Below are 129149 nucleotides of genomic sequence, written 5' to 3'. Positions count from 1 at the left end.
AGAAGATAAAAGATCTATCCCAGACCGACGCCCTCCGAAAGAACATCTCAACAGAGGAAAAGGTGAGCAGGATTCCCTTGGTTCTCACATACCACCCTCTTAACAACAAAATCAAGCAAATCCTGCTAGAAAACTTCAAGGTAGTCACTGAAGACCCCGCGACTACTCACATTTTCCCTCAGCCGCCGATGGTCGCGTTTCGCCGAGATAGGAACTTGCGTTCAACGCTGGTACACACAGCCTCCAAGCAAGCTACTGCACGCTCAGGGTCTTACCCTTGTGGAAACTCCCGCTGTCGTACTTGTGACCACATCTCGAGTAACACCAACATTCAGGGCCCAAAGGATTCTATTAACATTCGGGATTTTTTCACGTGTTCGTCCTCAGGACTCATTTACTGCATCTCCTGTCGCCGCTGCCCTGCCATTTACATCGGCGAAACCGGGCGCACTCTAAGGGAACGTTTTGGGGAACATCTAAGAAGCATTACCAAGAGTGCGTCTGGCCTCCCCGTCGCAGAGCATTTCAGCTCAAACGGACACAGCTCAGCGGACGCACAGGTCCGCGGCGTCAAGCTCTGCGGCGGTAACAAGCAAAGAAAGCGGCAGGAGATGCGCTTAATTTTCCAACTTGGCACCTGCCATCCGCGCGGCCTCAACTTAGATTTCCGTTTCTATTGAGGTTCTCGCGCGCGCGCGTGCTAGAGACATGACTTTAAATACATACTCTCGTGGCGTATTTTTAACGGTCGTTTTATTTACGACCAATTCACCACTGATGAAGGGCTAAGCCCGAAACGTTTGGTTTATAATTAACTTTTTGGCACTTACAATACACTTTTTTCGCAATATTGACAGTTAGAAGTGCCACGCAGCGAACAAAGATTTATTCTTCGTTCAGCATGCGGAGGAAGAGGCATTCTCGTCCCCATAGCCCTTTCGTTTCTCTTAGCCGGCTTGGCACGAGAAAACGGAGGGCTCTGGGGACATAGGATTTTTGAATTAATTCGAATTTTTTTGATTGGCTGTTTGGAACAAAGAATTCCTAAACGGAAGTCGAAAACGTAACGACTCTCTCATACATTCTTTTGAAACGTCGTGACTGCATACATGAAGACCGGAAGTCCTAGAATCTAGGACTGGAAATCCTGTGTCCCCAGAGCCCTTTGTTTCCTCGTGCCAAGGCCCAGCCGGCTAAGAGAAACGAAAGGGCTATGAGGACGAGAATGAGGAAGAGGCTGTTGGTAAAACCCGTGGCGGTCAAATTTGGAAAAACACGTGACGGCTATGGATCCGTGACATATCCGTGACGGATAGATTCTTACATATTATAGATGCTTATAGATACAGGCTATAAGACTGAAATCCGTGACGACTGTTTAAGACTGTTATAGACTGATCAAAGGAGAGGAGAAATGAGTCAATTTCGTGAAATCCGTGACGACTAGAAGTTCCGTGACGGTTTTAGTAGTGACTCTACCTGTTTAAGACTGTTATAGCCACGCGCCACGTTTCTTTTTGTTTCAAACTTTTACACGTTATTTTCAAAAATAATACGACTTTTTTAATTTTCACAAACATGTTTCGACGGTACATCCGTCATCGTCAGTGTGACGGTTATGAAAGTTTACAGTGATTTAAAACGTGCCTGTTACAAATACGTTACATTGCGTTGAAAAGCAATACGCTAGATAAATTTCGAAGTTAACGGAATTAAAAAGAAGCGCGCACGCGTGCAGCTATAGGGAAAGCGTCAAATTGATGTGTTTGACCTGTTGATTAAGGTCCGGCTTTTCCCACTTGATGTACATAGACTCCTTAAGCTTAACCTGGTACTTAGTAGGCGCAGAGTCTAAGATCTTGAAGCAGTCTAAGTTACAAGAGGTACGGCATGACTCTGAAGCCTACAAATGCTTATAAACGTGAGAGTTTCTGTCCGATGACAAGTGCTCGTGCACGCGCGTGGAGAAATGTCGGCTTGTTTCGCCAACGTAACAAGCATTACAGCTTGCACAAGAAAATTTATACACGATGCGCGTACGGAGCCTGTCAGGGAGAGGATCTTTCACGTTGAACAAGTTCTTAATTTTAAAAGTAGAATAAACAAATTTGATGTCAATGGGTTTACAGAATCGATCGATTAGCTTGCGTACCCTTTGTTGTGCAACACCCGAAAAATGCCCGATGTAGGGGATCTTGAAATAGTGCTTGGGCAACTTTCATAACCGTCACACTGACTATGACGGATGTACCGTCGAAACATGTTTGTGAAAATTAAAAAAGTCGTATTATTTTTGAAAATTTCTACAATTTTGCTGCTGTCTCGACCATTTACACGTTATGTTTTAAAGCGTGCGCTTACGTGCTGCTATTTTAAATCGCGTGTGAAAGCTTTGATTTTTTAACTGATGAAGGCTTACGGTAAGCAATAGCCGAAACGTCTTGGAAAATAACATCAAAAACACAGTCAGTGACAAACCTTCAACCAACTATGTCTTCCCCTGACTACAATTACACTATTTTCAGACTACTGGTAGTCTCTGCCTTTTCTCTAAGGTCTTTGACTACCATTTTCGAGCGACTGTGAAAAGCAAACTTTTTTCTGCGTTTTCTCACGTGTAAAACATTCAAGTTTGTCTTGACAAACTGTCGCGTTTTACAAGTAAACCATTTAACGTTGTTTAACGTAAAAAAATACTCTCAAAATAAAAAAAATAAAAATAAACAATCGCTGATCTCTGTCACAACAATTGCCAGAAATGTAAAGCCGCCCTTTTCTGTCGACATTCATTGAAGAAATATAAAAAGTCGACGCAAAAGTTTTCAAAACCATTGTTTCATGTGCAGAAACACACCGGCGGAGCTGTCAAACTTGACATGTTGACGCTCCAAACGTTAATTGGTTCAGTTGAAAAACGCAACGGTTTGTCTAGTCAAACTTGAATGTTTTACCCGTGAAAAAACGCGGAAAAAAGTTTGCCTTTCACGGTCGCTCGAAACTGGTAGTAGGGTCGGAGCGCGCGGTTATATCAGGAACAACGCGAGCAAACTGGTTGAACTGGCGGGTGGATGAGAAGGGGCTTGGGGCGAGACGAGAAAAGACAGACTGTTTCATTCTCGTCCCCATAGCCCTTTCGTTTCTCTTAGCCGGCTAGGCCTTGGCACGAGGAAACAAGGGGCTCTGGGGACACAGGATTTCCAGTCCTAGATTCTAGGATTTCCGGTCTTCATGTATGCAGTCATGACGTTTCAAAAGAATGTATGAGAGAGTCGTTACGTTTTCGACTTCCGTTTAGGAATTCTTTGTTCCAAACAGCCAATCAAAAAAAATCGAATTAATTCAAAAATCCTATGTCCCCAGAGCCCTCCGTTTTCTCGTGCCAAGCCGGCTAAGAGAAACGAAAGGGCTATGGGGACGAGAATGAGACTGTTTTTCCTCGATCGCGATCCGATCGCGCGCGCACACTTGTCTCGCCCCAATCCTTCCTCGCGCGTCTTAAACCCTCCCTAGCCTCGCACTCCCTTACTAAATTTCGAGAGAAAAACAGACTGCAAGCAGTCTAAGACTCGACGTACGAGAATGACTCCTCCGCGGTTTGCATACAAACAACCTTGACAACTTTGTAACTTTTTCAATGAGCAGTCGATCATCAAACTTCTTACTATCGATTTTAATAATAACAATAATTGCTCGTGAAGCGAGGGCGAAGGCGTAGCGGGGTGTATAATTTTGTCCCTTAAAGAGCTCAGGCGGGATGAAATCTCGTGTGGAGTTTACGGTCTTTTTCTTCTATTATAGCGGAGCTCCCACGCGCCGAAGGCGCGCTAGCGGAGCATCCATAGGCAGGCAAATGGTATCCTATCGAACCGAGAAATTTTGGGAGTCGCCTACGTCCGTTCGTACGTACGCCCGTACGCACGGATACTGACAAGTCACGTTTTTTCCACGAGATCGCAAGTGATCACCCACAGCGGAAAGTACTCCCTTGAGAAATTAAAACAGTCCATTGAGAGTTAACAAGAATGTTCCAAATTTTGCCCACATAACTGCTATTAATAATAAATACTAAACAAGCAAAAAAGTTGAAACTCAGAGACTCAAAGGACAGTACAGAATGCAATATGGCCAATCAATCGACAGCATGATAATAATTTTCCAGGGTAATTTCGCATGAGAATAAGTCAAATGAGTTCACCTTTCAGTTCAGTATTGAAGCAGCAAACGTGATATTTGTGCTTTTCGTGCAAAGGTTTGTAACATGATACCTTTGTTTTTCTCTTAGACTGCTATGATGCGTTTAAAAATTAACGCCACGGATTCTACAAGAATCATGCCGCATTGTCCCCTTCAGCATTTAGAAAAAGACCTAAAAAATTACAAATTTTCAGAACAGTGCACGAGCAGAACACAAACTATTAATTACAAAGCATAAAATGTCGAAATTGCGGCTTTTCCCCCGAAATTGTCGCTAAAGCATTTCGTGCACCACATCATGCTCTCGCTACGGTCTGGTGAACACGTCACACGCTCACTCAAGCATGAAGCCGAGAAGCACGTAGTGTGAAGATTTTTTTCAAAAAATGTCGGAACCGTAACGAAAGCATGTTCAAACACTAAAGCGGCAGAGGTTTTACAAAATAAAACGGAGGTTAGTTCAACCGATGGAGAACAAATCAAAGGAAAGGAACTGACGGATGTAACATGATATTGTTGTTTTTCTCGCAGATCGCTGTGATGCTTTTTAAGTCTAATTAAATTAACGCCACGGATTCTACAGGAATTCAACCGCATTGAAAAGCACACCACGTTACGCTTTAATACAAAATTTCTAAACACGTCCCTGTTATTTTAATTTTCGATAGCTTGAATTTCAGTTTGATATTGAAACAGCAAACGAGATACTTTTGTTTTTGTCAAAAACATGTAACATACTTTTGTTTTTGTCGAAAACGGATGTAACATGATGATATGGTAACGTGATTTATTTTCTGCAAACAAGGCGACATTGATTGTAACACAGATATTATCAATTAATTATGAGATGCTAGATCACCTTTTCTAAGAAAGCAGCGTTGACATATCAAGAATTATTTTACATGAACTGCTATGACGCCTTAGTGTCTAATTCAATTAATTTGTGGTTTTAACTTGGGGCCACGGAGTCTACACGAATCCTTCTGCTGAAGAAAAACGCAATGTTCGTGACGTAGACTGATCTGCGCATGCGTTTAGCACAAAGTTTTTTTTCCAGAAAGAATCGCACCACAAGGAGAGCATAGTGCTTTCTGAAACAAATATATACCTTGAGTTCTTCAATTGTAGGCAGAAGTCCCCGAAGGGTGGAAGAATGGTCAGATTACACCTTTACACAAAAAGGACAGCGTGTTGGACAAAGCAAACTTTAGACCTGTCACCGTGCTGCCCGCATTCGACAAAGTGTTTGAACGCATTATCCATACACAGATGAGTACGTATTTTGATACCATTTTCCACGACTATACGTTCGCGTATCGGAAATTTCATGGCTGCTCTGCGGCGCTATTAACACTTACCGAAGAGTGGAAAGAAAAACTTGATCAAAGCCACTTTATTGGTGCTGCTACACTGGACCTTAGCAAGGCATTTGACTGTATCCCTCACGATCTTCTGTTGGAAAAGCTTAGATTTTACGGACTGGATGAAAGATCGTGGTCCCTTCTTCAGAGCTATCTCTCACATCGCTACCAACGAGTCAAACTGGGAAACAGTTTTTCATCGTGGAATGTCGTTCGTAGTGGTGTACCCCAGGGGTCAATATTAGGACCGCTTCTTTTTAATATTTTTATGAACGATATGGCCTATGCTATAAACGAGAGCAGCTTACTAAGCTTTGCAGACGACACCAATCTACATGCCTCAAACGAATGTCCCCGCGCAGTTGAAAACATGATTAACCAAGATCTGTTCAATGCCAGCTCTTGGTTCAAACAAAACGGTATGATCGCCAACCCGACAAAATATAACGCCATGGTGTTAGGAAATGCTAGTCAGCTAGTCAGTGTGACATCAAGATCGAATGTGAGGGTAAAGAAATTCCAGTATCCAAGGAGATAAAATTACTGGGCATAACTTTAGACGATAAACTAAAATTTGATTCACACATTGCGGACATTTGTCGCAAGGTGGGGAGCCAAATAAACGCTCTAAGCAGGTTAAAGAACATTCTACCTTGTAATACGAAGGAATCCTTGTATAGAGCTTTTATTTTACCTTATTTTTCTTATTGTAGTCAAGTTTGGTATCACTGTGGAAGAAGAAATATAGAAAAACTGGAAAGAACAAATGCGAGGGCCTTGAGATTTGTGTACAGCGACAAGACCTCGTCGTACGAAGCGCTCTTGCGGCGTATCGGATCAAAATCAACCTTAAAAAATCGTCGCACTCAAGATATGTTATTGACTGTGAACAATATTATTCAAGGCAGGGCACCATCCAGCTTCAAAAATCTTATAACTGAAAAGAGAACAGCGTACAATCTTCGCGGTAATTTTAATCTTTCCATACCTAAAGTGAACACTACCAGATATGGTCTTAACCCTTTAACCGGCAATCGTACATATGTGTACGAAAATCACCAGCAGTGATTGAAAAAACTCTAGCTTTTACATATCTGGGCACATGATAGTAATGACTGCTTTTTATGGCAAAGTGATAATTTTCATAGCTTTAAAAGCCAACTAACTGACTACAACTCTTGATTTATGTTGCATATGGTTGTTTGTTCAGCAGCAAATCTGAAAATGCCCGTTTTATACGTAACAGGACAACAACAAAAAAACACACATCTTTGCCTCCATTTTTTTAATGAAAAAATAATTCTGACTTCAAAAATATACATTTGCAGCAAACTTCAACCCTATTCCCTTCCGTTCACCAAGGAAATTTCCCATCAATCATTCAGCAGACTCAGCAATTACTATTCGATTAGAGCTATGCTTGCAAACCTGTAATTTCCTCGTTGGTGACCGAAAGGGATGCTTGGGAAAACAGTCATGGCGGCGGCATGAAAGGCTTCCTACCTTTATTCCATATATTTTTTATAAGTGTCGAGCCACCCAATCCTGCCGGCAAAATGTTGCACCGATTGCATTCTTTGGAAGTCAGAACTCGTCCAAAATGCCTTGGCAGGTCTTGGAATCCACCCACAGAACGGCCAGAAAGACAACTTTACCCATGAACCGCCATCTTTCGATTCGAATATTTCTGGCGTTCCAATCAAGACAAAATCATCTCTCACCTCTGGTTTCTTTCAGATGCTGGCCTCTACCCACCATTCTAGCTTAATGATGCCAGCCTGGGGGCTTCTGCAGTGAAAAATGACTCGAAAAATCACTTATAAACACAAAACGAGCCAAATCCAAGCCCAACAGCTCGCCGAAAGAAGCAACTGCCGACTACTGACGTCACAATAAAAATTTGAGCCCTCGGTGTTTCGAAACAGCACACATTTTTACTTGAACTTCTTATATGCAATCACGAAGTTCTACAGAATGTCTAAGCCCAGAAAAAACGTTTAGAAAGTCACAGAAATCTGCCGGTTAAAGGGTTAAGTCGTGGCGTTATGCTGCAGCAAAGCACTGGAACATGCTACCTCGTGATATTCGTTCCATGGCAGGCTCAAAGGACTTTTTGAAAAAGATTAGACAAACTGATTTCAATGTTTAATAATTATATTTTATCGCTTTTAGATAGGATTTTTATATTTATATATATATATTTTTTAGGAATCTTAATTTAGCTAGATGGTGTTGTTGTTTGTTTGTTTGTTTGTTTGTTTGTTTGTTTTTTTTTTTTTTTTTTTTTTTAACCATTTTAAAATAGTCTGATGTAATACTTTTATACCCTTTGTTTTGATGTAAATACTTTTGTAAATACTAAACTTTTAATCGTGGAGCACCTGTAAACTAGCTAACAGCTAAGTGTGTACTTTTTTCCACGTTAAATAAAGTATGTATGTATGTATGTATGTATTAGTATCGTAATGTACTCCCCGATTTACCAAGGGCACACGGTCAGGTGCTCTCTATCCCCGCCCCCCTTTACAGAAATAATTAATTAATTGATATTAATTAATTAATTGGCGATTAAAAGTTTACACCGCGTTAGCGGTTTAGTGATTTAGGGGTTTAGCAAACGCCAACCCACCAAACCATCACAATAGTGCATTCTGCACTAAAAACGGTAAATAAGCAAACGTCTGATGGCTTTAACGTCTTTTCGTTAGAGCGTCTGAACAACGCTCTTATAAAAACAGGACGTCGTTAACTAGTATACGAACAGTAAATAAGACAGACGCCTTTAACGTCTGATGGCTTAACGTCTTCGTGTCCAGTGTCCTCCGAGTGTCGAACCCAGTCATTTTTTATTTTTTTCTGAAAAGCTGTCTACTAAATGCATCCCGTTTTTATACCAGACGCCTTTAACGTCTTAGACGTTAAAGTCGTCTAGACGACATTATCGTCTCTAGCATAAAAAAAGCCAATAATGTTAGTAATACTATAAACTGCACTTTTTTGGCGTTTAACGCTGTTGGAGTGTTGATAATAATATTTTTCTTTCTTACTTAAGGTGAAACTGGAACAACTTTTGAAAATACCCGAGCTAAAGGGCAGTGACTACTCTCGAGGAATTAACGGCCTCAAAACCCCATAAAACTGAAAGGTAAGTGAACTTTATTTATCTGGCTTACAGTAGATCAAAGTTTGGGATGAAAAGATTCGAAATTCAGTATTTCATGGAGCATTTCTCACGATCAGTTGACTCCAGCGGAGGTCAATCGTTACAAATTACAGTGAATGTATGGGTTCAAATAGCGCATACCGTGACGCTTACGTCACGCAGCCTCAAACACAGACTTGTCTGCCTGTGCTTCACATACCGTATTTATTCGATTAAGGGCCCAACCTCGAATAAGCGCCCACCCTGAAGGTAGGAAAAGTTAATAGGCGCCCAGCCTCGAATAAGCGCCCACCCCCACCCCCCTTAATCAAAGGCTCTATGAGCAAAGTCGTGAATGTGGTATATTATAAACTGATAGCCCAGAATTAGCCAAAATAAATTTAAAATGTCTGCTGACAAACGACAAATTTTGTAATTGTCTATGAAGTCTGTTAAACGTACGTCATAGTTGAGTCATGTTTAAATTTCTAGCTGGTAAGTGATAAATAACCCCATATTCTAACTGAAAACTAACCATCCAGTAGTCCATCGAGGCCTTCTAGCTAAGCAGCTAAGAAGTAAAGATTATTTCAGAGCTTAAAATAATTAATGCTGAGAGAGACACGTATAGTGGTAACAAGATATGAGGTACCTTAAGATGCTGCGAAGCTGGTAATGGAAAGAAGCTAGGGAATTTTTTTTTCACCAAACTGTTTCACATTTACTAAAGGGTTCTTTAATTAATGACCAGGTAACTGAGCCATTTTATAGAGGACAGTGGTATTATTCGACATACATTTTTCTCTGTTAAAGAATGGCAGACACTGTGACAGAAGGCAAATAGTTAAAAGAAACTAACAGATGCCTCATACACGTGACTTCTAAGTATTGCAATTGGCAGGAAACAGTGAAGTCAACATACTTTATTATCAATTTAGAGGCCTGATACATGTAACAAATGAAAACTGCTGCTTATTTCCTTTTCTGGTATCTTTACTTGCAACCAAAAAGTTCACTTTACCCCTTTACATGCCACGAAAGTCATCAAATGAATGCATTTTAATCAGCCTTATTAATTCGTTTTTAAATAATCTCTATACATTGCTAGCCACCCTGCATAGATTTGGTGGCCATGTTGGATTAAAGGATCTGAACCTTAAAGCTTGTTTATCTTTAACTCTTTGTTTTCAGTAGTTAATAACAATGACTTCCAAATATTTCTTTTCAAGCTGTACAGTCTGCTAAAAGTCAATTTATAGAGAGCAGTATTCACTGTTTGTGAAATGAGAGTAAATTTGAAATAAAATTCTTTTTTCTGATCATATGTTTCATACAAGTTACTGTAGGATGTTCATTCCAGCCCACACCTCTTGACAGCCTAGCCCCATGCAGAGTTCAGTGATGTGCTGTATTGCAGGATATTGTTTTGGCGAATCTGTAAATTAATTCAAAATGCTATGTGCCTTGTTAAAATAAATCTGTAGGACAACACGTACAACAAACCATCTAAGTGTAAGCAATTTGTTATTTATCAGCATGGCATGCAACCAGGTTCCTTTTCGGCTGAGATGACTGCATGCATTTATTTGGGGGGGGGGGGGAGGCATAGGACATGTACAGAAATCGACCTTAAGGTTACTATTGTTATATTAGTGGCTATTACATTTTAGCGATTTTAGTGAGTTTTGGGCGAAAATCGCTAAATTAAATACTTGCTAAAATTTGCCTTGGTCAAATTTCAAGTACCTCCCCGGTACCCCCTTCCCACCCTAATGGAACACAAAAATGGATACTGGTAACTTTGTTCTTTTAGGCAATGCAATTTATGTGCATTCAATGTCAAGATACGGTAGTTTTTTTCTTTTACTGAACATTTATTTTCATCTTAGCCATATGTTCATCACCGGCCAGTAAAAGCTGGTTTACATGATATTACTAGTTCTTGAAGTTTTTGGAAAATCCCTATATTAAATAGTCGCTAAATCTTGCACAGAAAAAATCGCTAAAATTAATAGCCGCTAACAATAGTACTCTCACCCTTTGAATTAATGTTAAATTTCTTTGAATGTCTACCCCATAGCACTCAGTGGATGTTGACAAAGCAAAAAATTACCTGAGTGCAATGATACACCCCTGGAGAACTATAATTACCACAGTTGAACTAATATGTCCCTTTTTTGACAGACCATGTGTATGAAGAAAAAATAATTGTAAGGGACTGATGCATAATACTGTGTTTACAAATGTAGTTTTGCCTTCAAAAGCAGAGCAAATTTATCATTCACTAAAGGCTTGCTACCTAATGAGCTACGAATGCCAGAGGAAATTTTGATTTAAGTTTAAGTCACGAGATAGATGTACTTGGGAATTTCGTTAACGAGAGTGTGACAACGAATATAAAATATTACTAGATACAAAAACTTGACGAACGTGCAAATAAATGATCGACCGAAAGACAAAGCAAGCCAACTATAGATATCTCTAATTGTTTCGAAACGCATCAGTTTAATCTTGCTGAGTGCATAAGACTAATTTGTAGCGGAAAATACAACCTTATTTAGGGTGATTTATTACTTACCAACTATTTGATTGCATTTCAATGATCATGAAAGATAATTTCATATCCGCGGACTTTCAAAATAAGCTATTGTTCGGCGTGCAAGTTTCTTGCTTCCTTGGCCATCCTTTCCGTTGCATTGTGTGTAAATGTAGATTCGAGCAGTAGCCTCACTAGAAAAATTCCTTCCAGAAAGTAAAAAATATTCGTATTCTCCTGATGTACATCCACAAGTTCGCATTACAACTCGTGCAACCAGCCCTTGTGCCGTTCATCCGCCATTTTGAACTTAATTTAAACTTAATATAAAATTGCCAGGTTACCAAGGGAGTTTACACAAATTTAATCGCCAGCAGACCGCAATAAGTCGTTATTCACGACTTAAAAAGGGCACAAGAGGAATTTTGATTATTATTGAAGTTGAGATTGAATTTGAATACCCCGAAGAGGCTACCCCGAAGACCGAGTTTTTTAGTCTTTTTACTGAAACTTTTAATGAACAGTTAAAATTCTGTTTTGGTACATCTTCGCGTTTAGTTATTATACATTGTTTTCTTGCAAAATAAAAAATACTACTTGCTAAAAATGGTGAAAACTTAATAAGCGCCCAGCCTCGAATAATCGCCCACTCTCAAGGTCCAAAAATTTAATAAGCGCCCAGAGCACTTAATCGAATAAATACGGCAAGCATTTTATATCTTTTATCTTCCGTGATGTTCTCTACATCAGAATACCAGAAATTTAATGATCATCTGTACACGCCTAATGATAAATTATACCCATCACTTATAGTTCCCCATTATTACTCACCCCACCGTTACATCAGATTTTCTTTCCACAAAGTAATTTGCTGTACATGAACAAAAACTTTTACTTACAGATCGCTGAGTTATGACCCAATATGCTTTCTGAAATTTGTCTTAAAGAATGTAGATAGAAATAAATGTATATTGTCCCCTAGACTTGCCTACAAGTCAAGCACAGAGTGCAAAGCGCAAAAGCGATTGTGTGAAGCCTGATAGTGGGTGCAGGGCACGAAAGCGAGTGTGGTGTGCAAAAGAAGAAGCAAACAACTTTGTGAAAGTATTACTGTAAAAATATTTAAAATATACAAAATTTGAGCTCCCCAGCTGTTTTCGTTGATGCGTATTGGCCACCATATTTGTGGTCAATGGTATACGAGATGATATACCATTGCCTGTTAACCAATTAAAACTCTAGAATTGCAATATAACATTGCTAGTTTTTAATAATATGGAATATCCCACGAGTCACTTGTATTTTTGCGCGCACGTTGGATACGACATAGTTGATAGCTAACAAGGCAGTTTCAGGCTTTAGGAAAAAACGAAAACAGTTTGGGGTCTAGGAAGAACAAAATGTGGTGGTTTGCAGAATGTCTGACCTTGATAATAAACCCTGTGCAAAGGCCCATAAGCCTTTTTGCAATTTTTAAGGATAATTGTAGGGTCCGAGTTGAGGATCTTCAGGGATCTACAGGGACCTGAAGGATCCTTACAGGTTTTGAAAGAAACCTTGTGCTAGAGAAGATCTTAAAAGATTCTCATAAAATGCATCTTTTCAAAGTTCATTGAAGATCTTGTGAGTTTTTTCACCAATGAATCAACTTTAAATTATGTGACAACTGCAAATTTGCAGTAAAGCAGTTTAAAGCCATATTATGGTATATTCATTTTATCAGTAATCATTCAGCAGTTTTTCCTGAAGAACACTGTGATCACAGATGACAAGAGGTGTGTTCAGATATTATTGTTCTTTGCTTTTCATTGCATTGCTTGGACACCAGCCTTCACTGAGTTCTTTTTCATCAAGAGTCAGAAGAGAGAGAGTGCATGACTCACTCATTTCTTGAACTGGTTAATTCTTGACTCAGAAACTGCTTGGTCAGCTCATACACACTGAACATGACTGCCACTTGTGGCACCACCCTCAAGTAGTTGATTGACAAGCCACGGTACAATCCCTTCCTTACACCGTCTTCTGTGTATACTGTTACAAAGGTGTTGATACAGCCACTGCAAATATTGCACAATAACAAATTCAATATGTGCTGAAAATGAAAACCTGTTTGATCATATTGCACAAAATAATAATAATAACTAGTAATACGTGACTCGCAGGGCCTCGCGAAGCTCTGGGTTATTGTTGCCTAGTAACGGACAAAATACAATTCAGACAGAATACAAACAGAAACTGGACAAATAAAAGAAACAAATAAGAAAAAAAAACCTAGCCGGATTCGAACCCCTGCCCTCAGTCCCGAAGATCTGATTTCAAGTTCGACGCCTTACCATTAGGAGATTACAATTAAGAAGGAAAAGTGATGCAGCGCGCTTTCAATTAGAATCGGAGGAGGAGAGGAATATTCAATTACAGTCTGCTCGAGAAAATAGTGCCACGCGTAGACAACAACAACAATTACAGCAACAGGAACTAAACAGAGATGATTATCTTTCCAATGGATGGAGAAATCCCGATCAGCCTTTACATCAGCAACAATGGGTTCAGAACGAAATGGCAAATTTTCATACAACGCCAGTTTTCAACATCAGCAGTTTATAGCCTAAATAGGCGTTGAGGGAGTATTATGTGGAAATCAGTGTTATTTTAATCCAAAAAGAAAAACGAAAAAAAATGAAAGGCTCAGGATTCGAACCCACAAAAAAAAATAAGAAAAAAAAAAGAAAAAAAAAACCCTAGCCGGATTCGAACCCCCGCACTCAGTCCCGAAGATCTGATTTCAAGTTCGACGCCTTACCATTAGGCCACCAGCGCGCGGCGGCCGTGTGACGTCATTTCCGCCACACACCAAGCTCACAAATAAATAAATAAATATATATGACCGTAAACTCCACACGAGATTTCATCCCGCTTGAGCCCTTTGAGGGACAAAATTATACACCCCGCTACGCTCGGCCTTCGGCCTCGCTTCGCGAGGAATAATAATAATAATAATAATAGTAATAATAATAATAATAATAATAATAATAAGCATTTATATAAAGCAAAGAAAACATGATGTACAAATACTCAGTTGCACTTTACAATTAACTAAAATTAAGAACTGCTTATACATAAGACACACCCTTGACGCTTTTAAAATTGCTGTTAAAACCCATTTTTAAGCGATGACGTCAGGAAATCGCAAGACCGACCCGATCTTTTTGTCTTTTTCGGTCGAACAGAAATCAAGTTTAACTTGATAACAAGAAATCGCCGCATAGAACACAAAAGCAAAATACTCCCGTGCAGTTAGAATGGAACACTACAATGTATAAACGAAAGAGACTAATTACATATGATGGGATCTATTAGAATTAGTAGACAGAAATTTCTAACATTTATAATTATAAGGGCCGTCGTGAACAAGAGACCGTTTGACCTTTCTCGCAGCTTAAAAGCTTGCTCCCGCGTATCGTATGTCGTTTATCGGAAGTCACACACTACAATATAACGCAATCTACTGTTGTTCAATTGTGCAAATCTACGAAGAAAATGTATTATTATTAACTTTGCATCCTTGGCCTGCCTACTGTTAATTCTGTATTTATTTGAATTCCATAATATCCTAACTATGCTATTTAGACAATCACGAACATTGCTTCTTAGGTTTAAAAAATGTACACTGCAATTGGATAACAGTCTTTATCCCGTCCTCAATTATGTTAGACCCTTTGTGAAACGTCATCGCTTCTGCATGCACTGCATGCCGTTTATTTAATTTAGCTTTGTTATTCAGTTTCAATCATTCACAATAGCTTTTAAATAGTACAGTGTACATAGTTTTTAAAGAGTGTAAATAGATCCCATGCTCCAACTCCAAACCCATGGCTTGAATCTTTGAAAACAATATTTTAATGGTTACATGCCAGGACCTTTTAAATCATTTACCTTTTTGAAAATTTAATATGACTGTACTCTTGAAGTGAGAAATTAATTTCTCTTTTGATGCTATTTAAGAGTCTTTATTAACTTACAGTAGGTGCATCATTTACTACATTCCAGCCATATGACTAAAAAAACCTTGGCCTTTTGTATTATTATAACTTAACGCCAGGATTACCTGTATTTGTACCCATCAGATACTGCTCCAGCAAGCTGCATGCGTCGTCTTACAACATCTAAAGGATATCTGGAAATACATTTTAAGCAAATTAATTTTATTTTTATAGATTTCAGTGCTTAGTGAGATACAGACGACGGTAGAATAGTATCCAATGATGCATTTCGTTTCATCTTATATTATCACTGCGTACGTGACCTAATCAGTATTATTCAGCTCTCGCTAAGTGAGAAGAAGCCTTCGCCAGGGTGTATTTCCGGACTAGTTTAGTTCGCCATGGCGTGTTTCCGGATTAGTTTTGATTCAAAAGCTGCTGCTTTCGGGGAAAACGACTTACCGTATTCTACATTCACTGCGTTTCAAAGGAGAATTTCAGTGTCACGTTGAAGGGATTTACCTGTGTTTGCTTGTAATACATCTTAGTGTTATCGAACAATTGGACGAACGCCAAAGAGCTCTCGTTCCTGTGACAGTCAAAAATTCGGCTATAGATGAGCTATTTGTTGCTGGAGTGTTAATAAAGAAGTCCTGTGCTGATCCGAATCTATATCGATCTCTAGTCCGTCCGCTTCGCAGCTGGTGGGCTCGTTCGGCGTTGTTTACATAATCTGTGAATACATATTTGAGCTTATCATTAAGGTTATTTTTCACCAGTTGTAAGCATTTCACTAATTTGAAGAGTACAGTTATAAAATTACTTTTAAAATTAGTCATTTTGAATGCAATTTATATAAATGGCAATGATGACAAAGCTCACGATAGAGCCCAGCGATTGTTGCCTGAAACAGACATCACACATGCTTTACAGCACGCGGCGCTGGTTTTTGATTGCTGAAAAATCCATTAAGATGCAGGTATTTCTCGGTACTTCTTTGCAAGTACAATAATACGGCCTTCATTATGCTAGCGTGAGACCCATATTTAGTAGTCTAAACCTGCTTATTATCCGAAGAATCATGAATATTTATGACCTTGTCGCGGGTCAGTGAACACTTTGAAAGCTAATCAAAATAATCAAAATAAAGGATGTTTTTTAACAAACCATGGTCATACAGTGTAGGACAATTGCAAATCAATGAAAGTATGACAAACAACAAAATAATACAATTTTCTTGCTTTTGACTGGAAAAAAATATGAAATGTGCCATAGAGAATTAAGCGATGTTATTTTACGGTGGAATCCGCAATAACTTCAATATTGCGTGAAGTGCGCGGAGAATTGCACCATGAGATACTATTCGAACGTCGTCTGGTGAGATACTAAGAAAGGTTAAAAGAAAAAGAAATTCTTAAATATCTTTAGTTGAAAATTGAGGCTAAATAAATTCCCATTTCTATACAAAATTTTGTACCAAGTCTTCTTCATTCAAATTACAAACAAAATGTTGCCTTTGGTTTAAAACAAGACTAGTGTGAAATCCCAGCACTATTTATGAGTTTTACAGTGGCTGAAAAAATGATTCATGTGAACTACTCTTTAGTGCTTCTGGTTCATTTGATGACAAAGTACTTACGCCACTGTCTGTGATGATGCCCCAGCCAATGCACCACACACCAGTCCCCCAACAGGCGTGAGAACTGTTTGGCCTTCTTTATTCACCTTGGTGAAAGAACCATTCATTGCAAGGATGAAGTCTTTAAAGCTCTCATATGCAAGGAACCCAAAACCTGCGGAAAAAAACAAACAAACACAGGACTTACATTAGCATGGCCTGTATCAAGAAAACAGGTAAGTGTGTACTAATGTACATTTGATTTGAAATAGGGTAAAAGCTCAACAAATCCCTACCACCCCCTCCTCTCCCCCCACCCACCCACCCACCCCACTGGACTGAGAATTTAAGTCGTCCTGAACAAATTTTATTAATAGTACATGTACAGTAAATTATGTACAAGGGGATGTCAGGTTTAGGAATAGGTAACAAAATAAGGTAAAAAAATAAGGTAAACACTTTGTGGGACCTTGGTTAATGGCTGCGATATTGATTAAGGAAATCAAGCAGTAAGGAAAGTTGATTTTACAAATACTGCACACTCACCAACAGCAGGAATCATTGCAAGTGCTGTAGCTCCGTAGCCTCTGTAAAGAGCTGTAAAACCACCCTCTGTGGTCACTATCTGCCGTATTACATGACATACACCACAGTATATTTCTTCATCTGCCACTTGAAATGCCAGGCGTGAGCGAACAACATCCAAGGGATAAGTAAATGAACAGGCTGTAATACCTGAGCAGCACAGTATAAAATATTTATATTGAGTTTTAATTCAATTCCAAAAATTCATTTGCCAACTAACAGTTAACGTGTTACTGTAGACCTTCAGGGGTGTCTTGCGGAAAATCGTTCATATGCGCTTTCTTTTTACAAAACCTTAGAAAAGTATATAATATATCACTGTAAAGCTAATAGAATGTAGAATCTAAAGAATCAATTATTAAGATTTAGTCTAATGGTAAGCTCGCGCAAGCCTTAAACTGCAACACTGACGATGTTTGCTAAATTGAATTGCCTGCTTTCGTGTTCACACATACGACCAAACAAACTGGACAGTGTCAATCAGCAGGTAATGGACTACAAAAGTGTGTAAGGCTTTTTGGATATTCCTATTGGTTGCTGAGAAAATCTGTTGTTAACTCGGCGATTAGAATATTTGCTGATCTTCGTCATGCAAGAAGGCGAAAAACGCGAAATATTTGAAATATTAAAAAAGCCTCACACACTTTGGCGCGTTAATAACCAAGGAACATTTTGGCCAAGTTTCGTTAAAATCCCTCAAATCTACATACCCTATTAATTTGCTTGAGGCAGTGCAATCCTCGCAAAAATAAAGCCCGAGTTTTTTGCTCCTAAAAATTTGCCAGCTTATCACACCTCATCAAAGTGCTTGTGTTTCCAACACGGGAAATCAAAAGGAAAATAAAGCACTAGCAAACGGGAAAGGACGGGAAACCAGCGGCGAAAAAAGCAGCCAAAAGCGGCTGACCCGCGATCCCAAACAAAGTGCTGTAGCGGTGATGAATTCATTCGGTAAAGCTAATTCCCTTGAGTGTTATTGTTCGATTTGTTCTTGAGCTCCAACTGGACATCAATTTGCTTCTGGCTTTCTTCTAATCTCCTTCTTTCATTTTCGTTTTCTTTAACACGGTTTTCTTACGTAATTTTGTCCAAGTTGTGTTCTCTCTTTTCGACGAACTCATATTATTTTTTTTACAGACTTTTGCATGAAAATACACTGATCCTTGTTTCCTAACCCATGCTAAACAGCACAGCTGTTTTGATGTAAATAAAACATTCAAATCTGCGTAACTCGAGTCGCCGGATGAAGTTTTCCGCGAAAAATGTACGGAGCGCCCCATGTGTAATAAGGATCGAACACCTTTTGCTATTTATTAACTTTTCTAAAAAGAAGTTTTTCCTCGATATCCCCCGATCATTTAACAATTTTACATTACTTTTTTCACCAAACTATAAATCAATGTTTTAGGTTTAGAATGAGCAAAGAAAATTTTTTTTTGCAAAATTTGGCCTCTGAAGGTCTACAGTAACCTTAAAGCAGTACATTGGGTTGCTGCATGTGTCTGTATTGTTTAATTTCATGTAAACACATGGGGATTAGCAAATGGTTGCAGCACTCACCTGCAAGGGACCCAGAGAGGAGCTTGCTTAATGCACAGTTATCACATATTGGGCTTATGAGCTGTTCACACAAAGGCAACATAAAAAAATATGTTAAAATTAAAATTACCATGAGTTCTTTTGTCACATATAACAAAATTAAGCCAATACATATGCCGCATTATAACGGATTGAGTGTTTTTAGTAAGTATTGTGTAAGCAGTTTATTTACGGTGGCACAATAACATCATTGAGTGACGATACCTTTCAACTTTGTGCAACTTGTATGCTATCATAAAAAAACTAACTGAAAATCAATCAACACAGCTGTACCAAAAAAGGATCATAGATTCCAATTACAGAGGTAAGTTTTATCAATCTGGTCACATTCAGGAAAAACCAAAACAAACGGTTTATCTTGTTGAACAAGTGCTGTCTAAATATCTAACCGAGAGGTAAAAGGTAAGTCTTATATTTCCTTAATAGTATGATACAATACAACCAAAGCCTAATGTCCCACCAAATTAAATGGCAATGCGGTTAGAAAAAAGGCCATCACATCTCACACAAAGCAAATCGTTCGTGGCTGCATACAGTTTGACAATTTTTATCATATCATGGTGGTTATATGTCCACCACATATTTTAATGGTTGTGGATTTCTAACCACAAGATATACCGTAAACACCCCCAGATAAGCCGCAACCCTAGATAAGCCGCTCCCTGAATTTAGCAACCCAAATTTTGGAAAAAAGTTTTTTGAAAGTAAATCAAAGAAAGTCCAAAGTTGAGTCTTAAGGAGTCTTCTTCATTGAATATCCTACAATTTCAGCTGTTTAATATAATAACCACCAACTTTGAGATATGGTTGATCTTTTCTGGTATTTGTTGACAGAAATTCTTTCATTTAACACAGTTTTTCCATGGATTTTTGTGCGACAACAAGAACATGTTTTTGCAGAATGTTTGTAGCTTAGTAACCAGGCGAAAATGGGACTGGGGTGAGAACGAACAAGCAAAACAAGATGGAGGCGTTTGGGTTTCCAGGCTATCATATCAATAAAATGAGATTTAGGAGTCATCTGTTGGAGATAAACTTGTTGCATCAAGAGAGTTTCGTAATCATGCAGTTCGGCTAATCTGCCAACTAAGTGCTAAATGAGAAAGAAACAGTAGGCCATGATGCGCATCTACCACGCCAATACTTGTGGTATTTATTCTGTTGAAAATATAGGCCATCGTCGACACTGCAAACAGCTTTTAGGGGCTGTCAAACTTGCAAAAGCAATGACCAATACTCCCTTGTAGTTTAATATAACATTAATTTGCATACTTTTCCATAAAAGTGTCAATTCATGAAAATTTTCCGGCACCTTTTCCAAATGTTCCTGCAGATAAGCTGCACCCTCAAATTCAAGTGAAGATTTTTAGGAAAAAGGTGCAGCTTATCTGCGGGTTTTCACGGTAGATTGAAATGCCCCAGGCTGGTTACTTACCTTTTTGTACTGTTCATATGACATAAACTGAACGGCACCATAGGGAAATACTCGTAACATGAGTGCACCATTTCCTGTGAAGGAAAACACAACAAGATTTCAATGAATAAAGAACCTGAAGTGAAGAAATTTCAACTGAAATCAAGACCAAAAAAATTCCTCGACCAAAACGTAACCCCCAAACATTCAACATCCAAACAGGTTTGTTTGTACTTTATTTATGGAACTAAGCAGCCAAGGCACTTTCCCGAATCCAGAGATTCCTACCCTTTTTAAAGGAAAATGGGGAGTATTTTTAGCGCTGAAGGTGCAAGCCTCTAGGGGGGTCTGGGGGTGTGTTCCACCGGGAAAATTTTGCAAATTTAAGTTCTTTCAAGTGCCATTTCAGGCATTTTGACATCACCTTTATTCTTTTCAAACATTTTTGGTGCTTTTCTTTACTTTTGTTACACTAAGATCGCAAAAAAGTACTAAAGATTAGCCATTTTTCTCTGACTTGTTTTTTCATGATTATCTGGAGAATCTGATAAAAATTGGGAGAGCGGGAGGCAAGGCAACGCATCAAATTGGGAGGCTCCCAATCAAATCAGGAGGGTTGGAATCTCTGCGAATCTTAAGTTTGTTTTTAATGCACCCAAAAAGACCTATTTAAAAATTTCAAACCCAAAATAATCCTTCAATCATCCCAGTCACTTGAAATCCCAATTACCCTCCTGGGTGATTCTCCCAGGCCTTTTGTGTACAACAGACTTCCTCCTTCCCCTACATTCTCCAGATTATTTTTTTATTTTTTTATTTTTATTGAAATGCAACAATACATACAGAAAAAAAGACAGCGATTACAGTACAATAGTAACAGTACACGATTAACACTACTTACAGTACTTAGACTACTAACAGTCATTAACAATACCTAAATACAGTTTACAAAACACTACTTGGACTACTAGCAATTACAATAACACCACAGGGCAAAGAGAAAAGAAGAAGGCAAATAACCATAATTACAGGAAGAGACATTGTACCTTTGATTATTAAAGTAAGGCAAAAGCATGTGATTGCACTTAAGATATTTAAAAAAAACAGTAACCTATGTTCCTGTCATGAGATTAGGAGTAGAAAGTTAAGTAGGAAAAAAAGAGAAAACTACACAGACGTAACGATATTAAACATACCTAATATATGTATCCCGCAAAAGGTTTCCATTTTTTAATTTCTCCACTTTTTGTTTCTATTTTACAATAAGATTTGAGAAGACATATGAAATATGTTAAGTTTGGGTACATTTCCTTTGTTTTAGCTAGCCATATGTGATATCGTGCTAAGAGAAGACAGTAGTTGATTAAAAGTGCAGACTGAGAATTGTCTGGCCTCAGCCTTAAAGCAGTAGCATTTGATAGGTTGTAGTCTTTAGGCAGTACATTTACGTTTTCTAGCGATTTGATAACTTCTTTCCAGAAGTGTGATGTTTTGTCGCATGACCAAAAAAGATGAATTAATATCTCTGGGGAGGAGTGACAGAAGCTGCAGTTTTCGTTATCTTTTAGGCCTGTTTTAGTTAAGAAGGTATTGGTTGGCACGCGTCTATGTAGGAGTTTGAATTGAAATTCTATAAGTTTAGTACTCTTGGTGCATTTTTTAGCCAAGACGTAGGCAGGGGTCCAATTTATATTATCCTCTATTGGTAGGTTACAGTCTTCTAGCCATTTATTTTGACTTAATTCTGGCGTTAGACTTTTGTTGCTAATCAGTTTATTGTATACTATTGTAGTTGCCTTTTGGGCCTGTAGAATTTTTGTTGAGTGGCACATGCATGGTCACAGTTGGTTTTCTGTACATCTTGGAAGTTAGATTTAGTCCGAAGGGACTTTACCGCCGATATTAATCCGTAGAAACTTAGAGGGCGAGGATCTAATCCATACTTCGAATAGAAATCTTTTAGCGATAGAAAGGTGTTTGTGTCTGGACCGAGAAGCGGTCGGTATAAAACGCAGACCATGCAGACTGCAGACTGCAGACTGCAGACCGTGCAGACCGTGCAGACGGTGCAGACCGTGCAGACTGAGTAATTTTTTTTTCTTCTTCTTTTACATTGTGTTTCACAAAACTTTTCACGAACGGTTTCCGAAGTTCGTTTGAAATTCGCGAAGTTCGCTACGAACTTTAGGGGGAATTTCATTATGTAGTTGTCAATCAAATTACGAACTTCGAAACGAAATTGTGAATTTCACGTGCAGCGAAGTTGAAAGGTTGAGGAGTTCGCAAGTTGAGAAGAAGTTCGTCCAGTTTGTTTAATTTGGTGAAATGAATCCGTTCCCAGTACAGCAAAAAACAATCCCAAGTCCAGTAAGGCAGGACATCAACGGACTAAAAAGCAAGGCTGCCCTGAAAATGGTTTGTGAATGTTACAATTGAGTTTTCCCAATGTCACCCGACACCCGACTAAAAATAGATTACAAGTTCTGCCGTGTGCAGTTTCGAAGGAAAAAATTTCAACAGATGAACCGGTTTACATATAAAAATACTGTTTGTGTGTGCCGTAAAAATCTTCTAAAGAGAAAAAAACGTTTTCCTTCTTGAATACACATCAGTTTGGAAAATCTGCGGAAAACCAGAACTTTTCAATTCCGTGTTGTTATACTTCTGTGTTTACACAACACGCAAGACACGCCATCTGTCTGTTCGTGATAAACTCTGTTCCTCTGAAAGAATTTATATTTGCAAAAAAATAAGCTTTGGTTAAAAATTTTTTTTACTAATAAACAACACTTGCTTTGGAACAATTGAAATGTGTATTTATTTACGAATTACTTATATTTTATTATTAAGGACAGTGTAAAAATTTTTGGGGGATTTCTCAAGAAAACCCTGTATTCCCAATGCATAACTACCAACCGAAGCATTTGTTTACGTTATAAAATTGAACTAGAAACCTGAACTTAACAAATAAACTGCTATATCCGACCAGTTCGTTTTACCTATAACTTAAAATGTTCCAATGTTTACAGTGTAACGCGCTCTCTGACAGTAGAAGAAAACTCAACAAGCTGGAAGCTAAATAAAATAATCCTTGACCTTGAAGCCAACTTTAGATGATTTCCTGCCTTCCTGGACTTGAAATTGCCTTTCCTTGTACCGTGAACGGATTCATTTCACCAAATTAAACAAACTGGACGAACTTCTTCTCAACTTGCGAACTCCTCAACCTTTCAACTTCGCTGCACGTGAAATTCACAATTTCGTTTCGAAGTTCGTAATTTGATTGACAACTACATAATGAAATTCCCCCTAAAGTTCGTAGCGAACTTCGCAAATTTCAAACGAACTTCGGAAACCGTTCGTGAAAAGTTTTGTGAAACACAATGTAAAAAAGAAGAAAAAAAATTACTCAGTCTGCACGGTCTGCACCGTCTGCACGGTCTGCAGTCTGCAGTCTGCAGTCTGCAGTCTGCATGGTCTGCGTTTTATACCGACCGACCGAGAAGATGTTTTACCATGGTTATTCCTTTTGTGAACCATTTTTAAAAAAAGACTGGCTTGTTTGCTATTTTTATAAGGGAGTTATACCAAAGTGGTAGGTCCAAAAAACGATCTTTAGATGTTATTTCAGGCTCAAAGTTAACTTCTGCCCAAATAGCTAATATTTCTTTTAAAAAGGCATCAGAAGTTGTTATTGTCGCTAAGGTGTCTCTAGCGCTGAGGTTGCAAGAAAAAAAGTTTTGGCAGCCATATTTTTCTAGAGCTATATCGAAGAAGATTTTCCATTTTCCGCTGTTACTGTTATCTAAATATTTTTTAATCCAGGTGGTCTTAAGAGATTTATTAAAGGAGATAATGTCAATCATTTTTAGGCCACCATTACCAAAATCGTTTATCATAACTTTTCGCTTAATCTTGTTGCTTTACCGTTCCAGATAAAGTTATAAACTTAAGCAGATTGTTAATTTCCTTAATGACATTGTGGTTTGAGCAAAGGGGAGAGAGTAAATAAACCAGTTGGGATACTACTTAATAATGACTTGATTACAGTGATTTTACCTAACAAGGTGAGCCTGCGGTATTTCCAACATCCTAACATTTCCTTAACTTTCTCAAGTTTTTCGCTGTAGTTTAAAGAAACAGATAGTTCAGGGTCTGTAGAGATCCATAGCCCTAGGGTTTTTACCTTGTTTTTTGGCCATTTGAGTTCCTTTCCTGGTAGCACGATTTTGTCATTTCCAATACTTGCACCGATCCATAGGGCTTCGGTTTTTTTTGTCATTGAGCCTGAGGCCAGAGACTTTGCTGAATTCATCCAGCATTGCAAGAGATGAAAAGAGAGATTCATGAGACCCGTCAAGAATTAGTGTTGTATCATCGGCGTACTGACTTATCTTAATTTCCTCATCGTTTACAGAGATTCCCTTTATATTTGTATTATTTCTTATCGCGATGGCTAAAATTTCTGCCGATAGAATGAATAGATATGGTGACAGTGGGCAGCCTTGTCTAACACCTCTTTGAATCTCAAAAAAATCGCTAGCCCAGCCATTGTTTAGAACACAGCTTTCGGTATTGTTATATAAAGTTTTTACCCAATTAGTGAGCGAAGCACCGAAGCCGAAGGTTCTTAAGGTGTCATATATGAAGGACCATTCAAGAGAATCAAAAGCCTTTTCGAAGTCTATGAAAAGAAGTAGGCCCGGAATGTTCTTTTCTGTGGCATATTGGATGATGCAATCGATAAGCCGAATATTTTCACCTATAAATCTGTCTTTTAAAAATCCTGTTTGATCGTGGTTAATAAGGTTTGGGAGAACGTGTTTAATTCGATTTGCGATAGATTTTGCGGCAATTTTGTAATCAGTATTAAGGAGAGTAATGGGCCGCCAATTTTTGATGAAGTAAAGTTCCGCATCCTTTTTTGGGATAAGTTTTATGACCCCTCGCCTTTGTGAAACTGGGAGGCAACCAGAGTCAAAAGCATAATTGAGGGCCAAGATCAAAAACGGGGCGATATCTATCCAAAAGACTTTGTAAAATTCAGCGGGAAGTCCATCAGTGCCTGGTGTTTTGTCGGGATTCATATTCTTCAGTGCTTCAAAACATTCCTTTTGAGTTAATTTTCCTTCACAGAGAGTTTGTTCTTCTTGAGTCAATGAAGTGGTGTTTACTTTGGCGAACGCTGATGATTGAAAGCAGTCTGGGATTTTGGACGTGTACAGGTTTCTATAAAATTCTGTACATTAAGCTAAAATATCTTTATCCGTGGTTACAAAGTCGCTGTCATTAACTTTTAATTGACTTATTGTTCCATGTGCCTCTTTTCGAGATTTAGGAAATATTTTGAATTCTTTTCGCCCTCGTTATACCATAGCGACTTTGATCTAATGATAGCGCCTTTAGTACGATACTCAATGATTTTTTCTAGATCTTTCTTTAAGGTGGTAACTCTTTCTGCGATGATGTGATATGAGGGGTTGTTATTTTCTGCATTATCCAGTTGATTTTCTAACAAGGCGATTTCACTTTCTAATGCTTCCTCTTGTCTCTTTGTAGTTGCGTTTTTGTACGCGGCGTAGGATATTGTTTTTTCTCGCACTTTTAGTTTAATCATTTCCCAAAGAAGAGCTGGATTCACCGTTGTGTCATCCTTGTATTGGTTCACGGTGCTTTTAATTGTTGTTTTGATTTCTTCAATATATCTGATTTCAGACAAAAGAGAGGTGTTCAACTTCCAGAAACCTTTTCCCCTGGGGTTAGAGTGTAGAGATAAGATTAGGGTGATCATTGAATGGTCTGTTCTAAAGCCAGGAACAATGTCTGCATGAGTAACATCGCATAAAGATGATTCGCTTACTAGGAAAAAATCAAGTCGGCAATGTATGACGGGTTTGTTTTGGCGCCAAGTATATCTCTTAGCCTCCGGGTTCAGCGTTCTCCAGACATCGGTCAAACCAAGATTTTCAGAGAAGTCTCAAATCACTTTTAAGGCATTTTTGTGTGTTCTGGCAAGGCCGCCCTTTTTGTCTTTTTCAGTATTAAGAACTAAGTTAAAGTCCCCACCGATTATAATTTCCTCACATTTAAAGCTAGATAAATGATCAAAAAAAGACTGAAAAAAAAATTGGGTCGTCTTCGTTAGGTGCGTAGATGTTAGCCACGGTAAGATTCTTTCCATTAGCAACGATATCACATATGATAAAGCGACCATTCGGATCTGTAAAAACCCTTTGAATTTGAAGATTAAAGTTGTTATAAAAAAGAATGCCAACACCCGCTTTTTGGCTGCTGCAGCAGCTGAAAAGCGCTTTGTAGCCCCACTCGTTAGCCCATATTTCCGAAGTGTCTTCAGAACAATGAACCTCTTGCAGCATATATATAGATTGCTTTTTCTCTTTCAACCAATTAAACACTTCTCTTCTTTTTGTATTGTTACCTAATCCCCTGACGTTAAGGGAAGCTAATTTCAGATCCATTGTATTATGTGAAGTATAAGAGATTGTGATGACTGATTTGCATTTTTATAAATAACGGTCTCAAAATGACCACATGCTTTAAAAATACTGTTAATTTGGTAGTTTTCTATGCCCCTGAGACAGAAAAACGAAAAAACACGTAAAAGGAATAAAACTACTAATCGGCTTATGGTTAAGCAATTGGGCAAATGATTGCTTGCACTACCATGAGAAAAGGCTAGAAAAAAATTGTAGCTCTATCTGACGTTTGAGCTACCGAAAAAAACCGCCTGTAATTAAAGAGAAACTTTTTGGCAGTAACTATGAACAATTAAATATTCATCCCAAGCGAAGTCGAACTACAGTTATTTAAACAGTAAACTTTTGACCGATGGGCCACAATTTACCTCTAATATACAGTTTATCCGGTTGAGATTGGCTAAATGAGGCAGCAACTCCATGTTTCCTGGCTTCTTTAAAGGCTTCCATCTGTGTTTTGCGACAAGAAATGATCTCCTGAGGGAGGTCTCTGAACATCTGAAAATCTGTTTCTTTAAGTCGGTGTCCTAGAGAAAAGATCTGTTGACAATCCTTGTATCGGAGGAAATGCGCCAGGATGGGGCGTGGTTTCCCATCCTTGGATTTGCCGATGCGATGCACGCGCTGGATTTCCACCGTTCTTGCATCCCGATAACCAAGGTCTTCTTCAAGGAAGGTTCGAAGAACGTCTTCTGTGTCTTCGGCCCTTTCAACCGCCTGATTTATGTTTGTGAATTTTATATTTTCACGGCGGGAATAAGATTCTAAGTAGAGATTCTTTGTCTCGACCTCTTTAATCAATTCCTCGTTTTTCTGAACTTTTTCCGCCAACTCCGCCAATTGACCTTCGTAAATTTGATGCGCCTTCTTCACTCCTTCCATTTTTTCATTGAGTTGTTTAGTCCGTCCTTTAGGTCTTCAATGTCTTTCTTCGATGTTGATTGGTATTCTTCCTGCATTTGCGTTCTTTTCTCAAGATTTTCGAGTTTCGCTTCAATTTTATTTACAGCCGACTCTATGGTGTCGAGTTTATCTAGTTTGGCTAGGATTGCCTGAAGAGTCGCACCCAGATCTTGTGACATGTTAAGTGCTGTCATTACCTCGTCGTCTTGTTCAGATCGCGTTGGCGACGAGTTTGATTTCGTTTTCTTTGATTCAGGGGATAAAGTAGATTCGTCCGACGAGGCCGATGATATCGTTTTACGTTTGTTCCAGAGTTGTCCTAATATTTCGGCCATTTGCCAAGACAGGACAGAAATATAGGCGGACGGCAACAAAAGACGTCTTTACGCCGCCATTACTCGACCCAAGCCCCCAAGATTATTTGATAAGTCAATGTAAATAAAAAGAAATCAAGTTATGTCTTCTTGAAATCTTCCATACCTCTGTAATAGCCTAAAGCACCTTCCTTATGGTAAATTGTTCTTAAAGCTCGAAAAACACCTGAAAATCAAAACAATGAGATTACTTAAACTATTAACATTATGGCCATCCCAATAAAATATTTTGTTTCCCATCGTCTGACTGACCCATTTTTTTTCGAAGTGTAAAAAAAAATTCCAGATTCACTAGACATCAGAGGCAAGTACTTTTATTAATTTACAAGCACACAATCTTGTTTTATTAACAACAATTGGTATGATGTGCTGTCCTTGTCTTTAATTAACATCGATACCAAGTTTTTCAAAGGCTGTTTTGTGCCAAGGGCATTAACGATTGTTCCAACATTCTTAGCAAAATCGACTGAAACAAAATCTTTCAGTTCTTCATTTCCTGGCTTCTTGAATGAACCTAGACCCCTTCAAGAGTTCATTCTTTTTATTTGCCCAACCGACCGACCCACCATCCAGGGACCGCGCAGAGGGAGGGGCTAGGGAGGCTTTAGCCCACCCAAGCCCCCCCCCCCCACTTTTGTGCAAAAAAAAAATAATTAAACAATAAATAGTAAAAAAAATAAAGAGGCAAAAGAATTGCAAAAACGGTAATGAGTTAGGGACAAAAATAAGGGGCAAAGTATACGCGCAATGATGAATTAACAACAGACATTGTAATTATTTTTTTCAATTTTAACCTTGTGCTAGTACAGGTTTATGTATTTTAAATGGTTTCATTCTGCAAGTCGACCTCTCAGAAAAACGTGTAATTTCGTAATTGGTTAATTTCGATCCGAACTCGTGACCTGGTTAGGTTTATAACGCGATTCCCAAATAAATTGTTCAGTTGTCGATTCCAGTTAATAATGGTGCGATTTCATGCTGGCTTTTCATCATGGTATACAGTCAGGTTGTTTACTCGTGCTGGTAAATGCGGCAGCCAGTGCAGTTGGTAAAAAATGGTTTTCGACTGCCTGGAGATTACAGCAAGGTGCCCAAAAGTGTGACCACTTTTAATTTATTCACATTCTTTTGTGCAGATTTAATCCAATCAGAAGTCAACTGCAAGCTATCCACGGCTTTTGATTGGATTAAATCTGCACGAAAGAATGTGAATAAATTAAAAGTGGTCACATTTTTGGGCGCCTTGCTGTCAAAGCATGGCTTCGTTCAACAATAACCCTAGAGCTACTAGATTTAGCAACCTGACGATTTTAAACTGTCACAAAGAAAGGAAAGACAGACTTTCTCTTCTTGAGATTGTAAAGGAATTTACAGATCACAACCGTAAGAAAAACCAAATGTTGGTACCTTTAAAGTATCTGGTCCCAGTTGTTCAAAGGGTGGATAACAGTACAATAGTCAACGATATTTCAACTGATCTAATGATAGTGAATTTACAGTGCGGCTACTGTAACCGGGGTCACCCAGACAAAGTTAACCAATTACAAAGCAAAACGGAAACAATAAATTTCAGCATTTTTCCTTCAGCCAATGAAATGTTGAGTACAGAACAATGAAATTTCAACTTGTTTCGTTCGCCACCAAAATCAATGCTAAATTTTGACTGTATGGTGCTGGATTTTCAATTAACTTCAATTGCATCCATTTTCAGCTTGAGTAGTTGTGAAAGCACGAATTGGAAAGTAAATATCAGTGATGATAGAGAAAGAGAAGTTCGAAACTGTGTAAAAACAGGGAAAGCAACGGCCGTACCATATGTCTCCAGACGTAAAAGTGCATGGCGGAGTTTGCTCGGGACAATTTCAAACAATTTCCTCTACGGCATCAACCGGAGTTTTAGTAGTACCATTTGGAAAATAAATGCACGTAAGCCCAGCAAAGGAAGACATTCTAAACTGCACAACGTACCAGATATAGTGAGGATGACAACATTTTTTCACTTTACACAATAAAATGTCAGTCCAGTGAAAAACAGTAAAATTTCATTTTGTTCACTTGTGAAGCTATTTACTTTATATGTTGAATAGAGCCTTAGCTGGCGTTGACGTTTTGATTTAAAACTTTGAGTAGTTCTTCATGCTGTACAAATGAATGACATTTGTCATGCAAGTTTGCAAGGATCGATTTCAATCTCTGTGAAAGCAGTGACGCGACGACCATTTGTTCAGTTGGACAAACTGTGTGGGGGAATTTGATTCTCGAAGAAAATACCCGTGTAAAAAACCAACCGGGATCTTGGCGGGATCTTGCCGGGATCCCGGCGGGGATCCCGGCGGGACGGGACCGGGAATCTTGGCGGGATTATGGCCGTCGGGATCCCGCCTCCCGGCAGGAATCCCGGCGGGATTCCTGCCGGGAATAAAAATCCCGGCGGCCATAATCCCGGCAGGATCCCGGCGGGATGCCGGCCGGGATTCCTGGCGGGAAACGAATTCCCGGCGGCCATAATCCCGCCAAGATTCCCGGCGAATTATCTTGCCGAGAATCTCGCCAAGATCTTGGCCTGAAGAGAAATTCCCCGCTGCCAAAATCTTGACAAGATTCATGGCAAGGATCCCGGCAAGAATTTTGGTTACCGACAATTTCTTTTCTCGAAGAGATTTATGGCAGGAATTCTGGCATTTATTTACAGCGTAGATCAGATACTGACAAACTAATTAAAACCATAGTAAACATATCTTGGCGTTTCGCATACCGGCAAAACAAACACACTGGTTCTGTATCAAAACAACATCATTTATTTACAGAAGCTTACAGAAAAAGATGGCCACAGTTTTGCTACCAAGCACATATATTTCTCAATGGTTGCACAAGTCAGAGAGAGCGAGCTTTAGTTCACAAGCAAATAAGCGAATATTCTTCTGTAAAATGTTTTGAACGAGACAACAAATACATAAAGGCAACTAACCTTTACCTTGTGCTCAAGCGAAGGAAGGTGCAATGATGTGAACTACCAAACGAGCGAACTATCTTTCGATCATCTGCGAACAAACCGCCGAAGACGAAGGAGCATTCTTTCCCGAAGCTTTTTAAATAACAATACAATATTTAAGCATAAGTTTACGTCTCAAGCATCAACAGGTACAACTTCGCATTAAATGGCCCGTACTCAAAATGTCTATCTCCTTCCACTGTTCGAAGTTCAACAAGTCCATTGACGAATCCCACAAGATGGCAACCTGTCGCTCGAATTAACAGCAAATTCCAGCAGTTTCCACAGAGGAGCTCTTCCCTGAAGTAAGGTCGATTCTAAACTCAAGTTCATAACAAAAACAGCCAAAAAACACATTTTTCCAGCCCTGGTTGTAAAGAGCAAACACAGAAACACTCCATCCTGCAACTGAAAATAAAATTTTTCTCTTCCCGAGGGTGGCGTGTACCATGTCCCACGTGACCTAAGGCAGCCAATCGAAACGCTCAGTTCACGACACCTTGCGGGAAAAGGCGGGAATATTCTTCGCTATCTGGGTGGTCTTCGGGAAGGTAAATAAGCTCTAAAAATATAAATCTCTTTCATATCCTCTTCGGAGCCACAATTAAAATAGCATCTAGATGTTTTTTCAAGGCAAAAAGCGCAATTACAGCGGATTCCCGAGTGCATTTGCAATTGGAATTTGCAATTGGAAGGCCGACAGAAATTTGCCATTGGCTTTTGTCATTGGATTACTCAAAGGTATTAATTAAGGTTCCTCAAAGGTAAGAAAAGAAAGAAAGAGTTAAAAAAACTTGAAAAACAGACCGCGGATCAATAAAAATTCTTATCTTTTAATTTATCTTCACTTATTATCACGCGCCTCTTTGTCGCGCCAGTTCGTCAGACTGATAAAACTTTCCTCCTGGGAATTACCTCCGCGGCTCACCGTCACGTATTATATTTTTTTCGACATTTTAAAAATCAAACTGGTTTAATTACTACTTTCATTAGTACTTTAAGTTTATTTCATCAATACACGCCATGACTTGCATTCCGACCACAGCATAATACTATTTTAGAATTTGAGAGAATTTCAAAGCATCGACTTTTCCCGGTGAGAACTGAGAAGTGAGTTGAATCTCGCCGGGAACGCTACCGAGATTTATTCACGCTGTGAAAAATTTGCCGTGTTTTTTTTTTTTTTTTTTTTTTGCCGGGATCTTGGCGAGAATATAATTCCCGGTAAGATTCTTGCCGGGATCCGTGGCGGGAAATTCTACCCAGGCGGGATCCTGGCGGGAAGTCTGTTTTCTTGGCGGGATCCCGGTCTCGGCAAGATTCTTGGCGGGATCCCGACGTGCCGGGAATTTTTTCCCGGTCGGGATCCCGGCGGGATATCGTCATCTTGGCGGGATCTCGGCGGGATCTTGACGGGATCCCGGTTCGTGGCGGGATCCCCGCCGGGATCCCGCCGGGATCCCGGTGTCTTTTTTACACGGGTAAAACTTTATCGCCGGCTGTTTCAGTGTTTACTCACAATTGAAGGTGTGAGCGCAAGAAACGCACTTTGTGTTTTGGCCAAATTGAAAATTGTCACAAACAACTCCAAATTTCGCACGCAAGTTTGTTTACGTGTGCTCAACACTGCCCTGTATTTTTTATTTTGCTGGTCTTTCCTTCGTTTTCGAAAAATAACACATGCAAAAAGACAAGGTTTTTGCTTGCGCGGCGTCTTTTGACTTTTCTTTTACAAACGATAAACAAAGGAAACCTTTTGTTTCTCAAGACGATGAAGTCAGCTAAATTTTTAGGGTTACAGTCCTAGCCCTAACACAAAAGGCAACCCCAAGGCCGTAGGGTCGGGGTTAGAGTTTCAGATTAGGGTTACAGACTTAGCCCTAACGCAAAAGCCTAGCCCTAACGCAAAAAAAAAGGTTAAACACTAACCCCAAGGGATTAGGAAGTTAAGCCGTTTCAAGTTAAGTTTAGAATCAGAGTCAGCCTCAACCTTTTATAGATCGCGCTTTTAATGCAGTAAGCTTTCACACCAGTTTGCTTGCAGCTAGCTTTTTCTGCAGTCTGCTTGCGGTTAGCTAGTTTTTGTTGTTTCGGGCAAGACTATTTTACTCTGTTAATTTGCCCCTGGGGGGGGCGGTCGGTATAAAACGCAGACCATGCAGACTGCAGACCGTGCAGACGGTGCAGACCGTGCAGACCTTGCAGACTGAGTAATTTTTTTTTCTTCTTTTTTTACATTGTGTTTCACAAAACTTTTCACGAACGGTTTCCGAAGTTCGTTTGAAATTCGCGAAGTTCGCTACGAACTTTAGGGGGAATTTCATTAAGTAGTTGTCAATCAAATTACGAACTTCGAAACGAAATTGTGAATTTCACGTGCAGCGAAGTTGAAAGGTTGAGGAGTTCGCAAGTTGAGAAGAAGTTCGTCCAGTTTCGGTTTAATTTGGTGAAATGAATCCGTTCACGGTACAAGGAAAGGCAATTTCAAGTCCAGGAAGGCAGGAAATCATCTAAAGTTGGCTTCAAGGTCAAGGATTATTTTATTTAGCTTCCAGCTTGTTGAGTTTTCTTCTACTGTCAGAGAGCGCTTTACACTGTAAACATTGGAACACTGTAAGTTATAGGTAAAACGAACTGGTCGGATATAGCAGTTTATTTGTTAAGTTCAGGTTTCTAGTTCAATTTTATAACGTAAACAAATGCTTCGGTTGGTAGTTATGCTTTGGGAATACAGGGTTTTCTTGAGAAATCCCCCAACATTTTTTACACTGTCCTTAATAATAAAATATAAGTAATTCGTAAATAAATACATATTTCAATTGTTCCAAAGCAAGTGTTGTTTATTAGTAAAAAAAATTTTAACCAAAGCTTATTTTTTTTGCAAATATAAATTATTTCAGAGGAACAGAGTTTATCACGAACAGACAGATGGCGCGACTTGCGTGTTGTGTAAACACAGAAGTATAATAACAACACGGAATTGAAAAGTTCTGATTTTCCGCAGATTTTCCAAACTGAATGATGTGTATTCAAGAAGGAAAACGTTTTTTTCTCTTTAGAAGATTTTTACGGCACACACAAACAGTATTTTTATATGTAAACCGGTTCATCTGTTGAAATTTTTTCCTTTGAAACTGCACACGGCAGAACTTGTAATCTATTTTTAGTCGGGTGTCGGGTGACATTGGGAAAACTCAGTTGTAACATTCACAAACCATTTTCAGGGCAGCCTTGCTTTTTAGTCCGTTGATGTCCTGCCTTACTAGACTTGGGATTGCTTTTTGCTGTACTGGGAACGGATTCATTTCACCAAATTAAACAAACTGGACGAACTTCTTCTCAACTTGCGAACTCCTCAACCTTTCAACTTTGCTGCACGTGAAATTCACAATTTCGTTTCGAAGTTCGTAATTTGATTGACAACTACTTAATGAAATTCCCCCTAAAGTTCGTAGCGAACTTCGCGAATTTCAAACGAACTTCGGAAACCGTTCGTGAAAAGTTTTGTGAAACACAATGTAAAAAAAGAAGAAAAAAAAATTACTCAGTCTGCACGGTCTGCACGGTCTGCACGGTCTGCAGTCTGCATGGTCTGCGTTTTATACCGACCACTGGGGGGGGGGGGTACTCCAATAAATTTCGGATAGGGGTGTGCCGCCAAGGTTCTTAAACCCTGACTCTATTTAAGGATAAAGAAAGTTAAAATTGATGCCCTTTTTAAGGCCCAAAACGAAAAATGACACCCTATTCAAGGGTAGAAGAAACGTTCCGTGACGTGAACACATTGCCAAAAGGAGCAAAAATGATACCCTATTTAAGGACCGAGAACCTCAAAAACCATACCCTATCGGGCGGCACATACAGTAAAAACCCGCGTATAAGAACCTAACATTTAAGAACCTGTTAGGCTAAAATTTCATTTTTAAGCACCCTTCACATAAGAACCATTTTAGGCTAAAATTCTAAAACAGGTTCTTATTTTCAAAAAAGAAAAAATAATCTTCTCAAAAATATAGAATTAAAAAATCTTCTCAAAAATATATTTATAACACAGTCTGTACACATTATAGTTACAGCATAGTTACAAGATTTATTGGCAATTATAGTGAAGGTTACAGTATAGTTTTGATTTTAACGGAATCAGATTAAAATAGTATTTTGCTTATCGAAGCCTTCAAGAATACTGTTATTATATTGGACATTAAAGAGGAGATCATTTACAAATTCTACTTTATTTCTTGAACAAAAATTAAGAACCTAATTAAGAACCCAGTAAGCCTAATTTTACACTAAATACCATTTATATAAGAACCTGTTTAGGCTAACTTGAAAAAACCTAGGTTCTTATACGCGGGTTTTTACTGTAGGCCACATATGGGAGTACCCCCCCCCCCCCCCCGGGAATTTGCCGAGGTGAAAGTGAAATAAAGACTGATTGTTGATTGAATACGTTTGCTCGTGTTGTCACATTATACTAGTTTTGCTTTCAGTTGAGTGCCGCCGGCTTGCTCTCACTTCTATCTCCACTCCTTACATCATCACACATCTACAAAATCCCGCGAAAAACAAGATAAACTTATGAGGTTTTCGTTCGCACGAATCGATGGATTGATTGATGAATATTTAATGAGGCACAGAAAAATTTTTGGCGAGGGGAGGTCCCCTGCCAAACCTATAAAGAATTTTTTAAAGTCTAAAACCAGGTCACTTCTCGGCAACTTTGTCGCGGCAGAACCCAAGCGGACCCTGTAAAACTCGCGTAGACAAAGTTCCCGGCAAGAAACCTCTTGTTTTAGGCCTTCTATGCGGCCAGGCTCAAAACTACCTTGTTTGCAACGTTTTTTCCGAAGCGCTAAACAGCGCTGTTGTACAAAACAAAGGCAGAAACATCACTCAGTTCTTCGAGCGATGCTGTAAACTTACGGGTATTCAGACTTAATGATGTCCTTCAACCACCTGGCAGCCGCACTTACGCTAAAACTAACCAAAGGCTTCAAATGATTTTCAGGAACAAACGGCCATTTTTTTTCTCTTTCCTCTCACGTGACACCTATCAGGTGACATCGCGTCACAATGTGTTATCCAGTCCTTTTCTTAAAGCGAATCCTCAAAATGGTGGCTAGGAACTAAAAGCATGGCTCTGAAACGTTTTCTAACCTCCCCGGACAGTTAAATAACGCTAGAAGGAAAGATTCACACGCGATGTGTCGAAAAACTCATGCTGCTGGCTGACTGTGGAGTACATAAGCTTTCCAAAACGCCTTTGTTCTTTGCATACGTAATTTCTAAAAAACGAAGCTAGATTCAGCGAATTTTAATACAGATCAATGTTAAGCACACGTAAACGAACTTGCGTGCGAAATTTGGAGTTGTTTGCGACAATTTTCAATTTGGCCAAAACACAAAGTGCGTTTCTTGCGCTCACGCCTTCAATTGTAACAATGCAGCAAACAGAACACATTCCAAACAGGAAAATCGGTGATGTTTTCATTACTAACTAGCAAGTGGAACTGTTCTATAAACTTCATCCATCTTTCGACGTGCTAAAGAGCAAGACGGATCGAAATCCGCCAATCACAGCCCACTAGCGTGACCTTCTGAACTTGTGGGTCATTTGCATGTAACCAACAATGGTGGTCGGGACTTTTCTAGGAAAAATCGAAGCTTCTCCGCTGTACAAGTGAGCGAGCAATTTTAAACTGTTTTAAAAGCAAAGTTGAGGTGCTCAAGAGAGCCGATCAGCGGCTAAGTTTGAAAATTTCAAATACGCCATGCACTCCTCATCATCCAAGACCAACAACCCCACAAGCTTGTGAAGGAATTTTTTCGAAAAGAAATAAATTTAGATAAAAATAAATAAATAAAGTATGTTAGTGTTGAAAACATCACCGATTTTCCTGTTCGCAATTTGTCTGAAAAAACACCAAAACAGCCGGCGATACACCGAATGCAAATATGGCGGATCACTCGGTTGGTGCCTGGGACGAGCTGCATAAAAGCGAGGCTACTCAGGCTTCGGTGTTTTGTTTTGACAATGCTTTCGTACAGAAGTATTGCTTATTCGTCGATCTGGTGTGTTTCTTTTCGCTACTCCCATGAGTTGCTGTGTTTCTGAATGCCACAAACAGTGAGAGAATTGTTCACTGTTTGCCTCTTAGGGAAAAATTGGATCAATGCAATTCGCTGAGACAAAAGAAAGGAGCACAAAGGAGTTCACAATCGCCGCGGGAACTGTTAATTTGTTCGCTATGTTTCAGGTTAGATGATCTTAGAAAAATGTGTAAGCGATCACATTAAGCTCCAAGTCGTTCTAATTTGGCTCAATGTTTTCACTAGCTTTAACTATCGGGGCAGTTGAATTTCATTCATTTGGTTAGTATTTGATCGGGCGATTCCGTGCGAGTGGATCGTACGCGAACAAAGCCGGACATGAACATCTTCTTTTGAGACAGAGGATGTCTTGGAAGAGGAGCTTTCCTTTACCTTGGGAAAGGTCCTGGCCATGTAACTCGTGCTGGAACACCACCAGACACCACATAAGCTCATCATTTAAACGAAATTTTCTAAGATCTTCGAACCTGAAATGTAGCGAACAAACCTCAATACCGGTAGTTCCCGCGGCGATCGCGAACTCCTTTGTTTCGTCTCAACAAATTGCATTGATCCACTTTTTCCCTTAGAGGCAAACAGTGAACACTTCTATCACTTCTCGTGGCATTCAGAAACACAGCAACTCGTAGCAGCAGCGAAAAGAAACACACCAGATCGATGAATAAACAAGACTTCTGTACGAAAGCATTGTCAAAACACAACACCGAAGCCTGACTAGCCTCGCTTTCATGCAGTTCGTCCCAGGCAACAACCGAGTGGTCCGCCATATTTGCATTCGGTGTATAAAGTTTTATTTTCTCCTAGAATCAAATTTCCCCACACAGTTTGTCCAACTGAACAAATGGCCGTCGCATCAAGTGCTGCTTTCACAGAGATTGAAATCGATTCTTGCAAACTTGCATGACAAATGACATTCATTTGTACAGCATGTGGAACTACTCAAATTTTTAAATCGAAACGTCAATGCTAGCTAACGCTCTATTCAACATATAAAGTATATAGCTTCACGAGTGAACAAAATAAAATTTTACTGTTTTTCACTCGACTGACATTTTATTGTGTAAAGTGAAGAAATGTTGTCATCCTCGCTATATCTGGTACGTTGTGCAGTTTAGAAAGTCTTCCTTTGCTGGGCTTACGTGCATTTATTTTCCAAATGAAACTACCAAAACTCCGATTGATGCTGTAGAGGAAATTGTTTAAAATTGTCCCGAGCAAACTCTGCAGCGCACTTTTATGTCTGGAGACATATGGCATGGCCGTTGCTTTCCCTGTTTTTACACAGTTTCGAACTTCTTTCTCACTATCATCGCTGATATTTACTTTCCCAATTTGTGCTGTCACAACTACTAAGCTCAAAAGGGGTGCAATCAAAGTTAATTGAAAATCCAGCGCCAAAAAAAAAAAAAAAACTTGCCAAGAAACCGGGCAATGGGAAACGGAACATTTTATTGGGATGGCCTATTCTATGAGCACACGTTAGAAATGAGTTGATAAAATTACAGCAAATGCGGTTACCTTCACCCTGGTTTGCTTGTGATAAGCTTTTTTAGGGCAATACTGGCTTATACTTTACCGTAACCAACAAATAAAAGCTAACCGCAAGCAAACTAGGGTGGAGTCCAATGTAAATTTCCGCCATTATGCCAAATAGGATCACCCCAATCAGATGGGAACCAAGAATTCCTGGTTCTGGTTTTTTGAATCGCACAGAGCCTGACTGCGTTTCCTGACCCCTGGTCATGGGGACGCAGATCTGTAAACGGAGATTAGAAATTGTCCTTACCCATGTCCTTGTAGTGGTGGTTTTGAGCCTGAAAAAGTATCTTCAGTCTTTCCAAGGGAGCTGTAGATGTCTTGGCACAGCATGTTGAAATGCCTGTAAAAACAACAGTCCAAGCATTTTGGGCTGCGTCCATGCAACCTTATATTGAACCTACGATTACAGTCTCTCCACTTCTTCACCTAGCCGTCGAGCTGAAAATTTATATGGAATCAAAATGTGAAACCATTCAGAGTTTCTGAATGTTTAAGATGAGATATTCGGTGAGTTTAAACGTCGCAAGACCCAAAGTGCATACTAGAGTTTACCAGTTTATAAAATTTCAGTTTGGGATCAATTAAGATAAATAAGCTTACTTAAAAAACTGTAAAAAGTGATAAGCTGAAAAGTTCACAACTAAAACAAACCTCCAGCTACAAATGTTAGAAGTACATGGTCAGCTTTTGCCTCCATTTTTGACGAAAATTACACAAAACGTGACTCGGGACCAAACTTGAAGCTTTCGTCGATAATTTTTCACTGTCTTCACGAAAGTAAAGACAACAGAAATCAGTTCACATCTTGGCACAACTGAACTGAACAGCTTCAGTTATTCAAGCAGAAGAAAACTGCGAAGAATTTATCTGAATGCTTTTCTGTCCGAGCCGAATCGCCGTTTTCTTGAAACTGCTTCTCCAATAAACAACAACACAATACTGTTTTCCCGTTGCGCTGAACATGCGGCTCAGCACGGCAAAACATCACGCACGAACCAACATTGTGGTGGACACGTGAAAGGTCAGGGGGGATGTGTTCCAAAATATCACGTCCCATAAAATATTGTCACGTTCATCCAATACCACAGTTTACCATATCCTAAAATCCTGACTTACTAGCAACTAAAATAAATAGTGTTCAGAGAAGTAGAAAGGTTGAGAAACAAACGGATAATATTTAAAAATATGTCGAGTTTCTAAGGTAAAATTGTCCCTTCGTCTGCCACTTGTACGCATTAACGTCCCTCCCCCCGGACTTGCGGACTTTCATGCGATCACATGTGGACGACGAACATGTTTACTTATAATTACGAAAACCATCGGAAACTGATGTATCGATAACAAACAACATTTCTTTTATCTCCTCTGTTTTAAAATCAAAAATTTTCAGCAAAAGATTACAAAATGCTACGAACAAAGGTCCTTGTTTTCATCTTTACAAGACCCCATACAAAGTGTTTCGGGCACGGCATACATGAAGTTGCTGGCACGTTCTCAATTGCAATTCAGTGCGAGTTTCATGTTTTCAACAAAAAACAGAATTCAGCAAATGAACGAAGCTCCTTTAGGGTTTTAATTCAAACCAGCGCCATACCAGTATCTTTATTATCAGAGTAACACCCCCACCCCACCCCTGGGCATACAATAAATCGAATTCCTATCCCGCGTCAAGTTTCCAAGGTACCGTATTTTGGACCTTGAGAGTGGGCGCTTTTTCGAGGCTGGGCGCTCATTAAAGTTTCACCATTTTCAGTAAGTAGTAAGTTTATTTTGCAAAAAGAAAAAAGAAATAACAAAACGTGAAGATGTATCAAAGCAGAATTTTGACTGTCCGATTTAAAATTGGTAGTCTCTTATAGTAGTAGAGGGAAAATTGGGAGGGGGGTGCGCTTATTCGAGGCTGGGCGAATGCTGAAAATATTCTTATGAACATTCTTAGAAAATACCGTTTGACATTTCCGTTTTAGCAAGTATTGGGTAATCAATTACAAGTGTTTAGTGTCCAGAACTGTATCGTGTTATATTGTGCACATGTACCATTGCTTTTGGTTGCAGCCTGGCCGTTTTGGCTTTAAACAAAGCATTCCTCACAGAGATAAAGTGACGGAAATGAAAATACCTGATTTTGATCAACTAAAAACTATACTCAGTTCTTTTCAAAAGTGAGCATTTCTACAAAAAAGATCCGGAACAAGAATGCGTACGTTGTGTGCTTCCCTGCATTCAAAAGTTTCAAAATATAATGTATTGAAATGAATGAAATGATCCTCGCAGTGTGTAAGCAATTTCAGCAATTGCATTTTTAGCTTGAAAAAAATTTCAAGGCTACAACGGGATTTGAACCTCCGCAATTCCGGTGCGTTGCTCTACCAACTGAGCCTTGATACGTTTATAAGGTACCGTATTATATATTAAGTGGTTTTCGAAACAGTTAGGCCCTGTAAATCAGTGAGAAAGTTAGAAGGGTTTCAAAGGCTGATAACTGCAAGCAGAAAACATTGCAGTGTTCATTTTATCTCCACACTCTTTCGGTCAAGGCGAGCACATATTGAGACTGGGGCGTGTCTTTGCTCACGTCACTTATTGTCTCCGTCCTGTTGAAGGATTCTGCACAAGCTGTAACAAGAACCATCATCTCTGTACGTCTGTAGCACAAACAATGAATAGAAATAAAAATTGGTATATTGTTAACGAAACGTCGAAACTAGCCTTTGTACAGCCCAGGGAGTACTCTCCTAAATTACCTTTACAGCAATGTGCAGGGTCGTGATTTTGGGATACCTGATCTGAAACGGGGTGTCCATTTTAGAGACGCTTCTAGAACAGGGTAGACTACGAGCAGTCTCTATTTTTTCGCAGAGTCCGTCGAGCTTGAAGCGAAAAAATAAATGACCGCACTCGACGGACTCTGCGAAAAAAATTTCTTCAAGCTCGACGGACTCCGCGAAAAAATAGGGACTGCTCGTAGTCTAAGAACAGGGTAAATTTCAAAAGAACGAAAGTTTCGAGTTGTCAACTTGTCAGCAGCCATCGTTTGTTTGAAATTGTATCAAAAACGTAGCTGATTGTTTTGCGTTGACGCAGAACTGACGTACTTGAATGTATACGACAGACAAAGATAGAACAGGGTACATATTAAAAATTGACCATTTTTTAGAACAGGGTATTATTTGAATGCAAATTCTTTCTAAGATGGGTTCCTAAAGGCCCGGGCGGCACATACCCACCAAAAACATACCCGAGTATCCCCCAGGGACCCCGCGTTTTCCACGGAACTCGGGAACCCAGCCCCGTGTTTTACACGAATCCACAATTATTTCCGGAGGTAGCGTGATTTGTCAGTTCGTTACTAACCGGTTGTTTTTTTTTTTTTTGTGGATAAGTACGTATGCACAGCGTAACCACTAGGCAGATGAAACTGTTTTAAAAGCTGTAGCAACATGTCATTACTAAAATTAAAATTACTACTCTGTTCTGTTTTGAACTCAGTCTCAAAGGATAGTGCAGAATGCAATGACGATTGCGTGACGAGACAAAAGGTAACTCTGTCGTGCGTATAAACCTTTATCGGGAAGCCTACATTAAGTCGAGTAGAAATCTTTCTAACTCGAAAGGAAACAACTATTTCGATTAAAGACAAACGTCAAAGTTTAATATTTTTAACCAAGCCAGAGTATATGAGTCGCAAAGCACCCAGCCGTCGCGACTGACAAATACAGCATTTCCTCCGCGAAAATAAAAAAAAAAATGCTTGAACTGAAATACGTTTGAATTCTTCACTAACTTCATGCAAAAAAGTCGATATCTCGAAGAGATCTTTGATTAGAGTTTTATTGCACTGTTTTATGGATTTTAAGTACTTTTCAGTAATTTTGCATGATTTTCTGACGTTTTGGAAAAATTTTAAAATCCAAGATGGCGGCTGTTTTGATATCATGATGTAATTGTGACGTCATCATCTAATGTGACAAATATCAAAAGAAAGATCCAAAAAAGCCCAATCTGAATAGGGTTAATGCTGCTAAAAAATTTGGGACCCTCCCCCAAATGAAGTTGTCCTTCTTCCCCTGTTAAATAATAACCAGTCCCTTACCTCAACCTTTATTAGCTCAGGTATCAACAAAACCTGCTAAAGGTTTAAACACATGCTGCAACCTTGAGATGGATACCACAACAGAACATTATACTGCATTACGCAGCAGAACATAATTTGTACTAAATTATTACACAGCAGAGCATTGTACTAAATATTTATAACACAGCAAAACATTGTACTAAATTTAATTACACAACAGAACACTGTACTAAATTATTACACAGCAGAAGATTGTACTAAATTATTACATAGTAGAACATTGTACTAAATTATTACACAGCAGAACAACGTGAGAGAACCAATAAGCAAAATCAGCCAATCAGAATTTATAATTTTCATCCAATATTCTTCAAGTTTATTTGGGCCCAGTAAAGTTTCTACAAGTTTTTCAGTTTGCACTTTTTACATGAGCAACCTCATCCCCCGCCATGACATTAATAAATTGATTGATTGATTGATTGAGTTTACATAGAGATATAACATAAAAAAGAGAATGCCAGTCCTCTGTCTTTTCTGTTTGGACCTTAAAATTGAGCTTGCTGCATTAAGACCTTATGCAAATTGGTTGTAATTCATTTCTTTTGTTTGATCAAGTTTCTGAACATGCTGATGGTGACACTTAAAAAAACATCTGGAATAATATGTTAAACTGAGAAGTTTCAGCATTTTTGGTTGAAAGAGTGCAGATTTGTGACTCATTCAATTTTAAGAGATTTGTATGGAAAAAGCGACCCTGGCCTGCCTAGCCTCGTTTTCATGTTCTTGGCCGTATAAATGTCTCTGTAACTTCCCATTAGATTAAACTATAGCCTTGAAGCTTCATTCATTGATTTACTTTGACTTGATCTTTAAGTTAAAGTGGTTTAATTTTGTTGACAAATGATTCTTCTGGGAACCAAAATTTAACGGCAGCCATGTTTGCATTGGGTCTATACTGTCCATAAAGACAAGCTAGGAATTGTTTTCAATGTTTTGAAGGAAGAAAGAATGTTCACTGCTAATTAACTCTCCCGAAGAGATCTGATGTAGCCACTGGTAATAAAACTCACTTCAGGCTGAAGCCTATTTTCTTGTTGAATGTAGATGTGGAACATCGCTTTTACACATCTTCCTTTAGTTCTTTTGCTTTTTTATCTTGCGCTTCTCTACCTTCTCAACAAACTGAATGACATCATTAGCAAATAACTCTGGTTCTTCAAATGCAGCAAAGTGCCCACCACGAGGCATTTCTGTATACTGAACAACATCAAGGAATCTCTTGTGAACCCAAGGTTCTGGGATGGGAAAAAGTTCATGTGGAAAGTCAGCCAGTCCGACAGGAACTGTGATAGGAATCCTATTAATATAAAAGAAGACATCAGTAGGTCTAAACAAATTTGTTGACCCAACAGGTACTTTTAACTATGATGAAAATGTTAAGGATTGACTTGAAAATTTCACTGGATGCACTGAAATATCTTTGAATTATTAGTAAGAAAAGTTTTTGAATTAAGCATTTTTTATTCCTGGATGCATTGTGCAAAGGGATTAAGCTTCTCAAGTTCAAGGCTATGACTCAACATTTAGCCCTCCCCCTTCCCTGGGGCCCATCTGACCTCTTAAAGCAACCTTTTCCATAAGCAGCCACATTGGCTTGACATTTTGGGTGGTCAGTTACAGGAGGTTTGGCTATATCATCATAAATTCATATTTGAGGTCATGTGAATTACAAAAAGGGCTTAAAATTTGTTCATGTCTTACAAATAGAGGCAATTGCAGTTGTTGAAATTAAAACTAAGGTTATTTCACTAGTCAGAGAAGAATTAAATATTCACCTTGATGCAGAACGATGTTCATGGTTGTGCATAGTTTCATAATAAAGCCTCATTGAAGAAGCAATTGAATGCGTTACCCAGTAGATCATCACATTGGTTAACAGTTCATCCTTTGTAAAGCAGGATTCCAAACATATTGCAGTATCACTGGTCAAACTGCAGCCACTCCACATTGCAAACTTTTCCACTATGTATGCAGCCAGACCAGCAGGGGAATCATTGGTTGCCAAGGCAACAGAGTGAGGCCGAGTAGCTGAAAACAAATTAGGTTAACATCATATATCTGCATTATTAGTTAAATTATGTGACGCATGTCACATAACAACCTCGTAAATGGCCCAGCTCACCACGAGTCTCTCGTAGCTCAGTTGGTTAGAGCGCCCAACCAGTATCTGGAAGCCTATGGGTTCGATTCCCGTCGGGAACTCAGTAATTTTTTTGGTCCCATGCTTGTGTGCAGGAATTTATCCAGCCAGGCAAGATCATTTGATGAAGGAAATTCATCTCATGCACACTTTGTGACTCATGCGAACACCACTTGTGTGTTTCTCGAGTGCAGACTGCTATATATTCTAAAGATTTTTTCACTGTGTGGCGCTGTGCCTTTCTAGCCAAAGAACTGAAAGATGTGGTCAAACATTAACTGCACAGTTATAAACTACTTGAAGTTTCTTGTTGTTATTATTATGTACCTTGTATGTGAAAATAGCCTCCCTCACGAAGCATTTTAATCAGCACATTTGTTACTGGGAAAATCTTCTTTTGCTCCTTTTCTGAGAAAAAGAGTTTTGCCTGAATATATGACAGTGGTTCATTGAAGAACGTTGTGGTGACCATGTTAAGATGAAGTCCTCGGACATGACTGCAAAAAGACATCAAAGACGAAACAAGCAACTGTGACAGAAGCCTAGCAAAGACCCCAAAAGAAACAGCTTTCTGCTAAATTATGCTAGCAGTGAATCATGCAACCATTTATATTTGTATGACTTGTGTGACATGCTTCCCCAATGCTGCTGATAGCCATCAGCATGGGTTTTGAGCAAAATAGCAGTAAATGAGTTAGGCTATGCAATCTCAGTTTAAAACTTCAATTATATTTTTACAAATACCTTTTTGGCAGGAAAATTAAATGATTTATTTTATGCCATAATTTCAACTGGTTTGTTTACAAAAGTGGGCATGTTTAAGACAGCCAAAATGACAAAATGGCGAGGTGATAAAAAGTAAGAGGCAAAGTTATAATTTATAACTGTTCCACTGAAATCTACTTCTGTTGCTAGATTTTTTTACCTTACACTGCATGTAAGGACAAGAAATAATGAATAATTATTGGATGAAGTTTGTGTGATATCCAGAATAATGAAGGTCAACAAAGGTAAGTGTTATCAGGCGAAGCCGAATCTACTATGTATAACTGTTTTACATTGTTTTGTAAGTCTCATTCAATTTTTGTCAGCCTTCTTTTGATTTCTGAATCTTTTTGCTTCAGCAGTTTTTCAAGTTTTTGCTTGGTTGAAGAAGCTAATCACAAGCCATGAATTTACTTTGTTCTAAGATGCCTCCCACATTGCTCCTGGAATCATGTATTGCCTGTGCAACCTACAGATTATTGACTAAATAAATCTGCTAGCAGATTTTATTTAGTCAATAATCTGTAGAATTAACTTAAAAGGCTCTTAGCCAATAAGAAGGCAGATAGTCTTTACAATGTGTATAATAATAGTAATAGTAAGAGGTATGCAAATAAGCTTTTAATGAGTAATAAACATTTTGATGTTTTTAAGGGGGCAGAACCTGAACTACAGGGCTGTTACTAAAGGAAAAGACAAAAAAGGCTCATTACGACATCCCGGGGGGGGGGGGGTACTCAACATAATTTCAGGTAGGGAGGTGCGGGCCGGCCTTCTAAACCCTGACCCCGTTAAAGACACGAACCTCTGATTTTCCTACCCTGTTTAAGACAGAAGCCCAATTTTTGATACCCCTTCTAAGACATAAACAAGTACCTCACTGGCTTTGTTGTGATCGTGAATTAAGCCAAGTATAAATGCTGAAATCAACGTTAAGTCAGCAATACGGAACAATTTGTGAAAATTTGGCTTGTTACACCTCTGCAGGCATATAAAGGATATCCTGTTTGACATTGGTCCATGCAAAGATACCCCATTTAAGACAAAAAGGGGTGAAATATATACCCCGCTTAAGACAGAAAAGCCTGAAAACCCTACGCTATCGGGCCACACGTCCCCATTAAGCCCTAATAAGGGAGTGCCCCCCAACAAGATTTGCAGGAATCAAAAAGCACTGACTTCATGAGTAGAATTGGTCTGAGATAGGGTCTCCAATTTTGAGTCAAGTCTGAAATTGCATATTCTGGATCTTAATAAGGTACGACATACTACACACCCCACTATAGACATAGTTTTTGGGGAGTACCCACTGAGGTTAGGTCAACCTAAAATAGAAGTTGGACCCCATGTATCATGGTAACAATTGACTCCAATCATACATTACAAGACAGTGTGGGAGACACTCGGCTTATCACAGTATTCATTCTCTCTCACCTTGGAGCCATGAGTGCCATTGCACTTGTAATTGCGCTGCCCCAGTCACCACCCTGAATGTAATAAGACTCGTATCCAAGGCGCTCCATCAACGTGCAAAAAATGCGTCCAGCTGCAAATGGCTCAAAGCCTGGCTTATGAGGTGCTTCTGATAAACCATAGCCTGGAATCGATGGGCAGATGACCGAAAATGCATAATCATCTGTTGATGCGGCTATCAGCTTTGGGATTACCTTGTAGAATTCGTAAAACGACCCTGGCCACCCATGAACCAACATTATAGGAACCAACCGCTGCCCTTCCTTCAATTCAGGCTTATAATGCAGAAAGTGAACATCTAGTCCACTTATTTTGGTCTTGTAATGTTTGTAGGTGTTTAGCATTTTCTCGTGTCGTCGCCAGTCATATTTGCTCCTCCAGTATTCCACAAGGTTTTTCACGTAGTCCGGGTTGGTACCGTATTCCCAATCAATTCCTTCCAGGTTTTCAAAGAAGTTAGTCTTAGATAATCTTTCCTTGAGATCAGTCAGAACTTCATCTGACAAACTGATGGAGAATTCTTTTATAGCGGTGTCGTGTTCGTGATCAGTTTCTAGTCCTTTGCCCCACCATTGCTTGAGCTCCAGTAGCGGGGGCTCGCCCACCGGAAACAGGTATCGACTCACAAGAATGGGAATAACTGCCACTGAAACACTGACAATCACAATAAACACCGCACAAAACGTCTTGCAACCCATTTCAAAACGATCAGGTTAAAAAACCACTGCGACAAAAAGAGAAGTAAACTGTGCACAGTGCAAACTGTGCAAACACTCTGTGCTGGCGGGTGCAAGGAACTACAGCTCGACCCAGATCACTCTCGGTTTCCAGGGAACTGGGCGTGGTCCAATATTAATACCTTGGTTACTATTGTTAGCGGCTACTAATTTTAGCGATTTGGGCCAAAATCGCTTAATTTAGAACTCACTAAAAAATTTCTCCCGTCAAATTTAATACCCCCACCTGCCAGGGAATACAAAATTTAATTAACCACTGACCTCCAGTCCTCCACTGCAAGATTAAAGAGACCTTATACATTCATGAACTACAACCTTCTTTAAATACCAATGTCGGCAGTGAGAGGTTGTTACTTTATTAACCTAATGTAAATATTAAATTACTGCTGAAGATCAATTGTCTCAGTCTCGGTTCCAGACCTCTTTCATAACAATATATAAATAGTTGCCAAAATTTTAACGGTCATACTTTTGAAAATGTATGTAGCTTAGCATACGAAACGTCAAGTTTATAAAAATGCGATTTTTCATAATGTTTATCACCGCTGTTTGTGTTATATTTTTAATTAATTAAATATAGTGGCCCACTGCAACTACAGTCAACTCTCTCTAAGACGGACACCTTCGGGACCGGCCGCAACTGTCCGTCTTAAAGAGGTGTCCGCCTTGTAGAGGTCTGATTCTGTGACATTAAAGCTTTATCTATGCACAATGCAACAAACCTTTGTAAACTGCAAAAAAATAAATAAAGGACCGTATTTCGTTGTTAAAGGTCGAGAGCTTCTACCAACTGTAATACTGTAAGTAGAAAACGACCTCTTTAGTGCCCATACACGTAAGCAGAGAAATAATCCGTCAAAGAGTGATTGTTTTTGGTTAGTAAGCTTAGTATACACGTATCCTTATGACGCTGACTAACTTTACTTTAGGTCGATACGAAGTTTGGATGTATTCCCACTAATAAAACTTGATAAAAAATAATTCCCAAGTCTCCGTTGTCCGTCTTAAAGAGGTGTCCGTCTTATAGGGAGTTTGATTACAGTAAAATGAGTGAAAAACGGCAGGGACCAACACGAGGTGTCCGTCTTATGGAGGTGTCTGTTAAGAGAGAGTTGACTGTATATGACAACGTCAGAAGGTAGGGCAACAACTAAGAAGGGCTGGGAGAGAGCTGGGATCGCTGGCATCGTGGAGAATATGACTGATTTCTCTGACGATGACCCTCTTTCTAACACTTGCAATTCACTTTTTTCTTTCTGATAATGATAATGTCCGTTCAATTTTAAGTGACATTTATTTCCATCTTAGCCATATATATTTTTTTTTTTAATTTTCGGGATATCGCTAAATTCAGTAATAGTCGCTAAATCTTGCTAAGAAAAAATCTCTAAAATTAGTAAAATAGTAACCTTAGAGTAATTCAAATGGAATTTTAGGAAGTTTAGAGAAGGGGCTGAAGAAAGAAAAAAACACCACCATACAGTTGACTCCCTCACCAGAGCACTCCAGGTTGTCAGGGGGAATTACTTGTGTCCGTCTACCAATTTTTAACTTCAAATTCTAATTTTAAAATCACATTAAATCTCCAATTTTTCTTATTTCTCTTAACTTACCAATCCTTTGATAAAAACTATCTCCTCCCAAACATTCCTCAAAATCACCCAAAAATTACAAAACACCGCAAAAATACAAAATATTCGCATAAAACCCAAGTTAAGCGGTGGATAAACGGCTTTCCGGTAGAAAATATTTTTGCAGTTATTAGTTTTTGCAGGGCCGTAACCAGCAAGAGGCAAGACGAGGCACTTGCCTCGTCTTGATTTAAACCCAAATTAAATAAAACAATACGTTCAGGACGGAAAATAACTCCCAATTGTACCTGATTGATTTTTGTGAAGAAATACCTGCTAAATATAGTGTCTCAGAGCTTCTCAGATTTCAAAATTTTCTTTCCATACCCCGCTCTCTGCTCGTGCCTTTGACACTCGCAACTGCCTCGTCTCAGTCAAAAGTCGGGCTACGGCCCTGTTTTGTCTCTAATGATATGATCCCGCGTCGGTCCAACATATTTTGCATTTACTATAAATTTACCGATCCAGGATCGAAGAGGGAATATATCAGACGGCAAACTGATCCTGACGGCTTTGTCGTATTATGAATTTACTTAAAGCGTATACACGAAGTGCAACGAGTGACATCGACAACATATGTGCATAATGTTTAATCAAAAGTGACGTAGGGCTCTGAAAAATACCCGTGTTTCTTTGATTTCTAAAACAAAAACAAAGATCTCTTCGAGATACCGACGATGGAGTATGAGTGGAGTAAATAAAAAACAATTCGAAATGAATAAATTCTGCTTATTAATCGGGCGTGGCCGATTTATAGTTTACCCTTTGGTCGTCCTAGAGCGTAGTCTCCTGGCGCGGCCAAAAAGACGGGGATAGCTTGGGGTTGCTACAAAACCGCTACGGGTGACGCATACCGCAATGGTTTTCATTTTAGTTTTGACAGGAAATCGTTGCAGGCACACTTGGTCGACTTTTGGGTTAATGTGTAATCAGGTTGTGTTTTTTTGCTTCGGCGGAAGGACAGAGAAAAAAGCTTACGGGGCAAAGTACAGTATGGGGCCCAGTTCTCGGCCACTTTTGACTTAAACTTGTATTTCTTACCTCAGAAGAACCGCAGGAACTTGAAATTTCTCCCAGAGCTAGCTACATTATTCAGCTTTTTGGTGTAAAGCTATCGACCGGTCAAAAATTAATTTGCCCGAGCAATAATAAAAATAAAAGCTCCATTTGTGGGCCCAGTTCTCGGCCACCTTGGCCCAGTTCTCGGCCACTAAAAAGCTTGTGCGTAATTATCTGTAAAAAAATGCTCAATTAATTTTCACAGTCATAAAATCACTCTGTAAACCTATTTATACTATATCGATCCCAAATTATTTTTATGATGCTTTGTTTTACTTTAGAAAAGAAGGATTTTAACGCGCCTAGTTGCCTATGTGCAGGTTCTGGCAAAACCGCATTGTGTGACCCGTGCATTTAGATGGTTTATTTTGCAGTGAAAAGGTCTTGAAAGATTTAGGTGTTGTAGAAATAATAGACAAGACAAGAGTCAGCTCAAAACTTAGAGATAAGATTGAACTTTATTTTTAAAACATTTATTTCTTTCATTCTGGCAGCAGCAGATGAAATTATATTAAAAACCAAGCGCTAAGCTGTGATAGCGAGCAGGGTGGCCGAGAACTGGCAAATACGCAAACGTCGCAAGAAAAAATTTCGAAGTAAATTAAGACCAAAAAATACAACGGTTCAACGAAAAGTTAACTAAAGCAGAAAGCTGAATTATTCTACGTTTCACATGCCAAAAATTAGCTCGTATGGTGGGGGCTTTTGGATAAAATACGAATTTAACTACATCCATGAATTTGGAGCCGTAAACAAACAACTTTTTCGGGAATGCAAATTCACCTACCTCCGCGTAAACTCGACGTGTGAGCTTTCTATATCGAATTGAACGATCAAACTCAAGATACTTAAAGCACATGAATCAGTCTATCGTTTGAAGGAAATACCTTTTTCTTTTGATTCAACTGGAGTGTGAAAAAACGCGTTAAACACAAAGTGGCCGAGAACTGGACCCGGCCGAGAACTGGGCCCCATACTGTACTGATATTCACCATTGTGAAATTGCACTTACTTTGACAAGTTAAAGTTATTTTTGTAAATGAAAAAGGTAACGTCATTGATGTCACGCAGTGTTTTTTTTTAGCAAACTAGATGGTTTGCTGGTTTCTGACTATGAATGGGGGTGTGATCTTGCGGTATATTTTTTGAGCCTGACTCCGCCGTAAAACTTTTTTTTTATTTAGCAAGAACTGTGTCGATTTTCATTTCTGAACAATTGGTCGTCAAGTCGTTTGTCACAAAGAGTAGAATGTTTGTACAGCATGTTTTGGAATTATTTTAGATTTGGTTAGTAAGACGCTTCTGAAGACCTGAGCAAAACATTGGGAATGTACAGTATTAATAGGAACTTGAATGGAATTTTTCACAAGTTGGATAAAGGTATCAACTGAAAAAAATGGAATTCAAAATGAGAACTTGGATTTTGTTGTAATTAAATTTTATCGCGGATTGGATGCATAATATCACGGCTTTGAAAGTCTTCAAATAATTAGAAAGGTTCCTTTCTTCCTTTTGATCTTATTGTTGTTTTCATGTATTGATTATTCGAAAGTGGTTTTCGTTGATACGAAAAAAAAACGGGTTTTCACTGAATTGCTTGAAGTATTTTTAGACGTGATAATATTGGCTTAATCAAATTACATTGCGCACGAAATATTTGTTATTCTTTTGTCTTGAAACTTTGAGGAAATTAAAATTTTTGTTTGACAGTAGTGTATGAAAGGCATTTTATAGAACTGAATAAAAAATAAGAAACATTGATAAAGGTTATTTCAAAGATTTATTTTGCCTGATTTTGAAGGGTTTCAGGAGTTTTAAAGAGTGCTGGTAAACGGCTGTATGTTGTTTGTGATTACGGATCTTATTTAGTTTCGAACGCTCTAATTTTTGAAAGGTGAAAACAGGTTAAAACCGGGCGGTTTCATGAGTTTTTTGGGTAGAAAGGTACGGTGGTGGTCAAAAAAAAATGTTTAGAAAGGAATGACTGTAGTAGCACGTAAGTCGGAGGTTTGCGTGAGTCACGGGGTATAGTGTGCGTGAGCTGGATTTCCGGCGTCATAAACGGCATGTTTTGTTTACTGAAAGATACACTCGACGTTTAGTTAGCTTAGTCGGCTTGGGAAACTATTTTAAAAATGAATGTTGTAATAGTTAATTAATAGTGATCTAGAATTAACCCACTCTCGATTGGAGTCTGTTCTGGATTCGCGCTACCTTTTCGCCGCGAAGGAATTTTGTAAAATTTCGCTAGTGGAAAGAGGGTACTGTAAGAACAGTATCAATAACTCAAAAGGAGGAACTTCTTTGTAGCTCTGAATTAAGACGTATGATAAAATTTTAGAATAAGAAACTTTCGATATATGGTTTTCATATTGTTTTTGTCAATTTCCTTTTGTGGCAGATTTTTTGAGAATCAGCTTTTCTTTCGTGTGATGACAGACACAGGACAGAACGAGAGGTGGATGAGAAAGATGCCGAAGATGAATAGGCACCGAAAAACGACAAGAACCGTCAAGGACTTATCTTTAGAGGGCGGGGAGTTTTGGCATACTGTATTTCGAGGACTGGACTGGACTAGTAAAACGCGGACTAGTAAAACGCGGACTTGTAAAACGCGGACTAGTATAACGCGGACTAGTAAAACGCGGACTTGTAAAACGCGGACTAGTAAAACGCGGACTCAGGTAAAACGCGGACTTGTAAAAGGCGGACTAGTAAAACGCGGACTAGTAAAACGCGGACTTGTAAAACGAGGACTAGTAAAACGCGGACTTGTAAAACGCGGACTTGTAAAACGAGGGCTTGTTAAGCACGGACTTGTAGAACGCGGACTTGTAAAACAAGCGCTTGTAAATCGGATAAAACTAAACGGTTTAGCGAGCGAAACAATTTGTGTTTGAAGCTCTTGTGTGTTTCTTCGACGGCATATTTCTAGCTTTTTTGAGCACTCTATGGTCTGTTTTAGCGTGGAGATGTTTTTGCAGTATAGCACATGTTCGTTCTGCAAACCCCTACTAAAACAACGGGATTGATGCTATGAGTTGTGTGCATATGTTTCTTTCTTTCCACTACTTGACGTCTGTTGAGTGCAGTCGTTTGTATTGCTCGCACGAGGTAGAACGGGGCCCGTCCAGAAATCAACAGTCAATCGTAAATAAAGGTGACGGGCCTACACGACTCCTACGTTCGTGACATTAGAATATTTGCCGTTAAATGTTTAAATTCGGTCTTTCGACCTTATTTGCTTCTGACTTCTTTCTGAGGGTACTGTTTTAATTTGGGGGCAGTATGTGGTAAATAAAGGTGACGGGCCTACACGACTCCTACGTTCGTGACATTAGAAGATTTGCCGTTATATGTTCAAATTCGGTCTTTCGACCTTATTTGCTTCTGACTTCTTTCTGAGGTTACTGTTTTTTTGAGACATTATGTATTGAAGAGAGCCGTAAGATGATTGTGGCCAAGGAATTCGAAGTGTCTAGAGGCGTTTTACAAGTCCGCGTTTTACTAGTCCGCGTTTTACTAGTCCAGTCCAGTCTACAAGTTAAAGACACATCAAGACCACCCCACTGTGAATTGCCATAGCACAGACAAAATTATAGTCAATATCTTATGTCTCTTATGTGTTTTTAAGAGAATTACATAAGAACCAAGGCATGTCTTGTCTTGCCTTACATTGACATGCAATAATTTGGAAATACTAAGCTCGTAACAGTTTAAGACAGAATCCATCAGGAATTTGAGTAACATTAATTTTAGTTACGCAAAAATTGAGCACCAGAATAATTTAAATCCTTGTGTTCTTTCATACCTTGTTAAAGGCTTGACATGTGATAACACCAACATAACACCAACAACAGTTCTTTATCAGTGGGGATTGAAGAAAAAAATGGAAACATCATCACACAGTTGACCCCCATGCAAAAACACTCCAGGATGTCACGGGACTGTTTGGTGTCCGTCTGCCAATTTCTAACTTCAAATTCCAATGTTAAATTCACATTAAATTTTCAATATTTCTTAGTTGTCTAAATTTTACTAATTCTTTTAAAAAAACTATCACCTGCCAAACATCCCCAAAAATCACTCAAAAAATTACAAAATACCGCAATACATAGATACATGGGATGAGTGAAGTTTCCTTGGATTCCTTGAAACACCAACAAGATATTTCCGTTTAAGGTGGCTGATAATGGGTTTCAGTATTTCCCAGTCCTTATACTTTGGTTCAGGACTAAAAGCCTTCATCAATTGCTATTACAGTAATGGTATGAAACAAATGTTCAATCATTCATCAACAAGTTGTGATCATTTTCTTGACAATAGTAGTTCCCCGGTAAACAGTTGTAGTACTGTCCCATCAAAGTGCAATGCCTGGAAAATACCGAAAAGGACACGACCTTCAGGTGAAACCGCACCTTACAGTATTACCAATACACTGCACTTTGCTAAGTCTTAAAACTTTACATTGTCTAGTCGTCTACTTCAATCGTTTATTTGTATTTTGTGAGATACATTTATAAATTGAAACCATCATGTCATTAAGTAATAATGCAATCTCGACAACGTTCTAGATATTATATTATGCACACTAATACAGCTCATGCAAGCCCTGTGACTTACACAAACACAGTCGGACTGAGTGCTACTTAAGTAACTGCTTCGTGGTTTCTGCTGTACTGAACCCTGCCTTTCAAGGCAAAGCGCCCGATTTTAAGCTTCTCAAGCTTCTGAATGTTCTTGTTTTGGACAACGTCAACCACGACGGCTAATTTTTGGTTTTTCTATTTGGCGTTAAACGCTCTTTTTGAATATTCAGCAAGAGCTAGTTTTGAAAGCAATAAATAAGCAGAATACGACCGGAAAATTGCAAGATTTTCAAGTCAGGATCAAAGAGATCGGCACAGCTCAACAGTTTTTTATCACTGAGGTCTTGCAGATCAGTTTATTACTAAAAATAAACTTGACGTGCATGAAAAACCCTCTCGTTCTTTTTATTGGTTTGTAAAATAACGCTAGGTAATTTCTTTTCTGGTTAAACACCCGGTGGGTTTCTCGATCCGCTCTCCGCTCTCCACTTCATATTGACCAAGCTTCCTAAGCTCGGGGCCGTATGGCAACAATATCTGCCTTCGGTCTTTTTTGCACGGACCCCGCTGCTCGGCCCGTACTATCAAGACCTCGGGTAGACTGCGTGCAAGCAATCTCTCTTTTGCTTCTGTGGGGTCGAATGCGAAAGCGATATCGCGTTTCCTCAAGATGGATGTATTTTAACGACTCTTGCAGTATTTTAACGAGCGCGAAGGGCGGGTCAAAATACAAATGACGAGTAAAATGAACACGCTGTAGTACACACTGAAATGTGTAGTAATCAATGAACACGCTGTAGTACACACTGAAATGTGTAGTAATCAATGAACACGCTGTAGTACACACTGAAATGTGTAGTAATCAATGAACACGCTGTAGTACACACTGAAATGTGTGAAATGTGTAGTAATCAATGAACACGCTGTAGTACACACTGAAATGTGTAGTAATCAATGAACACGCTGTAGTACACACTGAAATGTGTAGTAATCAATGAACACGCTGTAGTACACACTGAAATGTGTAGTAATCAATGAACACGCTGTAGTACACACTGAAATGTGTAGTAACCAATGAACACGCTGTAGTACACACTGAAATGAACACGCTGTAGTACACACTGAAATGTGTAGTAATCATAAGAGATTTTTTTATCGAACGTCTTCAGTGACGCAAAATGTTGACTTTCAACCGATTTTTAACATTTTGCTCGGTTCGAAGGAATGAGCGAGTTACATTTAATGCTTATGTCCATTGGCTGCCTGGCTCCACTTTGTAAGTGCATGTAAGATTGTTGTTGTTGTTACACAGAATCTGGTCTTCTGTTGTGCAAATATCGCGAACCGAGTTTGTACTCGATTTTATACCATGCCATAGAAAATACAGCCAATCAAAATACAGGAAAGCCGTTGAATATACGACAGTAACAAACCCAACCTTCCCATCGTGCGCTGCGATTGTATTCTCGATGCAATTTAGTAAGCGTATTTTCTATGGCATGGTATAAAATAGTTACACAACACTTTCTCGTGGTATTTATACCTAATCGTACCTTTTTGGTACGCTTCGGCGGCATATTAGGCAAGTTTGTTCGAGCCATGGTTCGTATTTTTGCGAGACGCAGTCGAGCCAAAATACCCATGGCGAGACCAAACGAGCCTGATATGCAGCCGAAGCGTACCAAAAAGGTACGATTAGGTATTTACCGTACCCAAATTTAACCAAAAATCCGGTTGTATTTATCGCTCTGTTGAAGCCATGCTTGCAAGGTACGAACTGCAAATTGTGTTGACTTGGTCTTCAACACTTTTACCAAAGTTCTTCTGGTACCTTTTTTCCACTCGTTTGTTTAGAGTTTCATTCTCTAATTTTCAAAATCAAAATTAAGCAAAAAATTTGGAAATTCCGATTCCATTTTTTAGACGTTTTTGCTTGTTTACAAGCTAAAGTAGGAGAATAGGGGTTGTATGGACAAAATTTGGAACCACATATTTGTAAACTCTCAAGGACTTTTTTAATTTATCAAGGGACTGTTTTAATTTCTCAAGGGATTACTTTCCGCTGTGGGTGATTACTTGCGATCTCGTGGAAAAAACGTGACTTGTCACATTTACAAACGTTATATAACAATTTTAAAAGTGACATGTCAGCTTTCTTATCTCAACGCACGTGTGTCTGAAAGGTGATCTATAAAAAGCGTCGTACAAACAATGGATTGCGTAACTAAAACACGAATAAATAATCACTAGCACTTACATCGTTTAAAAATTACAAACGTCAAAAATAAACCATACCAAAAAACTCTCTCTTTTCAAAAATATTATTGAAGTTAAAACAAATGCAAGAGATGGGGGCTTCTTTTAGCTTAGGAGCGGTTAAAAATTAGGCCAAATTTGGTCGCTACATGCAAGCGCCATTCTATTTCGTCTTCAGCCTAGGTCGTTTGGGACGTGACCTCGCGTTGACAGCAATGTTGCATGAATCGGCTTTACAACATGCGATCGTATCTACGCAGTTCGAGTGGAATTTAGTCAAAGACAGCAAAATTCTTTCGTATTTCATCTTCAAATATAATTCGAAAGCATTCACTGTATATATGGCTTTTGTTTAATCCTGGGTGTTGATATCCGACCCTCGCAAAGCCTAGACAAAACGCAGCTTGAGTGTAACGATTTGTTTACGCCGCAATTATATGCGCAATGTTTTCTCCGACAGTAGTCGGAAATATCCGTATTTTTTTCGTGCTTTTTCGTGGAGCAATCGTAACGGTACGGCCTTGAACACATTGAACAGCGGTCTACCTAAAACAATTCAAATATGGCGTCGCAAAAACAAAGCGTCGAACGCATATTTTGCTGTTTCATTTGCTAATTTCGCTGCCGTAATCGACTGCCTTGAAAGGTCCTTGCAATTTTAAAGTATAGAATTGTCAGATCTCGGTGAAATTTGCACTGTTTATTTGTGTAATGTTAAGGAATATGTGTATAAATACCCGGCGCGGACGAGCCATTTTTGACAAAATTATATGGCTGCATTTCCTCCGCGAAGATAGGAAATTGTTAAACTAAACTACAAAGAAACTGTAATGATAAGTTCGAAGAACAATGCACAGGATAAACCTTCGACTCATACTTCATGCATAAACGTCGATATCTCGAAGAGACTTTGATTTCAGTCTGAATGTCTCAGTACTCGTCGGCAAACATCGCGCAATTGGCGAGCGCGCTCAAGTTTAGTTTTGGCGGGAAAGTTTTTCTCTTTTACGACCGCTAAACACCGCTAAACTTAAATTACGAAGTTTTGTTTTATTGGTAAAACCTCTTTTCAATTCACCGTACAGTAACACTACTTTACTTCAAAGTGACCGTGATATGGTGGCATATCAAGTCAGTGACTTGATATCGTAGGATATCGGGACAGAAGATCGCGCTTCTGATTGGCTACTTGCGAATTTGGGTAAACTATGGAATATCCCACTTGTCACTTGTATTTTCTTGGTATACACAAGTGACTCGTGGGATATTCCATGTATACCACTCGAAAGCGTTGCATAACTAGTATGTACTCAAGTTTGTACTCGTTTCATCCGTTGTTTTTACTCCATGAAGGACAGTTTGATAATCATTTAACGTATCCGTAAAGAGAGCATATCGAAATGTTCTTCCGCGCAAATTTTCAGGCTTTTATCTTAAAATGGACATTTTTATTAATTTTGTGGCCTTTTGAATCTGGACGGCCTGGGATGAAGTTAGATTTGTATGGGAAGAACAAGCAGTGCCATTGAGGCACGCTTTACTGTGCTTTTCATTACTTATTAATGAATAGGCTTCTGAAAAAGTCACGGTAGACATTTTTTCTAATTTTCAGACTGCTATTTAATCTCTCTCTTGCGATTTACTGGCCTGATATTTGCAGTTATAGTAAATCATTGATAACTGGGGGTAATCATCTGTTAAAATCAATTTTTTTTTCGAACACGACTGTCGTGCGCATAAAAACCATTTGTTCTTTAGCTACCACTCATTGTAAAGCGCATTTGAACAAGCCTTGGCTTGGAATTTGCGCACTGTAAATACTTTATCATCATCATCATCATCATCATCATCATCATCATCATCATCATAATCATCATCATCATCATCATCGCCGTCTTTGTCGTTGTTGTTATCAAATTCATAGTATACACACTCAGTTTTTAAAAGAAAGTTAGCCATGCTATTTATTAAAGATCTGTGCGCCATGACAGGCTGATTACTGACCAAGAGTCCGGTCCAGATATTTAGAGGACCATGTAAGCTTATTATGCATGTGCACTTCAGGATCTACTGAGAATATAGAGGCTATGAATATTCTACTCCACGTAAAGCCAGTTAATTAAGTGATGGGACGGGAGGGCAGTAATACTGGGTTGCATCTGCGCTACTCAGCGAACGTGACAGATTTGCGTGACTCAAAGGACGTTTTGAACATCTCCGAAGAAACGAAAGCGCTGCTATTTGTCATGATGAACGGCGCGCTTAGGCCCCTTTTACGCAAGACCGATGTTGATCTGCCAGCCTGAGCAATGTTCTTTTTAAACGACCACGTTAGATGACTATAAGTCATATGTATCGGTTTCTCTTTTACTGGCTGATCCGCCTTCGTAGATCGTTCTTGAAAGGCCAAGAAATTTTTGGCCCGTCTTCTTGGTTGAAACTGCCGGCTTGTCATCAAAGATTTCCAGCTCGTAGGTTTTGAATAAAACACTTCTAAGTTTGAAGTAGTTTTACTGACTTGAGGAAACCTTGTCGTGCGATGCCGGAATAAATTACTTCCGTTGTCAGTTTTACTGCTCCCGTTTGGTTTAGTTTGTTTGCATGATTCCTCTACAATACAGTCATTCTGCTTTTTAACAGAGCTGTGACAAGTGTTATTGTCTGGTACTCCTAGAGTTTCGTACAGTCTTTTCATTAACTCATGTACAACGTCTTCGTTACTGAGATCAATAACGTCTGGTGAAGGAGCACTTCGTTTGACCTGTCGCTTCACATTTTTTGAACCTTTTGTCGCCTTTGTATTGCCTTGATTACAGTCCTTCTCTTTGGAAACTCCAGCTGGAACAGATCCACGTCTTGAAACTTTTTTATGATTACTGGACATCTTGCCTTTCCCAGCCGCATCGTCTACTGCATCTTTATTTTTCACCGAAGAGTTCTTCACATCGTAAGCGTTTGGGACACTCGGTTCAGAGTTAACGCGAGTCCTTTGTTTAGATGGAGTCTTTGGCATTGAACCTCGCGAATGTGGAGGGGGCTGATTCAAAAGTTCGCCTTCACTTATGCTTGGCAGTAAAATCCTAGATGTGCCCTTTTGTTCTGCACTCTGCGGACTGACTTGTGAGGCCATATGTTCATCACTTGTACAATTCTTTGGATATCGTTGTCATAGTATCAACTTTCATCAAAGAATAAATATTAATCTCGTCTGCTTTGGTCTAGCCGCATTCCGACATAATGCTCTTAAATCTTTTTTGCACGTTTCTTCGATCATTAATTACCTGAACAAACAACAATAACCCTCAAATCCCTTTCAGTGATATTACCATAGCAACCAAAGCAATTAACCATTTTCTGGATTTAGATTTTTTTCTATCCCACCCACAAGGCACGAACCATGAAATTGGAAGCCAATTATTGATGCGGGTAAAAGTTGAATTTAGTTGTGCTAAAATAACTTTGCATCGTGTTATTGAAATTGTTTCTTGTCTGATTCTTAATACAAAGTCTAAGAGCTTGTTCGCAAATTAACACCTTATCAATTAAGCGAAAGTCATTTAAAGGTTCGTTCAAATATTCAAAAGCAATTGAAGTCAAAATAAAAGAGTTTCCTTGGTTCATCCGCTTTTCCGTATTGACTTACGCCAATACATACACTTTCCGGCAAATCATTTCATAAAATGAATTGATATGGCCTTTTGGATGTCATTTCCTGATATCTGTTCTACAAAGAAAGGTAGAACGTTAAACATAATTTGCATGATAACGCTTATGTAAACAATAAATCTCACATTCAATCCGTGATTGTTTACCACTGATTAACAAATTGGTTGTTTTAGGGCCGTCCTATGTTCTTGCTCTTAATCAGGGTAAAAAAAATTTCAGTGGCTATGTAGGATGTCAATCTTTTGCATTCATAGACCTGAACACAAAAAAAACAGCACTGTTTTGGCCGGAAAGGGTTACGGAAGATTAACGCTTCTCGGACAAAAAATAACATGCAGGTGTTTTACAGGTGTTCTTCTCTAAACCCGACTTCAGCACGACAACTACAGCTACAGTAAAAACCTGCGAGTCGGAACCTAGTTTTTTCCAGGTTAGCCTAAACAGGTTCTCACATAAATGGTAGTTAACACAAAATTAGGCTCTTAAGGTTCTTTATAGATGCTTATTTCCTGGGGAAAAATTGAAATTGCTAGAACTTTTGGTGACATTCGGCCTATTATTTGTATGAAATTTGAATACCACACAAGTGTTTTTGTAAAAATGACACACTTATTATTCAGTACATGGCATTGTATACATGTACAGTAAATGCCTTGTCCAAGTAAATGCCTTATTCCCAAGGCAAAGGTAAACACTTTAATCCATTTTAGAAAATAGGAACCTGTTTCAAATTTTAGGCTAAAAAGACTAAATAGGTTCTTTTAAAAATGGGGTCTAATTTGCAAAGTTTAGCCTAATAGGTTCTTAAATGTTAGGTTCTTACTCGCGAGTTTTTACTGCATGATTACTACATGTAAAACTCCCGACAAATATCAGCAATTTTCTTTAATCTTTATTCAAAACAGTTTATACATCAATTTACTTTTGACTAGTTAGGAGATAGCTATCCGGGGTTTCGTTTGTCTGCAACGCAGGCTAGTTAGGGGACGGTATTGCTTATGCTGCTTGTAAGTGCGCAAGTGGACAAGAAAATGCTCATAAAGTAAAGTATTCCAATAAATTCTACTCTGTACAAGCTTAGTGAGCCAAGCCTTGTTATTTTCACTTGCCATTCTTTACGTAGCCTGTTCCAGGCATTCGGTAAGTTAGGGAACAGCCATAACAACGGCGAGTGGAAAAAAGTTTACCACTCGCTGATCGATCTTCATGCGACTCCCGCCTGAAAGCTGATATTTTTTGGACAACATCACCAAACTTGTTAACCGTAATAATTTGAACGATGGTCTATAGTAAAAACCCGCGAGTAAGAACCTAATTTTCAAGAACCCGTTAGACACCCTCGATATAAGAACCTAGAAGCCTCGTCACTAGTTGCAATGTAAATGCCAATGTTGAAAACCAAACATTTTTGTCACAGTCACACAAATAAAATAAACAACCAAAACTTTGTGCTAATATTTACCATTACGATTCGCGGGTTTTTACTGCATTTTAATTTGACGTGTCAGTCAACTCAAAGGCAGCTGCATGTAAGATTATCTGCCCAGCAGCGTAATAGGCTTAGAGCGGCGGAATACGAGCCTACGTTAATAAAGAAAACAAAAACCAGGATGCTGCTGAATCACTCTTTCCACTGAATGATCGACCGTTTTAAATCTTGTTTTCTTCACGGCAAGATGGACGCCGTTGTCTAACCAGTTATTTAAAATGCATATTAGACCATTAAGAAACAAGAACAAGATTAAATTCAGTGGTAAGCGTCAAATATCGGAGATCAAATTCTCATGCAGCATCGTAACACAAGTAAAAAAAAAAACGTGACACCTGGGGATGTCTGACGTGTCAATCAATATTCCGGTATCACGGTCCAACCTTGTAATCTCTAACGGGAAAAAGTAGTCTTAATCCTCACAAAAGACCAGTTCACACTTAAAATGAAAGTCACTCAATACTACGTAAACGAAGCTAATAAAACTTGTAATAAACCCGGCATCTGTCAGGCCTGGTAGATGAGCAAGACAATTTTAACAATTGCATCTGTTCTCCGTTCTGTGATAGGACAGTTATCAGCCACAAATAGGAGCTCAAACTCAGTGTCTTAAAATAGAAATTCCGTTTAGTGTACTCTAGTTGGTTTCAGCACTTTGCAACAACACTGCTTTAAAACAACTTAACTACAAAAACCTCGCTTAACACTTATATTTCAACAAATTTACACCAACAATTCTTATTACTTTATATCTCTATCAGCGATTCATTGTAATTTTACAACTTTAAAGATCTTTTTGATAAAAATCTGAATAATAGTTCTATAAGTAGATATTATTCACATCAAGTTCGACAAAGCGCCCGAGTAATGTTGTACCGGCTGAACCAGGTCAATCAGCAGACTAGTCTGATCCACTGGTCAGGTCACGTGGTTTGCCCATACCAGCAGCAGTGTTTATGATCCTGATGAGGGCCTGGGTCCGTGTGATGATGCGCCAGGAGAAGACTGAGTCCGCTGTCCTCTCTGCTGTGATACAAACAAACAGTATATCAAACTTGTAACAATATGTCACTTGACATGTCACTTGACTTTATGCCGTGTTTTGTGTTTTCCTTCGCATTTTTCTTTTATCCTTCGGGATGTATTAAAACTGGGTAACAATTAATGTGATTGCGATGAAAGATGGCATTATGCTCCTGATTACAAAACCAGTTGAAGAAAAAAGCTCGGCACAATACCGTGTTAAGTCGTACCTGTGCTGTGTGAGTTGGAGGTGAGGAGTTTGCAGAGGAATGGGATCCACTCAGCCTCTCATTAGAAGGATATCTAGGCATGCGCGGTGACGGTGGCGTGAAACCATAACCTGAATACAAATGTACACTTGCATCAATAATCAACTGACTGACGAAGGGAGGGAGGAAGGGTCAGCGAGGGAGCCAGGGAGGGTGCAAGGGAGAGAACAGGAGATTGAGGGAAGAATGGTACCCCTAGTTTCATATCATGTCAACCATAGAAGCTATACCTGAAGCCCTGAGGACATCAGAAAAGTACACTGATGATATTACATATAAGAGACTACAAGAATCAATCACACTAACCTGGAGATATGGGTCTGTTGGTACTTAAAGGAAGGGGGCTCGATGATGTACGATCCCTCACTGATGTCCCATGAGAAGTCATCTCGTTGAAGTGCCTGCAAGAAAGAGAACGTCAAATCAGCAGACAAACCACCAAAAAGAAGTAAGGAAATGTACAACCTGCAAATAGAGTTTTACACAGCACTGCACTTGGTGCACTACAGTCCACTGAGCTATTTGAACACTACACCACACCACGCCACATTTGTATTATTTTGCTGATAATGATTCGTCCAAAACAGACAGACCATCCATATACGATTTCACCTTATTCGCTGGGGCGGTTTGCTGCCCCACTTCAGATTACAAATTATTGCTTTCAAATTTTCACACAGTTATGTGCCTATATGAATGAAAGCCTTTTAGATGGATAAATGAACAATTCTTTAGAAAATATCACTTGATCTGAAGTGAGAAAACAAACCACCGGCGAAGTGAATAACCACACATGCCTGGACTTACCTCTCATCATCCATCTCCAGGCTGGACTCGCTCTCTGACAACTGCCGACTGAGTGCTTCTCTTCTTTCCATTTCTCGCAGTAGTTTTCTTTGTAATCTGATGTTTTCTTCCTTGATATGGCGTTCTTCTTTTGCATAAGCTTCCATCTTTTCACAATCTAAACAGTCGAGTCGGTGTGAATATCTACCGCTTGTCACTGTTTCTGCAGTAACTGCATACTGTTGTACTATTTTGCAACTCTTGTTTGTAATAATGTCGCAAATCTTAAGTCACTGGTCAGTGACCCCAGGGGGGGTACTCCGGCTTGTAAATGACGAGGATGATCGAAGGATTTTTTTGGGTTTGAAATTTTTTGATTCCGGGATTTTTTTGGGTTGGAAAATTTGGCAATTTTTTGGGAGTGACTTGATTCAAATAGGGGATTTTTTTGGGTATTAAAAACGAACTAAAGTGCCTTGGCGCGGCTTTGGCGTATTTATGGTATGATGAATAATCAAACTCGAGCGTTACATTGCCCCTCCTGGGAATTTGGGGTAATTTGACAAGGGATTTTTTTGGGGGGTTATTTTTGGTCCAGGGATTTTTTTGGGTAATGTTGGAAGACTTACGGATTTTTTCGGGTCCTGAGTTTTGCCTCCATTCGATCATCCCCATCACTTACAAGCCGAAGTACCCCCCCCCTGGGTCAGTGACTGGTGATCTCAAGACCTGCTAATGTTAAGCTGGTGACTATCATCAGAGTGAGTAAGGAGTACAAAATATTTGTGGCAAATCACTGAATCATTCAATTGATATTTAATCAATGACAACTAATAATCACAAAACTCATAGTTATCGATTATAAATATCAACTGGTTTGTTGGCATCTGTAGTTATTGATCTTTTGCTCAGGTCGAGCATGACAGACTTTCCATGACCTTGTATGACAAGTAATGTACAAATGAACAGTAATGGAAACACATGGTAATGTAAGTCAATGACAAAAATTGCACTGACATCTATGTAAAAAGCAATACATAAAATTGAGGGAATTGAAAGGTTAAACACTTTTTGTTAATCAAGCTGAGATCCTGAAAAGGTGATCTGTTGTTGAAGTCGGTAACTGCTGATATCCTATAATAATTATTATTACAGGATATCAAAATCAACGGCTGCTGCTATATCAGATTATTTAAAAAAACAACATTAGAAAGCTAACACAAAATTGTGAATAGAACTGATTGCAAAATGCAGTGGAAATAAACAATAACACAAAACCAAATGAAAATTTAACCAAAAGTATCACAAATCTCTTCATACTAGTTATGCAACGCTTTCGAGTGGTATACTATGGAATATCCCACGAGTCACTTGTATTTTCTCGGTATACACACGAGCCTTTAGGAGAGTGTGTATACGAAGAAAATACAAGTGACAAGTGGGATATTCCATAGTATACCACGAGAAAGTGTTGTGTAACTATTTTATACCATGCCATAGAAAATATGCTCACTAAATTTCATCGAGAATAAGAGCGCAGCGCACGATGGGAAGGTTGGGTTGAATACCGTCGAATATACAACGGCTTTCCTGTATTCTGATTGGCTGTATTTTCTATGGCATGGTATAAATAATAGTATGATGAAAGTTAAGAAAAGAAAAAAAGTTTCCTGGTGTTTTGTGATACCACAACTTGTTTTGTGAAGTATAAATTAGACCTTTGCAAGTCAAAACTATCACTACCCTTAACAACAGTTTGATGTGCACGACAGATTGCATTACATTCCAAGGCTACTTAAAGTTGAGGTTTGATAACCTGAAGGGCTACTATGATTTGAGAAGTACGAAAAGAAAAACAATTCTTCAACTCCAAGTTCATCAATATTAGTAAAAGATTAGTTTTAAGGTGCAAAATTCAATACAGTTTTTGATCTAATGTTTAGATCGCTCTGATATGTAGATGCCATTTTGATTTTATTGACAAATGACTCCGGACTTATCCAGAGTTCTATGCAGTATGTTTTCAAACATGAATATCAGCAAAATCAGTCAACAAAGCCCGATATAATGGACATTATATATCTACCATTAGCAGTGTTCATTGAGATATCTAAACACTAAGAAGAGAGTTGAAAATATGATGTGCAGCAGAGTATTTTTAGCAAAATTCAAGGTGTTTGGATAGCCGATGAAACACTGTCTCGAGTGTTTAAGACGAAATCCACTAGGAAGTCGAGTAATATTTATTAAAGTTGGACAAAAATCAATTTCCAGAATAATTTAAATCCTATTGCGTTATTTCCTATCCTTAATAAAAGGTAAAGATGTAAGTAATTATCCGTGATAACACCAACAACAATTTCTTGTCAGAGTCTGAGAAAATGAATTTCAAAGTTTACAAGGTATGGGCAAAATCTCACGTGTAGCCATTTTGTAAATTTGTCTTAAGCGATTCAGTGGAATTCAGCGGAACTTCAAAATGTGTTTTCGATGTGTGGTGTTGTTAAAAATGATTTCTTTTGATAAGATATTTGAAGCAGTAACAAACAAGTTTGCAATAAGGTGGAAATAATTCTGGTACAACAATTTCTTATCAGAGTCTGAGAAAATGATATTTAAAGTTCACAAGCTATGGTCAAAAGCTCACATCTTTTAAGCGATTCAGTGGAATTCAACGGAACTTCAACATGTGTTTTCGATGTGTGGTGTTGTTAGAAAAGATTTCTTTCGATAAGATATTTGAAGCAGTAACACAAAAGCTTGCAATCAGGTGTAAATAGTTTTGGTACATAATTTTGTCCAATAACTACTCGAAGTCTTGGCGGATTTCCTCTTAATATCTTCTTGACCAAAACAAAAACTATGAAGTAAACAGAGAAATAAAATGGAAAAAATATGTTATTTACCGGTAAGACCAAGTATCCAAACCTCCTTTATTGTTATGACTTCCTTTGTGTTATAAGAAGAGACATAGCATCTTTGCTTGGGGATAATTGTGAAAACTGTCCCCTTTGTTTATCCTGACCTGACTTTAATATTTACTATTAATATTTTTAATATTTACTTTTAAACTTTTTTATTATAAACTTATTTATTTTCACATTTATAATTCCTTTTTGTGTGTGTGTGTGTGTGTCCCCAATTAGCAGTAATGCTTAATACCCCAGACACAATTAATATAAAGGTTGTTGTTGTTGTTGAATTATTAATGAGTCTTAGAATTACTTTCCACCTGGGTTAAATTAGTTAAAACCTGTGGTGCATTTATTCAAGTAAAAATGGTTTTAAAAAGTTCTTGGGATTAGAAGAGGGAATTTGAGAGCCACTTCATTTTAACCTGGCCACTATAATAAAGTATTCAGGGATACTGACCAGTGTGGTGATCAAGCACAGAAGTTAATGTTAAGCCCAATCAAGATAACTCCTGACATTGTAACTTGGAGAGTTCACTTACAGTCAGCTTCAGATTTGGCCAGCTGTTGTTTCAGTCTTCTGATCTCTTCTCTCAGTGATGTGATATGTGATGCTAAGTCGCCCACAGCGTCTTCTCCATCTGTAAACTGTCGGGGGGAGGGTGGCTCAGAAATAGGTTCTTCTAGCTTCTCTTGTAGCATCCTAGCAACAAACCAAATCACCAATCAAGTTACAATAAATCATTTTTTAAAAAATACGTCTTGAAAAGCAACAAAAATCACAAACAAAATTTACAGTCATGTAAACAGACATTCACTTTACTTGAGATTATTACAGTATTGGAATTTATACTAATTGAACAAAATAATGTCCAAACATTCTTGTTTGAATTGCAACTAGGAGGTTGCCCTCGCAACTGCAACACAAGTCATGAAATATTGCCTACATAACACATTGTAGCCATAAATGCAGCTGTGCCCTCAAATAACATCTCTCCTGTTACTTAACTGACCTGAGCCATGTGGGAAACGTCTACATAGAATAGAATACTGGCAGCTGTCATTATTAACTGCGCTGTATATGTAGGTGTCAAGATGCTAATAAATGAAAATGCAAGTTGGTATGGTGTTTCTGTTCACCTCTTCTCTGCCTCAAGTCTGTCCATCCTTTTCCAAAGTCTGTTGACTAACAGTTCTTGTTCTTGTTCCAATGTGTTCTCAAGATCCACTTTTTCTTTCCTCAGCTGATGAACAAACAAATTGGACTAAGCTTTCACCTGCCTTAATGCACATCATCCGCATAAAGATACTTCTCTGATTATTTATTACCTCATCAGGGGCTTTTTATTCAACAGCCCTTGTTACAAAATTATTATTTTATAGAAGTCATGGTGGCCGAATGATCAGTGTACTTGACTCCAGATCCAGCAGTCAGGATTCAAACCCTGGCCGGGTTGATCTGCAAGTGATACACTTAACTCTCGCAGTGCCTCCGTTCACCCAGGTGTATAAATGGGTACTGGTGAATTTAAAAGATAAATAAAGTATTGCTGTGTAGCACTTTGGATTAAACGTTCGTGTAAACAATTTTTTAGAAAAGTGCTTATTTGTTATTGACAAAAATGGAGACGTTTGGGGGAACCCCTTTTTCAGTCTAAAATGAGCCGTTGATACAATGAACGTTGATTGTTGCACGCACAATGGCGTGGATGCGCTTAAAAGTGTTGTGCGCATGAGCCTAAGCGAAATGAAAAATTAATAAAATTTAAAGTCAATGTTCAAGCCACCGGGGGCTAGTGTTTTCAGCTGGAAGATCAGCCGTTTCTCTTCGCGTTGACGCACTACCGTTCCTCCGTTCACTTTCCTTACCACGGACACTCTCATGTCTTGGATGTTATTGTGGTAGCGGGGGTGCTGATGATAGCCCTCCACTGAACACAGGTGTTCACCGAAACGGTTAGAAAGCCTGTGACTAGCCTGCGTGGCAGGCGTAAAAAAGGAAGGGAAAGGGAGAGGGGAAAAGAAGGGGAAGAGGGGAAGAGGGGAAAAGGGAATGCCTGCCCTAAGAACCCGGTATTTTGCATAACGCCCACCAATTTTCCGGTAATCCAATTTAGTAACTGTCGGTTAACTTTTAATAAGTTAACCTAACAGAACGCAGCGTGCGCTTCTTAGACACGCAGGAATTTCTGTTTCCCGGGACTCCGGAAGCGCAAGTATTTTTGTACAAAGTAGAAAATCTCACCTCGGGACAGCCATGATTTAGCGTGAAAATGTCCGCAACTCCTACAAAGAGTTCAAAACTGGCCGAAAAAGAAGGAAAACGAATATAATGATCGCTGTCGATTCTGTGCTGTGGTATTTGAAAGTCCATCAGGTTCAAGAGCGTCGTTTAAAAAATTTATTTACGAAATCTACAAGGCAAGAGAGTCCAGGAACAGTTCTGGCAGATTGCTGTTCTTCAATTGGATTTCCGTTCCTTAAATGCCAAAGTTTGTCAGAACGCTTTTGCAGAAGTTGCTGCTGCAAAAAACGAAATGCTGCGGAGTTTTATTATTTTATCAAGACAGCTGTAACTCTCAGCAATGCCACTGCTTTTTCGGGCGGCAAATTATGAGTCGACGGTGGATGAAATCAGCACCAAACGTCAACTTCCAACGATGGTTACTCCGGAACGAAAGCAAGGAAAAAGGCCTACAACAGAACCAGATAAACATTTCACGGAGCGGGGCAATTCAAGGAAGTCGCTGCAGTTTTTTGTTGAAAGTGCAATTGGGGAAATCTAAGACACGGCTGAAGGCGAAAAGGCGACAAAGGATCAAGATCAAGATCATCGCTCGATAATTTGGACAAGTCAGCCGCAGGGAAACCCAATGATTCCAAATCCTGGAGCTGATCTTCGATAATGCTCTTCAGTGGCGAAATAGCGAGAATCGCTGCATTATCGCACTGATTTTCGTTTAATAGTCGTGGTTCTTTGCACGCACAAACATTTGATAAATCAAACTCTTGCCGTAACCAGTAGGCAAAACCGCCAGGGCATCTCTACCGGCTAGAAGAGCCCTGACAGCAGATTCTTGCTTTGGATTCAAGACAATATTCCATTAGCAAGATGTAAGTCTCTTAACCCTTTAACCGGCGATCGTACATATATGTACGATCCGTGAACTCTCAAGGTCGGGGCTTTCTTGCCGCCATCAAAATGGTCCCCATGGGCCCAAATACGAAAACTTACCCAGAAGACGTTTCAGTCGCTATTTTGAGCGAATTTCTACTCGTTTCAGACAAATTTTTCGACAGTAAAAAGCAATTTTATTCTTCATCTCGTGAGCGCTGGGATTTAAATATGGCGTCAAGATACTTAACTACCGCGGAAGTGTTAAGAAGAGTAGTTCGTGGTGATTCCGACGGCGATTATTCTGATGAAAGTGAAGCAGAGTTATCGGAAGAAGACGAAAGCAATGGCGGACAAGAACACGTGGACAGTGATGGAAGAGAAAGCGACGAAATGACTTCGGAAAGTGAAAGTAGTGAAGAACCTGGTATGTTTTCTCTTCGATATTGAGTTTAGGATTTTTTATGTGTAGCTCAAGCGCATTTACAAACTCTTTCTAATGCAGAAATGACTGCAGTGAGAGATTATGTTATTTGATCGAGTTTTCTTGTAATCCAGAAGGGCATGTTTTAGCTTATTTTCATTGTAAAATATAATAATGCTTGCCTGGTTGTTTACATGGCGAGTGTAAATTTTTTCTGCTATTTTGCAATGTATTGAAGGCATATTCCTGACTATTTTGAGTTCAAAACAAAGCAAGGTCCAAACATTTTCTCAGGAATTGCAATTTTGTTTATCTAATTAGAACATCCTGGGTCGGATAACCATGACAAAAGTCCTATTCCGCCAGAAAGACAAGCTGGAGGAGAAAGGGGAAGGGGAAGGGGAAGAGGAAGAGCTGCAAGGGGAGGAGCGAGACCTGGTCGACCTAGACGTCGTCAAGGCCCAGTTGAGCCACACATTGATTGGTCTGACCAATACACTCCAACACAAATCCCTGACTTTGGAGAGCCACATCCAGGTCCAACTAGAAGGTTTCCAAATGTGAACACTACACGCGAAAGAGACTTTTTTGATTTGTTGTTTACTGACAACATATGGGAACTGTTAGTGCAAGAGACCAACAAGTATTATCAGCAGCAAAAGGCAGCTGACCCTAACAAGCACAAAAGACCATGGGCTCCAGTTACAAGAGATGAAATGGAGGCATTTATCGGGATCATTATTCTGATGGGAATAGTCAAACTTCCTCGCTTCGAAATGTACTGGAGTCAGGATAAACTAATCTACCAGGAAGGCATTGCCAATGTCATGTCTCAGACAAGATTCTTGCAAATATGGAGATATTTTCATTTAGCTGATAATGCAGTAGCTATCCCTAGAGGTGCTGGTGGATTTGACAAGATTTATCGTGTAAGAAGTTACCTAAACATTATTCTCACAAACATCAGGGATGAGTACAGACTTGAAAAGAATATTGCTATCGATGAGACAATGGTAGCCCACAAGGGAAAGTTGGCTTTCAAGCAGTACATAAAGAACAAGCCTACGAAATGGGGCATCAAATTATGGGTCCTGAGTGAGGCAAGGTCTGGATATGTTTACCGATTCCAAGTTTATCTCGGAAAAGAACACGGGCAACAACCTGAAAAACACTTAGCTCGAAGGGTGGTGCGGGACCTGACAGTGACAGAAACTGGTAAATATTACCATCTTTACATGGACAATTTTTACACTGACCCACATTTCTTCCTTGAACTACACAGCAAGCAAATACTTGCATGTGGAACTGTACGCCAAAACAGGAAAGAGTTTCCCAAGGATTTGATTATTACATCTCGAATGCAAAAAAACATGGATCGTGGAGATTATTTGTGGAGAGCCCACAACCAGTTAGTGGCAACAGCTTGGAATGACCGAAGGCCTGTTTATCAATTATCTACCATTCATCCTCCAGATCTTGATGGTCAACCTGCTACTATCAGCAGGAAGTCAGCTCATGGTGGAAATGTTGACATCAATTGTCCTCCAGCTCTACTCGACTACCAGAAATATATGGGCGGAGTAGATTTGGCTGATCAAATTGTGCAGACATTCAGTGCTATCAGAAAATCAAGAAAAGCCTGGAAGAAATTATTTGGCTATGGCCTAGAAGTGTGTCTCCTGGACTCCTTCATAATCATGAAGAAATTGAAGCCCAACAACACAGAATTCCTAAATTATCGTAAGGAAGTGGCACGGCAGCTCATTGCCGGAAGGTCATTCCGTGGCAAGGCTGGTCGCCCACCAACTCAACCACTGCCTGAAGTTGATGCTAAGAGGCTGAATGGGGAATACCATGAAATTGAAGTCAATAATGCAAGGAGGGACTGTGTTGTTTGCTCCAAGAGAGTCCAGATGAGAAATCTTGATAAGAATTATCGATACAAGTCTATTATTGTTTGCGTTACCTGTGATCGGAAGCCCTTATGTCTAAACAAAGATAGAAATTGCTGGGAGAAGTGGCATAGGCAACTTCAATACTGGCAGTAACATTATTGACAAAAACAGTAAAGTTCTTCATACATCTGTTATGTGCTTTTTTAAAAGCATTTCATTTTTTTGTGATTTTTTGCAAATTGTTCCACCGAGAGATTTGGTACCGCGAGTACAAAAAATGCAATATCTCGGGTTAGGATAGGAATATTTTAGTTCTGTTTGAAGTTTTCTATTCCCTGATAAATAAATTTTAATCAGAGGAGCAGTGTTTGACTCACATAATGATACTGTAGCTTAGGCCCATGGATGAAAAAAATGTTTTGCCCAGGGTGAAATGGAACCAACAAATGCAAATGACTCATACCACATGTGGTATATCCTTTTTTATGTTCTTTTATTGTAAATAGTTTACAAATTTCTTAAGCTTTACAATGATATATAGTTTATGGGAGGGTAACTTTAATACTTTTTGAGTTATCATTAAAAATAGTGACCGCGGTCACGTGGTTCGGAAATTTTCTGAAAAAATCCGCCGGTTAAAGGGTTAAAGCACTTGCCAATACGTCCATGTCCGCCGCCATCTTAGTTGTTTGTGAAATAAAATACCCATTGTTTCCTAGCCAATCAGAATTTTGCGGCCGCCAGCGGCCGCAGAAATGAACAAAAGGAGGTTCTTAGAGCAGGCGTCCCTCCCCTTCTCGCCCCACTCCCCCTCTGTTTTTCTCTCTCTCTCTTCCCAACTCCTGCTCCCTCCCCTTTCGACGCCTGCTATGCAGGCTAGCCTGTGACCAGTTTCGCCAATGTACATCTTGTGACAGCGTTGACACGTGATAACATAGACTACACCAGTCGCAGTGCAATTGAACCGTCCCTTGAGGTGAACACCCCCGTCAGCGGAGGTGACCGTTGCCGTCCTTCCCGTGAAGTCACAAGTGCGGCATCGAGGTCTGTTACAAGCAAATGTTCCTGGTGGTTCCGCTTGAACATGAGCAGCGCCAGATGAGAAAGTGCTGTGGACCAGGATGTCTCGGAAGCCTCGTATCCCGCCGATAGACACACAAAGGTTTGGCATTGAATATTTCCTTTGTGGTGGGATCAGAATACTTGAAATTTGTTTGCTCCAAGTTGCCAGCCAATCGGGAGGTTAAAAGTGTGTTTACTTCATTTTTTGTTTTGTATGTCAGGTTGTCAGCCATCGGTGAGTATGGATTTCTTTGTTTTAAGTTGTCAGACAAGATTGAATGATATTGAAGCCTGCTGGGGTAATTTGTTTGATGTACATTGATATTTCTGGTGAATGTAATTTTCAATCATGAGTGTTGTAGAGGAGAAAAAAACAAGAAAGAACTAAGGCCAAGCAGCAGGTCACCAAAGCCTCGTGAAGATTGACTGGTGCAGTTGAAAGAAAAGCAGACATTGAGGTTTTGACAGTCTTAATGGTTGAACTTGAGAAAGTGTTTGATGATTTTTGCGTGATAGATGAGGAATATGAAACTCTGGTTTCAGAAGAAGACAATGCGGAACATACGATCGTCAATGGATTAGACATCACTGAGTACAGAGCAAATGTAAAGGAAGCATACACAGGGGCAAGAAATGCCTTTGCACAAGCGAAAGCCACTCAGGCACCAAGTGTACCTGCTGACCCCCCCCACACATTCCCAGTCAGAAAACGGTGTTACCCAGTTCAACAAGTTACCAAGACACCAAGTGTACCTGCTGATCCCCCACACACATTCCCAGTCAGAAAACGGTGTTACCCAGTTCAACAAGTTACCAAGGCACCAAGTGTACCTTCTGTTCACCCCACACATTCCCAGTCAGGAAACAGTGTTAACCCAGATCAACAAGCCAGTAGTGGTAGCCAAGCAAACGATTGGATGGGTTTTGATTCCCTTAGTTCTGCTAGTTTGTTTCCTCTCGGCTCAGCAGTATTGGTTGCCACAGCCATTTGTTCAGCAGTCAGCAGGAGGACATGTTTATCCTGGACAGTTAATGAATGTATCGCTGTATCAACTTGGTAGTCATGGTATGCCAGCTCAAAGCAATGGAACCAGTTCTGCAGACACACCAGGTGTTCACCTCAAGGAAATGTCACTTCCCACCTTCTCTGGCCAGAGAAAGGATTGGCCAGAATTTAAAGCGGTCTGGAAGCAGTTGGCGGAAGGTGCAATCAAAAACAGAACAGCCTTAGCTCACGAACTCAAGGGGTCTGTGAAGGGTGAAGCTAGTCAGAGAATCAAGTCAGTGTATGTCACCAAACCAGAGGCTTATGATGCAATGTGGAAGAAGTTGGAAGATTACTATGATGATACCAGTGCCACTATTCAAGCAGCACTAGAGGATTTACATAAGCTCAAATCAGTCTCAGAAACTGATTACAGAGGTCTTGTCGTGACAAGAAGAATTGTTCTGTCGCAGGTTATGATGATATTTGATCCTCTTGGATTTGTATGCCCCTACACTCTGCTGGGAAAGATTTACCTTCGGGAAACAAAGTCCCTAAAGCTTGGATGAGATGATCAGCTGCCAAGCAACCTCCTTCGACTTTGAAGAGGTGTTGCAAATTGTTGACTCTGAAACTGTTTTGAGCATGATAAACAAGACCAGTACTTGCTTCAAGGTGTATGAAGGAGTTAGAATTGGAGAAATTCAAGCCGCAACAAATGGTGACATGTCCTGTTGGGCCTGGATGTCAGGTCATTACAACCCTGCAGATTGGTTGACCCGTGGACACACCCCTGAGGAGCTCAACCAGGACTCCCATTGGTGGAATGGCCCACCTATCCTGTACAAGCCTGTTGAAGAGTGGGGACTGAAGTCTGGTCTGCAGAAGGAAGAACCACTCCCTGGAGAGAAGAAGATGTGTAGCACAGCGGTAGCCACGGCAGATCCTCTCGTGATCGCCTATTTAGCGACATCAATTTAGCGACATCAATCGAGTCATTTGGGTTGTGGCAAGATTGAAAAACATTACAAGAAACAAGACTTTCAGTGCAGGAAATGCCATGCAAGTAACTGCACAGCACTTTAAAGTAGCAGAGGACTTTGTAGTGAAGAATGTTCAGAAAACAATTGAATGCGAGCTAAAGAAGAGCAGCAGCAAGAAAGGTAATGGAGGCCACTATGCTAAGCTGAAGCCTGTACAAGATGCAAGTGGAATATGGGTCGTTGGAGAACGACTAACCAGGTACAATGCAATGACACCAGACTTGTTCCTTCAGAGATTGTTACCTTCTAAGCATCCAGCTACACGTCTTTTCATGGAACGTGTGCATCAAGCAGGAGGACATAGGGGACGTGATGTAACCCTTGCTCGATTTCGAATGCGTTACTGGACACCTCAAGGCAGTAAACTGGCAAGATTAGTGAAAATGGACTGTCAACTGTGCAAGTTATGTGACACCAAATTCCTTGAGCAACCAATGGGGTTACTGCCAGAAGCCAGACTGAAACCTGCTCCAACATTCAACCATGTGATGCTTGACCTGTTTGGACCATACACCGTTAGAGGAGAAGTCCAGAAAAGCACAAGTGGCAAAGCATATCAATGGTGTATTGTTCACCGATCTCACAATGAGAGCTGTTCATATTGAGGCAGTGTTTGGGTACGACACCAGCAACTTTCTGATGGCACTTAGCAGATTTGCAAGTCTTCGTGGATGGCCAGAGAAAATTTACAGTGATCCAGGTTCTCAACTCGTGGGCGCAGAGAGGGAACTTAAAGAGGCCTGGCAAAGAATCGATAGAGAGTCGTTACAGAGAGATTCTGCTCAGAATGGTTCAACCTGGGTATTTGGACCTGCTGATAGTCCTTTGCATCAAGGAGCGGTAGAGTCTCTGATAAAGGCCACCAAGCGTGCTATCCATTTCTCAGTGAGTAACCAACGTCTATCAGTACCTGACTTTCTTACGGTCTGCTGCGAAGTAGCCAACCTACTGAATGAGCATCCCATTGGGGTAAAACCAAGCGTGGATTCGGTCATCAATGCGCTCACACCCAATAGCTTGATACTGGGGCGAGCCACTGCTTCCAACCCCATGGGATGGCAGCCAAGCGACACAAGTATTGTAACACGCTATCATCTTGTTCAGTCTGTGGTGGAGGACCTCTGGAAACGTTGGACCGAGCTGTATGCTCCAGCACTGGTAGTACAGTGCAAGTGGCACACTGCCTCTTGTAACTTACGACTAGGAGATGTAGTGATTGTTGCTGACAAGAACACCCTTAGAGGAGATGATCGTTTGGAGCTTGTGAAAGATGTGTTCCCAGGAGAAGATGGCAAAGTGCGCAAGGTGACAGTCCAGTACAAGAGCACTGGGGAGAAAGTTCATGAGTACCGGGGTTCAAGAGACACTGTAGTCTCAAGAGCAGTTCAGCGTCTTGCCCTACTTGTCCCAGTGGATCAGAGTATGAAGCCAAAGTCAAGAAATACAATTGACATTAAGGAATATTTATTGTGAACGTTTATCTAGTGACATTTTGTTATAATTTTGTTCCATTTCACAAGTTGTATCGCAGCGACCCCCACCCTTCCGGTGCGTCGGGAACTTTTTATTATGTTATTACTCGCTACGATTCAAGTTTTGTTTTAGCCAGCGCTTTCGCTCATTAGTCCCATCGCTCCTTGCGGGAGATTGGTGAACATGTGCAGAAAATGGCGCCATTTTGTTTTAGCGCCTGTGTTTTCTTGTGTTTTGTACAAAGTTTAGTTTAGTTTCAGAACGGTGTCGATACTCAGAAAGCAGTAAGGGACAAAAACGTTTTAGCAGCGTGTGACAGCGTGTGATTAGATGTTATTACATGTCTCTAGATGTGCCTACATGTTTCTGCGTTACTACATTGTAGCAGATTGTAGTTCTACTAATGGTCACGAATAAACTGAGTTGAAGTGTCGTCTGTTCGCCTTAAATCGATGCTGTTACACCCCCCCCCCCCTCCCATCCCCATTACCCACATCAAAAAATGTTGGGACGACAAGCAAAACGGTAAGAAAACACCTTGTGTGATTGTGTGACATTTCATAGTTGACTTGTTCCATCTGCAAGTTAATATTTTTTATATATGCTAATGCTGGCGAAATTCCATGATCTTGATCTGAGAAGCCAGACAGTCTATTAAATCAGCATATCATGTTGTTTTCCTGTTTAAACATTGAATTACTTGTTCCAAGAATGGAATATTAAAGCAAATTATTAAAACAAATTTGAGAAAAACGATTGTGTTGTTTTAAGCAAAGTGGGAGTTTTCCCTGAGTAATGTACGCCTTTCAAGGCTGGGCATGTTTGTCTCGTTAATTTCCCTTTAGATATTTGAAATCCTTTCAATGACACACACAAAAAAATACATTTCGCCTAAAAATCGAACATTTCACACTAAACATGCTAAGTAAAGAAGAAAGGATTCATGAAGTCTCAATTAGTAACTGATAAAATAGCTTTTAACATTGCGTGACTAGAAACTTGGCCAATGTTATTTAATGCCTAGTAAAAGTGAAAGTTACAACGTCAGCACCTTCTGTGATACGAACGCCATTGTGTTTACATTATAAGTTCTAGCCAGCTGAAACATATTTTTCGTTTATAGCATAAAAAAATAGTATTTTCTTTGAGTCAAATGCTAAAAAACCGAACATTTCACACTAAACATGCTAAGTAAAGACCAAAGGATTCTTAATGTCACGCACAATCGAAAGGACAAAGTTTATGTGGGAGAAAGGTAGGGGGAATAAGTGTTGTCCTGGACCCGAGAGCTGCCTGCCATGGGCGAGGCCAGTACTCGGGGCTAGTGTCAGCGAGTGGCATATAAGACCGTGAGATGGGTGTCACGGGGCACAGAGGCAGGGTGGCGTGTACCTACGCCAAGCTCCTGGAGGGATGGTAGCGAGGGGAAGTGGATGTGTCCACCGTTTCTCACCCAAGCTAAGGCAACCCAGGCATAGCTTCAGTGTGGGACTGAAGGGTTGTCGCCAGCAACACTTATCCCCCAAACCGTTTATTAAAGAACAACAACAACTAAAACGGTATTACAAAAATCGCTTCTTTTTTTTTTATATATAAACTATAGATAAACTGGATATAACATAACAAATGAAACAGATGTAAACTAGTAGCCTACAAGAAATGCTTTGTCTGAGTGGCAACAGTAGAGCTATGAGATAAATGCGGAGGGTGGGTGGGGAAATAAACGCTTGAGTCCAGCAGCTTAACTGAATTGCAAGTGAAGATCGTCTGTGATCACAAGAGTAAACAGGGGAAGGCTGCGTGGATCTGATTGGCCGACAATCTGTGAACGCGTGCAAGCTTATCATTCATTGGCCAGTATAAATAGAGGGAGATACAAGTACATGTTTACGGTTCAAAGAGCGGGGTACGGATTGCCGGAAAAACACATCCACGGGGAGAGCAAGGTTTAATTGAGCTAAACATTAACTCCAGTTTATGCTTTGGCAAAAAACAGCCAGTAAAATTTCCACAAGTAACTGATTTATAGCTTTTAAACATCGCGGGATTCGAAGCTTGGCCGAGTGGAGGTTTGGGTCTGGTCACCAACAAAATGAAAAATAAACCACTTGCAGAGCAAGAACTGCGCAGCACAGTTAACAAGATGGAGGAGTTCAGGTTTCGTGGCTATCATATCAACATATAAGAGACTTGGGAGCCATCTGTTGGAGATAAACTTGTTGCATGAAGAGAGTTTCGTAAATTCAATTTGACAAATTTGCCTTCAAAGTGCTAAATGGGGAAGAAACAGTATGCCAACTAACATGTGAATACTCGTGGTGCCCATTTCTCACATGTGAACTATCAATATTACTGTTGAAGTTATAGGCCATTGTCAACACTGCAAACAATATGGGAGCTATCAAATTAACAAAAGCAATGACCAGTCTCTTGTAGTCTTATTTAATATTAATTTACATAATTTTCCATAAATTAGTTTTTAAATGTTCCCGCAGATAAGCTGCACCCTCGATTTTGAGCGAAGATTTTTGGAAAAAAGCTGCGGCTTATCTGCGGGTCTTTACGGTAAGAACAATTCCCGCGAGAATGAACAAAGAACCTAGTTACCACAAAATATGTGACCTCTCATGCAAAAACGTTCCTTAGAACTTGCCGTTCTGACACAGATAGCCGCGCGTTTGCCGTTCAGTAGCCGTGCAAACTGGATGGGATGCTGTTCCAGCCGTGTAAGCTATCAGTGTAGAGAAATTTGCATGCCGTTTGAGCCGTGTTAGCGTTCAATGGCGAGAAATTTGACAGCCGTTCCAGCCGTGTAAGCATTCCGTGTCGAGAGATTTGAGAGCCGTTCGAGCCGTGTTTGCATTCTGTGTCGAGAAATTTATCAGCCGTTCAAGCCGTTCGACCGTTCTGTGCAGAAAAGTTTGTGAGCCATTCGAGCAGCTCAAGCTATTCTTTCAAAAAAGCTGACAATATAACTGATAAATATGACTGATAACTGAACATTCGAACATCTGCCACACCTCGGAACCAGCACATCACCTTTTGGAAAACCCAAGCCACTCATTCCAGTGGAAAGTCCTTTGTTCAGCAAGATCGTACTTTAAGGGAAAGATCATCGAGGGACTAATTATCCAACAAAAGAGCCCAACTTTGAACAAACAAGTCAATTGCTATGTTGCACAGTTGTTCCCTTCGGGAATAACTTGAGTATAAAAACGATGTAAATCACGGATGGCTTTTAACCCTGATGATGACAACAAGTCGAAAACGTTCAGTTCCTTTTTAAAATTTTATAACCTTTTTTAGCCTTGTAAATAATATTTTTACGTTCTTAGCGAACATTGACTTGGAGCGAGTACTGAAAATTCGGATTGCAAAATCTTCCTTTTTTGTCCATGTCCAAACTATTATTGTGGGAGGCACGGTGGTCTAATGGTTAGCGCGCTCTACTCCGAGTCGAACGGCCCGGGTTCGAGCCCTGGCCGGGGCGCTGCGTTGTGTTCTTGGGCAAGACACTTTACTCTCACAGTGCCTCTCTCCACCCAGGTGTATAAATGGGTACCGGCGAATTTACTGCTGGGGGGTAATCCCTGCGATGGACTGGCATCCCATCCAGGGGGGAGTAGCAATACTCTCAGTCGCTTAATGCTACGGAAACCGGGATAAGCTCCGGCTGTATGGGCCACTTGGCTCGGACACAGACTTTACCTTTTTTTATGACAACAGTTAAATTATTATATAAACATTCTAAGCAAGGAGTATACATTATGTCACCAGTTTTGTTATGCTTATAACAAATGCAGTTGTGCTTTAATACAGTACTGTATATTTGAGAACCAAACTAAAATTAATTATTTTTTTGTTTCTGTTTCTATTTTAATCAACAAACTTAGCTTTTTTGCAGGCACTTTCTGTGTTCTCCTCCCCTCCCTGTCCAATGCAAATAATCAGTTACCTGTTCCAAAGTGGTCTGTTTTGAAGTGACATCTGACTCAAGCTTATCAATCTTTCTCATCAATTTGTTTACTTGGTATTCCTGCTCTTGTTCTAATGTTTGTTCCAACTGAATCTTTTCTTGACGCAACTAAAATAAACAAAAATGCACATCAGATTTCCTGCACTTCAAAGTCAGTACTTGCAGTGTCAGGTGTATAGTTCAGACATTTCCCTTGCTGTTAACCAGAACATTTCTTATTAATGTTGTTATAAAAACTTGCAAGTACATGTAGACTGACAATAACATTTAACTCTTATTAAAGATGACTTAACTTCATAATGGTCTGCTTGATTCTGTGAAGTGAACTTACATATAAGTGGGTTGATTAGCAAGTTCATGTACTAGAATCAGACCAGTGACTGTTAAACCTTTATGTAAATAGTAACTAATACCGGTAATAAATTCTTTGCCCTTTGGTCTAAGTCAAATTCCTGATGATAACAAAATTAATGCAAGGTAATATCGTTGGTTGCATCACAGTGTAAACATCTGATAAAAAAACCTGTTCTAATTGGGTATCAAATGTTGCATGATTGATAAACAATTAAAATTTAATAGTAAATGTTTATTAATTATTTTGACAGTAACATTACACATTACATTATTACCTGCATCAGTTTTCTTGACAAATCATTTGTAAGGAATTCTTCCTCTTGTTCATAATTCATTGCCAAGGTTTCTTTTTCTTTCTTAAGTGACTGAATTTTCTTTAATAAAGTGTTAGATATAAACTCTTCTTCTTGTTCTGCCTTGGCTTGCTGTTGGGTGGAAGATAGAACAGTGCGAGATTCTTAAATTGACTATTCCTTGTCTTTGACTGTTGAAATGACTGGACAGGATACATACATCTAGCAAAGTACATGTTGTAAGTTGTAAAATTGTTTGACATTTTCACAACAAACAAGGCCAAAGTGGTTATTAAAGAAATAAATTGACGCATCACACTTAGATTCAGTTACAAGTATGAAAACTTTTAAGACAGATTCCACTAAAAGTTTGAGTAATAAGTGCACACTGAAAACACATAGAATTATATCTAGCAAAATCAATAAATTCAGAGACTTTTAAGAAAAATGCAGATTGCAATGGAGCTGATCAATTCAAGGAATGATGATTTATGTGCATGTTTGTCAGCTTATTTCACTTTTAGTTACAATTTGAAACACCAACAGCCTTCTTCCCCGGGTGTTCCTAACACTTTTACAACCCTAACAGGATACTTTTATTCATCTGTTATTAGATACTCTTGTTTTTCTAATATAAGCTGTGACATGATACCAAAGTTGTTTTTTCACGGCCACATTGATAGTAGTTGTTTTTAAAACAATTATTTTTTGAACCAAATAAAAAACATCTCTTCGACAGCTATTTTAAAATGCAGCAAAGCTAGGATATTTGTTTCCTGGTTGTTAGCACTCGCTGTGCACAACATTCTACTGGAACCTTGGATTGTTCAAATCACTGATTGTTAACAGGTTTTATCAACATCTCAATTTTGCTGACACCATAATATATGCATGAGACACGATGTGATAAATTTGCCCTTCGAAGTGGAAAGGGTGAGTTACGTTTTGAATCCTTCCCACTGGATTTGGGATAAATTTTATGTAACGCAACAAACAAAGGAGGTATAAAAAGCTGAATATCAAGCTTAAGACAAAGCGCTTGATCAAAATAATGTAGGAAGCATGATTTTTACAACACAGAATGTCTCTCTGAAACCAATTTTCAGCTTTTACAAAGTAAACTGGAAGTCTCTGGCGAAGCTGTACTAAGATAAAACTGTGATAAGACAAAATACAACTTGCAACAGTAATTTTTATAAGCCAGGCCGTGCATTAATTAAATGCAAGTAGTGAACATTTTCACGGAACACTTCGAAGAACACTTTGAAGAAGCCCTAAATACGCCATTTTTCTAGTTTAAAAATTTATACAAATTCATGGAACAAGAAAAGAAATATCTGAGACATTGTTCAGTTCTTTAGAACAATATATGTAGATCAAATTCCACTTAAAAGTCAAGGTGCCCATGAAAACTTGTTCTCAAATAAACATCATGTTGCACAACATCATAATTGCAAACAAAATGCTGACATTGCTTATTATGGTCTATATGTTCAAAACAAAATCCAAAACTACTATCTATATTAAATAAGCTTTCAAAAAATATACTCTTTATTGGGGTTAGCATTGATAGTTTGCACCAAATTTCACTTGGAAAGAAAATGGCAATTTCCCTTTCGTGATACCTTAAAACAACAGGGTATTTTTCCTGATGCTAATATCCAATACGAAGTCTGTGACACCCGATTTTTTTTTGCACCTTGACATCTTGCCCGACCAGTGACTTATTATATGGCCATAGGATAAGTTTGTTCCAGCCCTAGCTGGGACACTTAGTTGTGTTCTTGGGCAAGACACTTAACTCATGGTGCCTTTTCTACGTATTAATTCAATGCTGGGGGGTGGAAGGTAGCCCTGCAATGAACTAGCATCCCAACCAGGGGGAGTAGAAATACTCCTAGTCACTGAAACCGGGATAAGCTCCGGCCTGATGGGCCACTTTGTTCGACAGCAGGGTTTACCTACCTATCGTTAAAAACAGACGACCTAACATAATAAATAACTTGCCCTAATTTATGAAAATATCGCAACTGGAAATTTCCCCATGACTGGCGATATTGAGGAGTCAATGTTACGAGCTTATGGCTAGAATTTTTAAGCTACTAACTCTGAAATTAAATGCACCCTAAGTAAACTTAAGCTTACAATGGAGACGCTGGCCTGGCGAAGAGCTCTGTTTTCTTCCTGCAGTTGTTTACATCGCAATTTACAAGTTTCCAGTTCCATTTTTAATACTCTGTTCTCCTGCTTCAAAAGTGACATTAGGTTCTTTTCTCTATGAGCAACAGACGATGTGCTCTCGTCTGCACTCATGTCACTGTCACTAAATCCCGTGCCATCCATTGAAGAGCTCAGGGAGCCCGCCATGTTGAAAACACACCACAACACCACAATGCACTCTGCGATCTGCTCGACCAGACCCCAGACTCCGTGTGGCCCGGATTCCCCTGGGGTATCCCCAGACTTCGTTATCGTCGCATTTTTGGAAATCTCGATTTTTTTTTAAAGCAGATCTTCGTATTATGGATTAAAACTGCGGGGCAGTGTAGTCAGTGTTATTCACAGCCGAATAAATTTCTCGCATCCGCAGAACTGTGCAGCAATATAACTTGCTGTTTGGATTTGTTGCCGACGTTGTATGCACAGTGTTTACAAGTGTTATTTAAGACATTTATTTTCTTTTCAAGTTTCTTTTATACGATCCCACCAGCTTTATCGTCCTACCTTTCCGACCCTTTCCATTGGTGCACCATGTCGTGTTACATTTCTCAGACTTTTCATGCTTGACGCCACGCTTTCTTTGTTTGCGGCTACGAAGGACCTTAGTCAGCCACGCCTTTGTTTTTATTAACATGCGAAAGTTTCGGTATTTTATTTTGCGCTGAGCGTATCTAAACGAAAGAGATCACTGTGAAACTGTTGAAAGTTATCAAACAGACTTCCAGTAACACGACTTACAGCAATGAAATAAGATTTCGCTTCACCATACAATTTTCATAATTTCGATGCCATCGAAAATGACAGAGGCTGACTAGGGTCGCGGTTTCCCTGCAATCATTATTGATGTCGTCGTGAAATGTCTGAAATGTCAGAAGTTGAGCGATGATCTGAGACGACAGATATATTTTTAGCTTTTACGTGTTTTATATCTTACTATTCTATCTAATAATTAGGCGAATTTTCAAATTTTCGCTTCATTCTTGTGATCTTCGTTTTTTTTTTCTCGCAGTAGTCGTCGCGTCTTCCATTTTTTTGGAAATACCCATAGAGAGGCTGGTCATTAGAAGGAAGCTTGTACAAGCTTGTTCATAGCTCAAACAGTAGAAAGAATCGAACAAATTGGCTTGCAATTGTTTCCCCGATGATTTCAATTTCGCGTGCATGGCCCTCATATAGGCACTTAAGGTTTTGCAAAATAAAGGGCTTGGGGCCGCGCAGAACTGTAAACAAAAAAATTTAAAGGATGATCCTAGCACAAGGATCATCCTCCTTTCATGTAAAATGGAATGATCCTAGTGCTAGGATCATCCTAGTACTAGGATCATCCCTCATCTCAGATAGGATGGTCCTAGCGCTAGGATGATCCTGGCGCTATGGCCAAATACAACCATTCACATGTAAACTGAAAGCTGAAAACATATGGCGGTCGGATGATCCTAGTACTAGGATGATCCTAGCACTAGGATCATTCCATTTTACATGAAAGGAGGATGATCCTTGTGCTAGGATCATCCTCTTTCCATGTAAAACCGACGTGTTCACCGTTTGATGTCACGACTGACCGAAATTTTATTGACTACAGACCGCTTGAAAATCCAAAAGCAAAATAATGCCACGTGCTAGAAGTCACGGTGAAAAAGCGAAAAAAAAAACAATCAATAACTATTTCCTGCATTTGAATGACGATAGTTCACAATCCTCTCAAAGTAGACTGTTGCCCCTTCAGTTCTTTCAACTGACGAAATCAAACCTGTTTATCCGTTCGTTAGTTCACACATCACATCACATCACCTTTTTTTTCACCTCGGATTTACAAGGGTAGCTGTATAGCTAATTTCTCTGAGAAAGAAAGGACGAAGAAAATAAATCCTCGTATGTTGCGTTCAGTATTTCTCATTTGAAAGAGACCACGCATGTAATTTGGCATCGTTTCGAACTAGAGTGTCGCCGGTAAAACTGTTTTTCATCATGTCTTGGCACCCAATAGACCCAATACTATACCGATCTCAAGATCTCAGTGAAGCCACAGATTCTACGTTTGAAAACAGAAAATCGTGACAAAGGTTCTCTTTTTTAAGGTGGCCTGCGGCTAATTCCGGGAGCGAAGGTGCTATTTTTTAAATCGAATTTTGGGCATGGAAACCTTAACCGATTTCTCTGATTTTTGGTAGTCGAAAAAACAAATGTTTCAATTTAATAAAGCTTTAAAATTTGGAACAAACAAAAACAGTGAACACGAAATATAAGCACTTTTAAATTAACCTATTTTTTAATAAAACGCGAATATTTTGTAAACGCGAAGATAGATTTTTTCTTATTGCTGTCAATACGTTCAAATTATCCAAGAATTCATGTGAGCAAGTTTCAACGAAATCGGCTGGGTAGAAATTGCTGCACAGTTGACTGTTAGATTTTAGCTTAAAAATATTATGCTTGTGTATTTTTGCCAGTTGTTACAACAACGCTTGTGTAATGTTTTGATTGCATTGATTATTTGAAAGCTTAATACCAGCTAAAACAATGCTGAAAATTCTGAAAAGATCGGAAACTCCTAGCAAATGTTATAAGCAAATAAAACAGAAGATGTATACGGTGCGTAAAGTGTATTTTTTAAAATATTCATTGTTTTTCGAACTACAAAAAAACTACCGATATTTTTTCTTTTATTTTTAAGTATGAGAAAATCCATCATGTACACAAACGGCCTTATCTAGTTTCGTGTGTGTAGACTGGATTCAACTCGCCGAATTTAGTACGTGAAGATGGCTACCTCTCGTCTTCCATTTTGAAGCGCTTTGGAAACCCTTGTGTTCCAGTAAATTATTCAAACTTGCCGCATTCCCAAGATTTTTTAGCACCTTGAAATAAACGGGCGTTCATTTCCAGGTGCTAAATAATCTTGAGAATGCGGCATGTTTGAATAATTTACTGTTAGTTGAGGGGTTTCCTGAGCGCTTTAAACTGTAGGACGAGAGGTAGCTATCTTGAAGAGCCAAATTTGACGAGTTTCATCGAGACTTCACGCTCGAAACTAGATGAGGGCGTTTGCTTATATGTTGGATTTTTGCATACTAAAAATTAAAAGAAAAAAAATCGGTCGATTTTTTTTAATTCGAAAAAGATTGAATTTTTCTTATTTGCAATTTTCGCACCGTAAACCACTTATGCTTCATTTGATTATAACTTTTGCGGAGAATATCCGATCGTTTCAGATTTTTCAGCAACTTTTTAGGATATATTGAGCTTTCAAATGACAGAAGTGATCTTAGCATTAATTAAGCATTGTTGCAATAGCTGGCGAAAATATCCAATTACAATATTTTTATGCGAAAAATAAACAGTCAACTGTGCAGCAATTTCTACCCCGCCGATTTAGTTGAAACTTGCTCACATGAAACTTAGGCTTACTTGAAGTGATTGACCTTAATTTGAAAAAATCTATCTTCGCGTTTTGAAAATATTCGCATATTTTCGAAAAAAAGGTTTTCCATAAAGTGCTTATTTCTCGCGATTGTTTACATTTTGGGCATTAAAAGGTAAAGATTTATAAAATTTAAACATTTGTTATTACGACTACCAAAAATCAAACAAATCGGTTACGGTTTTCATCCCCAAAATTCGATTTAAAAAATAGCACCTTCGCTCCCGGAATTAGCCGCGGGCCACCTTAACAGATGAAATCGCCCGGGAAAGAGTTGTTTTCGCACTGCAAAGACTTCACGCTTGTAATGAAGATGTTCGTTGGGTTGAATAGGAATATCGATTTAAAAGTATTAAAAAACAACCATCAACATTTAATACTTTAAGTATCTTTTAATAACGTAAATTTACCGTATTAAACTTAATTAAATCAATTTACATTTTACTCTTTACCCCCAGGGTTCAGAATACCCTTGAACTAGGGACGTTTGCTTCACCTCTTGAACAAACACCCCCCCTCCCCCCCCCGCCCCCTTCTCCCTAGTAAATTAAAACCCTGGATCTTCCTTAAGTCACATGACCTCCTCTGGATGAAGAAGGCGTAATGTTTGTAAACGTACAAACTGTTTGTCCAGCATTCTGATGGCTGAAAACACATTACTCACGCATCTGATGTGGACTGCAGTTTACATTCAGAACCAACCAGGAAAATAATTGTGAAAATAATGTCATATTACAAATATTTCAAAAGAAATCAATATCAGGAGCTGCAGTTGAGGTCACTAATTTTGTAAACATTACCCATGTTGATTTGGTTACAGTCATTGTCAAGTATTATTCTACACAATAAAAACTAAAACTCGGCTAAAATAGAAGACAGTTCCTTTACGGCTTTACCATAAAGCATTCTTCGCCGGCAAACTACATATATTTTGTTCACTTTCTATTCCTTAAAAAACAAAGCTGTGAACCTGATCAGCTCTGTAGGAGGTCAAAACCTAACAATGCCTCAGATATTGAGTCGCAAAGGGAAAGCAACTTGAAAGGAGAATGTTGAGCGATATTCGTGGCATGAGGAATGGAGTCTGTTATGTAAAACTTGTCAAATGGCACTTCGCAGTCTGTAAAAAGCTTCCAGGATTCTTTTGGGAAAACAGCATGTGTAACATATGCACTAATCTTGATTGCTCCAGATGATAACAGCGCCTGGTTAAAAAAAAAATTAGTTTTGTGTCTAGTTTAACAGCTGACAACAAGAACCACATCTTTAATATAACAGTTACTCAAGTGTTAATTCTATTCTAAAAGTCATGGATTTATGCGGAGAGTCAGAGGTTTCGCTACAAAGTTTTAGACATTTAAATAGTATTCTGTGTATGGTCTATAGGAGTGTAGACCATGGAAGTATGTGGTCGATTTGCTTTTTCTAATAACCGAATAAATCGAACCAACCATCTAGCCAGCCAGCCAACCTAGCCCAACCCACCCACCCGACCGACAACTGACAAAACAATGGTGTACACTCTTACCGACCATATAATAAGTGTGCAAGAATTTCTAAAACATGCTGTAACCTTGTTTATTACACGATTAAGACAGTTGAGAAGGCAATTATAGCTAAAATTAACCAATCAAAGTTGTTTATTGCTAGTCCAATGTTTTCTAAGTATTGGAACAGCTTCTAGCTCTGCAGCTCTTTTACAACTATCAAGTCGTGTAATAAATCTCCTCTCCAGATTGTACTTGGAGAAGATTAGGCCCTCGGTCTTTTCTGCCAACACCTCAGGCCGATATTCAGCTTCCGGTACGACCCTCGTACTTGGTTAATGTGATATATTCATTCGGCCAAATGTGCGGAATAGGGTGGTTTTCAACTGAGTCTCAAAGGAATTCGCATTTCCTTGGATTCTGCATTGGTACGCTCCAGGATTTAATAGTTAACAAACTTTGCATCACTTTTTTCCGAAGTAAAGCAACCGCGACTCGCTCCGCACGTTTTCGTGTTGGCTACAGCTATTTGCTTGGAGGTTTGATTGGTTCAATGGATTGTCTGTGTCCTTTGTGATTAGCTAGAGTGGTTTTGGTTTTACAATACTCAATGATTTGGGTAAAGTGATTTTCTTGTGACTGCAATGAGTTGCAAGTGATGTACATTCCCTAGATAAGTTAGATAAGATAAGTTTAAGTTTGCGATTATACATTGACGGTTCAAGATGAATCCTTACTTTTGCACATTGCACCAAAGTTCCTCCTGTCATTACAAGGTCATCAACAATGATCACGTGATGTCCAGCTGGATCACCTGCAATATTGAAATACCGGTAGGTAAAATAACCTGCTCTTAAGGCTTAAATCAAAGTCATTTTTTTAGCTCAGAGTGCAGCCACATGAGTAGTAAAACCATAGTTAGTAGTCCCCTCTAATAACTATGCCCTAGGAATTAATATATCAAAAGGAAGTTGGTGATAATTACCATCTTTGACTCTTACAATCCTCTTGTCGCCATCTCTGAGTTTAGTGCATGTGATAGTAGGAAAGGCTGTAAACATGGTGTGAAACCTCTTGAATGCACCTTCATCAGGGAAGGCAATGCTTATAGCATGCTCTCTGCTAAGGGTCGTGATTTCACGGAGAAGCAGCGGTATGGCTGTTTCCAATCTACAATTAAAAGAGAAACGTCTGATTGGTAATGTTTTTATGTAGAAACAAGTGAAACCCGTAAAACTTGAAGAACGTCTGAAGGAACAGGTCATTCCATCACTTAAAACACTAAAGGTGGACTTCATTGACCTTACTCCGAATGCTATAAGTGGAATAACCTTGATTGGAAAAGTTTCCAGAGATGATTTTAAGAATGTGACATTCTCATTGGTTGAGAAGCTCTGCTAAAGACACTTCAATAAGGTCTCAACCTATATAGCTAGGTCCTCATATGGAAAATGGATGGGCGATATGTTTACAATATTGTTTTTTACAAAATGTTGAACGTATAGTGCATATGGTGAATAGCGTATATTGCGCATCAAAATCAACCAAAATGTTACTATTAATACTATAGTAACTAATACACAAAGTGAAAAGCAAACTGATTTAATTGAAAAACAAGTATCTGCTTATGCGATGCAAACAGGAGGACATGGGTACTTTTATGTGACGGTGCTGGAAGTGGATTGGCTATGTCATTCAAAAGGGAAATGAATCCATCACAAAGACAGCACGTACTATACTGGACGAGATAGGATAATATGCGAGCCAGCGAGGCATGCAAGCCAGAAATCCCAAATCCCAATAAAAGGCTAACCACCAGCTACCTAAACTAATTGTAGGCTAACCAGAGTACTATTCAGGCTAACCGGACTGCTATGTAGGCTAACCAATGTGCTATTTAGGCTAACCTGAAAGGCTCGCATGACTCGCGAGCCGAGCCTTGCGAGCCAGAAATCCCTAATCCCAATAAAAGGCTAACCACCAGCTACCTAAACTAATTGTAGGCTGACCAGAGTGCTATTCAGGCTAACTGAAGTGCTTTTTAGGCTAACCACTGTGCTATTTAGGCAAATTGAAATGGCTCCCATGGCTCGCTGGCTCGCAGATTATCCGGACCCTACTCCCCAAAGTTGGAACACCATCCAACAACTGGCCAAAGGCAGGCAGTGGAGGGGGAACTTTGTGGCTGCCCTATGTTCCAGTGGACACAATGGGCAGTGAAAGTGTGGTGTGTGAATCTGTAAGTGAGCAACATAAGTGACAAAAGAGCTTCTAATTGAGAGTGCATATCAGCCGTTAGTTGTGGGGTTAACCAAGGAGAATTGTCTACTTGTAGATAGATATTTTTTCCCACTTGGGTGGCGAAGACTGGTTATTTGTGACTAGAGTCCTAGCAGCTGTCAGCTGCCGAGCAAACAAAAATACAGCACACAAAAATATCTCTTTTGCAGTCTGTCATTTTCCCTTGAAAGTGAGAAGTTATTGGTAAAACTACTTCACGAGTATCATTTTGATACTCTTAAAGAATGTCGTTTTGTTTATGATCTGACCATTCAAGTTTATCATAACTATTTTAACTGATTGCAATCTTATTGATCAGGTAGTTTACAATGACCTTGCTTTTTGATGCACAGATTCAGTAATATTTGACACACCCCATATCATAAACGAGTCTGGTTTCCCTCTTTCCCCTTGCTCCAATTGTGCATCTTTACGATGAACGAGTTACTCCTTATCTAACATTATTAAGAAAAATGAAAAAAAAATTCTGAGCATCAAAATATTTTTTTATATCTTTAAAATTTTAAAGGAAGTCAGTGCTATCTGACATGTAAATTGCACTGCCTTTCTCATTACCTTGGAATTACATTATCTGTAAAATAAAACCTCTCCTGTAGCGCATGAATATCAAACACCATAATCTGGGAAGGGCCTCTTGCTGTCAGAGGAATGGTAGACAACAAAATAGCTAGTGTCTAGAAGAAAAAAACAAATAACTTAAAAGTGCCGGCTGATGATGAAGATGAATGATTTACATGTAACTATATATGACAACTTTTATCCATTTTATTTTCTTGTATTTAACTTGTTATTTATGAGGGCTCCAATAAAAACTGCTTTTGCGAGTTGGATACCCTTGTTAAACAAGAGCTCTTAGAGCTTACAACTGCGCTGGTCTCGTGAGCACTTTAGGGGAGCCATGTGGGGGGAACAAAAAATGCACCCCCCTCCCCTTATCCCCTTTACCAGCGTCGAACAATGTTGCGACTGACAAACAAGATGGTAAGAAAACACCTTGCGTGACATTTCATGGTTGACTAGTTCCATCCGAAATTAAACATTTTTCTTATATGCTAATGGTGGCCAAATTTAATTTCCACGATCCTGATCCGTGAACAAAAAAATCTTTTAAATCAGCATCCAGTGTTGTCTTGAATTACCGTTTAAAGATTGAATAACCAGCTCCAAAAATGGAATATTGGAGCAGATAATTAAATCAAATTTAAGAAGAACACTAGACCTGTGTTTTGCTGAATGGGATTTCCCCGGGAAATTAATTGACCAATGACTTAACCCTTGCAAGTCAGCGCATGTTTGTCTCAGTGATTTTCCATCAGATGAAATCCTATAGATGACACAGCTCCAAAAATAAATAACGCTAAAAAGTCGAATATTTCACACTTAACATGCTAAGTTTAGACCAGAGGATTAGTTTAGTTTCCGTTTGTAGCAGATTTAAACCTTTCAGAGCATTGCGTGATTCTTGCCGATCAGTGCCTTGTGAAAGTAAAAATTTGTTAACGCCAGCACATTCCAGGGCACAAACGTAATGTAAATAAATGTAAATTCTTGCCCGCTAAAGCGTATTTATTTAAAGCGTGAAATTTTAGTATTTTCTTCGATTCAAACGCTTCAAAATACTTCACACTGAATTTGTAAGTAAAGATTAATGGATTCGCAAAGATTTGAAAGGTAGAAGATAATAGCTTTGAAAAATTATGTGACTCGAGGTCTAGCCGATCGAAAGTGAAACTTGTCATTTCAGCACATTCTTTTACACCAACGTAATGGTATTTATTCACAGATTCTGGCCCGCTGAAATATATTTTTCTTTCGACACATGAAAATTTAAAATTTCCTTTGAATAAAACGCTTCAAAATCGAATATTTCACACTAAACATTCTTTGTAAAGACAAAAAATTAGAAAATGTTTCCATTTGTTACTGATTTGTAGCTTCTAAACATCGCGTGACATGAGCCTGACCGAGTGGAGGTTTGGTGCAGGTCACCGACAAAACGAAAAATAATAATAATAAACCCCGTGCAGAGCAAGAACTGCGCAGCGCAGTTAATAATGTTCTTATTCTTGTTGTTAGCTGATGTCATTATTCCACTAATGTATGATGTTATTGTATAAATCTGTATGTTATATGTATGTTGACAGGTATTTCTGTTAAATATCTTTTTCTTGAAATCATATTATGACCATTTACTGTCAGTTTACTTGTTTTTTTGTGTGTGAAGAAAATGGCATAACTCCTGAGGATTACACAGTTCTCAGCTGTTACTGATTGGAGTTTTTCTTTTACCAAAATACTCATTTAGAGCAAAAAAAAAAGGAAATTGACATTGACCAACATGGGTAATGATGGCACTGGGGTTAAATTGAACAGAAAACCTCTGGTCTTAGTGACTGTAGAAGTTGTACATGTATGCTGTTGAACTTTAGTTTATGACCTTGAGTCAACTTTGTTTTTTCTAAAGCACTACTGAGTCAACACACATCACTCATGTAATAAATTTAGTCAAGTGTGACAAGTGGATTCATGTATGTTCGACTATACTTAAGTTAGTGTTGTGTGTTGTGCCCGCTACTTTGTTACAGTTAAGTTGTTCACTCTGTCAACGTCAAACACCAACCGAACTTGTTTGCATTTGCTTGCATTAACTTGTTAAGTAGCTAATGCTGTCAATGTCATTTAAATGTTGCTTGTGTGAGCCTGGTTCAACATATTAGCTACTAAATACACATGTACCTTTGCAGTAGCAACCTGTCCCTCTGTTTCTTCTCTTTCCATTGTTCCAGTTGGAAAGTATGGTAAAATAGCAGTGAATGATCTCGCTAATAACCTGAGTGAAACAAAGTAATTCAAGTATTTATTAGCAGCAAATGTTCAACTGCAGTAAAAACTATAAAACTTTCGCCTGTCACTAAAAAAACCTACCGGTATATACTGTATGCAGTACCAAAGTGTAAAAAAAATATTTTTATTATCTCGTATTTCTAGTATTTTTATTGCTATATTATATCATAAATTATCCACAGTTTTAATATTCATATTCTTGTGTATTTACAGGGGGGCACTGCTTATGGCTTTCTAAAGCACTCAGAAAGAGAAAAATGTGACACCAAGTAAGATTTTAAGTTTTATTTTAACTTTTCAACGGTAAAAAGAGATATTTTTCTCAACTTTATTTCAAATCCATACAAACTCTCATAGTACACTTTGTTACCTGTGGCACTCACTGAACAATTAATTATTTTTAATTACAATACAATACTAACAATGTTTATGTTAATGTTTATGTTAACAGGGTCTGGAAGGATATTTTTGGGATCCGGGATAATACAGTGCGGGAGTCGGGAAAACGCAAAATATCTTGACGGGATTCGAGATTTGACTGCTCACCGGGAGGTGGGATAAACTAAAATTTGGGCCCAGGATGTGGGATATTTAGCCTCTCCGTCGGGAATTCAGGAAGCCGTCACAACACAAATGGACATTCAAGCAGCAAACGCGAATCAGCCAGGCGAGCATGTGGAGTCTGTTTCAGATATTTATTTCTTTTTCTGCACACGTACATGTAAGTTCAAAATTTTAAACGAAAGCGCTATAATCTGCAACTCACATTTATTACCTTTTGCAGAAATTAATCTTCTCTGATGTATTTTTTGGGAGAAAAAAATGGGATTCGGGAAAAGTCATAAAAAAAATGCGGATGCGGGAATTTCGTAAAAAAAGGAGCAGGAAAGCGGGATCAGGGCCCCCCTTCCAGACTTTGTGTTAACCCTCCGACAAGGGGGGGGGGGGTGGATGCCACACACTCCGTAAGGTTTTTTCAGAATTTTGAAAACAAGATTTACTCTACAATGCTGAAACTTTCAGTAGCTGTTCATTCATCCCTCTGCAAACATTTTGATATATCAATCATGTGACGTGTCCATGATATTTGACGTTGCCACAAGCAGGTCCTGCCAAAAATCGTGATTTTTAACATTTTTCTTTATTTTTTCTGGTTTTTTGAAACAGAATTGTACGATTTGTTTATTTTTGCATTCCATAAGCATTCTGGCTTGATTTTGCATCAATTTCAATCCGTTATTTCGGACTTTCTAAAAAAATGGTGAAATCCAAGATGGCGGATATAATGACATCACAGCCAACAAAAAATATGTCATCATGTAGAGTTCGCTACGGCTTTCTACTCAGTGCAAAAATATTTCGCTGCACCTTAATAGAACGAAAACTCCGGTGGGGGTCCATCAACCCTCCCCCCCCCCTTGTACGATGGTGGGGGTATGAGTTTGCTTGTATGTCCAAGGGTTAAGATTTCAACTCCTCAACACCCACTCTAATGGATGTACACCTTTTCACATCAATTTTTTCGAATGACTCGATTGCAGAGGGAGTCATTATGACTCAGGAAATAGGGGGCTTATTTTCAGTGTATTTTGGTAATAATGAGATTTTAAAGCTTACCTGGGAATTTTATAAATGACAGAAAGCTGCTCAAACACAACTTCTGGTGAATGAAAGCTCCCCAAAAATATGACTGCAAAGTAAAAAAAAAAGAAGGAAAGAAAGCCATTTAATATATGGTTGTTAAAACAAGAGGAATTCTGCTGACAGAAACTCAATTAAATCAATTTTTTTTTTTTCAGAATACAATCAACTCCAGCCTAGCAGACACCTCACCTCTATCGAAACACCCTGTTATAATGGACAGGAGTTGAAGTACCAGTAGTATACAGTCAAAGCTCTCGTAAGCGGACACCCTCGGGAAGCGAAAAAAGTGTCCGTAACTGGAGCTGTCCGCTTACGAGAATGGTTCTCGTAAGCGGCCACTAGGGTTGTAGGGGATAGATGGCCGCTTACGGGAGCTTGCCCAGCTAACAATAACGGACAGACGTGGATGACGACTAAACGAACACTGAAATATGGTACTGTAATTACTGTAAAATCATTGTGACGAACGGTGATGTGAAGTTGATTGATAAAAAAGCAAGATACAGAGGTTGTTAATTGGTTTTTCTTTGGGGTGTCTGCTTACGGGAGCTTAAAAACAAAGAAAAAGTCTAAGTCGTGATCTCTGAAAGTGTCCGTGGCCGCTTACGGGAATGTCCGCTTACGAGAATGTAAAAATATAGAGTTTGTATGGGAGTTAAAACGGGGTTTCAAACAAGGCGGCCGTTAGTAGAGCTGTCCGCCTAGGAGAGTGTCCGTTAAGAGAGCTTCGACTGTACTGTCTAGTACATGTATCTACCCCTTTGGACTTGTGCTTCCCTTTTCATGTACTGGTGTTACAGAAAAGCTGTACCCTTGCTAATCAGAACTCAGACGATCATTTAATAGCTAAGCAGCTGACATGAACATAAAAGTACGCACCATCTCTTCCTGCACAATCACGTTTCACATTTTCAATGAACAAGTTTGGCCATCCGTCAGGAAAATGCTCCCATTTTACAGATCTGAGCTCCACACTTTGTTGAAAATTGAGAAGTTCTTTCTAGATGATGGTAATATAAAATCCTAAAAGTAAGTCTGTACAATTGCTAATAATATAAATATTTTATTAGCTAGATTATTTATATTGTGCATTATGTACATTACATTGTGCAGTTCCAGTAAAAAAAAAATAATACCCACCCCACCGGAAGGTCATTGGAAATTCCTGGGTTTGGGGCAGGGCGTCTTGCATTGAAAGCCAATATTTTTAAACGAAAGTAAGGAGCCTAACTGCAATTTCCAGCGGGGTGGGGGGATTTAAACCAAAAACTTTCCATGGGAGGAGTATGAATATTTTCTGGAACAAATTACATTAAATACTTTTTATATGGCATTGTTATAGATATATTGGATTTGAAGAAAGTGATAAATTATCATTGCGACCCTAGTCATACAGTTCATTTGTGTTAACAGTGCTGGATGTAGAGAAATATATACAGGCTATCTGGCAAACAAATGGTGGAGTGTGTAGTAAAATGTATTGTTTTGTTATAGATAGAGACCTTATCATATGCAGGGTGTTCATTAGGCATCGGAGATCGGAGAATTCTCCTTCTACTATGTAGAATTCTCGGGCTAAATTTGAAAGGCCTCTACCTATTTTTTTTTTATTAAGATGCGGAACCTTTAAAAATTGTTCTCCGGTTACTTAACACTATTCTCCTGCTATTGCAATTCTTAATGAAAACCCCGCATATGAAATTTTTGCACCATGTTAATTTTGTGAAATTTAAGTGTCATGTTAAAAAAGTGGCAAGATTCGAAAATTGTGAAAAATTACCTTATTATAGGAAATTAACGATACATGTTATTAACGCGAATTTCAAAAATTCGCGTTAATTTTATTGATGTTAATTAATATAAACACGTTTACTATAAGTATTTAACCAGAACTTTTCTTAAATTCGCATTAATTTTATTACGCGTATATTTTGTTCGCGTTGTTAAAATGCTTCGTTATATTTCTATAATAAGGTAGGAAATTTATGAAGGCTTTCATATTCTATTAAAATCATTGTCTTATTACTATGTAGAAATAAGCAGGAAGTGTCATTGGACAGATAGAAAATGAAAATTCAAGAGGCATTGTTTCAAAACTGTCAAGTATTGAGCCAATCTAGGCAAGAGAACTTTTTATATATTTCTTTATCAATAGCAGTGAACTGTTCATGTGTCAGATAATTGAGATAGCAGTAAATGTTTATCTGATTTAGTAGACAGATTCGGCAACACACTTGCCTTTGTCATAAAAATTAAGTGGAGTAATATGCTACAGATAAAGTTTCCTCCATTTATTGTTGCATACAGCTGCACAACGGTAGTGTTGCATACCACAAAGTTCATGATTCTCAAATTGACCCTCGTTTGAGCAATGCTGCTTAAAGTTTTGACACTTTGAGGCTAACCATTTAAAAGGTTGTAATCTTTTAACATAATTTGGTGACTAAATGACAAAATAAACATTAGACAAGGAAGGTAAGTCCAAGTGTCCCCTGAGGAATAATAAATAGATCAGTGTTGACATGACACCCCTATTAGAAATAACTTCAGTTGAAAGCCAGTTTTTCCAAACAAACCACTCATAATGCCCCCAAGACAAAATTATGCCCAGACAAAGTTTTTTACTTGAGGAAAGTTATTTTCTTACATTAATTAGTTATTTCATATATGCTTTCAAGGGGGCATTTTGTTGGGTGCATTTTGTCTTTGGGGCATTTTCACCAGTTTTGAATCCAAAGATCAAAGCATGCAAACAGAGCAACCCCTCAAAAATGACTTTCAAAGCCCCATATACAATGCAATGTCCCTTAAATTTATATAAAATATAACAGTAGTGTACATAGCTTTGTTTTGGTGTTGGGTCCTTGTTTTCAAATGAGTGTTTTTTTGTTTTAAAAGGTCTTAAGGAGGGTTCATAATTAATCGGGCGGGGCCTGGGCCCGATTCATAATCTGTGTCAGATTTTGTCGTTTTTTTTTTTTTTTTTGTCGGTAAATCGTTCCAGAACCTCGCGGCCCAGCCGATCCCTTGGTCACGGTCACGCAAGTTTTCATTACTTGCGAAATATTACGTTCAAATCGTACAAGTTTTAATGTTCACTCCCTGGAAGCTGTGTTACAAAATCATTCCCGTCTAATTTTACGAGTACTCTATGCTCTGTTAAACGCGAAATACATATATATTTTTGTGTCCGGCATTTAAGTCTTGACTTGGAGTGAGTACTGGAGATTCGCATTGCAAAATCTTGCTTTCTTTGCCATGTCCAAACTATTTTAATATTGTGAACGCAATACCAATTAATAAATTCCACGGCTCAGACACGCACAATTTTTACGGCTTCAAAACTTTCGAAATTCAAATACTTTTCGAAACATTTCTTGGTCTTATCTTGAAAAAAAAAAAAATCAATCTGAAACATCTTTTTGGAGATTCTTACGTTTGTCTCAGAGCGAGTACTAAATATTCAAATTGTGAAAGCTATTTTCGTAGTAAACACTACGTCATTCACGCAATTTTGTCTTCGCCGGAAACTGCAAGCGTCACTGCAGTGCACTTTTTTCAGCCAGACTCCACTTTAAAGAAATTTTATGAGGAAGAACTGTTTTATTGAAGCGTTTGACTCAGAGTGAAAACAAAACGCCGTATTACGTACCCGGACTGTACTGAATACTGCAAAACAACGCAGTTTGACATGTACAAGTGGTGCAAGCTAAATAAAGAACCATTAGGTCATGACAGATTTCAAAACCGTAGCGATCAGCCGATCACTCGCGTTTAACATGAACACTCTGCTCTCTGAAATGTATAATTTTGTTTCATTCCATATTTTACAAGAAGAGAGGGCTGAATATAATCACATAGAGAAAACAAAGACCGCTTGGACATGTCCAAGCTATTTAAAACTACGACTACGTCAGACCCATGTCACGCGATCTCTCGCTTGTAGCTATAAATAATCATTCACCTATTTTCTGTTTGAATACTCTGCGCTCTGTTTGTGTGAAATACTTATTGTTGTGTTACTCAAGCGTTTGGCTCGGAGCGAGTATAAGTCGTACAATTTAGCCAGAACGTGTTAAATATTGCAAAACAACGACTTATTTTCTGAATATCCCAATTTTTGTTTTGAGTTTACGGTATTTTGAGAATCGAAACGTTATCGAAATGTAAGTTGCAAGCTCAGCAAGAATGTGTCAAAGCACGGGATACACCTCATCCGCTAAACGGAGAAATACAATGGGATGGCCTTAGTCTACCCTTTATTTTGACGTGATTTGGCTTTCTTTTAAATGAACTGGTTTGGGTTATTTTATTGAACATTCGGAACAAATAAATATTTGCATGCGTAAGCAGGCATTTTTCCGGCTAGGCATGTGGTTTTAAAAAGAAAAAGATGACGTGGTAAAGGAAATTCATGTCACGTTCACTCCGTGACTAACGCAAACACGACTTGTGTGTTTCTCAAGTGACTGCTTTTCTAAATATTTTACTGTGCGGTGCCGTGCACTGAAAGAGGTCAGGAGGTCAAACATTACCCGTGCACTGAAAGAGGTCAGGAGGTCAAACATTACCCGCACGATTATAAACTGCTTGCAGTTCTTGTTTATGTAGAAGGGGGGAGGCTATGTTGATTTTAGATTTTTCCCCTTGCATTTTTTTGAAGCGCCATAATTTGGTGTGTTTTTCCCTCCCCCCCCTCCCCCTTATTGCATAACCCACAATCATGGGAAAAATACCATGACCCCTGACCACCACTTTGGAACCATGGAGATGGCAATCACATGCCTTTGGAATAGTACAGGAACAAATCATGACCCTCCTAAAAATTGACATAGCCCCCCCTTTACACAAAATTATAAACCCTCCTACAGTTTTTGGCCTGGGGGGTAGAAATGAGGTCTGGGACTAAATATTGATGTTCTCACAACTTGCAACCCAATCAATTCACACTCTAGTCAGCAGTTTTTGGACAATGACACAGGAGGCCATCCTTTTCCGCGAAATGGAAGCTATAGCAATCACAACTATGATGCTGTGGATTCAGTAATTGTAAAAGGATTACAATTACCGTAAATGATCTAATAAACGCCCACCCTCAAATAAACGCCTCGTATCTAATAAACGCTCCCCCTGAGGTGTAAAGTTTGTATTAGATGCCCCTCTCTAATAAACGCCCCATGTCTAATAGACGCCCCCTCCAAGGATCACCTTGACAAAAACGAAGGTAACACTCCATAGAGGAAAATCACGTACGGTAATTTAATTAGTTTCTTGCTTGATTCGAACATCAAAGAGGCCAGCGATACCAACATGATTGACCCCGATGCCGATGAAAACATCGATAGCTGTGCATTATAAGCACAGAATAGATCAGACTGCTATTCACAAACTCTGTTTTTTGTCTTACTCCGCGCCGGCAAACTTTGTGTCTTATTTGTTTTGTAGACGTTGTTTTAGTTTGTGTGAAATAAACGCCTCTCTCTAATAAACACCTCATATCTATTTAACGCTCCCTGTAAAACCCCCTAAAAAATTTAATAGATGCCCTAGGCGTTTATTAAATCATTAACAGTATCTTTACTAAAAATTTAGTTATGAAACATATAATTTTGTGATGTCATGCTACTTTTTAGCACTGAAATGCAAATGATTGTACCACAATTTTCAACCCACATAGGGATCACAAATGAGGCAAAACAAAGAACAACCAAGTCAACAAACAGCCTCAAAACAATAAAGCAAGAACATAGCTTCGACTGGCACGGAAAAATTTGATTGCCACGTTTCATTACCATTTCCGCAATGGGTTTTATTTCATAACAAACACCACATGTTGAATTCAAAACAAGAACCTTTCCTGAGACACTTCCGTTGCTTTAAAGACACAACATAGAAAACTTCTTTTACTACTGAGGCCTTTCAAGGGGTATAAGCGACATGACCCTAAATACTGGCGACACAGGAACGCTTATACAGCGACAAGCGACATCATTTCTGCACGGAAATACGACACTGACGTAATACGAGAGCAACACAATACGAGAAAACAACAGCGACATTTACAGCTGTTGGCTAGGCAACATTGGTTATCAGAAACATGCCACATTGCGACACGGTTACCCCCCCCCCCCCACCCCTTGGAAGGCCTCACTACTATAAAAAAGGCAACTGAACTCTTGCACTGGCCCCATGTTTTTGTTATTGTTTTGACAAGTTCAGAATGAGAGGAGCTACTCATGCGCCTTAGAGGCATCCGCTGATTGCTTTCCAAGTTGGGAGCACATCGCTCAGATTTTTTTGAAGTTGCTCCCCCCCCCCCTTGTTTTTGACACTAGTAACAATTAACATATTTACTTGAGTTGTGATTGGCGACTTCAACGCATTGCTGCACCGTTCACAGATACTTTTTGCCAAGTGACTCATTGATTTATGATAGAACAGCACTGCGGGTGGACGAGGAACATGACTTGCTTTCTGTGCTTCGTAGCCTGGACTCACTGGAGCGATATTCGCCATGTTTTGTTTTACAAATGCGCGAGAGCTAAGTCTAGTGCAGGTTACATGAAGTAGGCTCTGTTGATTTTGTTCCCTTGGAAAGATCATGGCGGCTGTAGCGACAAGGACTTGTGAGAGTCCTGGCTGTGAACTGTCAGCAAAGCTGCAATGTCCTACTTGTATTAAACTTGGAATTCATGGGAGCTTCTTCTGTTCGCAGGTATTTGTTAACCTTTGTTACCACCCTGTATTGAAACAGTTCTGGTTTTACAATCAAACATCTACTGGACAATGATGCAAGCTAAGCCAAAGCGAAAGTGTTCGTATTTGCCCGAAAAGGAGCAATTTTACAATACCGGGCCACTCTGAAAGCGTACGGTTCGCGGCAACACGGTCCGCGGTGCCACGGTAAATTTTGAATTTCATTTTCCGCGGTGCTGCACTTGTTTTGAATGGTATAAATAGTGCTACCGTGGTCCATGGTCCGCAGTGCCGCAGTTGATTTGAATATAATATATAAAATAATGCCACTGTGGTCCGTGGTACCGCTGTTAAAGGAAAAAGGAAAATGTTTAATATAAAGTACACCATAGTGGAGTCGAACCACCAGGGAGCTGACTCCCAGATTTCGTTAATTTTAACTATATGTCGTGTTTCCCTTACACCTATAGAGAGCTAACCGTAAACAGGCTAACCGAAGTACATGGTAGGCTAACCGAAGTGAATCTAGTAGTCTAACCGGAGTGCATAGTAGGCTAACTGAAGTGAACAGTAGACTAACCAAAGTGCATAGTAGGCTAGCCAAAGTGAACAAAGAGACTAACCAAAGTGCATAGTAGGCTAACCAAAGTGAATAGTAGGCTAACCGGAGTGCATAATAGGCTAACCGAAGCGAATAGTAGGCTAACCGAAGTAAACAGTAGACTAACCGAATTGCATAGTTGGCTAACTGAAGTGAATAGTAGGCTAACCGAAGTGAATAGAAGGCTAACCGGTGGCACTTGTTTCCTTACTCTCATCGACTGTAGACACTGTAATACCACGGACCACAGTGTTACTTGTTTTGTTACTCTCGAAGTGGCCCGGTATTGTAAAGTTTAGCTGTTGCCTCTTTAGCTCGTTTTGGAGTTAAAACGAACAAAATTTCAAGCGAAGCTGATGGTAAGCTTATTTTTTTCAGTGCAGTTAGCTCCTTATTAATATGTACATGCTACTTAAGGAATGTTAATCGAGTCTTTGACTACTTTGAGTATACAATACCAGCGTATTTTACTGACAAGTTCAAGAGACTTCAGAATGACGAGAAACATGCAAGCTGTTTGCATTTTGGTGCTACTAACCAATACATAGCAATCATGCTCGAGTAAGAGCTGTAGGCTACTTGAGAAACAAACATGCCAAGCACTGATATTAATCTTGAAACTGTCTTGCCTATTCATGAGGACAAGTTTGATTCCTGCTTGGAGAAACTGAGCCCAAGCAGAAATGGTTGTCATGAATGGATTGGTATTTTCCAGTTGTTCAGATTTTGAGAAATTTTATTCTGGGTAATTTCCATTCCATTTGCTTCCCAACCTAGTATTTCGGTAATTTTTGGTTGAATGAAAAGCATCCCTGCAAGGCGTTCCAGGTGTCGCTCCCTTGATTGTGTGTGACTGTGCATGGTGCACTTTGCATGGTGGGACTGATGTAGAGTAGAGTTTTTATCACAATTATATTATTTACAGGAGTGCTTCAAGCAGAACTGGACTGAACATAAGAAAGTTCACAAGACTGCCAAAGCTGCAGGTAGCTGTAGTCAAAATAGTTTTTTTTATAATAATTTCCTATAATTGTACACATTTATCATGGGTCACATTTTAGTGCCCTGTGTGGAGAACCATGGGAGGACGTCGTATACTCTCTCTGAAGGAAGAGAGAAGAAGAGTCCTTGAGTTAAAGCACAGAGAGAGTGCTTGAGAAATCCTTTTTAGTTTTTATCCAGCCTAGTATTTTAAATGCATTTAATTATCATAATTTAGTAATTTACGATTAGTATTAGATTTATTGCTGCGGATAGGCAGCCTTCATATTTCTTAAAAGCAATCAAGAATTTTGGTTCCTTAAAATGTATGTTTAATGGCTAGGAGCAAGATACAAGATACGGGATATTCAAGAAGCAGCAGATCAGCAGCTGTTTTCTATGAGGAGCAAATGTTATCCAATCAGCGACTTGCTTTCATAAAGCCATGAAAAAAAGTAAAGTGGTGTCTTGAACTGGCAGAATTCTGGGTGATATTTCTCTCCTCTTGCAAACAAGAAACATGTTATTTTTTGGAGTTCAAAATGGAAAGAAATAACCCCGAAGAACAGTCAATCGCCTAAAAAGAGAACTTTGAGGTCTTTTAAGACTTGCAAAGCGATGAAGCAAGACAGCTCCCTTTGTAAGGTTTCAACAATAATGCAGCAGCTTGTATAAAATCAACTTCAAATGGATTGAGATTTGAATGATTTTTCAAAACCATTGTAGTATAGCAAATATCTTCAAACTGTTTATTTTCTTTATAAAAATTGTTTAGCTGATTTCTCTCACTTAAATCTCCCCTTGTTTTTCTCTTGCTCACCAACTTTATTTGCTCCCCTCAACCCAAATTAAAAGGAGACCTATATGTGCTGGCATACAATTTAACAGATAAATCTGTTCTTCAACTACAATTTTAACAGCCAAATTAGAAAGTCTGCAAGATTGACAGCCAAAAGTTGAAGTTGACGTAATCTCTTAAACTGCAAATAGATCTCTGCTTTGTCTTTACTTGAATATTCTTTTGAGTGAATTTCTTGAGTGTTTGACCCTTAAAATTTAAAAAAAAAACTTAACAGTTAACGACTCCGTGCTCTTTGAGTGTTAACCTGATAATTTCACATGCTGTGAAAAAATCTGTGTTTCACTGTAAAGGGTATGGGCCTAGTCGCTGACAAAAGCAACTAATCATCCCATTTTATGAACTGGGCATGTCTCTGGCCCAGTAAATAAATGGCACGCGATGCATGCAGAAGCGATGGCATTTCACAAGCGGTCTAACATAATTATGAGGAAAAACTTGATTGTATAGCTGTTATGAATTCACAGACCAAGGATGCAAATAATACATTTTCTTCGTTTCTCAATTGAACAACAGTAATATTTTATTTTAAATATTTTTATACTTTTTTTAGATTTCCCTATGTTGTCTCAACAAATATTGCATTATACTGTAGTGTGATATCACGGATAAACGACATACGATACATGCGAGCAAAGCTGCGAGAAAGGTCAAACAGTCTCTTGCTCACAGTGTCCCTTTGTATTATAAGAATTAGAAATTTCTGTCAACTAAATCTAATAGACCCCATCATATATAATTAGTCTCTTTCGTTTATACATTGTAGTGTTCCATTCTAACTGTACGGAAGTATTTTGCTTTTGTGTTTACGCTGCGATTTCTTGATAATAAGTTAAATTTGATTTTCTGTTCGATCGGGCCAAACAGACGAAACAAACCGATCTTTCGATGGTATAAAGCGATGTCATGCCATCGCTTAAAAAAGGAAAATAAAATACAAATCAAACTACTGAGTTTGGAATCATCTTCAGTTGATTCAACATTCTTTTTTTAACTACATGTAATACAATTAAAACATTTTGCAGTAATGCAGTAAGAAAATTTTAAGAAAACAGTTTTTATAAGATATTTTTACTTTATTTGCATTTGTCAATAATGTAAAAACATATTTTTTTTTGCAGTTAATTTTTTTTTTAACTAGTAAGCTTATTATTACCAGTAGCTAGATTTTTACTAGGTTAAAAAGTAGAAAAACAACTCCTCTCCCTTTTGTATGTCTCATACCCCCCCCCCCACCATCCTTACTAACCCTCCCCTACTATCTGCTATTTTCCCCAATCAATGCAAAAATAAATATTCCAGAAGACCCATGAAGTGTGTTTTGACAAATAGTGAGCAACAGACTGCAAGTTCTGTATATAAGAAGTTCATGGTTTCCGCTTTATCGAGGGTCAAAACATTAATTAAAGAATTGCTATTTTGGTACCACAAAAATGTCCGTAATTCCATTATAGCAGGGGCCATTTCCAGTGAAACCTCTCTAACTTTTGCCGGGGGTCTGAATTTTGTCCCTAATAACAAGTGTCCAAAATAGCGGGGTGTCCAAGAGAGTTGACCTTATTTGATTTATTCATGTGCAATACAGTATGATTTTATTATGTAATTATCTTTGCTTGTTTGTTTGCCTTTTTTTGAAGCTTCAGTAAAGGATATGAATCCAAATAACTACAATCCCTGGCCTGGATATAAATTCACAGGAATGCTGAAACCATGGCCTCAGGTAATAATTATGGTAATTTATCTACAGTTTGTTGAATAACTGGCCGCCATTTGACAGCGCTCAAATTTATGTGGAAGCTTGAGAACTTTACAAGAATTAGATATCTTTTATTAAAAAAAGCAGTTTCTGTATTTCATGACACTATCTCTCTATCTTTTTCACTTATTCAGAGTTGTTACCATGGTAACCAGTGTCAACTTGTAAAAGGTTTTTAAGATTTATATTTCCTGCTTTTTGCTACTACAGTGCTTTCAAATTTACAACCATTATGATAAAAATGTTGAGCCATAAATGCATACAGTTTTATTATATAATTATATGTAAAGTCTAAGCGTACACAGAGCACAGTTTGTAATGGAGATAAACCCATAAAGAGTCTGTTTCGGGTGTAGGGGAATTGGATTCTCAAGGCAACCCTACCGGGAGAGATGAATGTTGTCTCCTTATATCCCTACATACATGTATGTTAAGGTTAAAGGTCAGCTTGTATCATTGATATCAAGCTTGTATCATTGTATCAAGCTGCACTCCTGATTTTTGACTTCAATTTTGAGTAAAAAGCTGCGGCTTATACATGGATCTTTATGGTACCACAACAACTACCATTGTTTATTTGATTAAGCGTCGCCCTCGCATAAGCGCCACATCTGAGACAAAAAAGTTAATACATGTAAGCGCTGTCCCCCAAATAAGCACGGCAGTCCTGATGCACATGGCGCTTATTCGAGGAATTCCATTTAACTCAAAACAGCACTACAAAGCAGCTCTAAAACAAAGTTGGACATTTCTTTTCCATTAAAAGTGATGTTTTGCAGTTCAAAGTGATTGTTTTTCCATTCGCCCATTAGTTTTCTATTCAACATTCTTACAAAACATTGTTTTGTAAATGTTGTGAAGGCCGCAACCCATTCAGGACAGCTAGCGCCACTTTTCTCTTCAGTAAGAGAAGAATACTGACAATCAAAAGATGCTGTTTTCATTTGCTGTAAAAGATAAGATTTTTTGTGGTGTCCAAATTTTAAATAATGGCCGCCCTCAAATAAGCGCCACACTTGAGGCATGAAAAATTTAATAAGCACCGCGGCGCTTACTTGAGTAAATGAACAAGATGTACATTTCTAACCCTGTACACTTTGCAAATGAATTAAAACAATAATAATGTAGCCAGAATCAATTGTCGACGCATACACCTCTATGTAAACATCTAGATGTGAATCTGAGTGTGGTAATCTGGGAAACTAAGCATTTACTGCAGGCTCTCTGCTAAAAGATAAGGGATAGAATTAATTGGGATAAAGGTATGCAGTACGGGCATATCTGACAGATTACTAATACAGTGGAACCCCACTTTATGGACACCCGCTTAATATGGACACCCCGGTATTACGGACAGTTTCATTGGTCCCGACGAAAACCTCACACATTTTCTCTTAAACAAGAATCTCTTAGAGTAAAACTGCGCTGGTCACGTGACCAGCCTAGAGGAGTCTTGTGGGGGGTAGAAAAATTCACCCCCCTCCCCAATTCCTGTTACCTGCGTCAAAAAACATCTTGTGTGACATTTCATGGTTGACTAGTTCCATCTGCAATAATTATTTTTCTTGAATCCTAGCGCTGGCCAGATTCCCTCGATCCTGATCTGTGAAGCCTGACGATCTATTAAAATCAGCATCCAGTGTTGAATTCATAAATTTTTCACAAGTACATGTAGCTGAATAGCAGCTTTAAAACATTGCGTGACTGGCCGATCACAATCAATGCCTTGTGAAAGTGAAAGTTGCCATGTCAGCACATTCTTTGACACGAACGTAATGGTATTTACGCACAGTATCAAGTCCACTAAAATATATTTTTCTTTCATAGCATGAAAATTTATTATTTTCTTTGAGTCAAACACTTATAAATCGAACATTTCACATTAAACATGATATGTAAAGACTTAATTTTCTCAAAGTTTTCAAAGGTTTGCAACTGATTTATAGCTTTGAGAGGTTGCGTGACTCAAGGTTTGGCCGAAGGGGGGCATCAGTCCACTCACCGAAAAAAAAAACCATGCAGAGCAAGAACTGCGCAACAGCAGACACTTTTCTGTGTCCCGAGTGACAAACTGTCATACATTGCCAACCCCGCTTTACAGACACTGTTTATCTGTTCACTGTCAATTTTCATTGTCGCAGTTATTTGCTAACTTCACCCTGGCCAAATAATGACAGAATTTGACGAGTTAAAACAATTTCTTGCAAAGAGTAGATTAATAGCATGACTTACAAAAGTTTTGTCGAATCTTCAGTCTGCCTGGTAATGTCGCAAGCTCAAAGCTTTCAAATGAGTTTGTAGAGTTTAAGAATGGTTATGGTTAGAGTCTCATTTACAAAGGAAACTTTATATAAAACGTAATATAGTAAAAACATATATAGTAAAGTTGCGACATTTTCAAATAATTTTACTGTTGAGTTTTTTAAAGTTAAGTTCGAGTGTCTGACTAGATGAAAGGTTTTTGTAAAAACTAATACCGGTAATTTTAAAAAGTGAGTTCACAGTTTGCATTTGTTACAGTTACAGTACAATCAAACAACGTTTTGTTGCTGTAAAAACATTTGCCTTCGTCTTTAGTGTCGATAAAACATGTATCTGTGACTTTTTTCTGAGACCTTGCTTAATGCCGACACCCTGTTAATACAGACATTTGGCCTGTCCCCTTGGTGTCTGCATTAACGGGGCTCCACTGTATAATTATTCAACAATTATTTACACAATGAACATTACAAATTATAATATTCTTGAACTTATGTAAGCAATCACTCATTTGTTATAATTGTTATCTTTATTGTTACAGCTCAATCTTTGTTTTGATTTTCAGTCCCCAAGGAGGGAGGTTCCAGATCACATCCAGAAACCAGACTATGCAGAAACAGGTTTGTAAAATTTAATATTATCCAGTATTTGCACACAGGTCCAACATACGTTAATTGAGTCAGGATCGTCACTTTCTTGAGATGGCTGAGATCTATACAGATGTTGGTCATAAGGGTTGTGTTCACTTTGTGGATCAAAATGATCCAACTACTGTACCACCCTTGAAAAAGAAAGTTAACAGTCCCTCTGTCTTAAAATTCAATTTCAAAAATTTGGAGACAGGATTTCATGTCTTGATTTCACATGGCAGTATGTACAGTGCTCAATATGCTGCGGAATGTTTTCTAATCAAACTCTTAGTTCTAACTTGAAAAGTAAATACCGGTACCTCTGTTTTGCATTGCTTCACATAAAAAACTCAGTATCCTTAGAAAAAGGTCAACTCTCATTTGCCAATAGTTTATTCTATCAGGCAAGAGCTTATCCTGTTTCTGTACTGCAGCAATTCGGAACTTGGATGAAAAGTAATTATCTGTCTTTGAGGTGTTATTGGAGTCTCGTTTTTTAATTGCATGCATACTACATTTCATTTTCAACTGGTGTGCTGAGAATTTTGTTACCGTAACAGTCCTTTAAAAAATATATTTACTAAGAAAATTTGTTTTAAAAAGATGTTAATAGAAACTTTGCTTTCAGGTGTCCCTCTGTCAGAAATCAAATCCAAACAAAGCATGCAGATAAAAGTTCTTAATGAGGAGGAGATCGAGAAAATGCGTGTGGCATGCAGAGTAAGATTACTTTATGTAGAAAATTATATGCATACTGTTACATGTATGTTTATGTAAATTATTTAACTTAACATACTGATGACATGGAGTGGAGTCTAATTTAACTGAAAGGAGCACAGCATCATTACAGTTACTCAAACCATTATCAAAAGAATATGTTAGCGTGGTGACTACAGTATGTCTTGTCAAAGATACATGTTAATCAACCTTTGAATGTTGTAAGCAGGATTACAGTGTCGCTACTGTTACCAGGGTCACCCAGACAAAGTTAACCAAACATAAAGCAGAACAGAAACAATAAATTATAATTAATTAATAATTTCAGCCATTTTTTACTTCAGCCAATGAAATGTGGAGTGCAGAACAATGAAATTTCAACTTGTTTGTTCACCACAAAAACAGATCAATACAGAGTTTGTCTGTGTGGCGCTGGATTTTCAATTAACTTCGATTACATCCCTTTTGAAGTTGACAAGTTCTGACAGCACAAATTGGAAAGTATATATCAGTGATGTTAATAAAACAGAAGTTCAAAACTGTGTGAAAACAGGTAAAGCAACGGCCGTACCATTTGTCAGATATCTTGCAAAAATATGAATGAAAATTTCATTCCAAAACTGTCCAACATGTTTACTTGCTTGGATGTCAAAGGTGCCATGATATAGTAACCAAGCTGTCAATTGCTATAATCACCTCTCGTGCTTGTGGGGTAATTATAGTGTCATAAGCCAAGTTTCTTGACCAATAAGAATGCCCCAATTCTTATAATCACCTCTGATATTATTATTATTATTATTATTATTATTATTATTATTTATTTATTTATTTATTTATTTATTTATTTATTTGTTTGTTCAGGAAATTTCTTGAGAAAAGAAAAGGGAATTTAAACCAACCCAGAATGGATACCAGTTAATAGTTATTTTTTAACAAAAAATTTAATTGTTGAAATAGTTTTCAACTGTCTGTAATGACTGTTGTTTTATAGTTGGCAAGGGAAGTAATGGATACTGCTGCAAGGAATGTCAAGGTTGGCATCACCACTGATGAACTGGACAGGATAGTTCATGAGGTACAGGATGATGACTTGTGTGGTTTGTTCATTCTTGACTACAAATAAATGTGTGTTCTGTGAATTTAATGGAAGTAGGTAATCATATATATTGACTGGGCCTGGGCAATCCCCCAAGTTAGCTTTTTCCCTTAGTGGCCATACAATGACTATTTATTTTAGGTGAAGTTGCCAATGGGAAATTTTGGTCATCAAAACATATAACATATGTTTTGATGAACATAGTGAAATTAACATACAGAGCATTTTCAGTTTAGGTGGTACCAGTAGTTTGCTCATGGCAAGCCCTGGAGCACTCTTCTTGTGGTCACCAGGCTGGCCAATTGCTCTACAATTTAGCCACCAGTTCCAAAATTCTAGTTGCGATGGTGACTAAAATGGTCGCAACTTGAAGGGTTACTGTTATGCAGCTTATGAGTGGGTTTACTGACGTACCCCATCATGTCTCGTCGTGCCAGTAGGCGCATAAGGCCGTTGTGGCAAAACATGCAAACTTTTTTTTACAACTTCTGCTCTTTTGAGAAAAAAAAAAAAAAAACAGCTTAAAGCTCTACTGGTATTAAGCTTCAGTCTGTGGTTGTGATCTTCCCAAAATTTGAAATCATAATTTTCAGGGTGTACTAAAAGAAAATTCACTCACTTGCATGACTTTTTCCAGTTTGGCTGTTAAATTAATTATTCAGTTGAATATAAAGTTGAAGAACAGATTTATCTGTTATAAATGCTGGTGTCGTAGTCCACCTTTTAAAAAAAAGTAGTGTCATAGTCTTCCTTCACTATGAAATCAACCTGCTTTGAAAATGCCATGAATTTTTAATGACATTTTCACTGTATTTTTAAAGTATGTTAATAGGGTAGTAATGGGACACTCATGGTCTTATGATTGGTATTTCATGGTCATTTTAACCATGAAATACTACTTAGTTTTGGTACATTTCAGGGTCATGATAAAGCCAATAATTGAGTTAAATTCATGGCTATTTCATGCCATACGGTTAACAGGATTTTTATGGCTTTGAAAAACCTCTTAATTTGCTAGGATGTGTAGGTGCTATTTTCATGGCATTTTAATGTATTTTTCAAATGTGTTTTTCATGGGGTTCGAATTTTCATGCCAATGAAATTTCAGAGAAACGTACCAAAAGTCATGGCCATGATATTTTTCATGGCATTTTTATCCCATTTTCATGTTTTTATAGTCAAACCCGATGTCAGCCATGAAAATGGAATGAATTTTCCATAGGCCATGAAAATCCCATGACTCAAGCCTTGAATAATATTTCAACTTTTCACTGAGAAAACTGTTCCACAATCAATCACAGCGTAAAAAAAATACTTTAATTGCTTCTATTTTTTTTTTTTTTTTTTTTTTAAAAAAAAAAAAAAAAAAAAAAAAAAAAAAAAAAAACCCCAAAAAAAAAAAAAAAATAAAAAAAAAAAAAAAAAATTTTAAAAAATATTTTTTCACCTCTCATGTAAATCCCCTAACATAAATATTGTACACCGTTTTGGTGGATTTGTTGGAAAATCTTGTGCAGATGGCCCATTTCACATTTATAACCACTGAACCAGCCGGCCAGTTCTGACAAATGGAAAGTGCCTTCAGACAAGGAAAAAACAGACTTAGCTGCTGGCTGCCTTCTGATGACATGCATGGCAAGTTCTGTTTTTTCTAGTTTGTCCAGTTTAGAAGGTTTCCTTATTCTTCGTCAGCCTGTAAAAAATATATTAAATGGATATACCGATTAACCTCATGATATTTCAGTAGCTGTGTTGATTTGGTATTCTTATTACTAGTGTACATTTATTAGACATAAACAGTTCTACAATTGCAATAAGATCAGTGGCAACATTTTCCCGAGCATTTTTTAAAATATATGTCGGATTACACTACCCTGGGAAAAAAGTCTGCCCTGGGATATTTACATGTACATTGTAAAATCCACAACAGTCTAATAATGCCTGATAGAGCCTATCAGCTGTTTGGAGAATTTCGTTTCGATATTTAAATTACTCTGTGAACGAAAAAATTTTGTAACGGACGTCACACACTCCGATCCGTTGGCCGAAATAATTTCACTAAACATAACCACGGCTACAAAGCAGTTCGTGCAAAAAGTATTTGGCTTCTTTAGGTGTCAAGCCTCCAGTTCCACAAAATTCCAACTGGTTTTTAAAATAACTAAAATACAGCTTAGTTGTACTCACCAAAGCACTTTCAAAACGACTGCCATGAAGTTGTACACACTTCAGAAACAAGACCTTTGATAAGCTCCAAGAAGCAGAAGCTTAAGTACACTATTCGCCTTTAACAAAGCCCAATTAATCTGTTCTTTATAATTACTGCAAGGGAAACACATGCTGGCTGCTACAGTTTAGAATACAAAGCATTCCAACGAACGATCAACAGCAGAAATAACGTTCAAAACGCCGCCGCCAAAAGAAGAATGAATACGATATGACAATAGTCACGTGGGATGATTTGCGTAACATGATTGGTTTCTTAACGGAATTCCGCTGAATCGTTCAACTGCGGTCTCAATAATAATGGCGGTGCAGTCGCAGAAAGATCGCAAACGGATTGACCAGAGTCAAGCGAAGATTTCTGTCCTTTGCGATCACATTTTGGTGAAATTTTCAAGTTTTATAAAAAATAAATGGTGAGAATGAACTCATTTCAAGTTGTCGGTTTAGGGACCATTCATTTTTTAGAAGGGGGGAGGGCCGGAGGAATCTTGGGGGGGGTCACTAATTTTTTACAGTAGCAAAAGGGGAGGGTCATCGTTATTTTCGTTTTTGAAAAGGGGGGTCGCGTAGAAAAACACTGCATTTTAATCCAGATCAAAATCTTTTATTTTCAATAAATATTAAGTGATATAAAATGTGACAGGCCAAGCACGACTCCCGCCGGTTGCTAAATGTTAGCCTTCAGTCTGTTAACGGAGGATTTGATTAACGCTCTCTAGAGCTGTTTCAGTGATGATCTTTATGCCATTGTGTTAGCTAGCTCTGTGGCATATTTCGTTAGGTTTATCGGCTCATGTTTGTTGAAAGATTCTTAAAAGCCTTTAAAGGAATGTTGTAGTCTATATTGTGTATCGGATCAGTGGATTTCTAACTGTCAACTCGTATTCTGAAGTGGCGGTTAGTTTGTAGGATAACGTTTCGTTACCACAGTTGTGAGGGTCTATAAAGATCCGAGTCTTTGAAGGCTACTGCACAGGGACCGCGGAGAGGGAGGGGCTAGGGGCGCTTTAGCCCCCCCCCCCCCCCACTTTTTTACAGTTCAAAAAAATTACAATGGACAAAAAAAGAAACGAAGAATTACTAAAAACATTTGGTTTTTGGACACCGCATTGTTGATTTAGTTTGTAAAGGACAAAAGTAACAGCAGTTACTATTATCAAAATAGACTCGCCTTCAACATAGATACATAAAGAACAAGTAAACGAGGACTATTGTCTCAAAAGGTTTCAGTTATAATCGAGTAATCTTATGATACTGCAGGATCAGGATGTCCTTTATATTACTATAAACTGGCTCTTTAAGGAAGAGCGAACTTCTCATGAAAAAGGCTTGTTTCATCATTGATCAGTTTCGATCCGAACAAATGGCTTTGGTTTATAAGACGATACGGTATATTTTCGAAGTCAGCTGCTAAAGGTTATTCATTTTGTAAAAATGAAATGAAATTATTGTGCTTTCTGGTAACATCTCAGTTACCAGTACTCTAACACGGTGAGAAAAGTTCGTGTCTTGAGTAGTTTTATCGAAAGTTTTGTGAAGCACCTTTTCTTTACTGCGACATTTCGTCAGTTTTTAACACAACATTTTAAGTGCTGAACGTTTAATTTTTTATTTTAAATGCATTTTCTGGGATCTAAGAGAAATTGAAATCCAAATTTCCCGGGGGAGCATGCCTCCGGACCCCCCTAGCTGACTCACCCTTGCGTTCTCACGTTTTAGCCCCCCCCCCCCCCCCACTCAAATTCTTCCTGCGCGGTCCCTGCTGCAGTCTCTAAACATTGAGAGCGATGGTTTATGTGAGTTGTTTTTAAGCTCCCCTTAGTTTAAATGTTTGTGATTTGCGCTGTGGGAGCTATAAAAGACATAATTTACCTCCATTATTGTTGATCTGTTTTATTGCGTTACTTGCATCCACCAAATAAATTCTATGGCAGTTTGATTACTGCGTTTGAAGTCTCTAGTATGCCGCAACGATATCTTCTGGCAAATGTTTTATCTAAAGCAAGACTCGAGTTTCGGTCCTTCAGTGGACCTCATCAGTTGCCCCTATGTCAAAGTCTCATCGAATGATTTGAAATCAATCGATTTGCCGTTTTTGTACTTGTCTGCAGGATAGAAAATTCTGGTTTTTAATTGGCTCACGTAAATGGACCAATTGTGTTAATGTAGTTTTGATCCGTGCTTAAGTGTGTTTGTTTGGAAGGCTATTTTTCGCATTTTTGACCGTTAAAGGTCACTTCTGATGCTAAAGAGTGGTTCTTTCTTAGCCGTGCGAGAGAAGTGTTCCACATAATGAAGAAGGGCTTCAATTTGGTATATTGCTCGGCGTGCGTTTGACTGTAGCATAGATTTTTTTTGCGATCAAAGATCATCTTGTGCAACACAGCGGAATGGAGCTCTGTCAAAAAAAGAGGTTTGATGTGGATTTTTTTGAGGTGCATGTGTGTGTGTACTGTGTGTGTGTGTGTGTGGGGGGGGGGGTCGCGAAATTTAATATTGCACTTTAGGGGAGGGCCTTCCTTTTTTTACTCTACTACAGGGGGAGGGCCAAAAAGTTTCAACTGAATACACACAGGGTTTTCTCCGGCCCTCCCCCCTTCTAAAAAATGAATGGTCCCTTATCTGCCAAAGTTTCCGAGAATACGAAGGGTGGAAAGTCTTACTTACTTCATGATGCAGGCCTACTGGTGAGAACACAAAATGGACTCTTGTCTGCGGTTTAAAATTCTTCGTTATCGAAATCTCGGTAAGGAATATTGACGTTGTGGAATACAATATAATGCTTATTTTTTAATTTTTAGTGTTTGAGATTGGAGTAACCTGAAATTGGCAGAAATTCAAGGTTTAAAATTATTAGAATTCCTTTGAATATAAGCTTACATGTACAATAATTTCCAAGTTGAGTATTGAGAGAGAACAATCCTAGAATACGAAATCGCTAGAACTGAAATCCTTGGAATTCCCAGAAAGCTGAAAATTTATTTTGCATTTGCGGGAATTGGTAGAAAAAGCGAGACTGATAACCTGCAGAAATTGTCTGTGAAATGTTAATTAGCTGGAACTAGATGGCCCTTATTATAGTACACCAAACGAATGATCTGTTTCACACACACTTTCACATGATATATATGTTGGCTTTAATTTAACATTATATTTCATACACACTTTCACATGGTTTTTTAAGGCCTTATTTACTTTTGTCTTTTTTCACATGAAGTTTGGATTTCACATGCCTGTTGAAACTTTCACATGCTTGACAAAAGGTTCACATGCATGTGAATCTTATGTTGTTGTCTTTACAACATTAATTTCACATGGTTCCTTCTTTCACATATTTTTCTAAGCCTTCCATATAACTTAACACACAAGCTCTTGTATTAACTAAAAAAGGCCCTCGGAGGGTGTTCATTCTTTAGCATTGATAACAAAAACAAAACATTAGTTCAATGAAAATTCGGTAACTACTACATTAAGCTAAACAATCAATTGGGCAAGGCCTAAAGTGTGGGTAACCCTGATCTAATTTTCCCTTTGATTCACAAGCATGTTACAGTGAGAATGAAAACATAACAAGTCACCTGGAAATTAAATAAGGACTCCTTTGTTTACATTTATAATATAATTTAGTGGTTGCTTCCTCTTTCTTTCAATTTGATAGCTAATAATCTTGTAGCATACCAGAGTTGGTTACCAGCTGGACAGCTGTGCAGTAGTCAAGTGCACAGAGTATATAATTTTGACATAAATTTAATTTTAATTTAATGAGTGTATAGTTATCCATTAAAGGCATTTTATGGGTATAAAGTGTGCCTTTCTTTTCAATACTGTTTTCAGGGTCATGAAAATCCTGTGATAGTAAAATACCCATGAAAATTCAGAAAAATTGAATTCACTGCTTTTTCATGGTGCATGCTGCCAAGGAAGCTATCTTCATTGGATGTGAAATTGCCATAAAAATATATTTCCCTTGATTTTCAACAATTATTAATGGTACTGAACATGTTTCATGGTGTTTTCATGGAGCACGATAAAATGTACTGCACCATGAAAATTTCAAATGCAATATTCATGGCACTGAAAATCAAGATAACCAGTTTTTCATGGCATGTTAATGGAATTTTAACAAAAGGTTGTTTCATAGTGCTTTTTCAAAAATAAAAATATTCACGCAGTCCCAGCAATTATGTTAGCCACTGCTTAACTCTGGCCGTAAATCATCCTGTGACTGCTGACCTGACTCAAAATGTGTACTGATTAGATAGCTATGTTAGTGATGAACTAGCTTTTTCACAGTATGCAGACAGAATTTTGCATGCAAAATGAAATTGAAAAATGATGCCATTAGGAAATTCTAGCACATCACTGTAGTCACTTTATATGTGAAGAGAATTCAAACCACACCCAGAAATATCGATAGCGTTTATTAGTGCAGAATGCACTATTGTGATGGTTTGGTGGGTTGGCGTTTGCTAAACCCCTAAACCACTAAACCACTAAACCACTAAACCACTAAGCCACTAAACCGCTAACGCGGTGTAAACTTTTAATCACCAATTAATTAATTAATATCAATTAATTAATTATTTCTGTAAAGGGGGGAGGGGATGGAGAGCACCTGACCGTGTGCCCTTGGTAAATCGGGGAGTCCATTACGATACTTACAATTGAAGAACTCAAGGTATATATTTGTTTCAGAAAGCACTATGCTCTCCTTGTGGTACAATTCTTTCTGGAAAAAAATACTTTGCGCTAAACGCATGCGCAGATCAGTCTTCATCACGAACATTGCGTTTTTCTTCTGCAGAAGGATTCGTGTAGACTCCGTGGCCCCAAGTTAAAACCACAAATTAATTGAATTAGACAGTAAGGCGTCATAGCAGATCATGTGAAATAATTCTTGATATGGCAATGCTGTTTTCTTAGAAAAGGTGATCTAGCATCTCATAATTAATTGATAACCTGATAACATCTGTGTTATAATCAATGTCGCCTTCTTTGCAGAAAATAAATCACGTTACCATAGACATCATGTTACATCCGTTTTCGACAAAAACAAAAGTATGTTACATGTTTTTGACAAAAACAAAAGTATCTTGTTTGCTGTTTCAATAACAAACTGAAATTCAAGCTATCGAAAATTAAAATAACAGTGACGTGTTTAGAAATTTTGTATTAAAGCCTAACGTGGTGTGCTTTTCAATGCGGTTGAATTCCTGTAGAATCCGTGGCGTTAATTTAATTAGACTTAAAAGGCATCACAGCGATCTGCGAGAAAAAAACAACAATATCATGTTACATCCGTCACTTCCTTTCCTTTTATTTGTTCTCCATCGGTTGAACTAACCTCCGTTTTATTTTGTAAAACCTCTGCCGCTTTAGTGTTTGAACATGCTTTCGTGACGGTTCCGACATTTCTTGAAAGAAATCTTCACACTACGTGCTTCTCGGCTTCATGCTTGAGTGAGCGTGTGACGTGTTCACAGCGCTTTCGTAAATCGTAATTAGGTATGCAAAAACTTGCACCGGGATTTTCGGCGTGAACACCTGATAACCAGGAAACAAATATCCTAGCTGTACTGCGTTTTAAAAACCCTTTCGAAAAAGATGTTTTTTGATTAGATTTGTTCTTTAGTTTTGAGAATCGTCTTTCGTGCAGTTTAAACCGTAACTTAATTAAATTAAACAAATGTCATCGATGTCGCCGTAAAACAAACAAAAAACAAGAGTTTCATGTTACGGCATTTTCAAGGAAAACAAAAGTATTTTGTTACAAACGAACAAAAGTGTCGTGTTACGTTTGCAAAGATTAACGTAAGGAACACCTAGGAAAGAATACAAGTAGCCTGTGAACAGTTTTTCCGAAAGTAAAGTAAAACAAATAAACACGAACATATATAAAACATCATACTTTCAATTGTTCCATATTGCATTCTGCACTTACCAAATCATCGAGATTTTTTTTCAAGTTGTAACCCGATTCTATCCTAGCCATCTGCAGTGCCAAAAACGCTTGTTAACAGTTTCAGTGCTCTAATATTGCAATTGTTAATAGAGATGGTCAATTATTTTTAGGTTTCCTATGTCACAAATACATATTTTGACTGTCCAAAAATCCGTTTCAAACTGTGTCAAAGCCCAAAACTTGTGACACAGCGTACCTACAGATTTATGAGTGCTGTTTGTCTTTGTAGGCTTGTCTAGAGAGAAACTGTTATCCATCGCCACTTAACTATCACGGATTTCCAAAGTCATGTTGCACGTAAGTAGATTATGTTCATTGACAAGTATTTCTAAGAAAGCATCTGCAATGTGATGGAAGGAGTAGCCAAGAGTAGAAGGGGGAAATTTTCCACTTAGTTTTCACTCAAATTTCCAAGGGTTGCCAATGTATTTTGACCACAGGAACCGAACCACTCTGCTTTGGGTATCTTTGGATAGATTTTTTCCTTCTGCAGAGCTTGAGTATTAGTGGTAGCAGTTTTGGTCAAAGGTGATCATGGGCAGTTTCAGGCTGCACAGGCATCACTGGGTTACGGCGGCTACTTCACAAAATAAAAATCCTCTGTTACTGACTGATAGCGCAAATTCTGCAGACTACTGTCTTCTTGCTAAACGCTTGAAAGCCCTGCTTCATCGAGGGGCTTGAAAATAGACAGAAAGACAAAGATTTAATGGAAACTTTATTGTAATTTCGAGCTATATTTTTGCAGTTAAATAAAGTGTAAAGATTTATGGAAGAACCATAAAACCGCATGAATTACACACCAGGCATGAAACATGTTTGAAACTGACACCTAATGTTCTGCCTACAATAATTATCACATGCAACACTCTTATGCCATGACTACAACTCCAATCTTGTCATGTAAATCAATCTACCACATCCAAGGTTATGACAGATGTGCATGTATTGAATGGTCCTCAGTTATGTCATAGGCCTGCCATAAGCTTGTCACATGTGAGAAAATTGTACCTTGTAAATCGTCTCTGATGCTCTGTACAATCTCTCAAACTATCAAGTCAGTTTAACCTGGTTGCAGAGAAAATGGATGTTTTCTTCCAGCTTGCCCAAAGGGCAATTGGAACCGTTGTGTGCTACCCAAAGGTCTTTCTCAGAAGCCTTCCTTAAAAATATTATTTGCCTATAATTTGGGAAAGTGATGAATAAAATCCACTAGCCTGACAGGAAACTCCACTCTTTGCACACTGGTTTAACACAAAGTATAAATCAGACATTTAGGTTTGAGCAATGACTTGCTCTTACAGAGTTTACCAGTACATAATCTGAGGATTTCTAACTGGACTTCATATTTTCAAATAGATCTGTCAATGAAGTGATTTGTCATGGTATTCCAGACATGAGACCCTTGGAAGATGGTGATATCTTAAACAGTAAGTTATTTTGACTTGAAAAAACTTACTGACTGTTTGCCGCTGTTATTAAGCAAATGTTCAAACTACAGTTGTAAGTAACTGATCAATAATTTAATGGAATTTTTTACAGTTTCGCTTCAATCCCTTCTTTCCCATTAAATGTTCACTTGCTACAGTGAACATGAGTTTGTAGCAAAAGCAACCAGTCACATTAAGTAGCATTGATGAAAGTGATGAGAATAATAATCCTACTTATAAACTACTTGATTGTTAATTGTTATTTAATGAATTAGTGTTACTATAGGTCATGAGTGCGTGTTAAAATTATATTCGATTGTTTCTTGATATAGTGTAGTTTGTGGTTTTGTTTTTCTTGTCAACTCTTTATCACTCCAGGTAATTTATTTTTATTTTTTAATTAAATCAACCTGTGATTTGTTTCTATCTGTAGTCGACATCACAATTTATTACAATGGGTTTCATGGAGATCTGAATGAGACATACTTTGTTGGTGAAGTTGATGAAGACAGCAAACAACTGGTCAAGGTGACCAATGAGTGCATCAATCAGGCAATAGCAGCAGGTAGTATAATATACTATTTTATTATACATTGTAGTCACTAGCTGTCTTCTCATTGGCTAAGAGCCTACAGGTAATTCTGGGAATCCGCGCAACCTACAGATTAGTGAATAATCTGCTAGAAGATTATTTACTAATCTGTAGGTTGCGCGCGCAATGCATGATTTCCAAGAGCAATGTGTCAGGCATCTGGCGGCAAAGGAAATTCATAGTTTGCTGACAATAAAGTCTCGGAAAACACAAAATTACTAACAAAAATTGGGAAGGAACCATTCCATGATTTAGTAGGACGACCAGCCGGAATTAGCACAAGTTTTAAAACAGGTTGAAATCGTTTGTCATTACTTCCTTTTCCAGAAAAACAATGTATAATAAAACAATTATTGGATTCGGTTTATGTGATATTCGGAATAATCAAGGTCTCTGTAAGTGTTATAAGCCTCTGCCAAGTTGGCTTCTGCTGATAACACTTACCTCGACCTTGATTATTCCGGATATCACAAAAACCTCATCCAATAATTGTTTAATAGTGCATACTGAAACCGTAAAATCCTGTAAAATATATGTGATAATCTGCTGTCATGTGACAAAATGAATCTTAACTTATTAAGGGTTAAGAACATCCTGATTGCTTACAATTTATTTGAGAATGTAGATATGGTCAAGAATTAAAGTGAGGTTAACTATGTAAACCTCAGAAACACATGCAGTTACCCCAAATGATCTTCTTTTCCTGTTCAAGTAATTGCCTTGGATTACATTTCTATTAAAGGACAGGCGGGGGATGCCAGACTATATTAAAAATAAGGTGGCAGTTCAACAGACTGGCTTATGGCCCTCTGGTCATAATATTTAAAATATAATTGATGACAAAGAACTTTTACTTTTATAATGATGATAGAGAACTCAAATACATTTACTTGTAATCTCTTCCAGTGAAGCCTGGTGTAAAATACAGAGAGATTGGTAACATAATTCAAAAGCATGCCCAAGCTCATGGCTTCTCTGTGGTTAAAAGTTACTGTGGTCATGGAATTCATGAGTAAGTAGATCATTTTGTTATTTTCTGAACTAAGCACACCTCCTGATGTGTGACATGTCTTTTGACAGGTTGTTCCATACTGCACCAAGTGTTCCACATTATTCAAGTAAGTTGGTTGATTAAAGTAAAATTAATGGTAGTCAGCGTTTTTCCTGTCAACAGGGCTGCTGGGTCATGCATCTTTATTACCGGCACATAAAAGTCATAAGGTTTCTCATCCCCACTGGGCAGACCTGGCATGAGTATAACTTGGAAACGTGAATGGAAAGAAATGAAGGGAGAAAATCGATTCTAACCGTTAAAGTGGAATTAAAATGATTTTCTTTTTTTTCTTTACAAGTCTGAATCAAAACCACACGCTGTATATTACATACGTATATTTGTACCAAGGTGTGTGCATTATTACTAAACCGTTCATTGCACATTCAAAGTTGTGGTTTTTTTTTTTTTCAGAAAACAAAGCTGTAGGCGTCATGAAGGCAGGGCACACATTTACCATAGAACCAATGATTTCACAAGGTATGGATGGTTTATTCTGTTCAGGATGCTGATGGCTGATGAACTCCTGTTGTTATTGTGCAATCTGATTAACGTACATGAACATTTCCATTTAGGAACTTGGCGGGATGAGATTTGGCCTGACAACTGGACAGCGGTTACACAGGTATCGGCTACATTGAATATTAGTAAAGCTTATTTGATAAGGGTAAGCATATTAATATGGAATATCCCACCAGTCACTTGTATTTAGGCTCGTGTGTATACCAAGAAAATACAAGTGACAAGTGGGATATTCAATAGTATACCACGGGAAAGTGTAGTGTAACTATTTTATACCATGCCATAGAAAATACGCTTACAAAATTTCGTCGAGAATAGGATCGCAGCGCACGATGGGAAGGTTCGGTTGAATACTGTCGAATATACAACGGCTTTCCTGAATTCTGATTGGCTGTATTTTCTATGGCATGGTATAAATAGTGAGATTTATTGAGGCAAAGATTTGCATTGCCAAGTAAAGGCTAAAATAGGGTCAGATACTAAAACATTGCTATCATTAGGAAAATGAATCCAACCCGTCGTTTTGTATGCAATGCTGGCGAATATCTCACAAGAACTTTTTGGTACACAAACAGCAAAATCGTGGATGGAAAGGTCGTGGAAAAGTGTGCGAATCTTTTAAAACAAACCTTTGAGCGAGTACGTTGTTTACATGTACCAGAACAAATGTTAATTTTTATTAGAGGAAATTTTTAATCACTATGTAAGGTAAGGTCAACTTCGAGCCAAAGTGGCGCATACTGCCGGAGCTTATCCCGGTGTATAATCACTATGTAAGTCTATTTAAATATCAGCACAGTCAACGTTGCAAAAAAGACTTAAAAAGAGTAAACTCTCGCTGGCAAAATTCTTCGTTTTTAGTGCAGAATGCACTATTGTGATGGTTTGTTGGGGCTGTCGTCCGCTAAACCCCTAATGCCCTAAACCCCTAAAGCGCTATGGTGTAAACTTTAATAGTCAATTAATTAATTAATATCAATTAATTAATTATTCCTTGTGAAGGGGGTGGGGGTGGGGAGCACCTGACCGTACCCCTAGGTAAAACCTGGAGCACATCTACGTTACTTTCATATGAAGATCTCAAACGTATATATTTGTTGCAGAAAACCCTTTGCTCTCCTTGTGGTACTACTCAACGTAATTTACACCAAACGCATGCGCAGATTAGTCTACGTTGTTTTCTGGAACTATCATGAACATCGCTTGTATTGCGTGTTTGCGGTGAGTTTCCCTAATGGTCGCGGGTCGCGGGTCGCGGGTTTCAAGTCGCGTGTCGCGGGTTTTAAATAAGTCGCGGGTTTTGAAAAAGTCGCGGGTTTTGAAAAAGTTGCGAGTTTTCGACAGAAACCAATTATTTCTCAGTAGAATTCATTCAAACAAATTTAAACCGGTTGCAAAGACGCCGGTTTTAAAATGATCGCGTTTTCTTAGGAACTACGTTACGAAGTAACGTTGCGAGTTAGACAATCAAATTGCGAACTTCGGAACAAACTTCCCAAACTTTGCCGACTGAACTTCTGAACTTCCCAAGTTTGCAAGTTGAGGAGGAACGAGACACGTTACGAAGTGGTGGCAGAAATATTTCAGCGATTCTAGCTGTTCGAGTTTCAAAATAGTTGTTTGAACAAGCACGGCGTCGGTATCAACGTTCTGACCTACACTAAGTATAAGGATAAGGATTACATATACCGTCCGTTGCATCACGTCCTGAAAAAAAAAAACATGTTCAAATTGGGTATCAAACATTGCATGATTTGCAATCAAGCTTTTAAGTTTGAAAAACAACGTTGCGCGCGAGCGATCATGAAGTTGAACCAAAGTATTCATGATTGAACGCGTACGGTTGATAAATATATTTTACTAGTATTCTGTGGCAAAAACTCTTTAAAATATTTTTAACTGGCGCAGATTTTAAAAACCCTTCTGTAGTTATGTTGACAGAAATGGTTTTGCTTCGCTAAACCATCGGAAGAAAACACGTACCATAAAAATAGAATTGAGCCGTAAACGTGTCGCGACTTTTAATTCAAATTTGTCTGACTCTTTCGCATTTGTATAAAATTAATTTCACGTGAAGATCGGTAAAGCCGTCCAGTTTCATTCGGTTTACAAACGCAGAAGACTTGACATTGAAGTTAAAGCCTTACAAAAATTTTAAAGATGTATTTGCTGTATATAAAAAGTTAAATTTGACCAAATTTCAGCCGACGTAAAATTTATTTATCGGCAGATCGCTCATGCGAAACGACGTCAGGCTCTTCAACTTCACTGAACCAAATATTTTGTAACTCTAGCCACTGGAATCGCTGAAACATTACCGCTGCTGCCATGTTTTCTTCACCTGAATTTCCGACATGAACATGACTTTCGAGCAACATGTCTTGTTCCTCCTCAACTTGCAAACTTGGGAAGTTTAGCCGGACCAAAGTTGGAGAGTTTGTTCCGAAGTTCGTAATTTGATTGTTTAACCCGCAAAGTAATTGGCTACTTTGTAACGTAGTTCCCAAGAAAACGAGTTTAAATTTGTTTGAATGAATTCTACTGAGAAATAATTGGTTTCTATTGAAAACTCGCAACTTTTTAAAAACACGCGACTTTTTTCAAAACCCGCGACTTTTTCAAAACCCGCGACTTATTTAAAACCCGCGACACGCGACTTGAAACCCGCGACCCGCGACCCGCGACCATTAGGGAAACTCGTTTGCGGTAGGCTACCTGCAGACTTCTTGGCGCCAAGTAAAAACCGCAAATTAATTAAATTAGATTTTGAGACTTTCACAGCGCTTTCGTAATTAGGTATGCAAAAACTTGCACCGGGATTTTCAGCGTGAACACCTGATAACCAGGAAACAAATATCCTAGCTGTACTGCGTTTTAAAAAACCTGTCGAAAAATATGTTTTTTGATTAGATTTGTTTCTTTAGTTTTTGAGAATCGTCTTTTAAAACAAACAAAAAACAAAAGTTTCATGTTATCGCATTTTCAAGGAAGACAAAAGTATTTTGTTACAAACGAACAAAAGTGTCGTGTTACGTTTGCAAAGATTAGCGTAAGGAACACCTGGGAAAGAATACAAGTAGCCTGTGAACAGTTTTTCCGAAAGTAAAATAAAGCAAATAAACACGAACATATATAAAACATCATACTTTCAATTGTTCCATATTGCATTCTGCACTTAACAAATCATCGAGATTTTTAATATAATCAAGTTTCGAGGAGAGATAACCAGCGGCATATTTACTTATACCTTTAAACGCCCATCATCTTTAGAGTTCAATACTTAACCATTTCCCTGATTTATAACAGTGTCCATTCTAACTGACCTTTTGCTTCCCCATTTTAATTTGAATAACATTACCTTTAAGGATGGCAAGAGGTCGGCTCAGTTTGAACAGACCTTACTTGTGACAGAAACCGGATGTGACATCCTGACGCTGAGACCTGACGAGAACGGACGAGCTCACTTCCTGTCTCAAATGTGAACTGGCAATAGCCACTCATAAAGGAACTATAGAAAGACATTACAAAGCAAACACAGCGTGTTTTAATTAAGCAACAGTAGTTAATTGTGAAGCTAGTAATAATTTCCGAGTTACTGATAATGATTCGGTTTGAATCTGCTTTTCGTTTTGATTTGCTATAGAAGGATGTTGAACCCAATTAACATTTAGATCAAACCAAATATATATGTCCACCAGCTAGTAATATTTTTCTTTCAAGTTCTGATTTCTTTGCAAATTTTAAGAAACCGTAACAGTCATGTCATTCAGTGTTTTTGTATGTATTATACATCTTGAAACATTTTCCTCAGGTAGGTGGAATATCCAAATTCTGCATTTTATGAAGAACTGTGAACTATGATGACGAATGTTCCGTGTTTTTAGTTTAAGATGTTATAACACTTGATTTACAAATTAAGCGAAAAGATATTTCAGTAACCAAACTAGACAAGTGTAATGATGTAGACAATGATAACGACGGTATCCATCATAGCATTTCCCTCATGGTTGCCATATCAGAGTCTTACTAGATTCATGTTCAATTCACTGCAGTAAAAGTTGTCTGAACCTTCCAAAACTACTATTGTTAAAACTATGAAATGTTCTCTGTTTGACACAGTGGCAAAGGGGCTAAGAGCCATTTATTTTTCATAACTTTAAGCTGGATGTTAGTAATCGTCAATCTGGCAACTGGAGTTTGATATTGGCTTCGGTAATTGAACACTATGGAACCCAAAATATTGTGTGTATGTTAGAATGTATTTGGTTTCTGACCCTATCGAAACGATTTAGACACAGTCAAATCATCTTAGAATCATTCTAATGAATTCAATGAAGTCTTCTTAGCATGTGAAAACAAGTGTGAATTTAAGTTGAACGGACGCCAGTTCAGTTTAGTAATCACCATACAATCAAACCTAATCGAACATGTGACTGCTCGATTTTTTTTGAGTGTACCATTACTGAAGTCAAGAAGTCAAAATAGGATATGTTTCGTTACTTTGAGTATTGCCTAGCAACTATTTTTGACGTCATAGAGACTAGGATTGTGCATAAATGTTATCCCGTTGACAGTTTTCATCTAGCTGCGATGGGTTGCCAAAGGTGGAAACCCTGAAGTGTTTTAAGGCATTCTGAGAAAGACCCTTTTCCTGAACCTATATATCAAGACCTTCATACTTAAAAAGGTTGCATTGAGAGTTGATTGCATCTGGTTGCTGTTCACACTTGTGAGATAAGCATAAGCATAACCTTGAGAACCCTTACAAGCACACTGAACAGCATTTAAATACTGATGAACAATGCATGTGAACGGCCATATCTTGTGCTACTTGTGCTCATTTCAAGCTGGTTCACATTCGTAAAAAGAGAAAGTTTCGTTTTTCTCCATGTGCTTGTGGGTATCTCACCGCTCTGGTTCACACACGAGTTTTCTTATGCTTGTGCATGTCAAATAATGACATACGCTAGGAAGAGCTTGATAGACTGGTACAGCTGTTAACAGTAATTTTTTTTGTTTGAGGAAGGATCGCTGTCAATCAACTGTGATGTAGTTAATATCATCGTAGAATAATAAAGCAGGTGCAATGCTGAAGGTATCAGTCGCAATATTTCTTTGCTAGACTCATGCACAGTTTGTTTTACTGAAGGTGGGGTGGGGGAGGGAATTATCATACAGTGCAAGCAAAACTTCGTGCTAATAAATGTCAATGTTTGAACAGTAAGTTGTCCAATTCATGCCCAAGTTTGTAACTTGTTCAGTAAGTATTGTGGAATTTATTAATTATTGGTTCACAAAAGAAAAGAGCGAGGTCAATAAATCCCCAATTAAGATGTTATTAGTTTATTGGCTACTTTGCAACCTTCTCTTTGAAAGTGTGTTTAAAAAGAGATTTCATTAAAGGACCCTAGTCAGCCTCCGCCAATTTCGATGCCGGCAGCGAAATTAAATTCTTTCTAA

The 129149-nt window shown here is 38.6% G+C and overlaps 5 protein-coding genes and 1 pseudogene across 6 annotated transcripts; 2 read left to right on the top strand and 4 right to left on the bottom strand.

Moving 5' to 3' along the window:
* Window positions 1–8690: 8690 nt before the first annotated feature.
* LOC144666777 (solute carrier family 25 member 16-like) lies at window positions 8691–39848 on the bottom strand. Its single transcript, XM_078528166.1, has 10 exons — window positions 39497–39848; window positions 39093–39185; window positions 28310–28369; window positions 20451–20524; window positions 18977–19037; window positions 17378–17566; window positions 16853–17006; window positions 15339–15407; window positions 11649–13290; window positions 8691–9034 (listed from the first exon to the last, which is right to left on the bottom strand). The coding sequence occupies exons 1-9, from the start codon at window positions 39540–39542 to the stop codon at window positions 13113–13115; spliced, it is 924 nt and encodes a 307-aa protein (XP_078384292.1). The 5' UTR covers window positions 39543–39848; the 3' UTR covers window positions 8691–9034; window positions 11649–13112.
* A 3264-nt stretch (window positions 39849–43112) lies between these two features.
* LOC144664865 (epoxide hydrolase 1-like) lies at window positions 43113–48673 on the bottom strand. Its single transcript, XM_078526067.1, has 4 exons — window positions 47320–48673; window positions 45448–45617; window positions 44756–45008; window positions 43113–44277 (listed from the first exon to the last, which is right to left on the bottom strand). The coding sequence occupies exons 1-4, from the start codon at window positions 48054–48056 to the stop codon at window positions 44055–44057; spliced, it is 1383 nt and encodes a 460-aa protein (XP_078382193.1). The 5' UTR covers window positions 48057–48673; the 3' UTR covers window positions 43113–44054.
* A 13493-nt stretch (window positions 48674–62166) lies between these two features.
* On the bottom strand, window positions 62167–84797 carry LOC144666859 (coiled-coil domain-containing protein 6-like). Of its 2 annotated transcripts, none has more exons than XM_078528265.1 (9): window positions 84541–84797; window positions 82378–82527; window positions 81728–81856; window positions 68916–69019; window positions 68318–68478; window positions 64885–65041; window positions 64384–64478; window positions 64039–64148; window positions 62167–63811 (listed from the first exon to the last, which is right to left on the bottom strand). In XM_078528265.1, the coding sequence occupies exons 1-9, from the start codon at window positions 84760–84762 to the stop codon at window positions 63740–63742; spliced, it is 1200 nt and encodes a 399-aa protein (XP_078384391.1). In that variant the 5' UTR covers window positions 84763–84797; the 3' UTR covers window positions 62167–63739. The 2 variants fall into 2 exon arrangements, with proteins under 2 accessions (XP_078384391.1, XP_078384392.1); XM_078528266.1 differs by having other exon boundaries at window positions 62167–63808.
* On the top strand, window positions 75801–77772 carry LOC144666555 (uncharacterized; annotated as a pseudogene).
* Window positions 84798–88454: 3657 nt separating the features above from the next.
* LOC144666775 (uncharacterized) lies at window positions 88455–102829 on the bottom strand. The gene is made up of 8 exons (XM_078528164.1): window positions 102667–102829; window positions 97192–97312; window positions 96286–96358; window positions 94561–94654; window positions 92380–92498; window positions 90509–90693; window positions 90261–90337; window positions 88455–89241 (listed from the first exon to the last, which is right to left on the bottom strand). The coding sequence occupies exons 1-8, from the start codon at window positions 102826–102828 to the stop codon at window positions 89011–89013; spliced, it is 1062 nt and encodes a 353-aa protein (XP_078384290.1). The 5' UTR covers window position 102829; the 3' UTR covers window positions 88455–89010.
* A 67-nt stretch (window positions 102830–102896) lies between these two features.
* Window positions 102897–128787, top strand: LOC144666769 (methionine aminopeptidase 1-like). Its single transcript, XM_078528159.1, has 14 exons — window positions 102897–103027; window positions 104535–104595; window positions 107087–107169; window positions 110030–110084; window positions 110722–110813; window positions 111802–111885; window positions 120324–120391; window positions 121454–121524; window positions 121958–122089; window positions 123023–123128; window positions 123197–123234; window positions 123582–123647; window positions 123743–123792; window positions 127055–128787. Exons 1-14 carry the CDS (start codon window positions 102914–102916, stop codon window positions 127169–127171), a joined length of 1137 nt encoding a protein of 378 aa, XP_078384285.1. The 5' UTR covers window positions 102897–102913; the 3' UTR covers window positions 127172–128787.
* The last annotated feature ends 362 nt before the right edge of the window (window positions 128788–129149 follow it).

Source organism: Oculina patagonica, chromosome 9 (genome assembly GCF_052425735.1).
Source record: "Oculina patagonica isolate OP01 chromosome 9, crgOcupat, whole genome shotgun sequence".
Lineage (NCBI taxonomy): Eukaryota > Metazoa > Cnidaria > Anthozoa > Scleractinia > Oculinidae > Oculina > Oculina patagonica.
Note: the sequence above shows the minus strand (reverse complement) of the source record. Positions and strands in the feature narration are given on the sequence as shown.

Excerpts from the sequence above, each read along its gene's own strand:
- LOC144664865 (XM_078526067.1), bottom strand. The coding sequence starts at position 48,056 with ATGGGTTGCAAGACGTTTTGTGCGGTGTTTATTGTGATTGTCAGTGTT. Across the intron at positions 45,618-47,319 it reads ATGGCACTCATGGCTCCAAG|TCATGTCCGAGGACTTCATC; the intron begins GTGAGAGAGAAT and ends GTCTTTTTGCAG. Across the intron at positions 45,009-45,447 it reads AGGCTATTTTCACATACAAG|CTACTCGGCCTCACTCTGTT; the intron begins GTACATAATAAT and ends ATTTGTTTTCAG.
- LOC144666775 (XM_078528164.1), bottom strand. The coding sequence starts at position 102,828 with ATGGCGAATATCGCTCCAGTGAGTCCAGGCTACGAAGCACAGAAAGCA. Across the intron at positions 96,359-97,191 it reads TGATTGTGCAGGAAGAGATG|TCATATTTTTGGGGAGCTTT; the intron begins GTGCGTACTTTT and ends TTTACTTTGCAG. Across the intron at positions 92,499-94,560 it reads GACAGGTTGCTACTGCAAAG|ACACTAGCTATTTTGTTGTC; the intron begins GTACATGTGTAT and ends TTTTTCTTCTAG.
- LOC144666859 (XM_078528265.1), bottom strand. The coding sequence starts at position 84,762 with ATGGCGGGCTCCCTGAGCTCTTCAATGGATGGCACGGGATTTAGTGAC. Across the intron at positions 65,042-68,317 it reads GGCCAAATCTGAAGCTGACT|ATTGTGAAAAGATGGAAGCT; the intron begins GTAAGTGAACTC and ends TCGACTGTTTAG. Across the intron at positions 63,812-64,038 it reads CTCCAACTCACACAGCACAG|CAGAGAGGACAGCGGACTCA; the intron begins GTACGACTTAAC and ends TTTGTATCACAG.
- LOC144666777 (XM_078528166.1), bottom strand. The coding sequence starts at position 39,542 with ATGGAGGCAAAAGCTGACCATGTACTTCTAACATTTGTAGCTGGAG. Across the intron at positions 17,567-18,976 it reads CCTCTCTGGGTCCCTTGCAG|GTATTACAGCCTGTTCATTT; the intron begins GTGAGTGCTGCA and ends TGTGCTGCTCAG. Across the intron at positions 15,408-16,852 it reads GCATCATCACAGACAGTGGC|ATATCCTTTAGATGTTGTAA; the intron begins GTAAGTACTTTG and ends ATGTATTTCCAG.
- LOC144666769 (XM_078528159.1), top strand. The coding sequence starts at position 102,914 with ATGGCGGCTGTAGCGACAAGGACTTGTGAGAGTCCTGGCTGTGAACTG. Across the intron at positions 107,170-110,029 it reads TGCTGAAACCATGGCCTCAG|TCCCCAAGGAGGGAGGTTCC; the intron begins GTAATAATTATG and ends TTTGATTTTCAG. Across the intron at positions 110,085-110,721 it reads ACCAGACTATGCAGAAACAG|GTGTCCCTCTGTCAGAAATC; the intron begins GTTTGTAAAATT and ends CTTTGCTTTCAG.